General features: G+C 36.1%; 7 protein-coding genes across 16 annotated transcripts in view; 3 read left to right on the top strand and 4 right to left on the bottom strand.

Annotated features, from left to right (window-relative positions):
* Positions 1-32,698: 32,698 nt before the first annotated feature.
* On the bottom strand, positions 32,699-46,303 carry dusp10 (dual specificity phosphatase 10). Of its 2 annotated transcripts, XM_028440217.1 has the most exons (5): positions 46,131-46,303; positions 45,281-45,789; positions 43,193-44,022; positions 35,155-35,523; positions 32,699-33,707 (listed from the first exon to the last, which is right to left on the bottom strand). In XM_028440217.1, the coding sequence occupies exons 3-5, from the start codon at positions 43,974-43,976 to the stop codon at positions 33,442-33,444; spliced, it is 1,419 nt and encodes a 472-aa protein (XP_028296018.1). In that variant the 5' UTR covers positions 43,977-44,022; positions 45,281-45,789; positions 46,131-46,303; the 3' UTR covers positions 32,699-33,441. The 2 variants fall into 2 exon arrangements, with proteins under 2 accessions (XP_028296018.1, XP_028296019.1); XM_028440218.1 differs by lacking the exon at positions 45,281-45,789.
* A 16,110-nt stretch (positions 46,304-62,413) lies between these two features.
* taf1a (TATA box binding protein (TBP)-associated factor, RNA polymerase I, A) lies at positions 62,414-74,220 on the bottom strand. Of its 5 annotated transcripts, none has more exons than XM_028440324.1 (11): positions 73,968-74,177; positions 70,407-70,563; positions 69,589-69,752; positions 68,683-68,796; positions 68,428-68,620; positions 67,114-67,235; positions 65,865-66,023; positions 65,589-65,655; positions 64,049-64,172; positions 63,812-63,966; positions 62,417-62,891 (listed from the first exon to the last, which is right to left on the bottom strand). In XM_028440324.1, exons 2-11 carry the CDS (start codon positions 70,534-70,536, stop codon positions 62,860-62,862), a joined length of 1,260 nt encoding a protein of 419 aa, XP_028296125.1. In that variant the 5' UTR covers positions 70,537-70,563; positions 73,968-74,177; the 3' UTR covers positions 62,417-62,859. The 5 variants fall into 5 exon arrangements, with proteins under 5 accessions (XP_028296128.1, XP_028296127.1, XP_028296125.1 ...); XM_028440325.1 differs by lacking the exon at positions 73,968-74,177 and adding an exon at positions 73,563-73,696; XM_028440323.1 differs by lacking the exon at positions 73,968-74,177 and adding an exon at positions 71,676-71,860 and having other exon boundaries at positions 62,418-62,891.
* On the top strand, positions 73,571-98,027 carry mia3 (MIA SH3 domain ER export factor 3). The gene is given in 30 exon segments (XM_028440319.1): positions 73,571-73,847; positions 76,947-77,080; positions 77,727-77,813; positions 77,923-79,297; positions 79,300-79,408; positions 79,410-79,906; positions 81,323-81,649; positions 83,196-83,329; positions 88,192-88,323; positions 88,436-88,457; positions 88,931-89,019; positions 89,097-89,174; positions 89,291-89,401; positions 89,490-89,561; positions 89,646-89,750; positions 89,829-89,951; positions 90,042-90,126; positions 90,697-90,749; positions 90,832-90,922; positions 91,005-91,143; positions 91,275-91,437; positions 91,516-91,551; positions 91,637-91,704; positions 92,420-92,505; positions 92,730-92,843; positions 93,987-94,049; positions 94,131-94,177; positions 94,285-94,341; positions 96,032-96,422; positions 97,310-98,027. Coding segments are annotated over 30 exon segments (5,265 nt in total). The 5' UTR covers positions 73,571-73,600; the 3' UTR covers positions 97,540-98,027.
* Positions 98,028-98,140: 113 nt separating this feature from the next.
* On the bottom strand, positions 98,141-106,548 carry aida (axin interactor, dorsalization associated). Of its 3 annotated transcripts, XM_028440330.1 has the most exons (12): positions 106,259-106,548; positions 104,691-104,757; positions 104,531-104,584; positions 104,209-104,263; positions 104,040-104,103; positions 102,988-103,091; positions 102,816-102,824; positions 101,322-101,444; positions 101,110-101,232; positions 100,642-100,759; positions 99,818-99,917; positions 98,141-98,956 (listed from the first exon to the last, which is right to left on the bottom strand). In XM_028440330.1, exons 1-11 carry the CDS (start codon positions 106,363-106,365, stop codon positions 99,818-99,820), a joined length of 924 nt encoding a protein of 307 aa, XP_028296131.1. In that variant the 5' UTR covers positions 106,366-106,548; the 3' UTR covers positions 98,141-98,956. The 3 variants fall into 3 exon arrangements, with proteins under 3 accessions (XP_028296131.1, XP_028296130.1, XP_028296132.1); XM_028440329.1 differs by lacking the exon at positions 98,141-98,956 and having other exon boundaries at positions 99,438-99,917; XM_028440331.1 differs by lacking the exons at positions 98,141-98,956; positions 102,816-102,824 and having other exon boundaries at positions 99,438-99,917.
* LOC114458073 (E3 ubiquitin-protein ligase rnf8-like) lies at positions 106,321-123,563 on the top strand. Of its 3 annotated transcripts, XM_028440322.1 has the most exons (12): positions 107,480-107,689; positions 107,866-107,991; positions 109,654-110,045; positions 111,272-111,479; positions 112,366-112,428; positions 112,511-112,600; positions 114,101-114,208; positions 114,373-114,582; positions 116,033-116,132; positions 117,282-117,348; positions 117,881-118,019; positions 120,299-120,434. In XM_028440322.1, exons 1-9 carry the CDS (start codon positions 107,567-107,569, stop codon positions 116,045-116,047), a joined length of 1,335 nt encoding a protein of 444 aa, XP_028296123.1. In that variant the 5' UTR covers positions 107,480-107,566; the 3' UTR covers positions 116,048-116,132; positions 117,282-117,348; positions 117,881-118,019; positions 120,299-120,434. The 3 variants fall into 3 exon arrangements, with proteins under 3 accessions (XP_028296122.1, XP_028296123.1, XP_028296121.1); XM_028440321.1 differs by lacking the exons at positions 107,480-107,689; positions 117,282-117,348; positions 117,881-118,019; positions 120,299-120,434 and adding an exon at positions 106,321-106,598 and having other exon boundaries at positions 107,871-107,991; positions 116,033-116,263; XM_028440320.1 differs by lacking the exons at positions 107,480-107,689; positions 107,866-107,991; positions 109,654-110,045; ... (4 more) ...; positions 114,373-114,582; positions 116,033-116,132 and adding exons at positions 117,055-117,116; positions 121,617-122,072; positions 122,381-122,545; positions 123,349-123,563 and having other exon boundaries at positions 117,860-118,019; positions 120,299-120,906.
* A 1,932-nt stretch (positions 123,564-125,495) lies between these two features.
* On the bottom strand, positions 125,496-133,979 carry tmem151ba (transmembrane protein 151Ba). The gene is made up of 2 exons (XM_028440028.1): positions 133,688-133,979; positions 125,496-128,071 (listed from the first exon to the last, which is right to left on the bottom strand). Exons 1-2 carry the CDS (start codon positions 133,766-133,768, stop codon positions 126,629-126,631), a joined length of 1,524 nt encoding a protein of 507 aa, XP_028295829.1. The 5' UTR covers positions 133,769-133,979; the 3' UTR covers positions 125,496-126,628.
* Positions 133,980-137,816: 3,837 nt separating this feature from the next.
* The window catches only part of nfkbie (nuclear factor of kappa light polypeptide gene enhancer in B-cells inhibitor, epsilon), a 16,397-nt gene continuing 10,034 nt past the window's right edge, over positions 137,817-144,179 (top strand). The window contains exon 1 of the mRNA XM_028440030.1: positions 137,817-138,520. Within this exon, the coding sequence (XP_028295831.1) occupies positions 138,201-138,520 (320 nt within the window). The 5' untranslated portion in view covers positions 137,817-138,200. The remainder of the gene's footprint in view (positions 138,521-144,179) is intronic.

Genomic DNA, 144,179 nt, shown 5'->3' with positions numbered 1-144,179 from the left:
GGTATGACAGGTGGGGTGCGAGAAACAAGAGGAAATATTCAATTTCATGCAAATATTCTAAAAGTCATTAATAACTCTAAACACAAAGAAAGTGATGATGAGAAGCATAAAAATGTAACAGAAATTAAAAAAAAGCATTAAATGATTAGACAGCAGTAGATATGAACCAGAAATACATATATAAAGTGAAACTTTTAACTTTAAAGTGCAAATATGATATAATAACTTTCAATAGCTGACTTAAAAATGCATAAAAACGTCCTTTTCGGTTTTCTTAGCTTTTTGTCACAGGTTGTTTGGTTATTTCCTGTATTTTTGACTGCTTCATTTTAAATTTGTTTTTTGATTTTATTTATAAATAAATTCGACCTAAATTCCACTCATTGTTTTAAATTTCTTGATTAATCTTTGGGAAGAGGCCGTTGTTCCACAAATCAAAAACCATATGAAATTATGGAGAGGGTATTTCTGACAAAAGGGGTACACGGGACCAAAAAATGGGAACCAATGCATCAGACTCCTGTTAGAAAGAACTTTATCCAGTATTGTATTCATGATTTTCCTCCAAAAAAGCCTAATTATTAGCATTAAAACCATCCGCTAATGGTAATGATGATACATTGACACCAGCTACGGTCATAAATCTAATGTCTAACTCTGTTCAACCTTTCCTTGACCTACTTACTATTGAGTTGGGCTGGTGCCTGCTAATGTCTATAAGCTACCCAGGGTAATTACAAAGATCTGGGATTGAAAGAGAGCTGTCATTAGGATGTGCTTTCACATCACAGCTACCGGGGTTTGGCTAAGGGCCAAGCTGGCAAATGGGAGCCGCTCAGTGAGAAGAAGCTTGGGGGGCCGTTGGGGATAATTAGAAAGTTTTATCCCAGCTTGTTGATATAAATGTGGCTGGCTTAGCCCCCCCCCCCCATCCTATGCTTCTTGGTAATGATCATGTCTAACAGGTGGCAGGCAAACAGACGGGGGCTTGAAATGGATACCATGCTTCCTGGACAAGTCTCCCTTTTTGTTTTGTTTTGTTTTGTTTGGCTTTCCTGCCCAATCGGGGCTGAACTCTCCCCTCATTGTGGTCGCGTTGGAGATTGTGAAAATGGGAGGGTGTTGAATATTTGTCACCATCTCATCACATTTTAGTTAATCTCAACCCCCCCCCCACGGGAGCTTTGTAGGAAGAGCCAAGCCTCGCTATCACGTATGAGTTTAAGAAGAGAGAAACACAAAAGAAAAGCGATACTCAGCCTAAATAATGAATGTTAAAAATTGATTCAGTGATATATTGTGATATTTTCTCACGCGATTATTGCATAAATCCTTCAAAAAATTCAATTAATTTTTTGATCACGTTTTTTTTTTTTTTTTTTTTTTAACGGGGAAAAAAAAATTAATTGCGCTAACATACATATAGCACAAAAACGCCCGGTCACTAGGTGTCAGTGAACCACATCAGACCTTGTTAAACTTTTCTTTTTCTTTTTTTTTTAAAAAAATCTGACAGATTTTTTACATTTATTTAATATATTTTGTTGATGTGGGACCTCTTTTTGCAAAGTAAAAAAAAAAAATAAATTTCAATCAAGGAAACTATTATTATTGTTATTATTATTATTATTATTTAACTCATTAAAAAGATTGAACAATTTAAGAATCTGTTGTAAAAGCAAAAGTTTAACTTTTTTGAGAAAATGTAATTTGACAGTTTGATAAACATATACCTCTTGTTTTTGATACATCTACTTGAATTACAGTTAGTTACCATTTATTTGTTCTGGCAGGTTTAAACATTTTAATAAATTGTATTTTATACCATTTTGTACTTGTAAAAATGAAATGTGTAATTATTGATATATTTAGTAGTGGAATATATCGTGCTGCGACATGCAAATCGTGAATCGTATCGTCACATTCATTGCAATGCACACCTCTATTATTCATTTTTTTCTCCTCTATGCGTCTTTGCAGCACAATCATTACTGCTCATCGTTTCATCTAATTATAAAAACATGTTCTTTGAGTCTCGGAAACATCTTTGATAAATTTTCTACGTTGTTCCTTCCATTTTGACTCCATTGGTTCTCTGGGATTTGTTTTGAACTCGCAGGCCTCTGCATTGAGTCATCCACAACATTAGGAGTTCGTCAGTCTTCTACAACCGAGTCTCCTGCGTCCTGTGTAGGGAAGATGAGGGGGGGAAGTCCCTGCTGTGGAGGTATGCACATTAAGAGACATTGGAGACCACTCAACTGCACACTGCTTATTCACTGTCATATAATGGCTCATTTAGGGCAAAAAGAAAAGGAGGAAAAAAATAACGTCTTGAAATTTACTACCTTCCCAGAAATGTTTGGAGCAGATCCGAGCTGGTGGACAATCTACAACCATTGGATAATAATAATAATAATAATAATAATAATAATAATAATAATACATTTTATTTGTAGCGCGCTTTACATCCATGAATATTGTTAAAAACAACAAACTAAATGTAAAAACAATTAGGGGTGTGCATTGCCATGAATGTGACGATACAATTCACAATCTATATGTCACGATACGATATATACAGTATATATATTGATGCCAAACAATTTGATATCCATCGCGATATCAATAATTACACCTTTACAAGTACAAAATAGTTTGAAATATAATTGATTTAATTTCTTTAAAACCTGTGAGAACAAGTAAATGGTAACGAACTGTAATTCAAGTAAAAATGTCAAAAACAAGTGACACGTTTGTCAAACTGTCAAATTACATTTTTTCAAAAAATGTAACTTTTGCTTCTACAACATTTTCTGTTGTTAAAGTTGTTAAATTCTTTAAAAAAAAACTACTAAAGCAATCAACTTCCAAGGTAAAATGCATTGAGGAATGAGGTAGTTTAACAAGGTCTGGTGTAGTTCACTGACACCTAGTGACTGGGAGTTTATGTGCAATGCATATGTTTCCGCAATTAAATGTTTTTTAATTAAAAAAACATAATTAAAAAAATTAATTTAGACATTTTTTGGATCAATACGAAAATTGCGTGATGAAATATTGAGATATCGCCAAATCTAATTTTTTTCTTAAAAATAACAATAAAAACACTGAAAAACAGCAATGGAAATCAATAAGAACAATTAAATTAAAAGGTTTGGGTTTTTTTCAGAACAGAAATGTGGGACATTAGTGTGTATTTGAGAGCATGCAAGTGTGAGTTGTTGCTGGTATCATCCGTTAAACTCCACATACAGCTGGGTTTTTTTTGTAGGTTGTTATATTATGTGTTTGCACACACTTTATCTTCAAACTAAACCCAATCCATGCAGTAATCAAAGGGTATGATAAGGTGAAACAGCCTGTGAACAGGATGCCACTGTCGGAGAAATGGACCGACAACACACTGAGGTCATAATCAAGTGCTGTTTGTTTTCCTGCCAGAGCTGACAGAGGGTCAATGGCCCTTCAAACAAGTGTGAGTGACGCGTTCCTTAAAGGAGCACAATACAGTTTCTAATTTCTAGATCTATGCTTTGACATTTGCAATCTCACTTTGTTGTTTTTTTTTTGAGTCGAGTGTTCCCGTTGGTGAAAGAAGCTTTGCTCTTTCTCACAGAACTGCCTGGTTTGGTTCACCACCTTCATGTCACAGACATGCCACTGAAACATGGAGCCTCATTTCTAGCACGAGTCCAACGAGCGTTTGGTTGGCTTCGTTCTACAGCTTCTGCTCTGTGGCTTTAATGATCAACAAAGTGTTAAATTTAATGTTTATTTCTGTATAAAGCACCAAAAAAACACCCTGTACTTCACTCCTAAGAATGCATTTGAATAATGGTACGTTGGGCACGTGCAATAACAAGCACCATCAGCACTTGTATGAGTAAGACACACTGTATATGAAGTTGTTGGTTTAACTGTAGTAGCAATATATTTATTTATTTACAAGATTTATATTTGTATGACTGCATTTGATGAAAATGAGCCATTTAGGCTACAATCTCAAATCTACTTAAATGTTCATATTGTCTCTTTTATTTTTAAATACTTAAATAAATGGAAAAATAGATTTAAAAAAAAAAAAAATTTAATCTAAAAATAATACATATTTTAAATAATAAATAAAAATTGATTTAAAAAAATCTAAAAATAATAATAAATACATATTTTAAATAAAAAAAATATGTATAAAAAAGATTTTAAAAATACAAATCTGAAATTATGATAAAATGCCTATAATAAATATTCAAAATAATGAAAAAAATACATATATATATATAAAAAAAAATAATAGAATAACTTGTCTGAAAACCATTGTCCCAACTGATTTTAGATGAATTACCCGAAATCAAATGTTTAATTTAAATTTTATTGTTTTTATTTCAATGATGTGATGTATGGATTAAGTTTTCCACCCATTTTAAACAGACTAACTCTAACCATCACTTAACGTGCGTCTGGTTTTCTGTACTGACTGAAAAACGTGACCTAAAGGTGATCAACATCTTTCCCCCTCGAGCTAAAGGTCTAAATCTGTCTCTTTGTCTTTGACTTTGAATCCTGTCCAAAATCTCTGACGTCTTTGACCTCCAAAGAATATTGCCCCGTCATTGTCTGAGCCGACGAAGGTATTTATTTTTACACTCTCCTTATACACACACACACACACAGATGCACACACACATACACACACATTCTTCACTTAGGTGGAAATAGATAAACAAGTGTTTGAGAGCAGTAAGGCTGTGAAACCTGCTTTTTGAGGGGGGGAGTATCATGTTCTCAAAGAGGTTAGAGCAACTACTCATCATCATACAGACAGAAAACGAAAGGAACCCATAGAACTTTATTACACCTTTTTATGTTCCAAATTTGATTATTAAGTTTCTAAATGGCTGAAATGACTAAAGGCTCATTTCAGCAAATGGCCCACGCATTTCAGTATTAAAAAATTCTGACATTTTCACCAATTGTTCTATGACTATTCAATAGTCACATTGTAAATGTTTAGCTTGATTGGATGAACACTTTTTGAGATATGGACAATTTAGTCACTGGGGTATGTCTCCATTTCCGTGTATCCTTATTTTTCTTCCATTTTCAGATTCCAATATCTCAGGAATTGCATCACATAGAAAACTGAAATTTGTATATATTAACACAGCTCCACCTACTCTCTTAGAATATACAAAATGATCTGCTATACATTCTATCTGGTGGACATGTCAGCCCCTCAAATTCTGAAAAAAGTTTGTCGGGGTTTGGGTCTGGAACATGTTTGGGCCTTCAGTAAACAACTTAGCATATACCTCAGCTCCCTGTAATTTAATCAGCTTTGAGCTATGAACATAGACTGTTCCCATCACTAATGATTAGACACATATATGCATTGGTTCTTGGGTGGCACTCTCCCTGAATTCTGCAAAAAATACTGAAAATGGAAGAAAAATAAGGACGCACAAAAATTGACACAAACACCCCTCACTAAGTTGTCCATATCTCAAAAAGTGTTTATCCGATCAAACTAAAAATGTACAGTTTGCCTGTTGAATAATTACAGAATAATTGGTAAAAATTTCAGAATTTTTTGAGACCGAAGTGCATGGGCCATTTGTTGAAATTATATGGAATGAACCTAAACAGTGTCAAACGAAAGCAACCTGTGTACAATACGTCACCTGTTTTTGTTTTTTTTTTCACATATTAGATATAAAGTAAATCATGATGAGTAAGAGAATATGTCAAAGTAAATATGATGCAATTATTATACAGAAATATAATAAGTGAAACATATAAAATGTGTTATTGGTGTAATTGTAAATAAAGTTGGGCATGTATTTCACACGTCTGTTTTCTGTAATTTGAGATTTTTTAATGATGAACGAACAAGAATGAAATCAGCTGTGTCATTGAGTCGTGTTTACTTTTCTCCCTGCATCACTTTGAATATTTACTTTGTCTTACATCATCTTGACTATTTGTTTTTGCTTTGATCTTATTATTGAGGAACTATTATTATTTTCATTTACATTGTTTTGTGTCGAACACAAGAAATGAGCGATAAAGCGATCACAGCACAGTGTTGGAGAGTGTTTTTACATGCATTGTTAGTTACCTCGCTCTAGTTCATTGATGTTGACACGTTGAGGATGTTTTGTGTGTGTGTTTAGCGGTCTGGGGTCACTTCCTGTGTTGTCGTTTCTTAAAATCACACAATCAAATGATCTAATTATAACAATCCAACAGTGTAAAAGCTGTTTTTGCATTCCTGACAAACATTACATTTATCCAACATTGTGCATCGTTCCTTAACCCTAGGGGCACCTTTGAAACAAATGACACTCTTTGAGCTTTGGTACCAAAACAGTACCGTTTATAACACATAAAAAAAGTCACGTATCATTTTTTCACATCAGATCTTATTAACAACTTCAGACCTAATCATAGATTGATATATTTTTCATTATATTTCTGTATTTATTACATTTTTTACCTTTTTTTGTCCTTTGTCATAAAAACACTTTGTTTTCAATATGAAAAACACAATATGTATGTTTTTCAAAAATGAGGTGCAAAGTGGAATATGTGGTATTAAGTTTTTACAGCCTTGACTAGGAACATTGATTTTGAGCCATTATCACTTTTAGAGCTATGAGCATTTATTGGAAACAAGTTTGGATGAACTACAGCCAGGCCCGCGGACCACATTCCCCAGAATTCAGTCAAATGACTCAGTTCAAGTTAAAAAAAGGCCTCCGAATTACAGCCTGATTCAACGAGCATTAACGGAGAAAGAGTCATTTGAAAAACGGGGCCTCCGTGGCACATACGGAGTAATGGGCCTCATTCATATATTGGTGTGTAGCAATGATTTTCACACTTTTTTCATATTAGATCTTTTCAACAGCTTCAGATCTAATCATAAATATAAAGGCTTTTTTGCCCTTTTTGTCATGAAAACACATTTTTTTCAATGAGAAAAACACAAATTATGCATATTTTTTTCCCCAAAAAATTAGGTGCATTTTGTATTTTGAAGGTAGAGGCTTATATTTATTAGTGATTTATGGCAAAACCACTGTTGTATGTCAGGATACCAGTATATCCAAAATATGTGGTCATAATGGGAGTCAATGGGACAAAATCGGTCCCGAACACAAAGAGTGTCGGTACATTTTTTATCTCCTGCTCTATGCATCTTGCAGTAAAAGTGATCATGGAATTATGAACATGATATTAAAAGAAAACTCCTGGCCAAGGTTCATACAAAAAGTCTTTAAACTAAATGATGTATTGAGAATTTAAAACGACCCCCGTGTGTGTGTGTGATTAGGCTTTAATGATGATACAGTTGTCCAGGTCTCACCTATGAGACCAAAACTACATGTTAATGCACGTGTCTTGAGCCTAATAATATGACAGGACACATTATTAATTACGATCATTATTAGGATCATTGTTCTCCAAGGCCAAGATGGATACGTTGCTTCATCGACAGAGAGAATCCGTGAGCCTTTGGCCAAGAGGAGGTTAACAAAGACAGGAAGATTAAATAATGCATTCATCACATTCTGAGGGGCCGGGGGCCAAGTTCATGTCAAATCCATAACAAGCAAAGTATCCTCGGCTCAGCTCATTTCCCCCACACGCACGTCACACACTGTTGAAAATCTGCGTAGAGGATGTATTGATCTTGCTGGTGCTTCCTTTCTCACAAGCTCACAAACACAAGCCGCCGTATCACAGGCAGCAACACAAAACAAGCGCTCCCCCACCCCACCCAGCCTCCCAGCCCCATAAAACAAAATAATAAACTTGTCGCTTGCCAAAAATAATCCAAGTACCTTTGTGCGTGCAAATGCTTTTGTGTGCATGCAGCCATGGGCTAATGCACTGTTATTTGCTTCCTGTCACTTCAATGGATGAAAATAGTCTTTGTGTTTATACTGTATACGTGCATTTCAAGTGTTACAGGCAAAATTAGACAAAAAATATATATTTTAATCGACTGAGGATTATTTTTCGTATCATTTTTAACACCACAACATAATAAACACAATATGCACAACTATAACATCACATTTCCCACCCCTTCCATTGTTCTACCCTGACTCCCTCTTCCCTGTTCCTTTCCCCCCTCACCTAGGTGTAACACTGCCCTCTCCTTTAATATTCTTCCTTTAATAAAGTATTTCTGACCCTTCCTTAGAGAGGGCTGGTGATGGTCACAATCATTTACAAAACGATTAATGTTTTGTCTACCATTTTTACTTTCTCCTGCAGGCCGAAATGGATGCTCTAAAGGGCCAGATTTGGCCCCCGGGCCTTGAGTTTGACACAGGTCCTTTAACCTTTTAAATTATTTTACCTAGTCAGTAAAAGTCCAGGCATGAATAATCTACTCCATATTTTTTTTAAATGCTTTTCTGCACTCTCTCACTGCCCTGTGTGGAGGTCAGTAATCTGCATTAGAAACACTGACCTCTTGTGGTTGTAAATTATTACTGCATGCAGAAAACATCCTGAAAGATGGTGTGACTTTACTTTGGATTTATTTAGTTATTCATTTATTTTAGTTTCATCAATATATATTTATAAAGGTCAAAGGAGTCAATAATGTGTGGTAGACAACTTGTGCAAAAAAATCCTGCTTCTAAGATACAAATCAAATTAAATTTGAAAACTGACTCCTTTTTTCTAATTGTATTTAATATTAATATCAGATACTTTATACATAACTTGTAGATATAAACTTTTAAAAAAAATTCTTTGTTTATCTTGCTTGAAATATGATATCATACCTAACCCCCTCTTAAAATTAAGGCATATTTGAGTAATTACCTTTAATTCATCACAAATATCTATAAAAACATGATGTGTGAGAGTAATTTCCTATTAGAATATTGTGGCATTGCTTAGTGGTGTAATAGAATAGAAGAACTGGAAGGATAAATACAGTTAAATTGAGAAAGACTTCTCAATGAAATGTTAAATGTCATTTTCAAAGAAAAAAAGTCATTATTTTGCTTAATTTAATTAGTTATTATAACCCTGAGTTGAATCCACTGGAGAATCTCCGACAAATATTTTCAAATAGTCAAGACAGACTGAATTAGGACTTAAAGTATTTAAGTTTACAATTCCTAACTTATGTGTCTTTGAGATAAAACAAAGAAGTTGTAGCAACTTAAATGGCACTGCAATCTTTTACAGTGCACACATTTAAAGCACACACACCTTTAAAAAGCTTTCTCCTGAAACATGATGCAGAATCAGCCGAGAAGGGAAAAGGAAGATTTAAAGGGTGCGTAAAGCTTTGCACTGACATACTGAATTTTGCATGTTTTCTCTCTAAGCAACACTTCAAAACACCTGAGTGGAGGTCCACTTTTTCCTTCCAAACTTTCCTATAGAATTAAAAAACCCTGTGCTTTGGTGTGTCATGGGGATCCAGTTGGAAGTCTAAAACCACACACACACAGTTAAAACCCTTCTCATATACTGTACACACACTGTGTAGCTACATTATGCTACACACAGGCACTAAAATACGTATAAAAATGATGGTGGGTTACATTCAAAAGAAAATAAGATAGCAAAGCACATGTTTTTACTTTTTACTTCAATTCAAATGATTTTTAATTAGGGTAGTAGCTAGCTAAACCGCTTGCTATGATACTAGCTGTTAGCCACCAGAGGTGTAAAGAGTACTGATATATTGTACTCAAGCACAAGTACTGTTACTTGATTGAAATTGTACTCAAGTACAAATAAGTCATACAAAAAATACTCAAGTACCGTGGTAAAAGTAAAAAGTAGCTCAATTAAATAGTACTCAAAGTAAAACCCACGTTTATTTTTGGTAATAAATCTTGCCACGGTTCACTTGCATACAGTAAATATCTCATCTATAAACGAAATTAAAAAAAAGAAAGTGATGAAATCTTACACAATTGGAACTTAATTTATTTTCCACAAAGGCATCTGTATATAATCAAAGGTTTGTCAACAAGGTCTAATGAACTACAACTGGGCCCACGGAAAGTCAGTCAAATGACTCGGTTCCACAGAGTAATACAAATCAAATTGTGCGACGTAAAATCGTAATCTATGTTGAATTGCCTTTGAAACGATATATCACATGACTATATTCTGATAAATTTAGAAATTACCGGAAAAGGGGGTGGGTCTTGACCTACGCTCATAGAATATCCATGTCAAATTACAGCCCGATTCAAATACCATGAACGGAGTAGTCGTTTGAAAAATGGGACCGCATGTGCCCACTTGGTACATACGGAGCAACGGGCCCCATTCATATATTGGTATGTGTCAATGATTCGGTGCCACCAACTGCCGCAATATTTGACACACAAATAAAGGAGAAAACTACTTGAATGGAAATTGCCAAAAAAAAAAGGGGGGGTGGGCTCCAGGCCCCTCAAGACCCTAATCGAATTGTGCAAGGCATAATCGTAATCTACGTTGAATTACCTTTAAAAGATTATAGCTACCAAATTTCAGCCCGATCCGTTCACGAATAACAGTAGTAGTGATTTTAACTAGTGTAAACAACAACAAGAACAGCCTAAAAATGAAGAATTCTTTTTTTAAATAAAACAACACCAATTACTTCAAATCCAAATAAAATAGTTATCAGGCTACATTTACAAACTCTAAAACTGAGAAGAAGAAAAAAAACTTACATTCTATACTGTGCTTGGCACTGTGCATTACGTTAAATCTGATTGGTTGGTAAATGGTAAATGGACTTGATTTTATATAGCGCTTTATCACCACACTGAAGCAGTTTCAAAGCGCTTTACATATCAGCTCATTCACCCAATCACTCCCACATGGGACAGGACTGCCATGCAAGGCGCTAGTCAACCACTGGGAGCAACTTAGGGTTCAGTGTCTTGCCCAAGGACACTTCGACACATAGTCAGGTACTGGGATCGAACCCCCAACCTCTCGATCAGAGTACGACCCCTCTACCACCTGAGACACAGTCGCCCTTGGTTGGCTATGATGCGATGCATTTGATTGTTGTATGGTAATTTTTTGTAGTTTCACAATGTAAAAAATATGAATTTACTTAGTAACGGTTGGGTGTAGAAATATAACAAAATACTTTTCAAACATACCGTATTTTTCGGACTATAAGGCGCACTTAAAATCCTTTAATTTTCTCAAAAATCGACGCCTTATAATCAGGTGCGCCTTATGTATGAAATGAATGTCAAAATGTTTTAGTACAACTTTGGTAAACTATGAAGCTGCACCACTTGATGGATTTTTGGCGCTTCAGGGCTACCGTAGTCAGACGCCTCGTGGAGTGATATGTACCAGTACTGTGCTTCAGTGTATTGTTCTGTATTTTATGTTAAACCTGAACAATGTTGAGAGTTATTGTTAATGAGTTGAATAAAGTTTGACTTATCTGACTATTTTGTTTTGCTTAATGAGCCTCATAGTCCGAAAAATACGGTACTTAAGTATAAGTAAAATTACAGATTTTGAAATATACTCAAAAAAGTACAAGTACCCATAAAAGCAACTCAATGAGAGTAACGTACTTGTAATCACCTTTTATAGCCACTAATAGCTCTCTCAGTTGAAATGAAAAACATATTTTACTTATGAATCTATTTTCTAGCACTTGTTTAAAGAAGCGTTGACTTTCTATGAAAGGTTTGGATCTCACAAAATTTTATTGAGCTCTGATGAAAAAGCTTTGCCACAACAAATTCTACTATTAGCTCCTCCCCCTGGCCAGGAGCCTGCGTCAGTGGCGTAGGAGACTTTGTGAACAGGGAGAATCACATACTGCTGTGTGTGGTTACCTCATTCATTTAGCTGAGCAAATGTTACTAGTATGTCAGTGTGTGTGTGTGTGTGTGTGTGTGTGTGGGCCAGGGTTTGTGTTAATGTTATGGTTTGATCTGTTCCAGGGAAGGATGGCCTACATGTGGGGGGTGTGTATGGTCTGGGTATGAATGGGAGTGCAGATGGGGGCTCAGTAACAACAGGTTAACTACGGCTCCAGTTTCATGCGTCAGGGGAACAAACCATCAGGAAAGTCTGCTGAGCCGCTCAAACCACCAGTCCTCCACCAGTAGAACCCACATGACCAATCCCAGCCACTGATATGTGGCCCCCAACATGTACTATACACCAGTGGTTGCCAATCTTTTCTGTCCTGTGTACCCCCTTTCACATTTCTGTCAAATCATTTGTACCCCCTTTCCATAATTTCATATGCTTTTTCATTAGTGGAATAATGGACACTCTTGAACCCCTTAATGTGTCTGGATTATTGGTTCCCTAAGGCTTAATCTACAAATAAGTGGAGATTAGCTAAACTTCATCTTTGATGTGGTTACTTTTAATAGTAAGTAAATACAGTCCCTTTTTTAAATTGTAATTATGAATTATACATAGGTAATTATTGTCTCCTATTGTCAGAAGTGTGATAAAATAGCCTCTACAGCATAAAATACTATTTTAATAAATTACAAGAAAATGTATCTGTATAGTGCATTTCATACACGAGGCAATTCAATGCGTTTTACATGATCAAAAATTCCACAATTAAATTCCAATAGATTAAAAAATCTATTCAGGAGCCACTAAACACTGTTTTATTCCACTTATTTACACAATTTTATTCTTTAGAATACGTGTCATCATTCATTCATTCCATCATTATTCTCTACAGTTGTTTTTTTTACAGTATTCTTAGCAAAATGTTGTAGTCAGACAAAGGGGTACGTGAGCCATAAAGGTTTATCATCACTGTCACAGAACCATTACCCCACTATTTATTTATTTATAGAAGACACTTAAAAGGGGACATGATGTAAATATGAGCAATTCATGGAAGTTATTCATCAAACCTGCCCGAGACATTGCCTCGTGTATTTCTCTTTAGCTGGAGAAGACATTATTAAAGTTAGATAATGTTGTATAAAGTCCACAACTGGACTTTGTCACCTGGAGGCTGGATATTTATATTCCTTTCTATTAAAGCTCCTTTACAAGCCCAGGAAGAATCCCAGAGAGAGTGGAAAACACGCGAAGCTAATAGCAATACAAGTGAAACGTTCCGGAAGGTTAATACCACCAGAGGAACAAATAGTTTATGTCAGAGGCAGAAGATGTTCAGTCTGGTCCTCAGTAGCAGTTCATTTAGTGTTATAATGTGACAAGAGTTGAAACATAAAGAGCCTTACATGACATGACACATCAATAAGATACAATAAACGCATGGACTGTTTCACATTGGATAAATAAATTCATACTAACAGACAGATGGACCTCATACCTAACCAGATCCTTTAACGTATTATTTCAAAACAAATGCGAAGCGGATTAGGACCAATTTTGATGGAGAAAGTAATTTTGGGCAAATTAAAAATGAAGTTGAAATGTCGAGAATAAAATCCAAAAGACGAGATTAAAGTCGAATTTTTGAAAATGAAGATTTGCTAATAAAGTCAAATCTACGGAAGCTGACGAGGGCCAATTCACGATATGACAACAAACGCATTGTGGTCGTCAATAAATGCCTTCAACTATGCTCTGACATTGGATTTAATAACACATTTTTTCTTTTTTAGCGAAACACAGCGTTATTTATAATCTCTTTAAGGACTTATTGCCAAAAACTTAGTCTGTTCAGAAGGAAAAACTAGTCAAGTTTGGAACTTTATTAACTCATCTTCGACTTTTATCACAGTATTAGAAATACTTACTTTAATCTAGTCTTTTCGACTTTAATTTTGAGATTACGTTTCAACTTTAAACTTGACTATTATTCTTGATTCACCCAAATTTATTTTCTCTATCAAAATTGGCCCCCAATCCACCAAATGATGCATTAATTGTGCCTCTATTTCCTTTTAGTTTTTACTAACATGGTTGTTATTAAACTATACATAACAGTCACTTGATGAAATCATTCTACAGGCTGAACAGGATAGTTAAAGAAGGCTAATAATGAAAAGCCTTAATATAGAGCTGTGGGGCAGAGGCTGCACACATTTACTATTTCATCATCAAGAAAGAAGGATCCAAAAATATCAGGTTTCGCTGTGATATTTCCATTCTATAATAAGTTAAAATTGTCCAATTTGCAACACAGTAAAAAGAGGTTTAAGTTTAATGCAAGCCAATAATGTCTGCACTTGCACACTTTAAGTGATTATAAAATTATAAGTGCATGATGCTGTTTCCACATCGCTCATCCATAAAAGCGCGTCAAGTTTTTTTTTCCACCGACTGCACTCACGGGTGGGCGACGCAAGTTTAGAGTAAGAAACTTTCACTCGTTAAACCCTCCTCAAGTCGTTTCACGGGAGGTTGACTTTCCAAATTTGTTGAATGTTTGGGCTGCGATGCACAAATGAAGTTGAATTTATGTCGTCCTCTGTGGTAGCGAAAAGCCAGAAGTATCCACATTCTCATTAAACCGCCAGGAGAGCTTCCACGCTGCTGTTTTCCATCCCTCCCAATCTCCTCTCAGTGGTCCCATACATTTCTGTTCTATGGAAAGTGAGTGGAAGGAGAAGCTTCATATGGGTTTTTCTTCACATGACTGAACTGGTAGCACTGGTTCACAGAGAAATATGTAAGGTTTAAGCCAAGACAAGCATAATGATGATTTGACAGGAAAATTAAAGCTAAAATTCTTCACTTTAATACAAACTTGCACTCATTCTGCGTCATTGATATCGGCCAAAACCCAAAGGTGTCAAACGCACGTCCTCTGAGCTTGGGTGTTTCTCAGATTTTCTAAAACGTAAGTCTAGAATTTAACTTAACTAAATGAAAATCATCCCTCCAAACACAATATACAAATATTTTAAGTGTCATAAAACAGTGACTGTACAAAATATGTGAATTCCTTTGTTGTTCTTTTACAAACACTAGTATAAGTTTTTAGTGAAATGGTCTCAAACTTTTGAGACTTTAGGTTGGTTCTTCTTCTGTTGCGCAATTATGCTTCACCATGTAAACGATGAAGCGACACACTGTGCCCAGCAGTTTATCTGACCTGGCACAACTTGTCACTAATCCTGGCTACTCTGTATCTGTAATACAGTGAAACAAACATTTTCAAAAACTAATTCCAGAAAGAAAAAAAATGTATTTGAGGTTGCCAGAAGTTCTTGATATCAAAATGTGGTCACAATCCAAAAGGTTTGGAACCACTGGTGTAGGTGTCATTATTTAAATGCAGTGCTCCCATTGGCCACAAGAAGGCAATGTTTCCCTTTCTGTACTTTGATCATTGGCCTATTGAAGCCTTTTTTGCAGGAAGTTGATTACATTAATTCATCAGCATTTCCCACAAAAGAGAAAATCAAACCTTGGACAAAGGTACTATGGGGATTTGGGCACTGAATACTGTTTCATTCTATTTATTTACAAAGTTTGAGTCTTTAAAATGTATTTAACTCTCATTCATTCCATCATTATGCTCTATAGTTGTTTTTTATAGTATTTGAGCTAAAGTGGGTACTTTGATTCAGAAATGAGAGAAAGGGGGTACTTGAACCAGTCAAAATGTGTCGGGAGATAGAAATTTTCTGAAAAACCTTGTCCGAATTAATAAAACCTCAATTTAACATATACTTTTAACAATTTAACATAACAACAGTGTGGTTAAAGCTGTGAATGATGAAGGTGAATGAGAAGTCACAGCTAGAGTTAAAAGTTCAGCTCTCTTTTATAAGGCAGCAGAGGGAGGCAGATGGCCGCCTTGTCCTTCCAGCTCAGGCCTCCTGAGGAACAGTGTTTATCAGAGTCATAAAACTGTCCCATAACCCCATAACCCCTGTAATATTCATGATCCAAAGTTTGTGCCCAAGCTGACAGCTTTGATAAGTGTTAGACCCGCGTATGCAACAATAACAAGCACCATGTCTACTTGGGTTACCAAGGGCCGAGCTAGTCCAGACTACTAGCAACCCTGGGAGCTTTGTTAAAACACACTCCTCATTGGTTCACACCAGCCCACTTAAAACAGAGCCTGTCCTCTGTTTACTGATATCACATGCTCCACGCTTTCCATAATAGGCAATGGCTCTTTTCAACTTTACGACCTGTTTATAGAGCAAGTGAAAAATGATACTTTTATTGCTGGGTGCTGCATCCTGCTGTCCTGCAGTGCCTTGATCTGCAGAAGGACGTGCGTGCGTACTCTGGTGCAGTGTTTCTCAAATGGGGGTACGCAATGGCATTACAGGGGGTACTCCTGATTTATATTTCTTTGTTGTCATTACCGTATTTACTGTTGTTTTAACCTGTAAAATGTCCTTATGGGGTTTTATAATGTTTATCTTTAGTTAAAAATGATAATCACACTAAATATGACCAGCAACTCACAAAATGACAACAAAAAGAAAGGAAAATATACTGAATGATAAAAAAGAACACACAAAAGACAACAAAACACATGAAATAAAACACAAAATGAAGACAGAAATGATCTTGATTAGAACATGAACTGAAAATACACGCTGGGCAGAAGATGACCGGAAATGATAAAAACTATAGAAATAAATCTATTCATGATGCAATAAATACTGTTTCATTCCACTTATTTACAAAATAAGATTCAATTAAAATGTGTGTTATCACTCATGGATTCCATCATTATGCTCTATAGTTCTTTTTCCACACAATTCTGAGCAAAATGTTGTAGTCGGTCGGACACAAGGGGGTACTTGGATTCAGAAATAAGAGAAAGGTGTCGTGGTTTTATTATGCACTGTAAAGTTTCCTTGGGTGACCTGAAAGGCGCTGATTTTTCAAATAAAAATGTATTAAAGGGGGTACTTGGGCCTCTGGTGTGTAGTTTACAATGCATCAATGTGCCACTGTTTTCAGTCGTGCAAGAGAAACAGAAAAATAACAATATTAGCAGGGGTCAATAAATATCAATAAGATAATAATTAAACATGGCCATAACAATGAGTCATAAAAAAATTTCTAAATAATACTTCCTTTTTAAATTGAGTTTCTTCATTCGAGTCACTCACTGCTTCACTTACAAAGCAATCAGTAAAAAATATATATATATATATTTATTAAAATGATAATATGTAAATAACTACATTTAACAAATGTGTTAACACGTAGGGATTATGTTATTATATGACAGGCTAAACAGTGACCCCACAGGACTAGAATTGGACATCCCTAATACTTTACATATGGTGATAATAAATTACAAAAGGACTGGAAAAATCCTGATTCACACCCATAGATAAAAATGGAATTCCTCTATGACAGTAGCCTCTTTCAGCAGCAGATACAAATACTATCAAACTTAAGGTGAAAAGGGATAAACATCAAAGGAACAATTGATAAACATCAAAGGAACACGGTTTTAAAATTTAAATTAAATTCCATCTGCAATTGTTGAAAAAGTCTGATTGAAGATCTGAAATTATCACACTATTTCACAAGTAAAACAGACAACAATAATAGCAATAACAGGTATATTGTCCTTTCACTATCAGTTTATAAATGCAGTAAAACACATTATTATTATGGTTGAAACTGCATTTTCACAGTTTTGATATTGATTGGTCTCATTATTATTATATTTTTCATTTCTCCCCCTGTCCAGCAGGGAGCAGCAGTCTCCTCCCTCAGGCTTCCTCTAGAACTAGCTCAACATAACTGTGATGTTGTGTTATTATCACAGTCTGTGCTATTTATAAAAGCCCTGAGTCAGCTTTAATGATGTTTCCAGTCTGACAATAAAACAGGAACAGAGACAGCTCCTGGTCAAGCTTGAAGCTGGTGCTGAATGAAATGTTGTTTGTCCTTTTATTGGCAAAAAAGTTCAACTAAAATGTAATCTGTACAATATTTGTATTCTATTTTTTCCTTAAATCTTCCTGTTGGGCACCAACTCTGACTGAGTCTTTGAATTACAGTGAGGATGAGCACGAATGTTGATTTTAATTCAGTCCCATTTACTCTTTTCTACTAAATTATTACTAACACGTCATATTTCTAGCTGAAATTACTTCTCATCTCAACCCATGTAATATTCACATGTGGATTACATTACAAGGATGAGGAAAAACAGTGCTTGGTAACTTTAGTTAAATAATCTTTATACTTTGTGTTCATTTTTACATAAAGAGAAATGTTCCATCATATCAGGATAATAAACTATAACTAAGGATAATAAACTATAACAAAACAGGGTTTTTATAAAGAAAATCAGACTGAACTCATTTATGTTCCACTTAGGTGTTGATCAGTAATGGCACGACCAAGAACATATTGATCACATGTGTCAAACTCGTGACCCGGGGGACAAATCCGGCCTTTTGGGTCATCCATATCGGCCGGCGGTAGAAAGTAAAAATGACAAAGAAAACATGAATAATTGTGTAAATGAAACTCAATGTTTGCAGGTACTCAAAGTTTTCCCTGTGCTCATATTGCATGATTGCAGTCACTTTTAATGTTAAACTGTTGAAGAAGCTCAAAATTCTGACAAAATCCTCAAATTATGACATAACATTTCCCTTAATTTAATAGAAATTGGGCTCAAAATCTAGGAAATTTAAAGTGATGATCCTGTTGTGACTGATATCTGTCTCTTATTGCTTGGATGTTGTTGGTTTCCTACATATTTAGTATTTCATGTATACGTAGAAGTGTAAACTAGGTCACAATAATGTTGAAATTACTCATTTGCCCACATAGATACCGTGGTCGACGATATCAAACTCAGTACGGAGTAAGTAACCGTACTGAGATTGTCTTACAAACTCAGTACAGAGGTAAACACAGTCCGCGACGTCGTACTGAGTTTGTAACCATATCACAAACTGCTTTTAGTGCATTTTAGTCACTTTACACTCTTTTCGTGCCGCATTTGTGTCACTTTTGGCCACTTGTTACCACGTCTGCCTACAGTCCTCTTTAATGTAACAACATGGAAATCTACAACTATATTCTACTGTATTCTATTAGAAATGCTGATGGAAAAACTAATGAAGGCTGAGACATAAAATTCAGTGTGTGTGTGTGTGTGTGTGTGTGTCATTTTCAAGCTAGAAAAAGAAAGGATTCTCATTCTAATTCAAGGACAGAGGTTTGAATGACTTGTTACCATGGGAAACTTTTACATCACTCCAACAATGAAAAATGAAGCATTGAGCTACAGTAAAACCACAGCAGTGCATAGCAACATAACATGTCACTGCAGTGGCCGCACTGTGAAAACAAACATGGACGCCACACGGTGATGGTTCACTGATGAAGTTGGATGGTTTTTGGACTGGATGACGATGTTTGCTTGTGTGAGGACTGAACTTCACGAGTTTTTAAAAACTCTGCAGCTGTTGTTTTATGAAGGATAAAAACACGGAAACGGACACAAATGCTTGACCTATTAATTTATACACTTACCATCTGAAACTTCCAGGCCTGGAAAAATGTCAGGGATGTTGGTTTGAGGTGAAATATTCATTATGTCATCAAGTTTTTTACCATTGTGTTTTCTTCGCTTAGGCCAGTGGCCCCACTTTGATATCAATTTGTTTGTTATACTGTATTACTAATACACAGTAGCCAGTCTTTTGTTTTAGCCATTTTTGAAAATGCATTGCATTGTTATTAATTAGATTTATATTTGAAAAAGTGAAAGTATGGAATACAATTGTTTAGGGTTTGTGTTTTCATTTGAAAAAAATAAAAAAATAAATGTATTTTTACTCGGTATTTGTTTTTATAGACATTTCAGGCGACCCCATATAAACTCCAGGTGACCCAATGTGGGGTCTCAACCCCAACGTTGACAAACCTTGGTTTAGGTGATCTGGGACTTTTAGCCACCATGAGAGCCAATCTGCATCTTACATATTCTTCCTGTTAAACTACAACTAACTAATAAAGGTAAGACGATTTATCGTGCAACAAGATATCGCGATACTCAAACATCACCAGATCGTCAAGTAAAAACAAAGAATCCACACGATCTCTGTCAAATTCCTTTCATTGTTTACATTTCAAAACAAATGTTGGTTTAATTGTGATGAAAATATTTTTCTTTTATCACACAAAGAATCTTGGCATTTCCTGATCTGTATGTATGTATATATATATATATATATATATATATATATATATATATATATATATATATATATATATATATGTCAATTCTACCTCTTGGTCAACCTCCAAAGGATGCAAAGACCACTCAAATGAAATCACTTACCAGTATATTTTTCTTTTGGCTTTAAATGTTGGTTTGTCTTTCCAATCATGAAGTTATAAACCTTTAAAAACAGAAACAAAGTTAACAACGTAAACATTTGAATAGTATTTTTAAATGACAAAGAAAAATCTTATTACCTAAAATTTTCAGTAAAGTTTTAACATTTAATAGATTTTTTACTTTTTTTGACTTTGTGTTATACTTTTGTATTTTATACTTTATATTTTCCAAACTGAAAAAGAAATATTCAAATCAAACTCAAGGCCCAGGAGGGGGGGGGCAAATCTGGCTGTTGCCAGGTTAATGCATTTCTGCAATTCAACACAAATCAATAAAATCAATGCTACTATATTTCATTTCTAAATTGCCATTTATTAAACAAAACGTCCATGTTTAGCAAAGTAAAAAAAAATCATGACAATAAATAAATAAACATTTCACTGACCATTGGCGTCTTTGGACTGAATCCATTGATGAACTCGTTTCCTCTCAGGTGATCTAAGTCAGTGATCAATACTGATCAGGTGAGCAGCAGCCTGTTTTCTCCCACAGGTGCACTCTGGGAAGTGGAGTTCTGATCTATCTCAATATAGCCATGTTTTTTGTGTTTTAAAATAATGTTTGAAATTGTTTTTAAAGACAAAACAATTGGTGAGAACCGTGATGCAAAAAAAACTGATGTTTGGCCAAAATATATGGAGGTAGATTATAGTGTCTTTATTATTCAATCAAAAAAAAAAAAAAAATCACTTCAATCAAAAAAAAAAGTGTTAAAATACAAAAAAAATATTGAGAGCCAAATAATTGCATTTAAGCGTTTTTTTTTTTTTCCTTTGATTGAAAATGTTGTTGTTGCAATTATTTTTTATTTTTTTGTTAAAGTCATCTTTTTTGTATTTGGGCCATATTGTGGGTAGTACAATTGCATCTTTATTATTCAATCAAAACATAAAACATTTAAATTGAAGAAAAAACAAAACTTTGGAGCTCAACTTTTTTTCTTTGAATACAATGTTTTATTTTTTGATTGAATCATTATACGGCCCAAATACAAAAAAGATTGCATCAATTTAAAAAAAAAAAAAAAATTCAATCAAAAAACATTTTCAGTCAAATAAAATAAAGTAATCAAATGAAATTATTTGGGTCTCAATTTTATTCTATTTTATTTATTTGTTTGCATTTGAACACTTTTTTTTTTTTTATTGAAAATATTTATTTTTGATTGAAGTTATTTATTTACTTTTTAAGTTGTTTTTTTTGATTGATTGATAAAGACACAAATCTACCTCCATAAAAATAATGCTGAGTCTAACACCATGTGATTTATAATATCTGATTTGTACAGGGTTGTTTAATACATTATATTACAACAAAAAAACTATTCCAATGTAGCATTTTTAACAAAAATGTCACCAAGTTTGGTCAAACACGGGATTTTCACCAAGTGTGGATGTGGCTTCTTGTGTGAGCTTCTTGTGGGATCTAAATGACTGTTTTTACTTGTTGGCCCCCCCACAGTGCTTTATAATAGGTGGGTTGTAGTGCTGTGAGGAGGACTGTGGTGGGGGGTTTCCCAGGGTGAACATCATAGATGCAATGACAAGGAGGAAGGTAGTGGGAAGGCTTCATGGAGGTAAAGAGAAAGGCTTTGATAGCCTTTCCAGTAAACAGAAACAGTGATGATCAAACTTCCTCTGGATTAGTTCAGAGCTGAAATGTTAAACATGAAGCTGGCAGAGCTTCAACACAACAAAAGGAGACGAATGAGCCAAGTATGGACATGAAACGTGTGCAGGATCTAAAATAAACCCATCAGCTCATGTTTCAAAGAAATGTAATATTCAAGCTAATTTATCCACAATTCCATTGTAGTTCATGTAAAAGTAGCAAATAGGGCCCAGAATGAATCATTTTCATTCATGTCTGTATTTCTAACATCAATATGGAGGATGCATTAGTTTATATTTTTGTCAGATTTTGTCGACTCCATTGTTTTAAGTGACAATAACTCGATATTTTTGAATGTTTAGCTCACTTTCCTCACGTTTAGCTAATTTTTCTTTCATTTCATACAAATTCATTTAAAACAAAATGTTCTATATCATTGTTAAAAATGTTAAAAATAAATCTGTTATGGGGCGCCGATTGTAAAGTTTTACCTTTTGACCAGATTTACAGCAATATTTGTAAGATTGACTTTTCCCGTAAATATATAATCCAAATGTTAAATCTAAATGTTACATTTAAATATAAATATTACATTTAAATAAATGCTAAATGTTAAATGTAAAATCTAATTATACATGCTATGTCATTATAAATGCTAAATGTTAAATGTAAAATCTAATTATAAATGCTAAATGTTAAATGGTAAATGTAAAATCTAATTCTAAATGCTAAATGCTAAATGTTAAATATAAATCTAAATAACTAGACTATGACTTCTTTTTTTTAATACATGTGGACGAAAAATATATTAAAATACATTAATATTTCCTTCGACTAATAAAAATGGAACTATTATTTAGTCACATGGGACGAAAAACAATGACAACTTGTGATCACGTGGTCTCATGTATTGATCACATTTACATTAATACCATCTAATATCAGGCAGATCAATACTAATTGAATCTTTAAAAAAAAAAAATGCATAAATAATTTATAATTTAGTCGAGTATATCTGTAACCAATTTAGTCGACTAAAATCCTAATGTAATTTAGTCGACTACAACGAGACTATATCTGAAATAGTCCTGATGGCTAAATTTTGACTAAAACTATTTATTCAAAAGACGAAAACAAATAAAAATTTGCTGTCAAAATGAATACTGCATAAAGGTCAGTATTTACAAAATTGACTATCTATAAATATATAAACACAAATTTCTGATAGACAGAAGGGAAAAAAGCACTAAAGATGTAATGGCTGGATGGAGTTATTTTTAGTCATCTCATATCTGGTTTTATTCTTGTAAAGTTCATGCTCTATTAATACTCGGGGAAAAATGACACAACTCACACACACCACCATTCGTTCACCCTCAGGCTGATGGTGTGACCAACCAGAGACGCTGGTTGGAGTTATCAGTCTTTGTGCACTTCTTAAACCATGTACTTTATTGTTACATAAAAACTGCTACAAAAGGCCAAATAGGTAAACTAGTATATGGGTGATATCATTCATTGTTATTGTGTTTAAAAATTTTTATTTGATTATACTGGAAAAAGACAGTTGGCTGATTTCCAATATTTAAAGTATGAAGTGTAAATATCAGTGTTTATATAAAGGATACATCCATCAGGGCATAATGTTTCATATTTCTTGTGAACTCATATAATATTCCCTTTTGGGTTAATTATGTAATTTTCACAATACGGGCATCAGAACAAAGTTTGTATGAATTTTAATTTGTAAAAAATTTTATAATAATACAGAACTACAAAAAACTTAGGAAATTATGCGAAATAGGGTGAAAAAAATAAAATCTGAAAATATTTAATAGTCATTTTAAAGATGACCAGATGATATTTTCACACTTTAATTGTAGAATAAATCACAGATAAGTTTTTATTTAGTGAAAATTTTACGTGAATGCATATTTAGGAGAGGTTCTATACTCATGTGGTATCTTTTTATACATTCGTGTCATTAATCAATTTGGATTTTCAGGAATATTGTATATTTTTATGCAGGACCTGCTTATTCCAATTTACAAGACTGACCTTTAGATGTACAGTACATGTTTTCATCTACTCTAACATCTTGTCTTAAGTCTTTTATAAAATAAAAGATGACCCCACATTGTATGAATCATGAGACAAATTATAAGTGAACTATTACTACAAATACATGTTGTGTTATGTTCTGGTTATGTGTCAGTCTGATGGAGTGAAACCCCCGACAATAAACCGAGGTCCAAATTTAGCCAAAGCAGAAGGAGTCAGACACACGTGTGACCTACAGCAGGCCAGCACCAAGCTCAGCTTGTTGTTGTTGTTGTTGTTGTTGTATTTTTGGAATAAATTGAAACAAAGCGTAACAGTTAAATGTGTGGTGCCAAATGTAAAGAAACTCAGTCACTTTCATAGCCGACATATTTGGAACATTCAGCTCACTTTCCTTTCATTTCAGACAAATTCATTTAAAACAGCATGTTATATATATAGCTTTGTTAAAAATGTTTAAACATGATGTTTATCATTAAGTCTTGTTAATTGTAAATGCTAAATGTAAATGTTAAATGTAAATGCTAAATGTATATCTAAATGTTAAATGTATACTTAAATGCTAAATCTAAATCTAAATGCTAGATGTAAATGTTAAATCTATATCCATAAATGTAAATCTAAATGTTGAATCTAAATATAAAAGTTAAATGTAAATGTTAATCTAAATGCCAAATCTGAATGTAAATGTTAAATGTAAATGTTAAATGTAAATGTTAAATGTAAATGTTAAATGTTAAATGTAAATGTTAAATGTAAATGTTGAATTTAAACTTAAATGTTAAATTGGTCGCCAATTGCCCACTTTGCATAAACATTTAGCTTGGCGACTGTTTTAATATTTAGATTTAAATTTAACATTTATATTTATATTTAACATTTATATTTATATTTAACATTTATATTTATATTTAACATTTACATTTATTTTTCATGTGTCCACATTTTTAACAATGATATAGGCCATGCTGTTTTACTGGAATTTCTGTCTCAAATGAAAGAAAAATTAGCTAAATGTTGAAAAAAATGTCGGTTATGAAAAAGTGACAGTGTTTTTACATTCGCCGCCCCATAGTCAAACACGTTTGCAGACTCCTTTCCAAACCTGCTGACTCAGCAGCTGCAGACAGCGTTTTGTGTTTTTATCTCTTCTCTGTGCATGGACATGGCTTCATTGTTCCTTATCACTTTGATTCCACTAAATAATTCTTCTTTTAACTTGTCCTTCCTCGTCCTCAATCTGCTGCACAGACAGTGTTTCTTTGACATCCACGCTGATCTCATTTCTAGAAACCTCCAGTCATGTGTTTGCATTGTCTCATCAAAGCAAGCCGTGACTTCTTCTCTTCCTCTTTCTGTCCCTCTGATTCCATGCCTCACAAAGGTTGCCTTGTTTTCCCATGTCTTATCCTCCTTCTGTCGGAGGAATAATTCATACTCACCGGCTAAAAGCTGACTCCAGAGAATCTCAGGCCACAAGTAATTAACAGCACAAGTACATCACAGTGAGAGGGACACGACATCTGGACTAATCTACCTCACAGGTTACCAAAAATATACCCTGAGCTGACGTATGACGGTGGCACACCAATAAAAACACACATTAAATGTCTTTCTTAAAAAATATAAACCATAATTTAATCTTGATTGATCTTTCTGGCCTATTATTGTGACTCTAAATTGAAAAACTTCAATATTCTCCATTTTCTACTTGATCTCAAGTACAACAATGGCCAGAATGACAGCATAAAATCTATTGCAAGAAATTAGGGATGGGGGGCGATATGGACCAAAACTCATATCTCGATATTATTCCTCAAAATGGCAATACACAGTGTAAATCACAATGATTTTAATTCAAATAAAGCCATCAGTTTTCTTCATTTTCAGAGAAATTTATTTAAAACAACATGTTCTACGTCTTTGTTAAAAATGTGTAAACATGATGTTAATCACAACATGTTAGTTGTAAATGCTAAATCTAAATGTTAAATCTAAATCTAAATGTTAAATCTAAATCTAAATGTTAAATCTAAATATTAAATGTGAATCTAAATGTTAAATGTAAATGTTAATCTAAATGCTAAATCTCAATGTAAATGTTAAATTGGTCGCTCACTGCCCACTTTGCATAATTTCTAAACATTAAGCTTGGCGACTGATTTAATATTTCGATTTACATTTAACTTTTAGATTTAGATTTAACATTGAGATTCTGGCCTGTTATTGAGACTCTACATTGGAAAAACTTCAATATTCTCCTTTTTCTACTTGATCTCAAGTACAACATTTGGCCAGAATGACAGTATAAAATATATTGCACGTTAATTTTAATTCAAAGAAAGCCATCTAAATCTTACCAGAAAGACAATTCTGGATTAAATTTGCTGATACAAAATGCCACACAAGCACATTTATTAACAAACAGCTGCACAATGTGTGTGACTTTTGGATTTTTCTCCTATAATGGACAGCACGTGTGAGTAAGTTCTGTATTGTAACTTGTTTAGTGGTAGATCTGGGTTAGGAAACAATTATTAATCTATCTAACTGTACTTTTCATGCTGTTTTGAGAAGTAGATTAAGACTCCTAAAATTAGTATTTTAATACAAAATAAACCATGCATATATATATATATATATATATATATATATATATATATATATATATATATATATATATATATATATATATCATCCATTTCTGCTTTATGTCACCACCTACTCTCACCAGGGAAGTACACACACTCGACCACGTGTGCGTGTTGGTGCACCTGTTGTGTGTTTGCAGGCTTAACTAAGTGTGTGAGAGGATATGAAAGGTGGGTTCCTCCTCCTCTCAGGGCCTGATTTTTCCCTAATACGTCCATGCAGCTGCACAAAGATCAGCTCTATTCTGGAGCTGCTGGCCTGCCCCGTGCTGATAGGAGAAGGATTAATGAGTCAGGTCCACTCATCACTCGCAATTAGAAACAAACGCTAAAAGCTATTTCAGTAACTGTTCCTATGGAGAGATCTTGACCCTTAACACACACACACACACACACACACACCCCAGTTGGGATGATGAGGCCATGGATGCAAAGGTGAAGTAAATATAGTCTCATAGGGCACCGATTGTAAAGTTGCACATGCTAAAATAAACAGCAAACTTTTTGCAACAAACCATGTTTACTTTTGACAAGATTTACAGCAGATATTTACTTTTCCCGTGAAAATATGGTGTAAAATTTTAAATCTAAATCTAAATGTTTAATATTAAATCTAAATGTTACATTTAAATATAAATGCTGAATCTAAATATTAACACTAAATGTAAACCTAAATTTTAAAAGTAAATCTAAATGTTAAATGTAAAATCCAAATCTAAATGTTAAATTTAAATTGTTTTCTTTTGGTACTTCCGGTAAATTTGCATATTAGCTAAATATTTAGTTTTACCCGTTTTACTCGATTTTGATTTTACATTTAGCATTTAGATTAAATATTTATATTTAAATGTAACAAATTCAATATTTGGCATTTAGATTTAACATTTGTATTGAAATGTAACATTTAGATTTATCAAATTTCACAAATTTTGCTGTAAATCTGATCAAAAGTAACATTAAAAATTCACATCTGTTTTTTAAATGTTGCTGAAATATGGTGAGAAGAGGTTAAAAGTTACAATAATGGATCAAAATATGCCACATGAGGTGGGAAAAGTGGAAGTAAAAGTACTGAAAATATCTTGAAAGCTGAACAATTTTGCAGAAAAGGCATTGAAATTTGATGAAGTGGCAGAAATGTAACGAAAAAAAGCATTAAAGGAGCAAAAATGTGTCAAGAAAAAGTGGTGTAGTTGCAGAAAAAGTTAAATATATACATATTTCTAGTTTCTTGAAGGCATCTAGCGACCCCCTCCCAGTGTCTTGCGACCCCAAATGGGTTGAGAACCCCTGCTTTAAATCAGAGACATATTCACTCCAGCATTAAATCAACAAAACCATTAAAACAGAACTTTCTGGGACACAAAGGTGAATTCTCCCTGTTTTTATTTCAAAGCTCACAAGTAGGGATTACAAAATTACAGTGCTTCAATTGCAACAGTTGAAGGAAGAAGAGTAGGAGAAGATGACAGAACAGTTGAGGGGGGATATTTGACCCAAGTCATGCAAAAAGGTGTGGGAGAAGGCCTCCGATATAATAGCACCCTGTGTGGAAAAAAAATAAACCAATCTGCCCATAGGTCAGTGCAAAAATAGTCATGAATATATGAACAAAAATAGATATATATATTTTATACTGTATAGTCTATACTCGACTGTTGACTATAGACGCAGAAAGATGTCCACTGGAGCCTTGGAGTCCGACGTAGAGGCTCGTCGAGTGCGCGTCAAAAACGTGACTTCTATAGCTACTGTTCGTACACAGATTCGGCTTTCCAAAAGTAAGAGGTGAAGTCACATGGCTTTTTGGAGCCATCAGTTCAGGCTTTGACCTCTGCAGAGGGAGCAAAGTGAGAAAAGATAGAAAGCACCACGACAAAACTGCGAGCGTCCCCTCACAGCGCACAGCATGCTTCCATTTGAACCAGAGAATAAATGAAACAGTACCAGGGTTACGCTCACATCAGTCCAATGGATCATTACATTTCAAACGCCATGTGCTGCCATCGTTAAAGGAACCACCGTAAGGGATAAAAAGGTATATTTTTATTTTACAACATTGGCTCAGATTATAAGATCTGTCATTTTTTCCATAGGCGGAGTTTGATATTCTTGGGGGGGGGGGGGGGGGCAAAAGAAAATGATTTGCAACATAATTGATTGTGTTGACTACAAAAAATTTGCGTAGATGTGTTGTTTAATTTTGTAATTTCAAGATAAAATCAGGTCAGCGGCCGCTTTCTGCTTCATTTTTGCTGCAGTACCATACATGAACTGCTGGGCGCAGTGTCACTTCACCATTGCATAACAGAAGAACCAACCTAAAGCCTCAAAAGTTTGGGACCATTTCACTGAAAACTTATACTACACACCTGAGGTAGAACTAACATATGTGATATGAAACTAATAGTAATATGTTAGAATCAGTATATATTATTTATATGACTACATTATTATTTAATTCTATTTTTTTTTAATGAATTAGGAAAAATTGTAATGAAAACTTTTAAACACTATGGGGGGGTTGCCAGCCCGCAAACTCTTCGTATGCATTTTTAAAAAATGTATTTATCTTAAAATATCGTACAAAAAAGACCAAATTGCAACTGTGTGGGAGGCAATTCTATTGTTTAAATAAATCATACTCAGACTTTCATCACTCAACAACCTGTAACAGTTTCATTTTTGCATAGGATGAATTTTCACGAGGATTTTTTCGTGATCGCATTCGCTGTGAAAACGTGAATTTTCCCTCTTTTTAAGTGACAGAGACGAATGATCCATTTTAAAAATGTCTGCTTTGAAGATTAGACAGGATTGAAGATGAGATGATGAAGAATTCTGTTTCCAGACCTTTGGGGGATTAATGAAGTTAGCCCTGTGATTTATTTTCATTTTCATGCAGACAAGAAAACCTAAGATGAAGACGGTCAAATATGTTAACGTTTCATTCATTCAGACAACTTTTTTCCCCAGGATTATTAGTTTGATCTCCTGATATGTTTTGACTGTCAACTGCCAGTCTTCTTCAGAGGCGTCTGCTGATTGCTTTGATGTTTTCTTGACTTCCGCGTAATAATACCATCATTTTGTATACTTTTTTTTAATATAATTTAAAATTAAATTTCATTTATTCAGCCAAGTTATAATAATTCCACAAAGGAATTATTACGTGGAAGTTAAGAAAGCATCAAAGCGATCAGCAGACGCTTTGATGCGTCTAAACTTGCTGTAAAAAGTTGTCTGAATGAATGAAATCTTAACATGTTATTCAAAAAGAAGAAAACAGGAACTTGCTGGAATTACTACGCTGAACTCAAGGACATATCAAAGCGATCAGCAGACGCCTTTGATGAAGCCGAAACATGTCAGGAGATCAAAGTAAATTACCTGAAAAAAGTCTGAATAATGAAACATTAACATATTATTCAAAAAGAACTTGCTGAAGTTATGAAGACCATCAGTTTTTGTAGTTCCAAGTTGTTCGCATACGTACATGATAGAACAATCACTCACTTTACTCCATAGTGCATTACTTTATGCTAAATGTGACGTTAACATCGTCTCGTTGCTAATTTTTTTAAAGTTTTACATGCTCAGAATAAGATACCCATACACTCTTCAAATGTGGAGGCCTACAACCAAGGAATGGGTTGTCAACATCTTTGTAAGAGCGTATTTCCCTGAAATACAGAAAAGCTCGGAGCAAAGAAAGCTCCAACAGCACCAAAACCTGCAGAGTTGATGCACGCACACACACGCGTCAAACTCATTTTGGTTCAGGGGCCAAATATGGACCAATTTTGATCTCAAGTGGGCCACAGATTTTAGGTAGAAAAAAGATCAAATTTCAAGATTTATGGAAAAAGTTTTTTCCACAATTTGCTATTAAAAATGACTGCATTCTAGTGACATATGCGTGGGAAAACTGCTAGCCCCTCAAAATATTATGAAGTTTCAATAAAACCGTGAACTTGAGATATCTACAACTAAATTATTTGGTAATTTGCACAATAATTCATGTTTTCTCATTTCTACCGTCTCCTGCGGGCCGAACTGGATGCTCTAAAGGGACGGATTTGGGCCCGGGGCCTTGAGTTTTACACTTTCACAGATTTGTTGCAATGTGGGTCAGGGGTGAGTATATATAGATACAGAGGTGGGCGGTGGTTGTGGTGGTTAACCTTCTGGCTGTTTATGTCCTTTGACCTTTAGGCAGAGGTGGCTTTAATGTTTTCTGGCAAGTTGCATTTACACCCGATGTTGTTGATCAGTTCAAACAAGAGCTTTTGAAACATAATATTTCAACACAAACGGCTTCCTTTCACCATCCGAATAAATCTCTACTGGGAGGATTTTTGTGTTGCTAGTTTCTGACGAGACAATAAGAGGCAGTGCCTTTTTTTGTCTAGGAGCTAAAATTTGACCCAATTGTGTATTCATTCGTCTGCTTGTGATGGCTCTCCATGCGCAGGCCCAGTGGTGATGCATGATTTAAAGGTTTAAAAAAAAAAAAAAAGGAGTCACGAGAGCAACACATGACAGCAGCGGTTTGGTTTGCCTATGCGTGGCAGAGGAACTCTCTTTACTGTAAGTTCGTGTCGGCAACACTAGAGTTGTAAAGGAGTAACGTTGTAAAAGTCACAAATCTCTCACAAACGCTAATCATCACACTCATATGCGACCCCGACAAGAAAGGAGCGCATGTGATGTAAAAAATAAAAAAAAAAAGAAACAGGAAAAGTAGGGCACTGAAATAAACATAAGATGGAGTTACACAGAGACAGTAGCACCGTGCTAGTGAAGTGAAGCACAAACTAATGGAGGATGCCAGCGCTGGCAGTGAAACTCATCTGTTGTTACATTAAACATCACTAGTAGCCCTTTTTTTCTCGTTCCTTATCTTGCAGCTATGCATGGAGAGAAAAATGACCGCCTTAGCTGTTATGTGCTCAGAAAACATTATTATATACACTCGTGTGGATGCAGGACTGGCAAAATAAAGATTGAACGCACTATAACAATGGTTCCCAACATTTTTTGGATCATGACCCCATTTCGATTTTACAATTTCCTCACAACGTTAAAAAAAAAAAGATTAGTTTTTGATCACGTTTGTTGCAGTGTAAGGAATAGGAATTAAATTTTTTTTTTTTTTTTTAAATGTAATCAGCAATGCATTTTTTTTTATCAATTACTAAGCATTTCAGACAACCCTATTTAAATTCCAAGTGACCCCAAATGGGGTAACGACCCCAAGGTTGAACAGCATTGCACTATATAATGTTAAGGTTTAATTTATCTGCTGATCGCTTTGATGTTTGACCAACGCTTTGATGAAGGAAACATCAAAGCGATCAGCAAAAGCCTCTTAAGAAGAATGGCGGTTGACAGTTGAAACAAGTCAGGAGATCATAGGCGTCTGCTGATTGCTTTGATGTTTCCTTTGAAGTTTCCTTGGCTTTCGCATAGTAATTCTAGCAAGATTCTTTTTGACAAAAAGGCAGAAGTCAAGGAAACTTCAAAGGAAACATCAAAGCGATCAGCAGACACCTCTGAAGAAGGCTGGCAGTTGAGTCAAAACATGTCAGGAGATCAAAGTACATTTCCTGAAAAACAGTTGTCTAAATAAATGAAACCTTAACATTATTATCCAAGAAGAACTTGCTGTAATTACTGAACGCACTAAGAAGAAGAAAAAAAAGAATGCACGGCTCAGCTAATAAACACTCGACAGCTGCACTCAGAAAATAAACCTCTACTTTTTCTCCCGACACAAATCTGCACCATAGCAGTTTTATGCACCATGAACATAAACAGACACACAACTAAACAGTAATTACAATAATCACATGTTTACCCAGCAGAAAGCTGGAAATGTTTCAATATATACACATTTACTCAAGGTCTCAGCTGCATTCTACTCTAAAATTATTGCACAGTAAAGCCACTGTGGACTTGTCATGGTCACTCCCATAAACCCCCCCCCAGTATAAAAATAGAACAATGAGAGCACGCCAAACAACTTGTCATCTTTTTCTTCTTTCTTTTTTTGGACAGGCACGGCTGTGGCCGACCCTGCCTTTTAATTTGCAAGCATAGACTATGTGCCACAGTGTGAGTGTTAAGAGTTTGTCTCTTCGGTTACTTTCCTGAAGCAAAAAGGAAACTAAACAATGTTCTTCTCGCTTGTGTAAGAGTCTCGCCAGGGTTGGGGTCAATGATAATTGTGTAACTGATAATTACAATTATGGCATAATTAGATTATTATCATAGGTTATCGTAAAAGATGCTAACAGAAAGCTAACACAAGAGGAAGGTTAATTTATATTAGGTTATTTATTTCAGGCTCAGTAATTGTATTTCATTGTAACTGTACTTTAGTAATTGAGAACGTAATTGTAATTCACTTTCTGAGGATACATTTTACTTTATGGTAATTGTAATTGATAAAATGTAGGTCACGGTAATGGTAACTGAACATGGGTAAATGAAAAAGTAATTGTAACTGAAAAATGTAATTGACCCCAACCCTGCCTCCCCATCTCCTGCTCCTGCTACCTCGTCCTCTCCTCTGGGACCTCGGCCAGGTCCAAACAAGCAGAGATTTTTGGCGTTTCTCTCCACCACAGCGACTCAGCGCTCTGGCACTCTGTAGAGTCCAAGATGGGAGGAACCACAAGGAGACTCCAGAGAAACGCAGCATCTCTCTCTCTTCGAGCACCATGTTTTTGTTGCAAAAAAACAGCACGAGCTGTTGCTCATGCACGCAGCAGTTTTATTCTCTCGTGGTTGAGTTTAGACGACGGTTTCCACACCCGTGAGCTTTGGCGTGAGGATTCGTGGCGTTATTCCATTGTTGAGGTCCTCCTCGAACTCCAGCAACTGGCCCATGAAGTTGAGGTTCGGGGAGATAATGGGCCTCCTGGTTTTGACAAATTTATAGGCGTCCGTCATGGTCATCCAGGTGTGCTTCATTAGGTAGGCGATGACAATGGTGGCTGACCGGGACACGCCCGCCTGGCAGTGGATCAGGACGCCCATTCCTGCTTGGTGTGCTTCCTCTACAGGACACAAGAGAACGTTCACTTATTACATGGGAGACCATGTGACTAAATTCACTAGGGGTGTAATGATTCATCTACTACAGGGGTGTCAAACTCATTTTAGTTCAGGGTCAGTTTATCTTTGGTGGGCCGCAGATTTAAGGCGGGGAGATTAGTAATTTTAATTAATTATTATTGTGCTCTAGTTTGCACTTCAAAGTATAAATACATTTTTAAATATGCAAGGCATCGATAATATTAAAAACTAAGTGACAGATATCAATCCATGCAGGATCTTCACTTTCAAATTATTTTTTTTTATTTTGTGGCCAATTTTTATGTGATTTGGGGAGATTTTGTTAAATAATTTGAGAAAAATTGCAGGATTTTGGTAGAATTGAAAGTTCACCTAACAATTTGAGATTAAAAATGAATGCCATCATATGATATACTGTAAGCATGGGGAAAATGTTTGCCATTTAATTTGTGTGAGTTTTGTAGCCGATATATTTACAACTGAATTAGTTGGTAATTCACACAATGATTCATGCTTTCTGCTGTAGGCCGAATTGAATGCTTTAAAGGGCCAGATTTGACACATGTGATCTACTAAATCGATGTATCGATTTATATTCCTATGATCTAACTACATACAACTGTCCTTGGCAATTTGGCCTTCATATAACATCCAACAAGGGTTGGGGTCAATTATATTTTTTAGTTACAGTTACGTTTTCAATTACAATATTTTTATCCTGAAAGTCAACTATGCCCTAAAATACTAAAGTTCACATACAATTAAATACAATGATTGAGCCTGAAATAAATAAATTAACCATCCTCTTGTGTTAGCTTTCTTTTAGCATCTCTTATGATAAGAGGTCCTAAATCAGCTGCAAAATACACTAAAAACAAATATCTATCATCTAATTTCTTTCCTATCTATTGGTTACCTTATTAGGCTCCCTAATCAATGAAAATAATGGTTTTAATATTTTTGGTGTGGACATCTGAGCCTTTTTTGTGTCAGTATACCTCTCAATTTCATTTTTTTCTTTTTAAATATTAAATTGTGGGAAAGCATGATAATTTGAAAAAAATATATATATATTAATTGTTAACTACGTGTGTAGAACTGATTGTACATAGAATTATTTTGCATTAAATTATAATTGTAATTGCCATGAAAATTATATAAAAATTGTCAATTATAAAGTCAATTATAGTAACTCAATTACAATTTAATTGCAATCATGACAGACAGATTTTTTAAATGACAATTACACTATAATTAATTAATTAATTAATTATCAATTAATTAATTATCAATTACAATAATAATTGACCCCAACCCTGGCAACATTATTGTTTTTGTTTTGTACTAAATTTCAAGCACAGCCCCAATCTTTGAATGCAAAAAAACCCCCCCAAAAAAATCGAAAAAACCAAAGTGCACTTTTCCTACCGATGAATTCAAACGCCTCCTCAAAGTACTGGCGCAGATTCTGCTTGTTGCTGTCCGTGGCGGGCAGACGCCTGTAGACGAACAGGCCCGTGTCGTAGTGGAACAGCTGCAGGTGGGTGGTGACGTTGAGGATGTAGCCAATGTTCAGGCTCTGCAGCAGGTTGACGTCCTGGGCGTCGTGCTCGTTGCCCAGGTAGACGAAGGGCAGGATGGGGGTGAGTTCTGCGTTCTCGATGTCCGGGGTGGAGGGCAGGGTGTGAGGTAGCGCCCCCGTCAGGCCGGAGGCTGCCCCCGTGTCGGGGCCCTCGTGAAGGTGCAACGAGTGCTCGCACAGTTTCTCGTGGCTTTGCCTGAAGCTGCTAAGGCCTCCTGCACACACACACACGCACACACCCCAGAAGTTTCAGTTAAAGCAAAAAAAACAAGAAACAGAATATTTAAATGAACAATTTCAGCCCATTTTTGATGATTTTTACCCTCTTTCTGCAACTACACCAAACATGCCATATTTGAGCCTATTCTCATCCCTTTTTCTTGCAATATTTTTCCTCCTTTTAATGTATTTTTGCTACATTACTCCCATTTCTGCCACTTCTCCATCAAATTTCAATGTTTTTCTGCACATTCTATCCACTTTCAAGACATTTTAGGCACTTTTAAACCCTTTCCACCACTTTTCCCACCCAATGTCGGTTATGTTGACCTATTTTCGTCACTTTTAACATCTTTTCACCATATTTCATGCTTATATTTGCCAATTTAACCACATTCACTATTTGCCATGCCTATTATTTGCCAGTTTAAACTAATTGTTCTAATATTGAACCCTTTTTCTGTCCATTTTTGGTCACTACAATTCACAACTTTTATCAAATTTCTGTAGTTTCTGTAGTTTTTAAAAATCCCATTCCACCACCGTTTTCACCATTTTTATTATTAAAACAAGGATTTACATCTTTAAGATGACTAAGGAGCAAATATTAATAAACTTCCTGCATAACAGTGGATATTATTCAGAAAAAAAATAAATAAATGTGGTCATCACAGATTCATAGAACAATGGACCATCATTTTGCTGACTTTATGGATGGGACCCAAAAAGCTCTCTCCTTTATCTCCCCTTACAGATGGCCCTGTCTCAGTATATTTTGAATCTAAATGTATTGCCCAGGCCTATTTTCAAGTGTAAATTAAATCTCTCACTAACAGAGGCAGTGGGCAGAGCATGCAGCAAATACAGCCAGGGTCAAAGGTTCAATTCCTACAGGAGTTGTTTATGCTATAAATACACACACTCGTGCCTCTAACCACCACGTAGCACACGCTGCCTGCAGGTTTGTTTAGCATTAGCATACAAGTCTGATGACAGCCACAACAGTTGGCTTTTAAATACACCAGGAGGCTCAAGCTGAAACATGAACAACTGTATAAAATCACGTTGGATGGATCAACATCAAAAGAACCAAAGATGTATCCAATCGCAACAACGTCTCACTGTGACTCATGTACAAACACATTTGTTCACCTGTTGATCTGATCATAAATACACTCAATCAGGGGTGTGCATTGCCATGACTCTGATTATAATATTCACGATTTATATGTCACAATACAATATATCCTGATACTAAACAATTCACAGTATATTGCGATATCAGCAATTACAAATTTCACATTTACAAGTACTGTACAAAAACAGTATGAAATACAATTTGTTTCATTTTTTTAAACTTGCGAGAACAAATAAATGGTAACTAACTGTAATTCAAGTACCAACATCAAATACAAGTGATATGTTCAATGAAAAAGTTTAACTTTTGCTTAGATTCTGGTTCTGTTAAGTTCTGTTAATTAGTTGGTAATTTACAAAATGTTTCATGTTTCTTCTATCATTTTAACTTTCTCAAGGACGTGGTCATGATTTTGGTTGCCACGATTAAATTAACCTGGCCGTCTGCAATATTCACATTTAATATACGGGCTCTGCAATCTGTAATAATAATAATAAATTATTTAGTTAGCCTTTGGTACTTTTTTAATTCTTGGGTTAATTATTGTTTTTAATATTCTTATTTAAAGTTTCATTTTGCATTGTAAACTGTACACATATTGTTTAAAAGTAGTTTTTTTTCCCAAAACATGATAAATAATTGTGATTATAATTGTGACTACAATACTGATCAAAATATTTTTATCACACCTAAAATCCAACACAAATACCTGTCAGTACCACAACCATGTTGGAGAAAGTGCGGGGCAACAAATGTAGACCATTCTCATGTCTTTTGGCTTTGTTCATCTGTTTATTGTCAGAATTCTGAACTATGACATACCCAACTCATGTTTATTACTGTACTTTGGCAGAATGACAGGAAATGTGTTAAAAGAGGACAGATATTTGTTTAAAATTTTGTTAGCAGCTTGTAAAAAAGCAATTACGAGAAAATGGTACAAACCAGACCCACCAACACAAGATGACTGGCTCAAAATGGTGAAAGAGATTCACGTCGTGGAGCTTTTGACCCATAAGTTAAGAACCCAAGAAGAAAAATGTCTGGAAAAATGGGAGAAATGGACTGTACACACATCGACAGGATAAAGACTATCACACTGACACTAACATCAGATCAAAGTGTAGAGACACGGCAATGCAACATGTTCTTTCTCTGTTTTTGTTTGCTTTTGCTTTTTTTGTGTTTTTCACTTTTGTATGTAAAAAAGGAAATAAAAAATAAAGTATAAAAAAAAAAAAAAAATACTGATCAAAATAATGGTGATTATCATTTTGGCCATAATTGTCCAGCCCTAGTTTGACACACAAAGAAGTAACCACATACATCTATAAAAGTGTCCAGTATGTTTTATGACAAATAAAGTGCAATTAATTTCCAGCTAAAATGTGGTTCACTGACACCTAGCGACCGGGCTTTTACGTGCAATGCATACAATTTCCCTGATTTTGGAGGATCGGCGATCGCCCGATCCTTGCATATGAAACCGATCTTTTCCGCCGATCCTTTCTACCTCCGCAAAGCTTTTAAAGTGGGTCATAAAGTCAGCCATTGTCCCCTTCTGACTGACAGGCCCGCCCACCAGCTCATGTGCGTGCTGCGCATGCCTCTGCTACACAGGACAACAACAACAGCACGGTTAGCTTTGCATGTCGGCAGTTTTACACAAAAAAGAGAGCAAAAGATTGCAATTTGTCATTCCTGTAATGCGGAAATAAGCCATGGTGGAGCTACAAACAAAATGCTACCTCATTTACCTTTAAGCTAATGCTAAAGCTATCGCTAACGGTAAACAGAGCCAGGGGTCCGCTGAAAGTGCTTATCAGTGGAAAAAAAGCAAAGTTACTGTGAGGAAAATGATGAAGTTCACAGCTTTGGATATAAATAAAAACCTTCCACTACTGTATAAGTGACTGTAATAAGTGTGAGAACATCTAACCTGTGTCATGTTCATTCTGTCATTACACTTTGACTTATGAAAATGTTACACATGATTCACTTTATTATTCCTGTAGAAATTTTGACTTTTAGCTTTTGTCCTGTCAGCTGTTGCAAGTTATTTTTAGAATAATATTTTTACATTTATATATCCACAAAGCTGCTGCATTTGGACATTTTTTTTTATTTTTGAACTACAAGGAAACTTTATTGGTAGTTTAAGATGTTTCGTTAGTTTGTCCTGTAGATTATTATTAAATCACCTACGACAAACCCTGTGATTTTCTTTATTAAAGCTTAAACCTAAACAATGCTGCGCACTTTATTTTAGTCAGAGCTCCAAACAGGTCTGCAGTGTAACCTGTTGGACACGTTTATTTAGTTATTAAAATATGAAAAATGAAAGACTAAAAGGAACTGATATAATTTAGTATTTAGGACAGCAATGTTCCAAACTTTTCATTTATATTTGAGATAACTACCTCATGTGCAGTTAAAACAACTTGTTTGTATTGTTCAATGTTTTACAATAAAATAAGATTGGAACAATCAAGGTGTATGTTGTCAGCTATGAAAAAAATAATAATAATCGGTATCAGCCAATCAGGCTTTTTTAAAAAAAAAAAAAAAAGAAATAGGTGATCGGTCAGAAAAATGCCAACAGTGCACCCCTACGAATTTGATACAGTTTACTTAAAAATGCTTTCCATTAAAAAAAAAACATCATTTAAAAAATCGTTTTGGACATTCTTTGGATCTATACAACAATCGCACGGTGAAATATCACGATACATCGCCGAATACATTATTTCTTCCACCCTTACACTCAATGGTCAATGATCGGCACGTATCCAAAAAGCTGCTTAGAACCTGTTTGCCCTCATGACGCCTTAAACAAAATCTCCTTTCAGCTGTGAAGCCGTGGGGGAGGAGTCTAAGAATCACTTAATGTTTACAATCAAGTCATGCACAATGAGGTCACGTTAGCTCACTCACAACTTCCCTGTTTAGGGAGTGACAGGTGGAAATCACCTGCTAACGGCCAAGCACCGTTTGTGTTGTTAACCAGTTTAACTGAACTACACAGTACACAAACACCTGAGGAGGTGTTAAAGCTTTCAACTGATAATAGTTGTTCAAAAAGATAAGTAGGAACTCGGTATGGACGCTTAGAACGGGAATCATTTTTATAAAATGATAATAATGGAGCATATTTTTGGAAACAGCTTGACTCCTCATTATCTTATTCAAAATCGTAACAGCTAATAATGGGTAAAAAACTTTTTTTTTTTTTAAATCCAATATTCATCAAATCATAATCAGTTTTATTTGCCAAGTAGAGTTTTTAGACAACACAAGGAATTTGACTTGGTGGATGGTGTGAAAAAAAGACAAAAAAAAAAAAAAAAACAGAAAAAGTATAATAATAAATTTGAAGGATGAATATAAAGCTTAAATACATCTTATATTATTACAATTTAGATTAAATTACAACCAGTGCCCAAAGTGCAAGCCTTTAGTAGATTTAAAGACTTACTCTGTATTCTAAACAAACTCCAATGTAAATAGAAGTGCAGTATATTGATATCAAAATATTACAACAAACAGAGGGTGTTTTTCTGGCGTGTTTAACTACTTTTGATTTAATCTGCCATAAAATTCTCAAATAATCATATTTAAAAATGAAGCTGAAGTAATTTGCAGAATGAATAATAATCAAAGTAATTAAGATAATAAGGAAAATAAATGATTATGGTAATTAAGTTCACATTTCAATTAAACCCAATGACCCAATGACTGTGTTTACCAAAGCTGCGTGCAAAGCACAGCCCTTTATGTAGGAATGTTTTGTTCACATTTTTAGCATGTGCCATGAATTACATTTCTAATCGATGCAATTTTATATATGTATTTAGATATATTTAAATAAGATGAAAACAGAGAAAGACCTGTTGTAAATCCTCCTGGCCACCAGGTGGCAGTAGATTGTACAGCTAGGCTTTAATGCGGAACATGAGGTGTGTTCGAAATCACAGTCTCACATACTAAGTTTGAAGTCAAAAATAGAATGTTCACATTAGATAGTATGAAAAGATCGAGTATGCGAGAAATACCCATACACTTTTGTAACTCCTACTTACAAAAAAAATGTTCAAAAATACATTAAAAAACAAAAAAACACTGCAAAGATAAATTTGTTAGAATTGGAGTGAATCTTTGGCTACAAATTGAAATTAAAAATATGAAGAAATATGAACAAGTAAAAGCACATAAAAGTAAAATCTCTGAGGCATACAGGAACCAATCAACCCAAAAGGAACCTAAAGGCAGCTACGTTAGATCCTCGCACTGGGTCAATGCTACAACTCTAGAGCAGGATAGGAAAGAGAAAGAGGAACATCTTCCATTAAAAACACATCTAAGCACCAGAAGAGGAAGAGGAGGAGAAGAGGACATCAGACTCTGAGATGAAGGATAGTTTGATCTTTGAGTGAGAGTGAGTGGAGACATTCAACAACCCAGCCCCCAATGCAACAAACTGCTGCGACTTCAAACACATAAACCAAAGATAGAAAACATGGCAGCAAACGCTACCTCATCGGGCTGAGGCTGCCTTATTTACCAACAGCTGCTTCTCTCTCACTGCAGAAATAAACACCCATCGAGTGTCGTATGGAAACTAAGCTGCTAAACAAGGAGTTGTCTATCCTTCTATACCTGCTTATCCTGGTCAGGGTCATACAGTAAAGACTTATATATTGGGGTAAAGTGGGTAGATTGTAGCAATGATAGCTATTATAATTAATAAGATAAGTAATTTGATCCATTAGTGCACGTGTCCAACTCAAGGACCGGGAGCCAAATCCGGCCCTTCAGAGCAGTAGTTCTCAACCTTTATTTGTATTATTATTATGTGTGCCATAGTATATAGTCATCTTAAAGATGCAAATCATTGTTTTAATTTGAAGTAAAATGGGTTAAAAATGACCAAAATGGTGAAAAAGGTTAAAAAAAAAAAAAGTGGTAGAAAGGGTTTAAAGTGTCAATATTGGCTAAGTGGTAGAAAATTTGGGTATTGCAATTCAAATAGTAACAATGACAAATCGTGAATATGGTCAAATTGGTAAAACTAAGCAAGAAATATGGTGAAAAAAGGTTAGGTGAGAAAAGTGATGGAACAAGTGCCGAAAATGTCCTCAAAGTGGAAAAATGTGCAGAAAATGCATTGAAATTTGATAGAAAAGTGGCAGAAATGCGAGTAATGTAGCAAAAATACCTTAAAAGGATCAAAAAACATTGCAAGAAAAAGTGATGAAAATAGGCTAAAATATGGCAAGTTTGGTTGCAAAAAAAGGTTAAAAATAAGCAAAAATGCGATCAAGTTTTTCTAAAAAAAAACCCCAAGGTTGAAAACCCCTGTTTTAGAGCATCAAATTCAGGCCGCAGGATAAAGTTGAAATTACAGAAAACATGAATCGTTGTGTAAAATAAGTAATTCAGTTGCAGATACAGTATCTCAGTCCTTCCAAATACATAAAATCAATGAATATTTACAATATTTGCCAGGGCGTACAGTTTTCCCATGTTTTTAATAACATGACAGTCATTTTTAATTCATCCCAAATTGTTAAAAAAAAAAAAAATCTTTATCTTTTCCAAAATCCTGCAATTTGAATAAAATGATTTCACAACTTTGTTCACAAACTTATGGAAATTTAAGACTGAATATTGTCTGTAGCTTCCATGATTTTACATATATTTATAGGGCAAAAATAACATTGAAATTGCTCCTTTTCCCACTTGTAGTGGCCCACTTGAGATCCAACTGTTCTGTACTTGGCCCTTGAACTGATATATTTTTGACACCCCTGCTCCAGTGTATCACTAGCATTGAGATAAAACGACAAACACTGAAATGATAAAATCAGCAGATCAGAACAATAAAGTTTAATGTTCCTTTAAACACCATCACTCCACAAAAGCAGTTTCAGAACTGCTTATGTTGCCACAAAGCCCTTAAGCAACAAAAATGTGGTCCTTTAACCATCAGTAGCTGGGTTTTGCAAAATAAAAGCGATATTTCTAAATGTCAACAAACTATAATTGCGCATTGAGCGTTTCCGTTGAAGGAAGAGCCTTGTAGCCCGTGAAATCTCATCTTGCGAGACTTTGCTGCAGTAAAACGGACGCGCCAAACTACCTTATAACACTCTACATTCCTTTGTTGTTTCACGTCTAATGTGGCAGTAATGATTCTAAAGTATAAAGCTAAGAAATGTTCCGATCTCCTTCCCTGCCCACACGTACCGCGTCATGTTTTTTCGGTGAGAAGTGGTCATGTGACCAGGTACGTCATGTCCTGTAATTGCGGAAAAAGTGTTTCCATAGCGCTTTTGCGACACATTTCAATATCAAAACGTCTGAAATACCTCTTCATGAAAGCGTAAAAACTTGTTTTTCTCAAAATTCAGGCGTTCCCATTACCATTTTTTATTGCGCTATTTAAATTTTTGCACATGGGTACCCAGCTAGAGATGTCTTTTTAGCCTGTGCCCCTGAAGTTGTTTTAAAAATTACTGAATGCTTACCTTTGAGGATGATGGGGTCTTTGCCTTCCCTCCGCAGTGAGTCCAGGACTACATGGAGAGGATGTGCAGAAGTTAGCCGGTTTGGTTCTGTGGTACTCTCGTCGTAAACCACTATTTCTTTGGAGAAGATGCCCTTAAAGGAGTCCTTGCCTTCGCGGCAGGAGATGAGGTCCAGCACCGTGATCTTGCCCTGCTGGAGGCGCCGCCGGCTGATCTTGTCGGAGCAGTTGATGTGAACGGCGCCCCGGATGTGGCTCTTGTTGTACTCCATGAAAGGCCGGCAGTCAATGATGACTGGCACTGGTCCCACGGGGTGACCCATGGGGCAGCAGGTCATCCGCTTGGCCAGCTCATTGGGGTGGATCACCCTCACAGAACACAGGGCTTTGGGTGTGCCCGGGGTGAGACTGGGGGCACTGAATGCTTCATGGTGGCTGACCATAGGAGTTTGGGGCCCAGCATAGCTGAGGTTGGGGCTGCTGGCGCTCACCGGGCTGTCGCTCAGGCTCTGGCTGTCCTTCTCATAGGTGGTCACAGAGCAGCAGCTAGCACTGCTGCATCCACACGACAACGAGCGCGTGGAGCCCTTGGATGAGGGCATATACGTTACAAGATTGGCCGTCGCTCGAATCTTCACCACGGTGGTATTGATGACCGCTTTGGTGGTGCCGTTGGTAGTGATGGAGTCCAGGTAGCTGGTGTCCAGGCGCAGTTGGAGTTCCTGAGGTCGGTTCGGCCTTGGCAGCGCCACCACAATTCTGTCGTCGAGAGGAGATGGAGGCATGGGGAGGCCGAGGGCTGGACGCTTACAGAGAACTCAGCAGGCAGCTCTGTGGAGACATGGACAAGATAGATCTCTAATAAAGAGTACTGATATGTCCTACTCAAGTAGAAGTACTGTTACTTGATTGATATTGTACTCAAGTACAAGCAAGTCATAGATAATATACTCAAGTGCAACTAAAAAGTAGCACAATTAGGCCTGGGTGATAAAACAATAATGATATATGAGGTGTCATCAATATAAATAGAAACAATGCGCAGTAGAATGTTTGATCATTTTACTTAACTCTGTTAGAAAAAAATCAGGAAATAAAATAAACAAGATTCAGCAGCAGTGCATTATATTAAAGAGTAAAACCAACAATTTTATTATAAATAAGGAAACAAATTCCAAAATTGCCCACATAATATTTTCTTAATTTCAAAACCAGCTATTTGTTTCATGTCAGAGATGTTAGTTCAACCTCAGGTGTCCACTGATTTATTATTTACAAAATTCGTTGCACATTTTGTTTGATTAGGCATATATTTTTATGTCTATATTATGCACATTGAAGTTGAACATTTATTTTTTTTAATTGAGGTTTTTCCACTAAAACATTGTGACCAATGTTTTTAAGTGTTGCAGATTTAGTGTATGGGCTGTGGTATGTTATATATATGTAAATTATCATTCCTGATTTTGCCTACATCACCTTTTCTTTTCTCTTCTTCTTTGTATTATACTGTTTTTAATGTATTGCATGTTTTTATTGTAAAGTGTCCTTGGGTGGCCTGAAAGGTGATTTTTAAATAAAATGAATTATTATATATATATATATATATATATATATATATATATATATATATTAAAAAAAAAACATGTTTTTAAAAGCGCAAGGTGGTTTTACTTAAAATATGACAAATGTTATAAGATTATTTGAAAGTTGTTTGTTTGTAGCTAGTAAAATAGGTAGATGATTATTTTTGTTGAAATGTAATGAAAATGAAACCATTGCATAAATTAAAGTGTTGAAGTGTTGAAAGTGAAAGTTAAACATTTGCTACCTTTTTAGGTTTTTGCTAGCCTTACTTATATTTAGTACATACAAGGTGTTTTTTAAACAGGTGGCCCTTTGCACTATTCAGTACCTATGAAGTGTCTCACAGTTTCATAAAGGTTGGTGACCTCCTGGCCCTGATATATAGAATGACTGAATGACCATGCTAAGCTAGAAAAATAATGGGTCTAGTAACAAACTTAATAATGGTGAGGAAAAACCAAGGTGTGACAGACAGGTCTCTAATATTATAGAGTGAAATCACCATCAAAGAGTCTGTGAATCATCAGGAGAGCAATGGCCATGAATCACTCTACACATAATGTGCATGTGTGTGTGTGATGTTTAATCCCAACTGTGGTCTGCCTGCTTTTACTACTGGATACTAGGAGAGAGGGAGGCACACACACACACACACAGAAAAAAAAAAGATAAAATGCTGCATCAATGCTGCAGCTTTGCCACTCTCACCCAAAAGAAAAACCAGATTAGAAAGAACAGAAGAGAACAGGAATGGTTTCTTTTGATCAAGCACAGCAGCTTCCAGCAGTTTGAATATAAGCCATGTCATATTTGATTTGGCGTGTGTTATTATTATCATCATCATTATTATTATTATTATGTTGTAAAAGCTATGGCAGCCTCGACCATAATAAGCAGCAGAAATCATTCATGCCAAATTCATTCAAGGAAACCGGCATGTGAACGTGTCCTGAATGTGATGTGAATGTTGCTTTTAATGGAGGGGGGTCTCTTTAGATGGGCTTCATCATACTATAACAAAAAAAAAAAACATGTGATACACCACCACCATCATCATCATCATCATCATCATCATCATGCACTGCAAAAAATAAATAAATAAGGAACACAAAGATGGGTGATTTTAACAGCTGGGGTAGCAACTTTGTCGCAGTGGTGGCTAAAGCTTAACAGTCACGTGATTAGGATTTTAAATTTAAAAATGAAGACAAAAAAAAGGGGTTTTCAATGTTTACAGCTGCTCATTATTCGTGTTAAAGGACAAGAATCTCCGTGACTCTGCATTTTCTCAACAACTTGTGCCACTAAAAATCCCACTCCCACCAAACTTAATGCCCGGTTTTCCGCCTTACCGGAGAAGGTTCCAGAAAAGGGATTTATTATCTCTGCTCGCTGACAGCGTCGCCTCCATTCAGTCTGTCCCGGTGTGGTAGCTCGGCAACATGTTTTCGGTACTTTTAGCCCTTCTTCCCCTGAAATAATGCTGGAGGAAGTCAGGCAGCCTACAGAAGTCGCGCTGCAGGAGTGACGGGCGGCTCAGCCAATTAACTGCCGAGTGCTGATTACGTGTGGGCCAATCAGAAGGCAGAGTCCCGCCCTGTGGTGGGAGGAGTTTGGTGCCAGTACGCGCCCCCTTTTCAATTCGTGTGTGTGTGTGTGTGTGTGTGTGTGTGTGTGTGTGCGTGTGTGCGTGTGTGTGTGTGTGTGTGTTATCGCTTAAATGGCCTTAAGTCCCGCGAACGAGCTGAGATGATGTCACTGGCAGCCAATCAAAAGGCTCTCCAGGAGACTCGAGGAAAGAAGACATGGTGCGTTCACGTCCTGCGTGTAAATCTTTAATGTGCTGTAAAATGGAGCTCTGCTGGGACACAACAACCCAGTAAAACTTCATTTAATTAGCATGACTGTTCCCAATAGTTTCTCAATAAAAAACAACTCCCTGAGAATAGAACTGAACATAATAGAATAGAATAAACTTTTTATTGTAATTTTCATGTCATTGTACAGAAGTTGGCAGAGGTGTAAAGAGTACTGTAAAGAGTACTATCGTATTCATTGTACTCAAGCACAAGTACAAGTAAGTCATACATTAAATACTCAAGTACAAGGAAAAAGTAGCACAATCAAATATTATTCAAAGTAAAAGTTACTAATTCCGTTTATTTTTTGTAATAAATCTTGCCACGGTTCTTTTGCATACAGTAAACATCTCATATATAAACTTGCACAATTGGAACTTAATTTATTTTCCACAAAGGCATCTGTATAAAATAAAAGGTTTGTCAAAATGTACATTTCTTTATTATTATTATTATTATTATTATTATTAATAATAATAATAATAATAATAATAATAATAATAATAATAATAATAATAATAATAATAATAATAATAATAATAATAACACATTTAATTCAAAATAGACCATGAAATGGAAATTTTAAGTATAATTCACTCAGTAACCGTTGGGTGTAGAAATGTAACAAATTACTTACTGATTTAGAAATATACTCAAAAAAGTACAAGTACCCATAAAAGCAACTCAATTACAGTAGTATGAGTACTTGTAATCTATTACTTTCACCTATGGAAGTTGGTAACTGCTATTATTAGGCTACACATAAACGTATTATTGCATGAATATCATGTCGTTTAAATGTCCAATTGGTTGTAGAAGTCTTTCAATGTGTTTCCATTACAATCAGAATTATTTTAATAATCCCAGGGAGGGAATACTGTTGTTACAGTAGCTCCAAAAAAATAATTATTAACAAAAATGAAAATAACCATTAGACAATAATACATAACTGCTTAAAGCACATGTCAAATATAATGAAAAAGATGTATACTGTATGTATGGTTAGGTCTGAAGTTGTTGAAAAGATCTGATGTGAAAAAAGTGGGAAAAAATATTTATATATGACATTTTGAAGACACATAAAGAGTGTAGGTATTTTTCAATAAATGCTCATAGCTCTAAAAGTAATAATGCCTCAAAATAAATGTTCCTATTAATTATTGACCTACTCAAGGCTGTTATAACTTTATACAAAATATTCCACTTAGGAGCTTAGTTTTTTAAAGAAAAAATGCCAATTTTGTGTTTTTCTTTTTGAAAATGACAAAAAGGCAACAACAAAAAATAAAATATATAGAAATATAATTAAAAAAAAAATAATAATAATAATAATAATAAAAAAAAAAATATATATATATATATATATATATATATATATATATATATATATATATATATATGGTTAGGGCTGAAGTTGTTGAAAATATCTGACATGAAAAAATGGAGGAAAAATTATATACGACAATTTTAAGACACTTTTATAAAGGGTACTCAAAGAATGTTTAGTAAAAATGCGTCAAAATCAATGTTCCTATTATTTCATTGACCTGTCAAAGCTGTAATAACTTTATACCAAATATTCTACTTTGCACCTCATTTTTGGAAAATAAAAATGCATATTTTGTGTTTTTCTTATTGTAAAAAAAAAGGTGTTTTTATGACAGAAAGGGCATAAAAAATTATAATGAAAATTTTATATCTTTGGTTAGATAAGTTGTTGAAATGATCTGATGTGAAGAAAATTATAAACAACATTGTTACAACTGTTTAATAAAGGGTATCGTTTTGGTAACTAAGCTTAAAGAGTGTAGGTTTTGTTTCAAAGGTTCCCTGAGGGTTGAAACAGTCACTGGCATGACGTGCTTATATAGAAGAACATGTGACCTGTGTACATGATGGGGGGGGCCGACGACAGACATTATTGGTGGTAATAAGGTGTCTTTGGCAGGAGGGCCCCAAAGCAAGAGCCAAGTTGGCTGACTTGCACAAACCCCCGAAAGTGAAAAGCTCTTTCTGGCTTTGAATCCCAAATCTAATCTGAGCACTTTATTTACCTTCATTGAACCTTAAACAATGTAACACATGTATTATTGCTTCTATTCTTAGCGTCTGTGTGGGTATTTAAACATGAGCACAGCTGATCAAAGCTTGATTGTATTCCCAGGGGCCCCTGTTTCATTGTGTGGCAAAGGGTCAACATCAAAGGACGCTGTGACTTTGAGGTAAAGTTTAGTTTAGTTTATAGTTTTACTTTGTCAAGATTGAGAAATGTACGTGCATCTAATTTGGAGCACCTGATGAAGATTTTTAGTGAATGTGAGTGGGTTTTGTGGACCAGGTGGAGGCACGTATGTAACTATTATTTTAACAGATAAAAAAAAAGGATAGTAAATAATTGCAAAAGTGCGTTGAAAATTTATATTTTCATTCAATGTATCTGTATTTATTCAAAAAAGTTAACATAATAAAATAAAATATACAAAGTGCTGAACCAAAATTTAAAGAGACAACTGAATAACAACAAAGATAATCAAATTAAATTAAATTTTAAAAAATTGGTCACAAAATCAGGGAAATTTAAAAGAGAAGATCCTGTAGGGACTGATTTATGTCACTTATTGCTTCATTGCCTTACATACTTTAAATATCCTTTATATGTTGAAGTTCAAACTCGGACATATTAATGTTGAAATTGCTCGTTTTCCCGCCTAAAATCTGTGGCCCACTTGGAATGAAACTGCTCGGTATTTGGCCCCGGGGCCAAAATGAGTTTGACACCCATGGTCTAAATTGTAAAGGATCTATTGCAGGGAGGGGCAACTATATCACAGCAGCGTTAATAGTGGGGGGAAGAAGGATTTAGTATTTTTTTTTGTTTTTGTTGTTTAGTCAGTTTTTACTCATTATGTGTAGGTTTTTGCGTTGTTGTAATTTTGTGTATTTCTCTGTCATTTTGTTCATTTTTGTTGTTGTTTTGTGTGTTTTGAGGGTCACTTTCTGTACATTTGTTGTCGTTTTCTGTATTTTCTTGTAATTTTGTTTACAGTTTGTCTTTGGAGCTATTCTGTAATGTGTTGATGTTTTTGTAGTCATTTTGTTTAAGTGGTTTCTGTGTCTGTCTTTGTTGCCATTTTGTGTTTTACGAGTCATTTTGTGTATTTTTGGAATTTTTTGTGTGTTTTTGTGAACTTTGGGCATTTTGCTGTCAATTAGTGTGTTTTGGGAGATATTCTCTGTATTATGTTGGGCTGTATATTCCTTACAACTTCTTGAATTAAATTTTGAAGGATTTGCTTTGGGGACCGCAAAAACTTAGGCTGAAGGCCACATGTGGCCCCCAGGCCGCCAGTTGCCCATGGATGATCCATTATTTTAAGTTCCTTCTTGTTGTACACTGCTTTGTTTGTGGTAAACCCTCTTTCTTTTGCACAATGTGTCTCTTAGATATGTCCAAATAATATGTTAAAATTATAGCAGTTGTTGAAAATGATACAAAAAAATGTCAATGGGTTTTGTTGTTATTGTGCTTGTGTAGATTTTTTAAAGTACAGAAAGATTTAAAATTAGATCAGGTTGACTCCCTTCACCTATAGTAAATGTCAAATGGAGGATTTTATACCACAGTGTGGGTTTTCAGTATATGTAATGATATGATGGTATGCGCTGATGTAAAATGCCAGCAAGTGGTTAGCTAACCTTTGCTTAATTAGTAAACATGGAAAATGTGAGTCGGTGCACTGCTGCATTTCGTGACCCAGATGAAAGAATCAAACCACTTCCTGTCTCTGGCAAGGTGGAGAATAGCTGCATGCAGATTTTAACCTCACGTCACTTTGGAAAACAGTCATCATGCAAACATTCATTCATCAAAAACCCAAAAAACATTGGTAGACATTGGAAAAATCATGGTTTCTCATTCATTTTAGAAGCACCAGACCACGTTCTCCCATTATCAGCCATTTTATTGTCTCTCAACAGAGGTGTAAAGAGTACTGATATATTCTACTAAAGTAGAAGTACTGTTACTTGATTGGAATTGTACTCAAATACAAGTGCAAGGAAGTCCTACATAAAAAAAAACTCAGGTACAAGTAAAAAGTAGCTAAATTAAATATTACTCAAAGTAAAAGTTTCTAGTTACTTTCACCCACCACGTTTATTTTTGGCAATAAATCTTGCCACGATTCCCTTGCATACAGTAAACATCTCATGTATAAACTTCAAAAGGAAGAGATCAAATCTTGCGCAATTGGAACTTACATTATTTTCCACAAAGGCATCTGTATAAAATAAGAGGTTTGTCAAAATGTACAATTCTTTTAAAAATAAAATAACACCAATGAATTCAATTCAAAATATATTAAAAAAACAAATGCTAAATTTATGAACACTAAAACTAAGAAAAACAAGTTCGGAAGAACTACGGCCGGGACCGCAGAATGTCTCCACGCCAAATAGCACGTACCACGTTCCAGAGAATTCAGTCAGATGACTCGGTTCTACAGAGTAAAAAAATGGGGGCCCCTCGCGCCCCCGTGGTACATACAAAGTAATGGGCCCCATTCATATATTGGTATGTGGTAATGATTTGGTAGCACCAACTGTCGCAATATTTGATTCACAAATAAATGAGAAAACGACTCTAATGGAGATTGCCTAAAAACGGGGGTGCTAATCAAATTGTGCAGGGCATAAACGCAATCTACGTTGAATTACCTTTGAAATGATATATCACACAACTATGTTCCCATAAATTTGGAAATTACCGGAAATAAGGGGTGGGCCCCGGGCCTCATTTAAAAAAAAAAAAGGGCTCAGAGCATCTCATCATATTCATTCATAGAGAATCCATAGAAAACAGTATTCTGATCTAACAAGAACTAACGGAGGAGTAGCCATTTGAAAAATGGGGCCCCCGAATAGCACGTACCACGTGCCAGAGAATTCAGTCAAATGACTCGGTTCCACAGAGTAAAAAAATGGGGGCCCCTGGCGCCACTGTGGCACATACGGTGTAATGGGCCCCATTCATATATTGGTATGTGGTAATGATTTGGTACCACCAACCGTCATAATATTTGACTCGCAAATAAATGAGAAATTGACTTTCTTTTTATTCTTTTTTTGGGGCCCCTTGAGGCCACCGTGGGCCCCAAATTGAAAATTGGGCTTCGAGCATCAATGCGTACACATCCATAAATTACACCTGCCAAATTTCAGCCCGATCTGTTCACGAGTAACAGAGGAGTATCGATTTTAACTAGTGTACACAACAACATGAAAAAGAAGAAGAACAACAACAACAGTGAATGGCGTTTTGAGTCCAGTAGCCTGGCCTAAAAACCATCAGTCAATGTTGTTTTGGAGTGATTCATTACGTTTAATCTGATTGGTCAGCTATAATTTAATGTATTTGATTCATTTCATTTTTTGTAGTTTCACAACGTTTTAAATTCATTTTAAAACAAAAAAAACAAAAAACAATTGACTCAGTAACTGTTGGGTGTAGAAATGTAACAAATTACTTCTTTTCAAACGTACTTAAGTACAAGTAAAATGACTGATTCAGAAATATACTCAAAAAAGTACAAGTACCAATAAAAGCAACTCAATGACACTAATGTGAGTACCTGTAGTCCGTTACTTTCACTTCTGTCTTTCTGTGCACAATAATGATTTAATGAGTGAAGTTGATACAAATGGTTCCCACAAACAAACTGGGCAGATGGACGTGCTGCAGATTCAACAGCTTGAAAACCAACATGTCTATAGCATCAGCTCCTGCCAAACCCTGGACAGCCTGCTGACCTGTGCTGCTCTGCCTTCTGCATATTCAACACTAAACTATTGCACCGTTTAAAACACAGAAAAACCTCAATGGCACTGGCAATGTCTCGCCAGCTTTTGAAAAGTAAAGTTTGACACTTTCCAAAACAAGCACAGATTCTTGAATCACATAGTTTTCCCAAAAAAAAAAAAATTCTCTCTGTTCCTCAACAAAGCTGTGCATTAGTAATCACAGAAACAGTTTGACGAGCACGAGCCAAGTCAACATGGAACAAAATGTTATTCAGGCCTGTCAACACATTATGGTCGTCTTTCTTCTGAAAGCTTGTCATCTTAACAAACATATTATTTGAATCTACAGCACGCTTCCTTTTGATTACACAACAAAAGAAAAAGGCCTTGGCGGAAAAAGTTTCTACTTTAAATGACCTCATTTGTAATATTTAAAACTCCACTGTGAATGTATTTATTACCCTTTGTAACCTCATACCCCTACAGCAGGGGTGTCAAACTCATTTTAGTTCAGGGGCCAAATACGGACAAGTTTGATCTCAAGTGGGCCGCAGAGATTGGGAATCAAACAATTTCAACATTCGTGCTACTTACATTTCCATGAGTAAATGAAAGCACGGTATGTTTGTAGAGCCAAGGTTCCCAAAGTGGGGTACGGGTACCCCCAGTGGTACACAAATTGTCATAGGGGGTACGTGAATGAAAAATAAAAACACTGTGACAACATTGGAAACTACAAAATAAATAGAGCAGGTAATGCTAATACTAAGCTAATACTCATGCTAGGTTAAAGCTAATGCTAAGTGAATGCTAATGTTAGGCTAATGCTATTGCTAGGCTATTGCTATTGCTATTGCTAGGCTATTGCTAGGTTAATGATATTGCTTGGCTAATGTTAATGCTAGGTTAAAGTTAATGCTAGCTCAATGTTAATGCTAGGCTAATGCTAATGCTCTGTTTTTGCTATTGCTAGGTTAATGCTATTGCTAGGCTAATGCTAATGCTAGGTTAAAGTTAATGCTAGGTCAATGTTAATGTTAGGCTAATGCTATTGCTAGGCTAATGGTAATGCTATATTAATGCTAGCTAATGCTAAGCTAAGGCAGGACTATGCGGGCCAGCACCTACATCCTCACTTGTATTTTCTTCAGGCAATGTAGATATTCGAGTCATTATTATGTATTACTCCTGAACAGGATAAGTAAAAATTTTTAGATAATTATGTATATTTGTTTTCAAAATTGTAAATTTGTTGTGGCATTTGTAAAAGTGTTTTGCACTTCTCAGCCACCGTAATAATCAGTTTCATCAGATTAGAAGGAAGTTTCAATTAAAGGTTGAAAACTTCTGACTGTAAGCAAACTTTAAAATAGAGGAAAAAAAAGGAAATCATTCTCAAATTTGTTGCTCTCATTCTGACATATTACAGCAGAGGTGTAGTTTACATCTCACAATAACAGCTCCATCACTAAACCAATAACAACCCAGTCTGCTCAGGATTATTCATTCAAGCAGACATGTTTTATCACTAGGGGTGACTCATCCTCACGGTCACTTAGCAACTACCAAATATTGTTTAGTGAACGTTTAGCAAAATGTAAACATTTATTCTCACTTGTCTTGGCGAATACTCTTTGCTTTGAATGCATTTACGACAAAAGAGGAAGAGTCACCCATCTTAACTAAAACCAAAATGATGATGAACGGTGAGAGGAGAGTTTATTAATGCTCTGTGTTGAAAACTCATCACATGTGTATGTATTCATATGACTATGGGCGTTGAAAATATCCATCAGTTAATTCCAGCATGTGTTTATTTACTCTGAGGTTATATACTTCACTCCCGAGCCTCGAGTGGTACAATCTAAATGAACACCCCGTTATCATCCTCTGAAACCAACTAAAGGATAAGAGTGTATAAATAACAATGACTCTCTCTGCTAATCACATCTAAATAGCAACAGTTTCCAGGACAGTCGGTCACCTGCTGCTGCCTGGCCTTTTTAGCTCTGATGGTCGACCCGCGATAACGTTGGCACCTGTTTCTGCTTTGCAACATTGTTTCAGTTGATACTTTTTATTTGATTAACAAAAATATGTATATATTTTGTATAAATAAAGCTATGAAATAAAATAATAATGTGTTTAGCCTTAAAATTAAATCTCTGCCTTCCCTTAATGCACATGTGGCAAACTTAAGGCCCAGGGGCCAAATCTGGCCCTTTAGACCAGGGGTGTCAAACTCATTTTATTTCAGGGTCCAAATACAGAGCAGTTTGATCTCAAGACGGCGACAGACTATATGTGGGAAAACAAGTAATTTCAACATTATTGTGCCCTAGTTTACACTTCTACTAGTACATAAAACACTAAATATGTAAGAAACCGACAATATCCAAGCAATAAGTGACATATCAATCCCAACCAGTGGGCGCACACTGTAGCTGTTCCCACTCAATGTTCTTGTACTTCTGCAGGGTTTGATATCCATCACTAATTGCCTGAATATTGTCATTGCCTTACATAATTTATTTATCATTTATACATCAAGTGCAAACTTGGAGATATTGATCAAACTACTTTGTATTTGGAACCTGAACTAAAATATTAGTATAGATGACACATTCTTAACTGCTGCATCTTTTTTTCTATTGTTTTCTATTGACTGTTTCTCTCTTTTAATGTGATCTGAGTCTGGTTGTGTCACGCTGAGATCAAAGGCAGCATGCACAAAGACTTTAGTCTTATTTCTCATTAAGCCAAACACCATAATCCAAAACCCATGACTAAAGTATCAAAAGTTGACATGTGACATCAACAGGGCAATAATTCATGCTAATGCTTTTTTTTTCTGGCATTTTTTGAGGTTGTTTGTATTTTTCTTCTCATCTTTTCATCTTCAAAACATAATCAGGAAGTAGCAGCCTTGGGGTAAGTGTCACAGTGATGTGTATAGTGAAATCAGTTGTTTATTGTGAACTCAGATGCTCTTTAGTGCTCCTGACTGGCTTGTTCACAGCAGTGGTTCTCAAACTTTTCAGAACACAACCCCCAAAATCAAGGTGCCAGAGACCGGGGACCCCCTTGTTTTAAATTGGATTAAAAGTGACAAAAAATGGTGGAAAAGGTGGTGAAATGGGATTTAAAAACCACAGAAAATTGGTTAAAAGTTGAAAATTAGAGGCCAAAAACGAACAAAAAAAGTGATAAAAAGGGTACAAAGTGTCAATAAGTGGCAGAAAAAAGTAGGAACAGTTACCTGTAGTTTAAACTGGCAAATAATAGGCATGTAAAATTGTGAATGTGGTTAAATTGTCAAAAAAAAGTATGAAGTATGGTGAAAAGAGGTTAAAAGTGACAATAATGGGTCAACATTTGTGATAAGTGATGGAAAGTGCCAAAAATGTCTTGAAAGTGAAAAAATGTGCAGAAAAGGCATTGAAATTTGTTGAAGTGGCAGAAATGAGAGTAAAAATGTAGGAAAAAAGCATTAAAAGGAGCAAAAAATACTACAAGAAAAAGTGATGAAAACAGGTTAAGATATGGCAAGTTTGGTGTAGTTGCAGAAAAAGGGTAAAAACAAATCAGCAAGTATTTGAGAACTACTGGATCGCAGGATACCAATGTAGAAACATACAATGCAGGAAAGCTGATGAGGATGCAAAATAAGACACAAATTAGGAGGCAAATGAAAACAGAGTGATATGTGTCACTCAGTGATGTCATGCGTCTAAATGTCCAGGGATGACAGTGGCGCTGGTGATGGTCTGAGTCACAGGGTGACATCAACGCCACAAGCTGTCAGACGGGTTGTGAAATGGCTTAACCCCACGTTCCCTTTGTCCTTTGGTTAAGGCTGTTATTCAGGCTGCTAGTGGCCCTAATGTTTGTTAATCTGACTTAACACAGAGTTAAACACAGAACAAAAGAGGCACAAATAACTCATTTAAAGGCCAATGTTGTAGAGAAAACGACCAACAGCAAAAAATCAGTCTGCTGTTTGAACACAACTTACTGAACAGAACAACAACAGGAAAGGCAAAAAAAAAAAAAAACAGAAAAACACGGAAATAATATTAATATGAATCAATTTTACTTTGTGAGTGGACAGTATTTGTGTTTAAAAATACCAAAACAAACAATGAAATGTTATAATGTCCCTTAATGTCTGTGGTACGTCTGCAATGCTAATTTATTTAGCACATATAACCATCTGTTAGTTCTCTATATTATTCAGGTAGACTGTGTTTCAGTTTTCCTATTGGCACACCACACGAAGCTTCAGACAATAAGCTACTTTGACCCTTTGAATCACAGACATGAGTCAGAACGAAGCACTCGCCTACTTTTATATGAATCATTTCAGTGCACTCAGTGGACAGGTTGCTTTCAGGATATTTTGTTCAATCCAAATCTTTTGATCTCACTGTATTATAGAAAATCACACAAACCATGCACTATCTTTGCATATCCAGACTGAAAAATAGTGTAGATGACTTTATCGTGGTATTAAGCACATGGTGATGGGTATATTTATTAAAAGTAATGACAGGGAACATCAAAAACGTCATGTGCACCTAAGGTATTGGTTTGGTACAGCAGCACCTGTGAATGTCTGTTTTTTTGCGTGACAACACCATTTTTACATTTTTTTGTGACTTTCAAACTTGCGTATTGTGATTGGAACTTATTTTGTGCAATTACAACTTATTAGAACATTTTTTAGTATTAAGGTTAAGGGTTATGGTTAATGTGATGAATCCCATTGACATACATTGGTTTGCAAATGTTCCAAGCAGCTCAACAAATGGTTCCGGGCTGCAGCACAAAAAACTTGAGGAACTTGTAGTGCCACACACACAAAATGGCTTCAAGTCATTGTTGTGACAGTTTTACGATCCCTGTGAGACTTGGCTGGAATTGAAAAACCATTTGTTCTTGCTCTTGTACAAAGTCATTCCGCTAAGTCTTCGTGGTAGGACTAATGCAAAGGTCGCTGCAAACCTTCCTTTTGAAGCCCTCAATAGTGGCCCCTGGAACGTTCTAGACCAGCAGCGGTCAAACAACCGGTAGCAGGATGCCATGCTGGTGTATGGTAACTGTTAAATGGACTTGATTTATATAGCGCTTTATCTCCACCAAGATAGTCTGCAGCACTTTACAATATCAGCTCATTCTCCCATGCAAGGCACTAGTCAACCATTGGGAGCAACGTCAGTGTCTTGCCCAAGGACACTTCGACACCTAGAAACAGGTATAGTACTTGGATCAAACCCCCAACCTCTCGATCAAAAGACGACAGGTTGGGGTATAGCTTTAAATTTAGCTGACAGCCCGGACTTGTTAACAGCAGCCAGGTTCCCAAATGTCTGCTGGTTGCTTGAAATGGTATTAAAGCTGATATCCGAAAATTCTGAAAAATGTATGTTCATTTATCATTCTAGTCTCTTCTATTATTGTCCACCTTATTTTGTCTTTGTATTTTTTGTTGTTCCTTATTGTTTTTAACCTGTTTTTTCCTGTACGGTGACCTTGGGTACCTTGAAAGGCGCCTTTAAATAAAATGTATTATTATTATTATTATTAAGCTCCTCACTTGCTTCTCTGAGACAGATGGAATCTGGACACCTTCCAGGAAGAAAGTAAATTTGGCCATCACCTTCCCCTTTTTCACAGCCAGGGAACGAGACTCAGCTGCCTTGATGTCCAAACAAGACCAATCGATTTGTTACTCAAAGCCCCGGAGGATGATATGCAGCCTGGTACTCATGTTGTTGTAACTGTCAAAGGATCCATGAATGCTTCTTCGATGAAGCACTGCCGCACGCTCTACTTGGTACAGTCCATCTCCGATGACTTGATGAGCTGGTTCATCACCAGGGCGAAACAGATCAACTGAGATGATATGCCCACTAGTTGTGTCATCCTACAGTTGACGTGATAAGGAAGTTGTTGATCCAGAGATAACTCTCAAACTGAAGTAGTTGTAGTTAGTCCAGTATGAGGTTCAAGATCTTTCTCGCAACATTGTAACTGGTAGGCACCGACATTCGCGGAATAGACCTGTAGGCAGTGGACAGGTTGAGCCACAGAAAAGACAAGTAACCACAGTCCACTCTGGTACCTGGACTCCAACTCTGCACAGAGGCGCCATTTACCAGGACAACCCCCACTACCCGTGTGTGTCTTGACCACTTGCCAAACCCCTGAGACTTAATTACCAAACCCCTGGGGTTCGATCAAACCCAGGTTAAGAACAAATGTATCATGGCGTGTTTCCAATGGAGGTACCGGCTCTCCTCGGCCCGGCTATAGTCTTTTTGCACATTTCCACTGGTAAAAAGTACTTCCTTTGTGGTTTCTAGTGCTGTTTTTTAGTACCTCCTTCGTTGAGGTTCCAAAAAAAGCAACCCTGGTCTAAAAATGTGAGGTAGGCTCAGAGCAGACACTGATTGGGTCTGAGAATTATCACAGTGTAGAGTCATCAACTCAAGCACAGAGCGGAAGCATTTGGCCGCTATTGATTTTTGTTGGCGATCTTGTGAGGATGGCAGCAAAAAAGTGCAATCCGTGGAGTCTGGCAATTTCGCGTGTCAGGTTGGCGCTCAATGGAAACGCTCCGGAAAAACAGCTTCAGGTATCGAAAGCGAGGAGTGCGGAGCCGTGTAAAGCCGATACCGCTAATGGAAACGTGTCATGAGTCAATCATCCAGTTGGTTGTTCACTTTAGTACGTCAAAAGATTCCGAATGTTCAAAATCATGCTAAATCAAGACAGTTCACATATTTCCTTTGATAGCACAATATGAATATAAATGTAGACAAAAATGCACCTACAAAGATGTAGAGAAATGGTCACAGCTGGTTTCCCGTAAATCCCAAGAAAAAGGTGCCATTCTAGAAATCAACTCTTCTTTTTTTTCTATGGGGGTTTTCCCCCTTTTAAGCTTATCAACCTCTTCGGAGCTTCAAGGAGAATCACATCGTTTGAATAACACGTTATCACGTTTGAGCACATGAGAAGTTAAACCCTCTTTGCCCCAGATGAATGCTTCCAGAGCCGGGGAGCTCTGCCTTTCACACTCATTACTTTGCTGCTCTGTCTGAATGGGACAACATAAGCAGTCGACTGTGCACAACAAATCAAGGCTGAGTATTGAACAGTGAAAACATGAGATCTGTTTATCAGCTTATTCCAAAACCAAGGACTATGTTTTATTATTTATATTATAGATGGGACGATCCGTCTGTGTTCCAGTCAGATATATTTTCAGTTGCACAGCAAACAGAGCTACACACACACGCATAAAGCCATGCACAGTCTATTCATAAATCTGTCTTTATTTCCCTGATACATTATTTAAAGCTATTTTTGCAGCAGCACTTGGAGAACAAAGGTATTGGAGTTGTCGCATCTGACTAATTTGGCAAGAGAAGAGGATATTTTGGGACAATGTTTTTTTATTCTTTTTTTCTTAAGACTGAATGATTGGGGTCAATTATAACCCCAACTGCGTGATTGATAATTAACTGTTATTGAAAACATCTGTCGCTGTTGTAATCATAATTGAATTGTAATTTGGTTCAGATGATTGACTTAGTAATTGTAATTGGCATGGAAATTCTACAAAAACCATGCATAACTGGCGAACCATGTCACAGTTCTATGACTTACACATACTGTATTTATTTAGTTGATCATTAAAATATGTTTCATATCAAGTTTTCCCACTACATTTTAGTTCTCTTGAGTATCATTTTATCTTTTGTTTTATAAATAAATCAAAATCTAGGGATTTACAGACAGAAAAAAGGCTCGGACGCCCACACCGAAGAATAAAAATAGCAATATTTTTATGGATTAGGAAGCCTAACAATGTAACCAAGAGATGAAAAACTATTTGGATGATAGATAATATTTTTAGAGTATTTTACAGCTGATTGAAGACATGGGTCAAAACTGACCCGTTATCTTAAGAGATGCTCACAAAAAAAGTAACACAGGAGGAAGGTTACGTATTATGAGGTTGTGTATTAAAGACTAAGTAATTGAGATTAATTGAATTTTAACTTTAGTAATTGAGAATTACTAAAGTTTCAAGACTTTTTATTGCCATTTGAAATTGAATTTAAGACCAACTTCACAAATAACATAATTGGGGGGGGGGGGGAAATGCCACGCTAATTACATAGTAGGGTATTTTTTTCCAGTGTCTAGTGCAGACATACAACTAGCGGCCCCAAAGTTAAAAATACACAAAATAACAGTAAAATACACAAATAAAACAGACTAAAATAAGCAAAATCACTCTAAAAACACATAAGATGACTATAAAAATAATCAGAAATCTATAAAACAACACAAATACAAAAAATAAAAACCATTAAGAAAAATCTTCATCGGACAGGCAATTTTGGTAAAGTTTATATTTCCCCTTGTTGTTGAAAGTCCCGCTGCAACCGTGTCACTGTTTTGTAATTGGTTGTCTTGATGATATGGTAAATTATTTTATACATTTAAAAAAATATATATATATCATCACCATTTATTTTTAAATGTAAGACTAATTACAATCATAAAATTATACTTATTTTGTGTAAAAATTTAAGACTTTGGAAACATTGATTTAAGACATTTTAATGACAATTAAGGCCTTATTTTTAGATTGATATAATAATGCCTTTTAAGACTTTTTAAGGATCCACGGGAACCCTGTAATTGTAATTTTATTTGTAACAAGACAAAATGCCGGTCACCATAACCATAAATTAGTTGTAATTGAACATGGATAATTGAAAACGTAACTGTAATAGAAAAATGTAATTGACTCCAACCATGGCGACAGTGCTGACATGAGCAACAGGAAGCTGTGATTTAGGAAGCTGAAGAGTTGAAAGCCAACAAAACCTCTAACCTGTGAACATCTGTGCAGGTGATAAAAAAAATAAAATAAATCAAAGGCCCTTGCAAAAAAAAAAAAAAAAGGCAAAACCACTTATGTATTTTAAGTATTGCACAGGTCTTTCCTTGATCCTCTTCTTCCTCACTGCTGCCTAGGCTTTGAGTTTAAAGCATGTGTTATGTATTCCCAGATTCCCTCTGCAGCTGCTTCTGTGGTCGGCCCAGTGCTCTGGGCTTTGACTTTATGTAATGACTGCAAAACACACACACACACACACACAAAAGAGCCAAAACAGAATCCTAGCACGTGCACGTAAACACACATTTATAAATTTTTTATCTCTTATATTAGCATGCTACGGAAGCTTATTGCATTTACCGAAGAAAAAAACTTTTGATTTTTCTGAATTGATGAGAAAAAACAAGATTAAGATTAAAGATTAAAAATGGGCCCCGTTTTTCAGTTTTTATAGGAAATATTTTTCGTTTTTTCTGAATTTCCTATAAAATCTTGTATCATCAATTCATAAAAAACTAAAAATATTTCCTATAAAAACCGAAAAAGGACATTTTTTATTTACTTATTTTTATCTCATTAATTCGAAATGAAAAATTATTCCTAAAAAAAATTCTCATTCATTCAGAAAAACGAGGGCAATTATTTTATTTACTTATTTTTCAGTTTTTCTTAATTCCCTATAAAAACATATTGCATCAATAAAAAACAAAAACAAAAAAAATATTTCCTAGAAAAACAGGGCCAAAAATGTTATTTGCTTATTTTTATTTCATCAATTCAGAAAAACCTAAACTTTATTTTTCTTCAGTGAATGCAATAAGCTTCTGGAGTATGCTACTGGGTATACGACTTTGATGGTTCAGTGAAGAAGCTGGAAATATATAAAGGCACAGTCGGAAATAAACTCCAGTTCAGTATCAAAAATTATTATTTTTTAAAATTTATTATTTAGCAAAGGGGATGAGTAGCATTAACGTGGCCTTGTTGTAGCACAAGAAAATCAGATTCTCACATTACTCAATATTTATGTGTAGAAGAACACATGTTACTTAAGGATAAATGCTTTCTTTAAAAATAAAGAAAGAATCAGGTCCAGTGCTTACACTCAGCAGCCGCCATCTGCCAATCGGATGCCCCACTTCCTGCACGAGATGCAGCTCAGTGCTCTGTTACACGACAATGGAACTGACAGGACATGAAACCCTCAGGATGTGAGGCAGGCTGCGGATCCCATAACAAACCTTTTCTGTGAGAGAATCGAAGGTGAAGTCGGATTAAATGGACACAGTTATTTTTTTACAATGTTTACAAATGCTGTTAAATGAACGGGGATTGGAACATTGAGGCTTTGATTCACTCATTACTAGTAGTCCAGCACTTCAGCTAACTAGCCTTAGCTAAAAGAATACAAACAGCACCTCCTGGTGGACCATGTGAATTATTTTTTGTGGGTCTTGACAGGCTTTTATTGTCCTCCTTGGACGGTATGGAACCAGGCTTTACTTAAGAACCAGCAGTGTATTTCAGGGTTTGATCTTTAAAAGAAAAGAAAATGATAAAAATCAAACATGTATCAAACAAAAGCAGTTTTCATACATTTTCCATTTAAAAAACACCTAAAATGTCTTTAAGGCAGGGGTTCTCAACCTTGGGGTCGCGAGACACTGGGGAGGGGGGTCACCAGATGCCATTTTTTTAACAATTTGAGCTCATTTTTGCTTTTTTTTTTTTTTTAACTTTACCATATCTTAACCTATTTTCATCACTTTTTCTTACTCTATTTTTTGCTACATTACTCCTATTTCTGCCTCTTCTTCATCAAATTTCAATGCCTTTTCGTCACTTTTTTTCCACTTCCGAGACATTTTCAGCACTTATACAAACCCTTTCCACCACTATTCCCACACATATGTTGACTTATTATCACTTTTAACCTCTTTTCACCATATTTTATGCTTATTTTTGCCAATTTAACCACATCCATGATTTGTCATGCCCATTATTTGCCAGTTTAAACAAATTGTTCCTACTTTTTTCAGCTATATTGACACTTTGAACTCTTTTTACCACTTTTTTCTGTTTAGTTATTGCCCACTTTAATTTGCAACTTTTAAGCAATTCATGTGGTCTTTAAACCACCATCTTTCCCACTCATTTTTAGACGGGAATGGATGGATGAATTTTCTGAATTCCATCATGCAGCGTACTGCGACGCGGGGCAACAGCTGCATCCTCACTTGCATTTTATTCAGGAAAAGCAAATATTCTAATTATTGTTATATGTATAATTTTTTGTGTGTATGTTTTTATTAATTTAATAAATCTGTATTTGTCCTTGTCTATATGTGCAGTACATTTCTCATGTTTTGAATGAAAAATGTTCTGAATAAATAAAAAGTTTAAAAAAAAACAACCCCAAAATGTAATGTGTGATATCAGTGAGCTTATCATGTACCTGGATAAAGAACTTTGGCGAGAGATGATTTAATTTCAAACAGCTCAGGGTTGTCTTTAACGTCCTGAGTGGCGTGCATACTGGTGAAGTGGAACGCAGACCACCAGTCCTTCCTCTGATCCATCACAGCCACCACAGCTTCCTGACAGTTTTCTCTGCATTCAATAAAACATGTATTAGCACAGGAACAAAGTAATGAATGAAGTCATTTACAACAATATAATATAATATACGCACTGAGTCTGCATCTGCTGAATAATAGCTTTTAGATGTCGCCACACATCCAGGTTGCGCTTCCAGCATTTAAAGTCCAGCATGGCCAGAGCGACTTCTAAAGCTTTCTGCACAGCATTGGTTCTCTCTGGAAAAACAGATTTACTGACATTAATCACTGCAACACGACGCTCATTATATTAAGGCAGTGGTTTTCAACCTTTTTCATGTCGTGACCCCATTTTTATATCGACCCCAGAAACATTTTTTTCCCCTAGAATTCGTTTTTGATCATGTTTGTTATACAGCAGTGGTTCTAAACCCAAGTACCTTCCTTTAGTCCGACTACATTTTGCTCAGAATACTGTGAAAAAACCCACTTTAGAGCACAATGATGGAATGAATGAGTGATACAACACATTTTAAATAATCTCACTTTGTAAATAAGTGGATGAAACAGTATTTAATGCCTCTTAAATTTAATTATTCCTAGTTTTTTATCATTTCAGGTCCCTTTCTGACCTACCACTTGTATTTTCAGTTTTCAGTCATTATTTTAATTAAAAATAAACAACAAAACCCTATATTTTTTAATGCTTTTAGTCATTAATTTTCCCCTCTCTCTCTCGTACCCCCTGTAGTGCCATCGCGTAGCCCTAAAGGTACACATACCGCCATTTGAGAAACACTGTTATACAGGATTAGTGCACAAAATAAATAAAAACATCTAATAAATTAATGAGAAATATTTATTATTTCTCAAATTATTAATATTTGAGAAAGTATCAATTACTTGTGTTTGAGATTGTGTGTGGTAGAAAATAATATATTAATTATGATTATTATTTTCAAAAATATATAAATACATAATTCTAATCAGTATTTTTTTTTTATCCATTACTAGACATTTCAGATGACCCCATTTTAATTCCAGGCGACCCCACATGGGCTCACGACCCCAAGGTTGAAAAAAAAAACAAAACACTGCATTAGGACAAAATGTATTCATTTGGTTTCTTGATGTTTTCAAAATAAAAGGTGTGTTGTAGATTTTTTTTCCTGTCAAATCACTTGAAAATAACAATAGATAAAATAAACGTTACTATTTAAAAAAAAATTAAAACCTTTAATGCAGTGATTCTCAACTGTTGGATCGGGACCAAAAGTGGGTCGCGGACCGCTGGTCAAAATAAAACACTGAATATTTCTCATGTTGGACTTGACTTTTATTTTAAGAGATACTTCTCTTTTGACAGGCGTGCTGTGAAGTGCATGTTGCACAGGAAAATACTGTATATAGATTTATGTTTTTTTTTAAAAAAGGATTTTATATGTGTGTGTCAACAGCTTTTTTTGATAAACTAAATTTGTTTGGTTGAATTCTAAAAAAAAAAAAAAAAAAAAAAAAAAAAAAAAAAAGTGGGTCACGATTTAATGACCGTGGGAAAATGCGGGTCACAGGGTGAGACCAGGTGAGGACCGCTGCTTTAATGTGTATTTGGATGTTTTTTTTTTGTCATTTGGTAAAAATGTGTTTTAGAGTTTGTTTTTTCGTTTTTAGTACCTGATTGAAGTAGGAGTGAGATGTATTCCAACATCAACTCGTGGCTTGGGACTAAAACCTGGAGGATCTACAGCAGAAAAAAATGCAGATTGAAGCCAGTTGGGTTTGTGTTTTAAGCTGTAAATCTTACACATACTCTTCAGGTATCAGTGCAACTTTTTCCATTCAAGTATCAGAAAAAATAAGATGTAAACAAATAACTAAATTCTTACATTTAAACTACTTTTAAGAACACAAATTTCTCAGCAGGCTGCAGGGATTTCCACGCACACACACCTTTAACACTTTTATCAGCTTCTTCTCAGGGGCGTTGTGTCGCTTTAAGTACTGATACAGATAAACGTGCGCATTGGGGTTGGGAGGGAAACTGTGGTCATATGCGTAGTTGTTCAGGATCTTCAGAGCCTCCTCGTGGTCATCGTAAAACTCCAACATCTGCCAAAACAAAACAACACAACAACACACAGGAAAATCAAACAGTCTGATTGGAAATGTGAACTATACCATAATAAGTAGCACTTTGTAATATTTAGTTTTTTTGAAATACCAATGCTTGGCTGTCATAACCACATTTATCTGAATAATATCCACTGTTATCCAGGAAGTTTATTATGATTTGCGACCTAATATATAGTCATCTTAAAGATGTAAATTCTTGGTTTAGTCAGAAAAAAAATGGGTTAAAAGTGACCAAAAATGGTGGAAAAGATGGTGAAATAGGACTTTAAAAACCACAGAAACTAATTAAAAGTTGCAAATTATACAGAAAAAGTGGCAAAAAAAAAAAAAGTTCAAAGTGTCAATATTGGCTTAAAAGTGGCAGAAATGGTGCATGTAATGTAATTTAAAAAGTAGGAACAATTAGTTTACACTGGCAAATAATGGGCATGACAAATTGTGAATGTGGTTAAATTGGCAACAATAAGGGTCAGCATGGGCAACATCATGTGGAAAAAGTGGCTGAAATGTCTTGAAAATGGAAAATGTGCAGAAAAGGCATTGAAATTTGATAGGCAAGTGGCAGAAAGGGGAGTAATGTAGCAAAAATGCAAGAAATAGTGATGAAAATATGTTAAAATATGGCAAGTATGGTGTAGTTCCAGGAAAAGGGTAAAAATAAACAAAAATGGGCTCAAATTGTTCAAATAACTATCTTAGTTTCTTGAAGGCATCTGACGACCCCCTCCCAGCGTCTCCTGACTCCAAATGGGGTCCTGACCCCAAGGTTGAGAACCCCTGCTTTAGACGATGTGACAGATGATTGAGAAATGCAGCATATGAAATGAGATGTGAAAATATTTAGCTAACTAACTACAGAACAGCTAGAAATACAAGGAAATCCTATTCATGACTCATCGTTCTTATCAAATTAACTCATCCTAAATGAAGTGTTATCATTGAGTTTGTCACGTGTATAAATAAAACAGCAACAAAAAAAAAGCATTGCTTTAAAAAGCAGAATTTAAAATCAGTCCATTACTAGTGATACGAGTCGAATGCAGAGCATTGAGAAATGATTGTTTACCTCGATGTAACAGAGGATAAACGGATCCCAGACTCCCGGTTTCTTTAAAACCTCCCGAAGGTTCACAGCAGCCTGTTTGAAGTACCGGTGCATGCTTTGGTCGTCTTCAGAGTTGGGATGAGCTAAAAAGAAATAAAAAAAAGAATGTAATTGTCAATTACAATTACATTTTCAATTATCCACGTTCAATTACATTTCAATTACGATTATGGTAACTTGCATTTTTTTCCAACAACAAATAAATTACAATTAGGGGTGTCCCAATCCGATATCTGTCCGCTATCAGCCTGAAAAACAAATATCAGATTCAAATTTACGATTTTTTTTTTTTTTGCAATTTATTTTTTATTTATTTTATTAAATTGTAGAATACTGTAAATATTATCTTGAAGGTTAAAATGCATGTAACCAATTGGTTAATAATAAATGGGTCAATTTTTCTCATACTACTGTTGCTGACTATTGTTCTCTGTTTGAGTAACATCACTTGAGCAAGCCTTTTCTAACATTCCACGCTAAAAAATAAGTAATTTTTTGTTTTTTATCAAAAAATGTTTGAAAAAAGTAATAAAAGTATGTATGATTCATGCTGATATCGCATCGGATCAATATCGATATCGGTCGATACGCAAGGGTGCAATATCGGTATCATATCGGAAATGAAAAAGTTGTATCGGGACATCCCTAATTACAATTATTATTTTTCCCCTGAAAGTCAATTACAAATAAGTTCTCACTTACAATTGTATTCACTTTTATTCATATAGTGTTGTGATGATTGTATGTGTGTATGTTGTTTTAGCATCTTTACACTTTAGTGCCTTCATTATAATATCTTATGTAAATGTCCAACTAGGAACAATAGGTGGAATTAAGCAATAGCTATAAACACTGTACAAAATACCAGTTACATTCACACTATTGTTACTCTGTAAAATTGTATCATCCGTATTACAAAATGTATTACTGTATATCCTAACTCTAACACCTGAAACATATTTTAATATTTGTTAACTACATATGTGTAAGCCATAGACCTGTTTTGCGTTTAATCAAATTATAATTGACAATTTTTATAGAATTTCCATGTTTACATTTACCAAGTCAAGTTACAATTCAAATACGATTAAAGCGACAACAGTTTTTTTAAATTACAATTACGCCATAATTATAATGAATTATCAGTTACACAATTACAATTATAACTGACCCCAACCCTGACAAACATTGTTAAGTGACCAGAAGATGGCAGTGTGAGGTCTAAAGAGCTTCAAGCATGTGAAGGTGAAACGGTCCTTATGTTTACACGCTTACTTGACTGTAATGACTTTTTATCACACCATATGATGTAATCCAGCAGACTCCTGTAGGCATGGATCAGTGTGAAGTTATGATGCTGGGAGGCCGACTCCTTCCCATAACGCCAGCTTTCTCCCGCCGACAGCTCTCGCCTCGCGTTTTCAAGCTCACCGTGGAGCATCAGGTGGAAAGACTTTTCCAAACAAATCTAAAACCAGAACTCGGTTAACTGTCGGTTATTACAAATGACAGACTTAGGAACTCTCTCACCGTCAGGTAATGTCGAACTCCAGAGTGTTTCATTCGCTCGTAGATGATGTTGTAGTCGTCCATGGTGGAGTTAGGAAGATGGTGGAGGATTTCTGTGCTGATTCTCCAGACAAGCTGAAGCGAACATGACAATAATGCATTATTGCAGGGGTGTCAAACTCATTTTATGGAGCAGTTTAATCTCAAGTGAGCCAAAGATTTAATGTGAAAAAATGAGTAATTTCAAGATTGTGCCCTCGTTTGCACTTTTACGTATACCATAAAATACAAAATATGGAAGAAAACTACAATATTCAAGCAATAAATGACAGATATCAGTCCCAACAGGATCTCCACTTTAAATTTCCTAGATTTTGTGACCAATTTATATTTCATTAAGGCAAATATTATGTAATAATTTGAGGAAAACTGAAAAATTTGGTAAGAATTTAGAGTTTTTTTCAACAGTTTAACATTAACAATGACTGTAATCCTTTGGTAAAACTGTGAGCCCCTGCAAATATTGTTGAGTTTCATTTACACAATGATTCGCGTCATTTTTGCTTTCTCCTGCGGGCCGAATTGGATGCTCCAAATGGCGGATTTGCCCTGGGCCACAAATGTGCATTATTGTGAAGGTCTTTAATACATAGATATTAATTATCCAGTTCAGTAGGAGTATTTCGAGTTATCATTTCAAGTCTAATTGTGATGCCTTTGCCAGAAAATAAACTAAACTTCCATCTCACAACCTGTTTTTAAGTTAACTATTACTGACATACTGACTTTTAAATTATTACAGGTTGGTTTTTTAAAGGTATTCTCACATAAATAAAGAGGTAACACAAAGCGCTTCATTAATATTTAATAGTATTGCTTAGAATTGTGTATAATAAATAATTATTAGAACATTCAATGAAATCCTACCTCTATGGTCTGCGGTGCCTTGCTCCTGTTGGTCTCTTCTAACACTTGTGAGAAGGAAACCATGTATTTTGCTGCCTCTTGCCATCTATGGTGCAACATGGCCTTTCTGATGCGTTCTAAACATATTCTGGTGCTCTCGTGAAAATCAGATTTTTTGGAGCTCTCTAAATAAAAAAAAATGAAATCCAAAATCCATTGAGTACGTTGTTAAAAAGTAGAAAACATATGTTAAGGCCTGTATAGCAGGGTCGGGGTTAATTACATTTTTCAATTACAATTGCATCTTCAATCATAACTCAATTATGGTTACTGGAATTTTTTCTAATTACAATTAACATTTTTCCCCTGAAACTCGATTACAATTCTGTTCATAATTACTGATCCTGAAATGTAAAACGTTTTTAGAGGCTTTTTATCTAAAAAAAAAAAAATTCAATATTTTTCTTAGATAAGAACTGTTTTTTTTCCTTCACCTCTGAAATGTGTGTGTTTTTCACATTTTTCATGCCTTTTACTGGATTTTAACCCCAGTTTAAGTTTGTTCATCATATTTAAAATAGTTTTTAGGGTCTTATGCCTTGGCACAGACAGTTTTTATAGAATTTTCATGACAATTAAGAATACAAAGTCAATTATCTGAACTCGATTACAATTCAATTATGATTACAACAGCAACAGATTACGTGATTACAATTATAATTGACCCCAAACCTGCTGTATAGCATCTGTCATTCATTATATACATATACATATATACATATATATATATATATATATATATATATATATGAGTGGGATGGAATTGTTGCACGACTAACCTGCAGTTTTGAGATTAACCAGAGGGAGATGTGACTTCCTTCCTCCTTTAGATAAATTATCATCCGAGGAATCATCGTCACCTTCCCGTTCTTCCTTCAGCCCAAATTCATTTTCCAAGTCATCCATCATGAGCAGTTGTTGTTGTTAACCCTCCATCTGCAGAAGTAGAAACATTGGAATTCAATTTAGATTTTTTTTTTTTCAGTATTACCAGGGGGAAAATTCTGATTGAAGAACAATCATGATTTAGATCAAATATGTCAAACTCAAGACCCGCGGGCCAAGTTTGACAGATTTTGTTCAAAGTAGAAATTACTGCCAAAATACGACTTTCTGTAAATTACCATATAAGTTGTAGATAAAATACGATGGGAGTTGCAATACTACAAACAAACAAAAAAAACCCTGGAAAATTCTTGCAAATTTTTCCACAGATGTCTGGAAAATTCTCGCAAGTTATCGCACAGAATTCTGGAAAATTACATTGCAAATTTCGAGAAAGTTTGTTCCAAAATAAAGGTATTTTCACCAATTGCTTCACATTTTTCATTTTGTTTAAATTTGCTCTTCATTTTTCTGAAAAGAGATGCGAAAATATTTAGCGAACTAACTACAGAACAGCGAGAAATATAAGGAAATCCTAAATTTAAATCCTATTCATGACACCACTTTAGTACCAAATTAACTAATCCTAAATGAACTGCTATCATAGAGTTAATCACGTGTATTAAAAAAAAAAAAAAAGTAGCAAAAACTCCACTAATATCCTTCGTGCAAAATTCTCACAAATTATCCCACAAAACTCTCGAAAATGACATTGCAAATTTTGAGAATATTAGTTGCAAATTAACGGAGTTTTCACCAATTGCTTAACCCTCTGGATTTTGTTTTCATTTGTGCTGTTTTTCCTCCACAAAAACATGGATTTATCTGAAGTTTGTGGCCCTTGTACTAAAATAAGTTTGACATCTCTGATTTAGATCATCACGAAACATCACTATTTTATTGCAAGCAACATACTGTTCTCAAATTGACAACAATCAATATATTCTAAATCAGCTTTAAAATCTACACTTGCTCAAATCATCCCTCTGAAATTAAAACTACATTTAACAACAATAAAAAGGATCTCAAAAACCAATACTTGAAAGCATTCCACGGATAAGAATCTGCATTTGTTGTTATTTACCTTCAATGATAAATGATGTGAAAAGTTTAAAAGTTATGAACAGATATTTGTGAATCTTAAAGCTTCCATCAACACTCACCTCGCCGCTTTCAAATAAAGCCACGATCTCCGAGGTTAAAAGTGCAACGGTGCAAACTTTGGAGGCTTTAAAGACAATTTAGGAAACACAGAATAGTACGAATGCGTTTTAAAAGCTAATTTAACGCGTTTTAAAAGCTAATTTAACGTCGACATTGTATGAATTAAAGTAGTCTATTGAGCACATGCGTACTATCAGAAAAATAATACCGGAAGTGATAGTTCAAGATGAACGTCTATTGGTTGATATGGGCGGAAAAGGCGGAGCAAGGAGCCACGTTGTTGTTTTTTTTTCTCATGTGACTCGTCATAACAAATACGATAATTGTAGTAATTTCTTATTGCAATCAACATTAAATGTTCATCAGGTGTGACAGCAGTTCGCCTCAAAAGATTGGCTTATTGTAATGTTATAACGTTTAGGTTTTATATCCTCTTTTCCCAGGTATTCTCTAAAAAAATAAAATTAAAATAAAAAAGATACAATTTTAGTTGAATAGATTTGACTATTTCAGAAATAATTAACTTTTTTTAAAGAGGCGAAGATTTATTTAATAAACTTGCATTGGTAAACCAAACCAGCATATATAAATAATTTGATTTGCTTTTTAATCTGTCATATTTTTTTTTAAATTAATCATTAGATTTTGTTGATGTGGGACCGCTCTTTTTTTTATATATTATTAAAACAAGGAAATATTTTCTTTTTTTACTCATTAAAAAGATTAAAAGCAGTGCTGCTCTGGAATATTGATCCACCTTATTCCAAACACCGCTACTCCCTGATTATAATGATGGTGGTGATGATAATGACTAAAAATAATCTCATAGCTATCCTTCAGTATAAGCACAACTTTAATATACACACTGTAATCAGTTACCAGATGAGCCGGTTAAGTGATGACTGCTCCTTCGCACGTGCAGAACCAGTGGACTAAAAAAAACTCCCTAAATGTCATTATTTATTTCTTTATTTAAAAAAATATTCTCTGAGTGCACTGTTTGTGCCTTTCTGTATTTTTTTTTTTTTTCTGCAATGCTGTTGGAACTCACAATTTTCTGTAGGAAACTGAAAGTAATGAATAAAGTGTCGGTCCGGTCGGGTTGCAAAGGGCTGGAATGTTTCCAGAAAACTTCCATGGGAAATTATACTCGGGAATTTTGGGAATATTAAAAAAATATACAATTTTTCAAAGAATTTAAAAAGTTAACAGAATCGGAATCTGTTGCAGATACAAAAGTTAAACTTTTTTGAAAAACATAATTTAAGAGTTTGATAAACAAACCACTTGTTTTTTATATTGATACTTGAATTACAGTTAGTTACCATTTACTTGTTGCCAGGAGATTTAAAAAAAAAATGTAATAAATTGTATTTCATACCATTTTATGCATGTAAAAGTGACATTTGTAATTATTGATATCGCAATGTAAATCGTATTGTTTAGTATCGAGATATATCTGAAATGCTCAAAAAATTACTCCTGAACTGGATAATTAATATGTATTAAACATCATAAATTAACAGAACCAAGCATAAGTTTTTGAAAAATGTAATTTACCACTTGTTTTTGATGTTGCTACTTGTATTACAGTTACTTACCATTTACTTGTTCTCAAAAGTTTTAGAAAGAAAATAAATAAATTATATTTCATACCATTTTTACTTGTAAAGGTGACATTTGTAATGAATGACATCGCGATATATCGCAATGTATATTGTTTTGTTTAGTATCGGCACATATCGTATTGTGACATGCAAATTGTGAATCATATCGTGTCGCCAGATTCCAAGCAATGCACACCCCTAGTTAATACCTACTAATTATTAAAATTTCGTTGATGAATGCATTGCATTTTTTTTTCTCTTTGTGCTTTGGTCACTCACATCCTGGTTAAAGCTGATCCGGGTCCACACTCATAAACATGAATACGTATTCACATCCACGGGTGGGTCTAATCCTCAGCCGGATCTCCTGTGCTGACGTGTCGGGCTCAGCCGCCCAGTGCTCATGCTCCAGCTGCTCCAAGCCCGTCAACCACACTGCCAGCATGGCAGCAAAACGCTGCTACCGACGAGGATTTTTATTACTTTTATTCAACTTTATATCTACTGCAGCCTTGGAGAAGAGATTTTCCGACTTTAAAAGATGCGCAGACGAGGAGTGCAGCAGTAAGTTTGTGGATTACAGTGTTGGGGTATGTGGTGGTGGGGGGGGGGGTCTCTCTCCCTCCCCAGCCCCCACCCTGGCACTACCAACACAGCTAGCTATTGACTGCCTTATCTCCAGACCTGTTGGTCGATGTTCACCGGTGACCTTAGTGTCCTCTCTCCGCTGTGGTGATGCTGTCGGACGGGGTGATGCTCAGGGAAGTCAGCGTGCAGATAGCGTTCACTACCGCCCACAGATGGAGGGTTTTTTCGGGGGGAAGCGGCTAACCGTCGGCCTTCGTTTACCGACTGGGCAGTGGGAGCTAACGTTAGCCGCTATTTAGCTTAGAAGCATCTGTAAACTCTGCCAGTGTCACATCAGCTTTGTGTCTAAACCACGATAGTTAGCCTATATTGACCTGTATAATCTTCTCTACAACTCTCACCTCACTATTTTAATGTTTTACTACTTTTATTTGACAGTGTAGTAAAAACATTTCCCAATGATGCAAACATGCAGAAATCAGCCTGAATAACTCAGTTATCAGGACACACATCTAAAAATGATTTTCCTCATTCCCTCTATGTTTTTACAAGTCCATAGCACATTTTTCTGAGCTGCAGGCTAAAAGTGCAATAAGTTGACAATCAGGTTTTTCATCTTTTTCCCTCTCTAACCTCAATTAAAATATCATGATTACCTTCACAGATTTTTACGGAAGCCCTTAAGGGCCATGCTTTCATTTCTTTCGCTTCGTTTTCCCGTGATCACGACTCAATTTTTTTTCAAGATAACGAAACATCAGTGTCGGATGATAAATCATTACAGGAAACATAATTCAGTGTAACAATGTCAGGAGCAGCAGCATATTGATCACTGCATCAGGACTTCAGTAAAGTTAGAAAGATCTAAATAATATCTAATTTTAACCGTTATGAGATAGCCAATGAGCCACAAGCTGCAGCGAGCTGATTTTCAATACAATTATTGATCATTTAAGCAGAAAATATGTCATTGTTTCCGATGAGCAGCTGATGCTGAGACGTTGCTTAGGGACCGTCAACAAAGTGCAACCACCGACACAATAAGCATTGAATATTCAATAAGTCTGTGATCATGCATAGCAACGTGATCAAATTTACTGCGGACGTTGATGGTGTTAATTTCGTCATACTACAACTCTTATTTAGCTAAAAATACCCTTTTGTATATTTTTGATTATATGTATATTGTATTGATTATTTATTTATTTTTAAATTTTCAATAAGTTTTTCAAAAATACATTTACAAAATGAGAGGATAAACACTTTGATGCTTTTTTATTTAAATATTACAATATTTATTTTAATAAATTTGACAAAAAACACAGGAAAAACCTGAAAACGACAGATAATCTTCATTGGGTGTTCTTATATATATATATATACTACAGGAAAGAAATAATAATTAAAAAAAACCACTGGTGATTTTTAATTTTATTTTATAAGTTGATTTTTACTCAATTTTGCATTATTTCTTTCAATAGCTTCTACAAAAAAGCCAAGAGGAACCTGGAAACCACCAGTAATGTGTATTGGGTGTTCTTTTATATTCTGCAGGGCTGTGGGATAAACTCGTACTGGGCTTAACCTTAGACACGTTGATACCAAATACACGTGTTAGAAATAAGAAAGAAAAAATATAAATAAATTTAGTAATATTTGAATAAAAATCATCAGTGTTTTTCCTCTCATTTTGTAAATGTATTTTTGAAAAAGTTATTGAAAATTTAAAAAATCATTATGATCTACATATAAACAAAAGGGTATTTTAGCTAAATAAGAGTTGTAGTATGACCAAATGAAGACCAACAACGTCCGCAGTAAATTTGGTCTCGTTGTTATGCATGATCACAGACTTATTAAATAGTCAATATTTATTGTATCCGTGGTTGCACTTTGTTGACGGTCCCTGCGCAACATCTCAGCGTCAGCTGCTCATAGGAAACAATGGGATATAATAATGCTGAAATGACCAATAATTGTATTGAAAATCAGCTCGTTGCAGCTTATAGCTCATTGGCTATCTCATGACGGTTAGAACGAGACATTATTTGGGTCTTTCTAACTTAACTGAAGTCCTGATGAGGTGATCTATTTGCTGCTGCTCCTCTGACATTGTTACATGGAATGATGTTTCCTGCAATGATTTATCATACTACACTATTGTTTTGTTATCTCAAGATAATTTTCCCATTATTTCGAGAAAATTAAGTCGTGATCATGGCAAAACGGAGGAAAAAAATGTAAAAGCCTGGCCCTTTAGGGCTTCTGTAGATTTTTATTTGGTTAGATTTTTTTTCTTTTCGTTGTTACATACAGTGGGCACCGATTGTAAAATGGTACATGCTAAAATAAACGGCAACATTTAGAAACAAACCACGTTTAAAAAATGGATGTGAATTGGTTATTTATTTTGACCAGATTTACAGCAATATTTGTGAAATTTGCGATATTTACTTTTCTTGTAAAAATATGTCAATGTCAAATCTAAATGTGAATTATTAAATCAAAATCAAAAAGATTAATCTAAATGTTACCTTTAAATATCAAGGTTATATTTAAATATGAATGTTAAATAAAATCTACATTTAATCTAAATTCGACAGCATGTGCAGACAAAGTAAAACAAAAAACTTAATAATAATCTAAATGTGAAATCTAAATTGCGTTTGCATCAATGAGCTTTTTTTTTGGTACTTCCAGTGAATTTGCGTATTAGCTAAATATTTAGTGTCACCCATGACATTTAGAATAAAATTAAATTAAAGCTCATTGATGAAAACACAATTTAGGTTTGACATTTAGATTTAATAGTTAACATTTAATATATTTAAGAGAAAAATAAATATCCCAAATTTCACAAATATTGCTGTAAATCTGGTCAAAAAAGGTAACAAAAGAATTCACATACATTTTTTAAATGTGGTTTGTTGCTAAATGTTGCTGTTTATTTTAGCATTCGCAACTTCTTTATAATCGGCACCCCATAGTTACCAAATAGTTTAGGTGTCTGATAGTTTGTATGTTTAAAATAATAAAAACTAAACAATCTAACTCTTGGTATTTTGGCGTTTGCAGTGCTTCTCTGTCGGGGAAAGGCTGTGAAAGATTTCAAAGGGCCAGATTGTCGATTCCTGTCATTTCAAAAGTCTGAAGCCATCTATGTTTATTACAAACTGTCAGGGAGAAGAAGTGACATTGTGGGCTGGAGTGTAAGTATATATATATATATTTTTACAATAATCAAGTCAGTGCCACAGGCAGGACATTTGTTGTCTTTAGTTCTTACAGTATAATTTCTCTTTATTGCTTAATATTTTTAATTTTACTTTGTTTTATTTAATATGTTATTTTTATTATCATAATATGTTCTGTTCTCACATTTCTCTTTTGTAGTTCTCGCTTTATTTCCTCATTCATTGTCTTTCTGTTGTTTTTGCTATCTGTAAAGCACTTTCTAGCTATATAAATAAAGATTATTATTATTATGTGTACCCTATTTGGACAGAAAAACATGTTAGTTTGACTTCATATTAAACTTTTTCGATGCAAATACTTTTTAAACATTTTTAAATTTATTTTCTTTTTTCTTTTAAAACCTATTGAAGTTTTGTTTTTGAAGTAAATATGTATTTCCTTACGCAGTGATCCTGTACTGGGATTGCAGAAGCCTAGTCCAGGTTAAAAGGCATATTCAAATCTATTTTGTGAAGGGTTTTATGTCTCTAAATGAATTAGATCAAACTGTTTTATCACTAAAAAGGAGCAATCGGGTCAGAAAATGGATGTTTTATTACTTGGTTTTTGAGGTTTGACTTCTGTGTAGTAAAAATCCTGATTATATTTTCTTGCTTTTAGGTTGGAAGCCACTTTGGTTATTTTCCCAAAGACCTTCTTTCAGTAAATCATGTTTATACTGAAAAAGAAGTTGAAGTTCCAACAGAGGTATGGCTTACTAATTGATTTAAAGAAAGATTAATTCTGTATTAACTGACATAAATGCACATTATGCACTTTTTAATGTTCTCCATTTATGTTTTTTTTTATTTTTTAGGAAACAGATTTTGTCTGTTTTGACACTGGATTTGACAAGTTTGAAAACTACGATGTAGATTTTCTCCTTGGGTTGTCAGATAAGGAGAATGAGGAGGGAAAATCTGACCAAACCAAAGTAGCAGAGGGCACACAAACAGAAACACAACCTTTAGAAGAAGTGACCACTGATGAAATCCAGACCGAGCAGAATGATAATGTTCATAATCAAAGTGCCTCTTTACCTGAAGTTGACACATTGAATGAATCTCCTTCGACTAAAGTGCTTGAGCCCAGTACAGCTGCTATACCTGACGCTCTTGAAATACCTTTTGGACAAGAAGTTGTTGAAAAACCTACCGTTGAGTCTGCTCTTGAAGATATGTCACAAAAGACTGAGCCCAAAGAGGAGCCGACAGACTCTGAAATCACATTTGTGCCGACGGAAAATGAGCCCGTCTCCATTTCTGAAGGATTTGTAATCCCAGCGTTGGAAACCACCTTTGGATCGACATTCGATGCCGTTACTACAGATGACGAAATCACCAGAAAGGTGACTCCAGATGATGAGGAGGATGAAGGTGAGAAGGAAGATGATTATCCTCGTGATCGCAATGATGGTAAAACGAAAATACCACTGCTGTCGTTCTCTGATGGGGGAGAAGTCGAATCTCCAAAAACACCAGAGATGCCATCTGAAGTCAAGGACAATATTAAAACTGTTGGTGAAAACATGTGGTCGTCACTTGGAGATGCCGTGTTGTCAGTGGTCACAGGGGGCGAGAGGACGCCAGCTCAAGATTTGAGTTCAGAGGAAGAGGAAGATGATGAGGATGAGGAAAGGATAACTCCTCCACAAACAGCTCCCGATTTGGAGGAAGCAGAGAATGAGCCTGAGTTGGATGAAGTCTTCCAACACCCAAAGAACCCAACACCAACACACGAGGATCTTACGATTGATAGCACAGACGATACAGAAACTGTCCCTGACTCTGAGAAACTGGTCGATAAATATGAGGATGGGGACAACAGAGAGGACGATGGTGAAAAACAAGCAGATGAGCTAGATGTAAAAGCAGATTCTGGTAGGGAAGATTTTTTGGGTGGACCTGAGACTGAAGCACCAGATTTTGAAACATCAAGCAAACCCACTGAGCATGAAATAGAAGAGGACAAGGCAGTTGGAGATAATGATGCACACACAGAGAATAGCAGTGTTGAAATAAAGACTGGTTCAGACCCAGAAGAGACAGAAGAAGAGTTAAGCGTTACTAATACTGAAAATAATCTAGATATGTCCACAGAAAAGAGGGAGCCAAATGATTCCAATCTCAAACATGTTGAGAATGAAGTCAATCAAAGCTTGTCTCATCAGTTCCATCCAATGAAACAAGAGATTTAGAAAGTAGAGACAGTCACTCAGATTACCGGAACCAGAGGAACTGCTTATAGAAAAGCCGGTTGAGGATGCTGAGAAAAGAAGAGCTGCTGGAAGATGAACACGCTCTTTATATCCCAATCAAACGATGACGACGCTTCGCCTGAAATTGCTCAACCTTTTGTTCCGCCTCCAGAGCCAGAATACAGCGACAGCATCCTGAGACTCACTCTGCTGAGGGACCACTTCACAGAAGAGACCATGGAACGATTTCAAAAGCTCCTCGGCTTGGCCAATCTATTTAGAATCGAAGCAATGTTTGTTGATCTGGATTCAGAGTTTCATGCTACTCGACTGTCGCATGAGAGCACGACAGGAAAAGTTGAAGACGCTCTGGAGGCCATCTTGGAAGCCTCTGAGAGCACTATCTTGAATGAAGTCGAGAAGATGCTTGATAGCCGGGGCCTGGAACAGGACAATAATAACTTTGAGGACAAAAGTGCTTTAGATGAGGAAACTCAACTACTGGATGATATCCAGGAGCTGGCTTTCAGCTTACGACAAAAGTATTCAACAGCTAGTGACAGCATACCTTTGGCAAGAGAGGAATCCAGTGACTATGACCATGGTAGGTTAGATTTGTTAACTCAAACTTGTTCCCACAGCGTTAGGAGCATGAAACTTTCCAAAATGTGTCGGTATCCTGATACTTTCTTTATAACATAACTAGAATCTCACTTCACCAAGTTTAATGCTTGACGTCAAGCATTTAGGGAGTCACCTGCGGAGTTTTACATCACTGCACCTGCCACTTTGTATTGCAGTTGCTGATATAAAGTTTTGATTAAACTATCTGCAATGTGTTTTTGAGCAAATCTTAGGTACACACAATTTAAATATTTATGTGCAATTGCTAGCTTGTCAACCTTAGTTTATTGAAGTCATCTGCTTGCCTGTATGCCTGATTTTATACACTTAGAGCCATGAAAGTTAATGGTGTCCCAAACCGATATAGATATTGGTCCGGTGTCACGGTCTGAGTTTACCTCATACTGTGATCAATTATGAGCATGCGCACTACCGGAAAATGAATTTTTGCTAGTTCCTCAGTTAGTTTTGCTACTTTCGCTGTGCTGAGATTGAAAATTTCATTTCAAAGCTAATGTTATTTGACGAGTTCTGAATGGTTCCTTTTCTTGCGGAATAATGTACAACTGCTCAATATACGAAGCAGGAGAGGTTCCAACGCCACAAAGAAAGGATAGACAGGTTCATCTTCTTCATGGTGAAAGGTAAATTATTTTCCAAAAAAACATGATTATAATATACATTGCAATAAATAACAGTAACCTAATGTAACTTTACAATAATAAGCTGTTGTATTCATATAAATCTGATCGTGACAATATTTCTTTTATCATTGGTCAATTTATTTTTTTTATTTTTTATTTTTTAATCAATGGTCGACTGATGTGATGTTTTAAGCATTTTTTTTAAATCAGTACAGTAATCTGTGCATGGCTAATCCAGCATGGGTACATCTCAGTACGTAGCAGTCACGTCCTGAGATCGTAAGAGAATCTCAGTACGGAGGTAAACTCAGACCGTGACACCGGTATGCGCGAAGAACATTGGTCAGTTTCTCCCATCCCTATTAGTGCAGACTGTTGTTCTCTGAGTAATATCACTTGATCAAGCCTTTTCTACCATTCCACACTATAAAATATGTACTTAAAGTATGTATGATTTGTGATGCTATTGTACTGGAGCTATATCTGTATCAGTCAATACTTAAATGGCATTGCATAGGAAGTTAAAAGGTTGTATCAGGACACCCCTAAAGGAAATTATGGTAACATTTGACGTGAGTTATCAGAGGGTAGTCTATATAGGCAACACTTGTCGAGACTTATTAATTTTAAACTGCTTGTTACTTTGCACATATTGAATTTATGTACTCGCTTTTGGTGATATTTTTGGGCAAACCAGCTGTCCACATAACAGACTATTCTCACATCTTTAATTTTGCCTTTTTGCCTTGTAGATAAAGAGGAAATAATTGTTAAAGAAGACACACACGATAATAATGGAACTGAAACAGTTGAAACCCCCCCTGAGGTGGAGAGCACTGATGACCTCATCGTAATGGATCAACCGGCTCAAGCAGCTGAGGTGGAAGAAGGACAAACCGTTTCGGAAAAAGTCCCTGCTCAACCAGACAGTGTAGAGGGAGATGGCGGACACTTCAACAAAAACGAGCCCAATCAATTAGATCTGGATGCTCCAGAGGAATTACAAAGTCTTCCACAAGATACTCTGGAAAAGCCCTCAGACATGGGGCTTGGTGGCGACGCTGGGCACTTTCCCTCAGGTTGGTGAACGTTGATTACTTGTTCTGCTTTTAAATCTTATGCACTAATGCTCAAACCCATCAAGTTGGAAAAATACATTTTCAAAAAAAAAAAAACTAGAACAGGGCAATATATCAATATTCTAGATATATCAAGTTTTCTATTTTGGGGATATAAAAAAAATTCCAATATTGCCTATATTGATATATATTAGGGGTGTTGAAAATAATCAATTCGGTGATATTACGTTGCGCGATTCTTGTATCGATTGAAAATGCATCCATATGGATTTTTTTTTTGTTTTTTACCTTTATTTAACCAAGAAATTCTCATTGAGATTTCAAGAGAGTCCTGGAAGCAATTAGGTCTTGGGGACTTGCTTAAGGTCCCACAGTGATGGCCCACATTGGATTTGAACCTGCAACCTTCCGGTTACAACCCCACTTCTGTAACCACTAGTGATTGCTTTGATCCTTATGAGTTCTTCACTGGCATGGACACGTAAGCAATCATAGATGCTTTGATGCTTCCCTTATGGTACGTTCACACCTGTTTGGGCATCAAAATCGTGCCTCACGCTCGTAGTTGGACGCTTGTGCTCATTGAATACAGACACTTGTCGCCAACGTCGAAGATGCTCGAGGGAGGGGCTTCTCTGTTGCCGGTGGTGTTCTTACAATGGATGATATTGTGGCGATCAGTTACGTTCATAATTCACCCAGGGTGAATGGAGAATAAAGTTTGGAGTTCCTTGCTGAACACGCCCCCTCCAACTCCCGTTCTTCGGCTCCACATTATTGAGAGAGTGGCTAGGGTTTATTTGCACCTCGGCGCCATTTCTGGATTCACCAGAGCTGTGCTCGGTCGAGAGTCGCTACTTCCGTCTCTCCTGTGCCCAGTTTGACAATCTGCTGACCCGCATTGGCGCTAGCATCTCCTATCCAGACGCCAACTACAGGCGCTCTATTCCAGCAGAAGAGCGCCTGTCCATCTGTCTCCGGTTAGTGTTTTTTTTTTTCTTCTTCTCATTATTCTGAATACGTCACGGTTGGGGAACGCTCCTGATTGGTCGACGCGCTGCGATGTTCAACAATCTCAACTTTGGCCGTGTTGGAGGCGCCGGACGCACTTCAAAAGCGTCCACCGCGCGAAAAGTTTCAAAACGCGCCACACAGCGGGATTTCCGACATCCCTAGACGCGTCCACCATATATTGTGAATGTACACCTGCCGCTTTTGACGCGTTTGCTGTGAATGCGCCATTTTGAGAGAGCAATCCACAGGGTTCCTGCGGATCCTTAAAATTTTTTAAAAGGCATTAAATTCATGAATTTAAAAATAAGGCCTTAAATGTCATTAAAATGGCTTAAAGATCAAAAAGCAACGTCGCCATAAATGTTTGGCCTACTGATGATGTGTTGTTGCAATAGTAATCCTGAACCTTACCTATTATTTCAAAACTTGCTGAAATGATTTCCTTTTGTGTATGGTCGATGTCAATTTAGGTTTTCTCATTTGATTTTGGTCTGTGTCGCTGATTAATCTGTAACCTTTGTTGTTGGTCAAGGGTCCACACTGGATTCAATGGAGCTGGTGCCTGAAATAAATGATGACAATGCTGGAGGATTATCAACTGGAATGATTAACGCTGGCCTCCTCATTTCAATGATCAAAAATAAGACAACAGAGTGGACGATCATAGTAAGTTTTTGGTTGAGGTGAACACTTTATTGTGCATTATGACATGGTTCATCTATTTATTTTATTTTATTTTTTTACAAAAATGCTCCAAACAAGGTTTGGTAAAGATTATATAAATCAAACTGGAAAAAATATCTGCTGTCAAAGTAGAATAGAATATATCTTTATTGTCATTGCAACAGGTACGACGAGAATTCCCATAAATATAATAATTGTTAATGTTAAACATGGTTTAGTTGGCTATAATCATTGGGAAATTATGTAACTGAATTTAGACTAACTAAAATATATCTGATGGACGAAATTCTAATTTAGTGGTTGATCATGTTTGTAATACTGTATTAAAAAAAATACAGATTAGCCAGGATTAGTGACAAGTTGTTCCAGGTTAGATATTTTTTTTAACTGCATATTATTATTATTTTATTTGACAAAGTGAAAGTGGAGAATACCTTTCTTTAAAATTGTATATTTTAATTTGAAAAAGTATGTCATATAAAGAAAATAAAAATTCAAATCAGTAATTTATCATTTACTAGACATTCCAGGTGACCCCACTTAAATTTCAGGTGACCCCACATGAGGCCCCGACCCCAAGGTTTAAAACACTGTTCTAATTCCAAAGTCTCCAGAAAAATAAAACTAAACCTAATCAACATTTGCCTCCAAAATGAACTTCTTTGCAGCCTCAGCGGTTAAGCGATATGTTCACGTGTCGTTGGAATAATTGTACTTTTCAAACGTGTCGGCAAAACACTTAATGAATATGTCACATTCTACATGGATTGTAGTCCTTTGCTGTCAGCCGTAAAGAAATGTTGAAAGTATCGCCTTTTTAAAAAGCAAGGAGTGCCTTGTTGGTTTTGGTGCTGTGCAGTAATCTGTTGGGTTTGTGATGAACACTGAAATGTGGGTGATGTCCGTGAACGCATCATTCCGCCGCCTGTCTTGTTGACGGAGGCGAAGGCTGAAGTTCACCACCGGTGCTGTGCTGAGGTGGCCGCTCGGACAACCGGCATAGCAGGCCTTTTATGACGGCTTTTTATATACACCGCGTTTCTCTTTAGCTTATTTATCGCGCATTCATGCTGAACTAAACCTTCAAATATTTTTGTTTTGTGTTTAAAAGCCAGCTAAGATGATGTTTACTGTTTTTATAGATCGGTTTTAAATGTGTCTTTTAGCACACCATTAGCCACCTTTTACTGTCATTTCTCCTGTTTACACTGTTTAAAAGCTGTCACAGCCAGACACGTCAGGTGTGTCGCTTTTATTATCCATTGAACCGTTTAGCTCACGTTAGCACAGCTGCACCCGCACCAAGGATTGCTAACCTGTTAGCACGCTAGCTAACTCTGGTCAACGTTGCGTTTAGAGCGATTTTTATGAGTATGGAGAGTGAGCCATTATCCCTGCCTGTTGTGGACCCGGACGGGTTTCATGTGGTCCTGTTGAAGGCTGTACAACACGTAAGTGAAACCGCAGTCAGACTAGATTCACATGTCGGAGCTTTGCTGACGTGTTTTAAGGCTGGTGTGGGATTGACGTGGACCTCATGAACAACAGATTGATTGATTGATTGATCACCTTTAACCTATATAGCTTTGATTAGACGCATTTCATTAATATCAAGGTTATCCACAGGTTGGATTATACTGTGACCGTTCGAGTTGTGTACAACAAAGGCTTTGTTGAGTTAGATTAATCTGCCCAATACAATGTTAAAGCCATACTTGGAAAAACGACACTAAATGAACCCAGATTTAATCTCATGACCTTCTTCTCCACACCAACAATCCATCATTCATCTGCCATTCATCTTGTGTATTTCATATTACTGATTAAATAGTCCACATGTGTCTAACTCAAGGCCCGGGGGCCAAATCCGGCCCTTTAGACCATCCAGTTCGGCCCACAGGAGAAAGTTTAAAGAAAATAAATAAATAACAGAAAACATGAATCATTGTGTAAATGAAACCAAATATGTGCAAGGGCTCACAGTTTTCCCAGTGCTTATAGCACACGATTGCAGTTGTTTTTAATGTTAAATAGTTGAAAAACTCATTATTGCTGAACATTTCCCTTAATTAAATAGAAGTTGGTCACAAAATTTAAAGTGACGATCCTGTCGTGACTGATATCTGTCCCTTATTGCTTGGATATTGTCAGTTTATTATATATTTTGTATTTTATTTATATCTAGAAGTGCAAACCAGGGCACAATAATGTTGAAATTACTTGTTTTTCAGCATAAAATCTGTGGCCAGTTTAAGATCAAACTTCTCCGTATTTGGCTCCTGAACTAAAATAAGTTCGACACCCCTGAAATAGTCTATTTGCAATGATCGCCTCTACAAATGCATAAAAATGATGAATGGTTCGTGTCCCTGGCTCAGTTTGATCAAGTAGATTTTATCCATAATCTTGATACATGTCCTACTATTTTTATGCCCTAACAAAATTAATTTGTACTGACCAGGGGTGTCACATTCATTATAGTTAATGGGCCAAATATGGACCAGTTTGAGCTTTAAGTGGGCCACAGATTTTAGGTTGGAAAATAAGCGGTCAACATTAATGTGCCCACGTATAAATGAATAAATATGATTATATCAGTCCCTGCAGGATCTTCACCGAAATTTACCTGATTTAGGGAATTTGTTGACATTTTCTGGAATAATTTGAGGGAAATTTGCTAGATTTGGGAAAAATTGAGAGATCCGAAAAACTGAGCTCTGCAAATATTGTGGATTTTAATTGAATTTTTGTATTTGGAGGGGCTTAAATATCTGAAACTAAATGAGTTTGTAATTTACTAAATATAAGTTTTCATTTCTCGAGCGGGCCGAATTTGATGTTGTAAAGGTCCCTGATTTGGCCCTTGGGCCTTGAGTTGATATGTGGTAAAACCCTTCGAATAAAACATACACATGATGTCATAGGTAAGACAAAGAATGAGCATATGCCATTGCGATATTACATTTAAATGAAATAAAATGTTAAATTATTAGTACATATTTGCAATCAGATACTTTTGTTTGTATGTATGTTCTCACACAAAGTAAAAAAATAAATTCTTCACATACACCACACTGCATTTAGGCTATTTACACCACACTATCTTTGTATGTTTGTAAAAAGTGACACGGAACATTGAACAAGCAGATGGTGTACATATTTTTTTTCCCTCATACGTAGTAAAATAACCCTAAAGTTATCTTAGTATCACTTTTTTCACTCATGGTCCTTCTTTAGTGTAGTTAACCTCTTTTATGAAGTGGTGAACAAGGCTTAGGACTCCAACACTGAAGCCTGTATTCCACCAGTGAATTCTGGTGTTAGCAAATGTATGTAGCTTAAATACATACTTAAAATAGTTTTTAGACAAATCACAACTCTTTACTTTGCTTTTGATTCTTGTTGGACTGGCTTTATACATAATGAGTGATTCATGCAGATCCAGTTTGCTGGCACATTACATAGTCTGTTATTATTTACCTGGTGAAAAGGTAATCATCCACGTCATTGATGAGGGGATGGCACTTACTTGATGTTTAAGGCCTACAACAGACAGAGTTGTTGATCTGCTAACATTTCATGCTTGGTTGAAAAAGAATTAGATCACCCTAGCATGAAAATGTGTTTATCTTATTGAAATGACAGCATTACAGTCAGACTCAGACTGGGAATCAGATTTTCACTTCTGACTAGGGGTGGGAAAATCTGGATACGTGATACGAAGCCCACGACAACGATTGTCTCACGCTATGACGATTCTGCGATTATCGATATATTGGTCAGAAATCAATCTGCGATAATCTATGACATAAGAAAAAAAAAAGATTAAGTGAAAAAATACAGTTTTTATTTTATATCTCTGAAAGACAATAAATTGAAAAAGTGTCCAATGAACAGTGATACTATTTTAGTGCTACATTTCTGTAAATACCTGTCAACATACCAATGTAAAAGAATAAGTATCTCCAATAGTGCTTTCTGTTAACAAAAACGAGGGTCTTTCTTACCAGTGACACCATTATAGTGCAATATTCCAGTAAACAATATATTGGTTCCTTCAACAAACGGTAACAAAATTTCTGTGAAAACCTACCTGCACATTTGAGGGAAAAAGCTGAAAAGGTTTTGCAAAAAAAAAAGCGCGAGCATATCCATAATCGATCATGTGAAAAAATATTGTGATATATTGCCGTATCGAGATATCGTCACACTCCTACTTCTGACTGGCCTTTTAAATTAAAACTCAATTTACCACAGCTTCTTAATTAACACGTCTCATTAACAGGGTTCCCGCGGTTCCTTAAAAAGTCTTAAAAGGCATTAAATTCATGAATCTAGAAATAAGGCTTTAATTGTCATTAAAATGTCTTAAATCAATGTTTGAAAAGTCTTGAATTTTAACACATAAGTTTGATTTTATGATTGTAATTAGTTTCACATTGTTGAACAATTGCCTACCTCTGCTTTACAACATTAAGCATTGAGTAAAAATATTACATAGAATCCATCAAATTAATCAATAAAAAGTCTATTCACACATTCAATTTAATAAATGATTTATTTAAAAATTAGAATTCTAACTGCTTTGTAACTTCTCTTTAACCTCCTCTGATCTAGATTAATACCTTTTTATTTTATTTTTTCCTTTCTATATTGCTGTTAATGTCACGTTCTATCCACTTGTTTTTTTTACTGTTGCTGAGAAACATGAATGTACTGTGCATTCACTATGAGAATAAAATGATAAATCCTACATTCCATGCAGCATTAGTTGAAAACTCCCTGTAAATAAATCCATGATTGATTTTTCTTCCTCACTGTGAACATCTCTCCGTCTGTTGTAGATGATTTCGTTACTGCCAGATGAGTGGAAGCCAGGAGAGACTTTGTTTGGTTGTCCTTGGCAAGCTGTGGTCGTCACAGTTTTAGTGGGAGTCGTGACCTTAACCCTGTTCTTCTGGAACATGGTGCTGGCAGTAAGTGGCATGTTGCTTATTTCATCACTGCTCCAATTATATGTGAAACAGTGTCAAAAGTAAAGAATTTACGGAAACCTCTATCTAACGTTTGCTTATTGCATTTGTTTAGGTAAAGAAGAGAGAGTATCTTGGTAAGCTTCAACTTATTATTATTTTATTTTTATGTTTTCTACTGTAATGTGTGCACCTGTATTTATTCCTTATTTAATTGACAGTCTTTTACTTTTTCTTTCGTTTTTTCTTTCATGTTTCATTTTTCTTTCTTTCTTCCTTTCATGTTTATTTTTTTCTTTCCTGTTTATTTTTTTTTTCTTTATTTCTTTCTTTTGTGTTTCTTTCTTTCTTCCTTTCATGTTTATTTTTTTCTTTCTTTATTTCTTTCTTTTGTGTTTCTTTCTTTCTGTCTTTCATGTGTATTTCTTTCCTGTTTTGTTTCTTTTGTGTGTCTTTCTTTTTTTCTTTCTTTTGTGTTTATTCTTTTCATTTGTAATATTTCTCAAGCCCTTGTCACATGAGTAATTCCCCCCTGGGAAAAGTAAAGTATTTCTTATTCTTATTATTATAGTAAAAACTGTATTTTTTATTTTTTTGTGTGTGTGTAAAGTGGATGACAAACGTCTGGCAGAACAAATCCAGGCGCTCAAACGAGAGAAAACTGAAGCACTGGCAAAAATGTCTGAGCTCCGGAAACGGGTGAGAATCTGCACTGATTTCATTTTTTTTTATTTATTTAAATGTTAAACATGTTTATTATTCTGTTTGTTGTTTAGACTGAACAACTGAAAGATCATCAAAAACAATCTGACGATACAGTACACTGTACAATGAAAAAGATGCAGGATCTTGAGGTGGGCTCAAGAAACATAAATATAATAATATATAAGTGTTTTTTGTTTTTGTTTTTGTTTTTTTTTTTTGAAAATAAAAGAAGTTGGTGAATACCTTCATTTCTTGTATTTTGCAGAGTAAAGTGTCCGAGGCAGAAACATTGAAAGAGCAGATTTCTAAGGAAAAGAAAAAATATGTAAATCTACTCGAAGAGGAGCGAGCGAAAACTCAAAAAAATAAAACCAGTGTAAGTAAATGCTTTAAAATAAAAACTTTCAGATTTTTTATTTTCCCATTCAGTCTAATTATGCTCAAGATGATTTTGTGTGTTTTAGATTGAAAAATTAGAAAAATCCAACGAGAAGCTGCAGCTGAATAAGAAAAAGATTCAGGAGGCGTTGGCAAAGGTGAGACAAACACTTTATTCAAAGTGCAGGATCATTGATTTCTGTATTTATTAACTTAATGATAATAAAATATTTCAACAATAGACAAAAGTTCTCCTGGATGAGGCCAAAATCAGAGAAGATGCTCGTAATGTTCAGCACAAATGCCTCAATAAAGAATTCTCCGCATTAAAGGAAGAAAACAAAACGGTAGGGGAAACATTGCAGGAGTGAAACATGGACGTGTTCTGCATTTATTCCTTTTTCTAACCTCGCTGAACATTCCAGCTGAAATCCACCATCAAAGGCTGGGAGGAGAAACACACAGAGCTCAACGAGAAGATCAAAGAGTATCAAAAGTCCCAGAAAGAGCTGGAGGACTCTGTGGTGCTCAAAGATCACAACGTGGAGGTTGGTTTTCATTAACAGATTTATTATGTCTCTGGTTTTGGGCTTTTATTGAAATCGTGACTTGAGTCCATTTGTGACGTTTGCTGACAGGTTCTCTCTGAGCTCTTGACAGACTTGGAAGCTTGTGATGCACAAAAAGGGGAAACCATAGCTTTAGCAAACGGGGAAACACCAGGTGAGTCAAAATAATCACTCATTTATAATACAAGGAATTAACCAGAAGACCTGAGGAGAGAGTTGGGAATGGGTACCTTTCACATTTGAACCGATGCTCGATACCTGTGAATCAGTATCGGTACTCAACGGTACCAGTTTTTGGTACTTTTGTCTTGTAATTAATGATAAATAATAAAATTAAACCATCTGTTTGTGTGCCACAGCCATGTGTCTGTGTGGAGCGGGGGTTCAGCAGGGGCTCTGTCTGTATCACATTTTAAAAAGCAGAGCCATAATTTAACTACTGCTGTTGTGTTCAGGTACTGCATGGGAAATCGCCTACTCTAGCACTCCCTCAGTGTCACAAGGATGCGTTAATATACCGAAACATGAATTTTACGTGAATTGGTACCAGGTAGAATTGAAGAAATCGGGTCGGTAACTAACAAAGTAACTTATTTGGTACCCATCCCAAGGAGAGAGATTTAATTGTTTGTACCAGGAGCAAGCTGTGATGGACTCCTTTATCCCCTATGCTAATATTTAATATAAGCAGTTATTGAGTACAGCATGTTTGTTTCTTTTCCAGATAAGAGAACAGCCATAAAGAACCGAATCAAACAAATGATGGATGTTTCCAGGGTAACAGTATTATTTTAAAGGTCACTATGGGTTTGATCTGCACGTTTTCTAATGCTTATTATTGTCTCTAAATGTGTCCTAGGTCCAGACCACGCTCAGCGTAGTAGAAGAAGAGCGCGATCGTTTCATGACAAAACTGCTGAAGGAGGAGAAGTTTAGAAATGCACTGGAAGGTGTTTGTCAGGAGGAACCTGTGTATGTGTGTGAAAGGCTTTCTGTATCTCAGACACCTATTTTTTTTTTATATTCTAACAGAACAACACCAGGAGCTGGAACACGCCATCGCCACCATTAAAAGTGAGAAGAGCCACGTTGAAAACCAGTTCAAGATCCTCCAACAGAAAAACGAAATCATGGTTGAAATGTACCAGCAGAAGGAAAACGCTCTGCAGCAGTAAGTTCAGCTCATGTTTGTCTCTTTTTGTAGTGTTGGAATGGCTGAAATGGGATGAATACCAATGTGTAAACTGACATTGCACAGAGGAGGTGAGTTTTTTCTGAAGGATGGTTTCTGTGGCTCTGCAGGAGATTAACAAAGGAGGAGCTGGAGCGGCGCAGCAAAGAAAACCTGCTGTCGGAGGTCGGGGGAAAAGCTGTGGAGGCCGAAGAGCAGGTGAAAGTGCTGAGGCAGCGCATTAATGAGATGGAGGAGCAGATGAAGAAGACTGAGCAGGTCTACAAGGAACAGGTACGTGCTCACGTTAACAAATGCATTCCATTCAAATACACTTCAAAATAAAAGCTTCTGCTCTCTTTTTCTGTTTAGATCAAAGAACAAGAAAACAAAACTCACACAAATTGGGTAAGTTTTGTTCATAAAGATCAAACGGCCATTAAGGATTTATGTTGAAGTTAAAACATCTTTGTTCTTCTTTGATTGATTGCAGGTGAATGCTCGTAATGCTGAGCGTGCACTAAATCAAGAAAAGATGGATTCATCAAAGCTTCGTGAAAAGTGAGTGAGGCAGAAAAGAGTCACAAACTAATGGATCTTTGGTGTTTGTAGTGTTGATCAGTGAAGCTAAAACTTAATGTATAATGGTATAAGTTGGAAAGCAATCTGACTCTGACAAAAATGAGATGGAAATGCCTCACATTCATGTTTTAGGACAATATCACGGTATTTTTGATCGTAAATTGGCTGATTAAAAGTCTAGAAAATGTGAGAATTGCATTAAATATGCACAATTAAACCTGTACGATTTTAGAAAACTTCCCTCCAGGGAAAGACGAAACAGAAAAGTGTAAAGTGACGGGGTCACAACCTTTTTTAGGTTGTGACCCCGTATTGATACCACAAATGTCCAAGTGCCCCAGAGACATTTTTTAAAATTTAGAATTAGTTTTTGATCATGTTTATTAAAGTGTGTTACAAATACAGAGTAGCCAGGTGACAAGTGCACCACCTCAGATATTTTTATACTGCATTTTATTTTAACTAGATTGATATTTGAGGAAGTGAAAGTACAAGATATAGAATTTAATATTTTGTGTGTGATGTGTATTTAAAAAATAATTAAAAGAAAATTTTAATCAGTGATGTGTTTTTTTTACTACCAATTACTTGACATTTCAGGCGACCCTACATGGGGTCACATTAGATAAATATTCTAGTTGAAGCCTCACTGCTCTCCTTCCGGTAAGTAACCAGTTTCCCTCTCTTGTTACAGACTGGCCGTGCTCACCTCCCAGCTGAACGAGCGTCGTGCTCCTCTCTTCAGGCCAAACTCAGGGCAGCCTGCAGTCCTCCGTCAGGGTAAGCACTCCCAGCATTTCTTTACTTTTCCTTTCAGGGGAACAGTTTTTATCCCACAGGTCTTCCAGTGGGAATACCGACATTGATGTTTTTTTTTTTTTGTTTTTTTTTAACAAATCCCTTTGACCCTGAATGAATAGAGAATGATTGAGGACATGACACAGTTTGCGTTCTCTCTCATTTGTTCTCTTTGCTCTGTGTAAACTGATGCTTGGTCGTAACAGGCGACTCATACGGACCCTCTCCTGTCAGTGGGGGGGCACCCTCCCCTCCTATAATGATAGAAGGTCCTAGACGCCCTCCCTCTGCCCCGGTCGGGCGAAGAATTGACCCGTATGGTGAGTTCCAGTGAAATATTTGGCCTTCTTCCTCATTCCGCCGCTACAACCCGACTTCATGACCTTCAGACTTCTTCTTTCTTCATTCTTGTTTTTTCGTTCCAGCATTTTACTTTTTTCCTCCTTTCTTCCTGCATCCTCCTGGTACCTGTGCTTGCATGTCAGCTATTGGGAAGTTATATTCCTCTGCTGTCAATATGTATTTCACCCTGTATTTTTTGGTTGTTGTTTTGAGGCAGGAGTTCTCAACCTTGGGGTCAGGACCCCATTTGGGTTCGAGACACTGGGAGGGGTTTGCCAGATGCTGTCAAGAAACTAGCAATATTTATTTTAGCCAATTTCTGCTTATTTTTACCCTTTTTCTGCTACTTCACAAATCCTGCCATATTTTAACCTTTTTTCAACTCTTTTCTTGCCATGTTGCTCCTTTTAATGCATTTTTGCTACATTACTCCCATTTCTGCCACTTCTCCATCAATCTTTTCAGCACATTTCTTTTCCACTTTTAAGACATTTTTGGCACTTATAAACCCTTTCCACCACCTAATGTTGCACATGTTGACTTATTATTGTCACTTTTAACCTCTTTTCACCATATTTCATGCTTATTTTTGCCAAATTCAGTTGAAACTAATTGTTCCAACTTCTTAAATTACATTTCTGACACTTTTAAGCCTACATTGACTCTTTTTACCCCTTTCACCAGTTTTTCTGTCTGTTTTTTCAACTTTTAACCAATTTCTGGGGTTTTTATAACCCCATTTCAGTTTTATTACATATTACCCACGTTATTTCTGATTAAAACAAGGATTTTTGGGGGGTTTCTCAGGCTTAAAGGGTTGAGAACCACTGGTTTAAGGGATTATTTTGTCCTAAAATTTTGTTTCACAAACGTTTCATCCATGCATGGTTTAAGAGGAAAAAAGATGATTATATTTTCTTTGTCATGTTAAATAATGGATTTAAATCAGAAGTTTGGAGCCCACACTCGTTCTACCAGTTGAGAGCACAGCTGCGTTTGAGAAGCATCATCTTCAGGAGTTTGTTTAACCATCTCTAATAATCTGGATTTCAAACCCTTTACGGCGACTTTAAATAATCCCACAGGTGTTGATGAAATATTGTGATTTCATGTCCTTTCAGGTCCTCGACCTCCATCTGATCCACATGGTCGTTACGTTGAAAACAAACACATACCTGGGATGGGTAGGTGACTTTCTGGACGTGGGTTAGAATTGAAAGCGTGTGATTTTGACGTTCTTCTTCTTCTGCATGTTCTCCCTACAGACATGTCGGGTCCTCGCAGCTCTTCTCCAGCCAACCTGGACGGAACAGTAAGTTTTTCTCATTCCCTAATGTTTGCGACACGTCCCAGGTCATCATTAGACTCCAGAGCTCCTGAATACGTCTCTGCTGTGTATATGTTGTCGCTCTTAAACAGACACAAGATGTAGATCCACAGATAAAAGCCGAGGCCTCCACTGAGAGTTCAGAGGCAGTGAGTATAGATGCACGTTGTGCAGGTGTACTCATGCACTTCCCCCCTCCCCTACCCAAAAGGAAACTGAAGGTGGTTTTGTTTGTCTGGGGCTGATGGAACATGTTCTGGGCGACTCTTCACTGAATGCGTTTTCCACGATTTGCAAAGTGTGTGTTTAAGGCAATGGTTCCCCACCTTTTTTGGGTCGTGACCCCATTTTGATATCTTTTGATATTTTTTTATTCCAGAATTAGTTTTTGATTATGTTTCTAATACTGTGTTAAAGATACGGAGCAGCCAATATTAGTGGGAAATTGCGCCAGCTCGAACATTTTTATACTGCATTTTCTTAGTGAGGATGCTGGAGATATCCTCACTATCGGTTTTCTTCCGTCGGTCTTTAACTCTTTCACCATTTGTCCAATTTTGACAAATAAGTTCTCAAAACATTAAGAAAGTTGCCTAGATTTATGCTTGTACTTTTTGTAATTAGTAACTTTTAAACTTTATTCAAATTTGCTAATGTTAGGATAATGCTATTTTTATGCAAATGCTATGTTAGTGCTAATGCTTGATGAATGTTCTGTATTTACTAGGCTACTGCTAATACTAGGTTAATGTTAATGCTGTTGTTAGCATGAATATTACCTTAGCATTAACACTAACCAAGTATTATCAACCTATGTTAGTGCTAATGCTAGATTCATGTAATTACTAGGCTACTGCTAATGCTAGGTTAATGTTAATACTTGGTTAGTGTTAATGCTAAGGTAATATTCATGCTAGATTAGTGCAAATCCTAAAATGGTGCTATAGTTAGATTAATGCTAGGTTAATACTAAAGCTAGCTAATATTATGCTAATGCAGTGCAACGCGGGCCAGCACCTGCATCCTCACTTGCATTTTCTTCAGGAAATGCAAAAACTCTAGATTTAACTAGATTTATATTTGAGAAAGTGAGAGTTGAGACTAAAGGTTCTAAACTGGTCTAATCTAATCCTGGGACCCACATTTTGCCAGGGTCATTAAATTGCGACCCACTTTTTTTTTTTAGAATTCAACCAACCAAATTTAGTTTTTAAAAAATAGCTGTTGAAAACACACATATATATATATATCATCTTTTTTAGAACATACATCTATATATTTTCCTGTGCAACATGCATTTCACAGCATGCCTTTTAAAAGAAAAGTCCAACATGAGATATTAAGTATTTATTTATTTTTGAACAGCTGTCTGCAACCCACCCACCAGTTGAGAATCGCTGCTTTAGAATACAGTTGTTTAAAATTGCGTTTTAATTATAAAATAATTTAATAATGATTCAACTTTATTTATATAATGCTAATTACAAGAAAGTCATCTTGTAGCGCTCAAATAATTTATATAAAAATTAACATGTATAGTTAATAGATAAGAATATATATAGATAAGAATAAGCAGCTTAATAGATAAGAACAAGACCCCACATGGGGTCACGACCCCAAGGTTGAAAAATACTGGTTTAAGGTGTAGCAGGTTTGAGTGGTTTGTTTTTTCCATAAAATGATGTGTGTGTGTGTGTGTGTGCACGACTCATCTGATTCACCTGAATGCACGTCTTATTTTGAAGGAAAGCGTGTTTGGTTGGTCGATGGTTTGACTGCATTGGATCTGAATATTTTAGGTAGATTATTAAACTAATGACACGTCTCCGTCTTCTTCAGGGTCCGGGATCGTTTCTGGCGTCACCAATCAGGGACTCTCCAGGCCCCATGGGACAGGGACCCCCACCCGGCCCCCACGATCCAATGCTTCGTCCCGGGCCCCATGTCCGTCTGCCTCCACCAGGATCCTACAGACCGCCACCTCGCCCGGGTCCTTACCACCTCCCACCCGGCGCCCCTCCTCCTCCAATGCATGGTCCACCCCTGCCAGCCAATGGGTATCCAGGCATGCCACTTCCTGCACCAGTGGGTGGAGACATGGGGCCACGACCTTCTAATGGACACGCGTTCCACCCGAGGCTTGGTCCTGGACACGGCATGGATCCTCGGGGTCCGCCGCCTCCTCACTTCCGTCCCCCTCATCACTTCGGTCCGATGCCTCCACCACACGGTATCAAATAAAGCTGCTTATTTGGTTTTTGAAAAGAGTTGTACAGTACTGAGCTGATAAAAACAAATATTGTAAATATGACCTGTCGATGAGGTCATATTTATATTGTTTGCAGGATTACGTCAAAAGTACTTTTAAAATTTAGACAGAATTTTAACCAAAGATGGTCCTAATGCCAAACATGGGCAACTGGCGGCCCAGGGGCCACATGTGGCTCTCAGTCTAATCTTTGGCGGCCTCCAAAGCAAATTCCCAAAAATTATTATTCAAGAATTTGGAAGGAATATGAAGCCCAACATAATACACAAAATAACTCCCAAAACACACAAATCAGCAGCAAAATGCAAAGTACACAAAATTCCAAAAGTACACAAAATAAAACCTAAAACGACAACAAAGACAGACACAACAACCACTTAAACAAATGACTACAAAAAAAAACAATACTAAAAATAGCTCCAAAGATATAGAAACTGTTGACAAAATTATCCAAAATGACAAGAAAATACAAAAACACACAATTTGACAACAAAAATTCAGAATATGACAGAAGAATACTCAAAATTATTGATTTAAAAAACTTTATGCCAGTCATGTGATACGCATGGTAAAACTGTAAAACCCACAAGTAATTTTTTTATTTCTGGTAATTTACACAATAATAAATTAATTGTATGCTTTAAGGGCCAGTTTTGACCCCCAGGACTCGAGTTTGACAAATGTTCTCTAAAAGAACTCCTTTTCCTTCCTAAATCATCTTTTAGATGCCAAAACCTAAAGCAGGAGTCTAATCAAAGGTTTTTATTTTGTGTGAAACCTTAAAGGAAGCTTATTAAACATTTGTATAAAACGTCTCCTTTTCTCTGCCTGTGTGTCGTCCTGTTTAGATCTCCGTGGGTTTGTGGGTCCGCGTCCACCCGTCCCTCCTCCCGACGTGCGCTTCCAAGGACAACGTGACTACCTGCCTCCAGGTGCCCCCCCATCCCACCCCGCACACCCCAGGGACAATTACAGTCACGCTAATGCGCTCCAGAACTCGGCGGGTGGCGCTCACGTGGCGCCCGAACTGCAGGTGGCGTCTCAGGACTCAGCAAGACCAGCAAAGGTCACGCCTTAATCAGTACCAGCAGCTCCAGCTGAGGACTTTAAACTTTACTGAATCCCAGTCCAAATATAGGTCATGATTTTCTTACATTTCTGCTCCGAAAAATAAAGTAACGTTTGGAAAATGATGGTCCACAAATGAAAAGATCTGTAATTGTCTGAAATCAAAAGCCACCAATTTAAAAAAAAAAAAAAGTTTTTCGTGCAATAACCCAGGAATTTCATTTATGACAATTGTTTTTTTGTTTTTTAAGCAACACATTATTTTCAAAGGGTGAATGTTTTTATCGTCATTTCCTGTGGAAATTATTTTAAAAGAAGAAACGAGGGAGGTTTCGATTTTAACATTTCAGGTAAACCATGATTTTATTTTATTTCCCCCCCTCCTAAAGGGTTGCTTTAATACCAACTGAAAAGCAAAATGTGTAAATTGATGGCCAGATGTATAACTTATTTTACTATGTCAGTAGAGCTTTTAATAATAAAGAATGTTAAACAGTTGGTGGTTATGGAGGTTTACTTCCTACATGATGTGGTGCTCTGGTAAACATGAAATAGTTCAAAATGAATCCACCATTAATAACCACACAATCCTCATAGGTAGTTTATTAGAAATGTAAAGTAAATGTTTAATACAATAACACATGCACCAAAAAAAAAAACATTGAATGATTCTTGGTCCAGCCACACACACCCACAGATATTTTCAAATTGCAGTATATTCATCAGTTAGCATATTTTACAATTCATTTACAGTCATCTTTGTGACGTTATAAAAATAAAATCTTGAAGTCACAATATTACAATGAGGATTTTTTTTTTCTTTCTTTCGAACGAAGGCATCAGGATGGAAACCCAAAAATGTTTTGTTTTTATTAAGATAGAAGTAGAACGTTTGCTTTCTATTGACATGAAACGGCATTAATAAGACATTTAATCTGTAAAGTAACACTGAAATACATGTTTTTTTTTTTACTTAGAATATCAACAAAGTCGCTACAGTCCACTGAGTCGAGGTTGAAAAATCATTAGTAACACAAATGCGAATAATTTTTTTTTAATGTACATTTTGGCAGATGTGAAAAGGTAAGTGGTATTTTGGTTTTGATCCCTTTCTTCAGATATTTAAAAATGCAATAAACAGTAGAAAATCACAATTTAGGATGAAAATCTTGTGTTTTTCAGGTGTTATTAGTTTGTCTTCATATCAGTCCTTCATATGTATGTATTTAATTACACAAGCATAACAGTGGTATTGTTTATCAATGCATTAAAAACTAAAGTTTTTGTTAATTTCAACAGTTTATCTCCAGTATGTCAGATTTGTCACCATCGAGTGGTAGAGCTGCAGGCCAACCAATCAGCAGTTGTTTGTCAGGGGCGGAGCCAATGGAAAGCTTAACGATTGGACAGCTTTTTTAAATTCATCACTGAAGAAAGTTAAAGGTTCCCTGGTGAGTTTTAAACTAAAGATTTACCACAGATATACATTTTACATTTCATTTCAGGCTGTATTACAGTGGCTAGGATGAATAATTAAACCATTATCTTTCTCCTATAATTAAATTGTTATTTTAAAAGCTTGTTAATTCACAATATGAAGGGAAAAAAATGTTCACACTGTTAGATGTCAAATCCAACTATTTTATTATTTAAAATGGTTAATTAAGTGATTTTAGTTGCCATTAGAAAAAGCAAGCATGACTTAAATGACATTTGTGTGGCTCTAGTTTCCACAATCAGGCTTAAAAACACATTTCTATTAATGCTAATCTTTGTAAATGCTGCAAGATTGAATGTGTCTCTCATAATTAAGGCCATAGTTCAGTTTAGTCGTGCTTAATTTCCTGCAGTTTATTTTGGAAGTCCAAACTGTTATCAGCACTTCTGGCACTTTTTGTGTGAGAGAAGTAGAAAAGTTTCCTTCTCATCTTTTCTGTTTTTCGTGGATTTCCTTTTTTTTTTTTTTTTTTTTTTAAGTTCCCTTTTGTGTCCCTGTTTTCCCAAATTCGCTGAGTTGAGGAAGACTGAAAGTGAGGTTTGACCATGCTACTGCTGGATTATGAAAAAAAAAAAATCTCAACACCAGCATTTTTAACTGTTGTGAAAAACTATTTATCCACAAAAACAAGTGCCTCCTTTTTCACAGATTAAACCAAAATGTTCAAGTGTTGTAGAAAACGAACAAGAATATGAAATCCTTTTTTTCCCCCAAAGCACAATATATAAAAGTGAGCTGATGTCATTTCCTGTGCAGACTTGACTTAATATTGCTAAGAAAAATCTCTGACTTAACTGTCCTTGTGTAGCGTCTGATGGAGGTGGAGAAAAAGTGGTTTCTTTGTGAGCAGATGCAGCTTCTTCCTCTTAAAGTCTGTGGGCTTTTTGTACCTGAGAGACAAAGAAGAATATTTTCATTTACTCAGACAACTGTTCCTGAGGAAATCCACAGCTGCCAGTCTTGGTCAGAAGCGTCTGCTGATCGCTTTGATGTTACCTTTGAAGTTTCCTTGACTTCCGCGTAATAATTCAAGCAATATATTTTTTATCTTCTTTTTTGAGTAATATGTTAAAGCCGGGGTGTCAAAGTCATTTTAGTTCAAATACGGAGCAGTTTGATCTCAAGTGGGCCACAGATTTTATGCAGGAAAACGAGTAATTTCAAAAATATTTTGCCCTAGTTTGCACTGCTATCAATAAATGATAGATATCAGTCCCAACAAGATCTTCACTTTACATTTCCTAGATTTTGTGACAAATTTCTATTTAAGGGAAATATTATGTAATAATTTGTAAGAATGTTGAAGTTTTTTTTTATAGTTTAACATTAAAAATGACTGCAATCAAGCAGTATAAGCACCAGGAGTGTTGAATTTAATTTGATGTTTCCTTTTAAGTTTCCTTGGACGTTTCCTTAACTTCCGTGTAGTAATTCTAGCAAGATTCTTTTTGACAAAAAGGCAGAATCTTCAAAGTAGATTTCCTAAGCAACAATTGTCTGAATAAAAGAAACCTTAACATATTACTCAAAAAGAATCTTGCTGGATTAAAGACTTCACTGGAAGGACCTCACGGAATGTTTGCCTGTAAGGTGTGGCTTGCTCGGCGGACTCACAGCTCGATGACGATGGGTCCTGGTTTGACCTCGTCCATCTCCATGAAAGCGAAACACTTTGTGCTGGTGAACCTCTTTTTAGGTTTGTAGTGCTTGAATTCGAAGAAGATAGCTGCACCTGAGGGGAGAAGAGAGGGAGAAGTCCTATTTCGGTGAATTCTGTAATTGCAGCAAGTTCTATTTTGTTTATCTTTTTTTAATATGTTTCCTTTGATAGGTAAGAATTCTTACGAAAGACTTCAAAGCAATCACTAGATGCCTCTGAGGAAGACTGACGGTTGTCAATCGAAACATGTCAGGAGATCAAATTTCATGAAAAAAGTTGTCTGAATAAATGAAACCATAACGTGCTAAATTCTGATCTAAAAAAAACATGGAGGATAATCCAGGCCTCAGCCTTTCTGTGCATGTTCTCAACATGTTTTCCTGGTGAAAACCACAAGTAATCAGTGAACGTTTCAGCTTTACCTTTTGGTAACTTCTCTACGTGTCTCTGGATCTCTACGTCCACGCCGAAGTGAATGTATGTGTCCTCCTTTCTGCTGGCCACGGGCGTGTCCTGCGCGGGGTTAACATCCACGCCGTTCATGTCTGCAGACGGGAAACACAAAGACACAGACCCGTCTACACACACCTGAACGCTACGTGATGTGGCAACACGTGATTGATCGCTCCCGTACCTTTGACGCTGACGGTCATGTAAGGATCAATGCACTGTCCAGCGTCCTTCAAGCCAATCTTTTCAATCTTCAATGTCAGTAGAGTCATCCCAGGCTCTGAGGGTAACCGTGGCAACAACGTACCTGCAAGTGGGCCAAAAGTACCGACGTAAGTAGGTAGTAGGGATGTTCGATATGCCAGCAAGTGCATATTTATTTATGTCAATATCTTAATAAAATGTAAAAACAGTTTCACACTATAGAACTCTTTCACGTGACGCCGCTACATCATGCCTTTCTTGTTCTCCCTCATTCTGGTCATCAGACAGCACTTCTGATTCTGTGACTGTTCATAGACTTGGTGCTGCTATGGACTCTGCTTTATCTGTAGATTCATCTATCTCAACTTCTTTGCTGGTAGATGGTCTGCTGTCGCTGCCTAGAATAAATTAAGTTTTAGTAAAACGCCTATTTTTTAAGGTTGATTATAGCCTATTAAGGTAAATACAAGATTACTGCAGTCTTGTAACATAGAAATAACTTGTTGGTACAAAATAATATAATTAGCTAAAATAGCTTAATTTAGTACAGCCAAACCACTTGGTGTAGTTAAAATAAAATGAGGACAGCTTTTAAGATATTTAAGTAAAATTAGAGGAACAGTTCAATTTTTAAATCTGAGCTTTAAAATGCTCTAAACAGTGAACATGACTCTTGATTCATCTTCCTCTGTAATTGGTAAATAAAAAGAGATCAACAATATGAATAACACTGTTTGGTTAATATTTCAACGAGGCACAGGGCTACTTTTTCTGCAGGCAATTAGGAATTGCCTGTTTGTCATATAGCAAATAGATTACAATACACAATAGCCTACTAAATATTCATCTTAAGTAAGTATACTGATAGATTAATATGCTGTAGGATACCAATGACAAACTCTACCGCTGGTCATCATCACGTAATATCTATTATTTATTTTGGGTAGCGTCTCGCTTGTTAAGCAGGTGAGCAGTCGGCTAATTTATGCCCAGCTGTGTGGCATTGAGACAGGCTACTTCACAACAGAGACAAATAAATGCAAGTTATAGCTTGGCAACTGAGGCTTAGGAGGCAAACAACACACTCCATTCATTTATGTTACCTGGCTGGTGGGCAGGGGAGGAGGTGTGTTTCTGGCTGTAGCTGTGCACTGTCAGCTGCTACAACAACGCGCCTCTGTTTGTGTCCGCTTTGCACCATTAGTATCACACGCTTTTAATCGACGAGCACTTACAGATGATCATATCAGTATGGGCAAAAAAAAGAACTTTCAAAAGGGCACTTGCTTGGTCCAGAGGGCAAAGGGCAGGTGCTTTAGCACCACCTAGTGTCTACCTGTGCACGCCACTGATTTACAACATTAAACAATGCATCGACGCAAATGTTTGTAGTTAAAGAATCTCAAACTCTGCCCATGCTTTAAAGGGTTGCGTTACCAATAATTCAGAGCTGGGCTGCGGTGGGAAGGCGTACCTTGTGAAACTGCAAGTGAAGCAATCAGGAAGGAGCGATGAAGCCATGCACAGAGAGAACACACACACACACACAATCAAGCAGCCCTTCGATTAACACGACAACACAATACTGTGCAACACCAAATCAGGCGGAGGAGACACTGGGTGCGTTCGATGACGTGTGGGAATACCAGGAGCTCTCTGCAGGAAAGCATCCGTAGCACCAGCTCCTGCTGCAGCATCTTCATCCTCCTCCATCTCCAGGTTCTCCTCCTCACCAGGAGCCAGGATTTTTCTTACAGAGGGGAACAAAACAACAGCATTCTAAATGATGACACACATTATTGACACTGCCCTTTATTTTGGTTCTTTATTCTGATCTTCAAGAAAATCAAATATATTATGGCTGTAACTCAACCTGATTTTACTCATAACCCCCACACATCTATATCTCTGTGTTAGTTTTGGTTGATTGTACACATCAAGGGTTCTTAATGTTGGGGTCAGGACCCCATTTGGGATCGCCAGATGCCTCCAAGAAACTAGGAATATTATTTTTAACTATTTGAGGCCATTTTTGCTTATTTTTAACCTTTCTCTGCAACTACACCAAACTTGCCATATTTTAACCTAGTTTTCTTGCCATATTTTTGCTCCTTTTAATGCATTTTCTGACACTTCTCCATCAAATTTCAATGCCTTTTCTGCACATTTATTTTCCCCATTCAAGACATTTTCAGCACTGATAAACCACTTTTTTCCACCTAAAGTTGCATATGTTGACCCGTTATTGTCACTTTTAGCTTCTTTTCACCATATTTCATGCTTATTTTTGCCAATTTAACCACATTCAGGATTTGTCATGCCAATTTAAACTAATTGTTCTTACTAATGGTTTCGATTTTGACACTTTTAACCCTTTTCACCACTTTTTCTGTCTGTTTTTGGCCACTCAAACTTGCAAATTTTAACCTATTTCTGTGGTTTTTTTTTTTTTTTTTTTAAAAAAAAAAAAAAAAAAATCCCATTTCACCATTTTTGGTCATACCCATTTTATTTCTGATTAAAACAAGGATTTACAACTTTAAGAGGACTATATAATAGTGCACAAATAATAAACTTCCTGGATAACAGTGGATATTATTCAGCTTTTTTTTAAAATTGGAATACTTCAATAAAATACTAGTTAGACACACACACACACACAACTTTTACTGGGATTTACACATGTGAGGGTTTTTACCTTAAGGGCACCGGCTGGACATCGAAGGGAAACTCTTTGTTAAAGGTGAGAATGTTTTTAATGACTGTTGGAAGAAAAAAAAAAAAAAAAAAAGTCAAGGAAGTAATATTCAACTATCCCAGTGACTTACTTTTAATTTTATTTGGTTTTTGTCTCTTCAAACACTTACTGGTTTCCAGTTTCTTTAGGTCCTCTAGATTAAACTCTTCTTTAGACTGAGCATTCTGAGGAGCAGCAGAAAAAACACCAACTTTGTTCATACACCAGGGATCATTGTTCAGGAATATAAAACTTATATATAAAAAACGTTTTTTTTTCAGTACAGCATTTTCTCTTCTTTGCTTGAAATCGACCAACCTTGCTGAACATTAATTTAGAAATATAACATGATTCCGTGTTTTCGTAGCTACCTTCCATACAAGTGTTAAGTGATGGATTAATTAATTCAACCCTAATGTAACAAAAAGATCACAATGACTAATACCACAGACCTGCAGACTGGTGCTTCTCATCTCCAGGCATGTTGCAATTTTCCCTAAAGTTTTCTAGAAACAGATGAAACAAGTGGCGAGGGTCAGTGAATCATTGAGCTTGTCCGTACGCGCACACACACACACACACACACACACACACACACACGGTAATGATTACCTTCTGCTCCTCTGTGAAATCTGACGAGTTTGACGCCTGGACTTCTTTTTGGAGTTGTCTCGCCAAACTACATGAAGAAGCAACAACAAGAAGAAAGTCATTAATGATTAAAGCATCTTTGTGGATGTAGGAGGATCTTTGGCGCCTCTAGTGGTCATAAATATATCTACGGTTTGGCATGTGTTCGAACGCCTACAGAATAAGATAATTGGGATGTTTTTTAATCACTTCTGTTAACATACGGCTATAAAATCAAGCATCTAAGCTTTTAGAAACATTTGTGAATTACCTTTTTTTTTCCTTTTTTTTTTAAATAAAGAAAGGTCCATCTATAAGTGGGAATAAAGGGGAGATCTTTTTGAGGTCCGTCCATAAAGTCAGTAAAATTATGGTCCATTATTCTATGAATCTGTGATAACATTTATTTATTTATCTGAATAATATCCACTGTTATCCAGGAAGTTTATTATTATTTGTGCCATAATATACAGTCATCTTAAAGATGTAAATCCTTGTTTTAATCAGAAGTAAAATGGGTTAAAAAGTGACCAAAAATGGTGGAAAAGCTGGTGAAATGGGATTTTAAAAAACACAGATGTTGGTTAAAAATAGCAAATTAGAGAAAAAACGAACAGGAAAAAGTGGTAAAAATGGTTCAAAGTGTCAATATTGCGGTTGAATTGGCCAAATTAAGCATGAAATATGATGAAAAGAGGTTAAAAGTGACAATAATGGGTCAACATATGTGACATCAGGTTGGAAAAGTAATGGAAAGGGTTTAAAAGTGCTGAAAATGTGCAGAGAAAGCACTGAAATTTGATTAAGTGTCAGAAATGGGAGTAAAGTAGCAAAAACGCATTAAAAGGAGCAAAAATATGCCAAGAAGAAAAAGTGATGAAAATGGGTTTGAATATGGCAAGTTTGATGTATAGACATTAGGTGGGAAAAGTGGTGAAAATTGTTTATAAGTGCTGAAAATGTCTTGAAAGTGGGAAGAAAAAAAAAGATGTGCAGAAAAGGCATTTAAAATTTGATTTAGTGACAGGAATGAGAGTAATGTAATGAAAATGCATTGAAAGGAGCAAAAAAAATAAAATATATATGGCAAGAAAAAAAAATCATGAAAGTTTGGTGTAGTTGCATAAAAAAATGGTAATTTTTTTTTTTTTTTTTTAAATGTCCTGATTGTTCAAAACATATTCTTATTTTCTTGAAGGCATCTGGCGACCCCATCCCAGTGTCTCATGACCCCAAATGGGGTCCTGACCCCAAGGTTGATTATTATAGGAAAACACTGCAGAAGTAGATGGGAAAATGACATGATGAAAAGCCTCCAGCATTCCTTAGTCAGTGGATGAAACCCACCCATAACAATGAGAGGGTGTGGTTCACTATTTCCCAACACTCAGAGGAATATTGGCCCATTTCTGCAGCTCTGCATTGGTTCACCATGAGCTCACAGAGCTGCAGTAAAAGATGCAACATGTACACAAACACAGGGTTTGGTTTCCACCCAGCTGAGGAAGCGAACACACACTGATACACACATGTCGGTGATGATGACTTACATTTGGTACTCATCTATAGCCTCCACTAACTGTCCCCACGAGTCAAAGTCCGTGCCCTTTTTAAAGCTGGCGTGCCATTTCTGGACAGTCTTGTTGACGTCCGTCATGTTGGTGAGGCTGAGGCTCTCAGAGCAGCATAGCCGAGTTGGAGGCTCATCTACGGGGCTTCAGCTCAGTTGTGTGTTCCCCTCACCCCCGGAGCAGCTATGCACACACCGCCCGGTAACTCCCGGAACGAACGGACCAAGCCCTTTCTGCAGCTCACAGACCGTCTGCGGCACGGAGGAAGTCCCGCCCACACCGCGGGGAGCGAGCGGCTTTGGGAATCGGAGCGTCCCGGGTGAGTGGAGTCAGGCAAACTGCGGCTGAGCCAAGTCTCAAATCTAGATGTTTGTGTTAGTTGCTAAATGAATTCATTTTGAAGTGTTAAATAATATCTACCCGTGTAATGATTGTTATGTCAAAGTTTAAAATGGATGTAAGTAAGTTTTATTTTTGTGATATGGTCAGTACATGTTTTGGTAATTGGAATTTTCTCAAACGTGCTCTTATTTTGACTTTGAAAATGGAAACTTCCGGTCACACAATGTGGGGAAAAAAACAGGCGTTTTTTGTTGTTTTTGTTTCTGTCTTAGTATATATTCTGTTTAGTGGGTTTTTTGTTTTGTTTTGTTTTTTTTTTTTTTTTTTTTTTTTTTTTTACCACTCAATTTTAATTATGTCAACATGTCTCATTCATAAATGTAAATATTAAAAAAGAAAATGAGTACGCTGAAAACTACTGAACCTGATATTAAGATTTCCCTAATTATTGGAAATGTGTGTCTTTTTTTGTGTGACTTCTGATATGTTTTGAAGTATAGTTATTCTTTTTTGTTTCATTTCTGTTCCTGGGTATCAATGTTGTGTATTGTGTTTTGTATTAAATAAAATAAAATAAAATTAAATAAAATTAAATAAAATTAAATAAAATTAAATAAAATTAAATAAAATTAAATAAAATAAAATTAAATTAAATTAAATTGAATTGAATTAAATCACTGTTTCAAAATGTCCGGGGTCTCAATTTCATTCAGGTGGTACATTAAGGTCCAAACTAAATTGGTAAATGAGTAAGAACCCTCAAACATTGACTCGAAAACAAAAAAATATTTTACTCAAAATCTTAAGATTTTACTTTGAAAACAAGTGGCGTGTGAGTAGTTTCCGGTTCCTGTATGGGGCGGTGCTTCCGCGCTCTGAGTGACAACATTGTAGAAAGTCGTCATGTCCTCCTAAAGTTAAATATCCTGACAGAATGAGGTTATAATGGAAGAAACGACGACAGGTTCTGGTGCAGCCGGTGTGGACTCGTGCTCACTCTCTGAGTTTTACTGTTTAATGAGAGTTGGACAGAATTCAGACTGGCTCTGCTTGGCTGAAAACGCTTCGGTACAGTAATGTTAACGTTAGCCACCGGGGCTACATCTGAATTAAAGTTAATGCTACTCCACGTCCGTGGTATACAGATACTGTTTTTATTTAATGTTTGTAGATGTTCCCCTGTGATTATTTATGTGAGTGAACTGCAAAGTCGGTGAATGAGTGAAATGTTTGCTTCTTTCTAGACTAGCCTCGGACGTGGAGTGGATGTTAGCTACCAGCTGCTGTCTCCCAGTTGTCCTCTTATGATCTCCAGACTACACTGTGTCTTCCATCTCAGAGAGGGACAGTGCACAGTGGAGGACAAAAAGGTGAACAAAGTGACTCAATACAACATAATGTTTTATTAATTAGCTGACATATAAATACAATTTCTTTTTGCTTGGTTTTGTAAATATGTATTCCCCCCCATCAGCCAAAAAATCAGCACTGGAATGGATACAGGTGTGCTATAAGTATATTGAGCTGCTGACAATTTTTAGCTTCAGTATAGATTCGTTTTAGTTTTTTTTTTTTTTTTGTAGATTAAAGTCTTAAGAACCCTGTGCCAATTGATACGAAAACGTAAGTCTATGCATACGCAGCGCCTCTCATTGGCCAGTTAAGGTGACTTAAAGTTCCGTTAGTTTTATTTTAGCTCATATTTATTTTTAGCTACCCCGCTAACCCTTTTATTTTAGCCCTAACCCACGAAATACCCTAAAATGTTTATTTTTTTTTTTTGTATATGTATTTTAAAGGTGGAATTTGCCGTGTTAAATATGTTAAAAATGAAAAAATATATATGTCAAAAGTGGGATTCAAACCCACGTAAGTGGAAGGAAGGATCTTTTGGTGCGACGCCTCAGAACACTCGGCCATCCTGGCATGGTGAAAACACAGCCGCATCACGCTTATGTAGAAAAAGTCTGGAAAACGTACCCATAGGAGGCTATCGATACGTTTCCATATCAATAGACACTTCATATTTATTTTTTGCTCTCCCGCTAATCCTTCCATTTTAACCCTAACCCAGGAAATACCCTAAAATGTTTATTTTTTTTCATATATGTATTTTTAAAGGTGGAATTTCCCGTGTCAAATATGTTGAAATGAAAAAATATATACGACAAAAGCGGAATGCGAACCCACAGCAGTGGGTACGACGCCTTAGACCACTCGTCTGGAAAACGTACTCATAGTCCAGGGGGCTGTTGATACGTTTCAGTATCAATAGACACTTCCTAATCGATTTATTGTCACTTAGAAAATGTAGTCTATGAAAACTGTGATGGAAATTTTTAGTGAACAAACAAATACTGCAGGCATTTCTATTTTAATTTTTATTGCCCATTTAAAAAAATATATTTTTTGTTGCCTTTATGGAGCTGGACTATGAATAATTGTATAAATCAATCAAACTTTATTTATATAGCACCTTTCTCACAAATTGAATTGTAGATTTAAGTGCTTCTCAGAAATTTGCTAACGTGATTGACAAAAGTTAAAAATGATTAAAAGGTTTCAAGACTAATGTACACAGAGGGAATTTAATAAAATAATTAAAAAGATGACAAAATAAAAAGTCAGAGATAAAAAATTTTTTTTAAAACAAGCACAGAAAGGAACAATTTTTACAATATAAAACGTTAAAATTTGCATAAAAACATGAAAAGTGAACAACCATAAAACATATAAAAATCACAAAACACTATTTAAAAGCCAGACTGAATGAATAGGTTTTTAGCTTGCATTAAAAAAATGTGATTCTCTTGGCTCCTCCCAGATCCCCTGGCTGGCTGTTCCACCGTCGTGAAGGATTCTCCAAACTTTCTAGTTTTGATCTTTGAAGCAGTTAGTTGTATTCTGAAAGACAGTTTGTTTATTGGTGAATTTTAATGTTATATCCCATATTATTTCAGCTCTAATGTCAGATGTTTTTCAAGTGTTAACAGTAAAACGCAGTTGTTTAACTAAGTGTTCATCTCTTTCAGACGCTGAACGGTGTGTGGGTGAACGGCTCTCGTATTCCTGCCCACCGACCCTACAAGCTCAAGCTTGGAGACTCCGTCCAACTCGGAGTTCCTGTAAACGGAAACAAAGTAGAATTCGATTATGTCTTCGAGAGACGGCCGCTCACAGATTTTAAGTTTTGTCTTCCTAAAAGACATACCGAGAAAACTTTATCACATGGAAATTCCAAGAGGAAGTTGACGACGGAGGAACTTGAAGCATCGACCTCAAAGCCTAAACTCTACCGCTGCTCCACTGGAGACAAGTCGTTGGCACAGCCCTGCCCTCTGTCTGTGAAGGATGTGCGTCGGCTGGACAAAATAGCGGCACTAAAGGAAGACGAAGCCACCTGTGACCAGGACAACCTGCAGACGTAAGCCCAGGAAACAGCATTAAAGATGACAGCTCTAATACAAACAAACACATAGGGTACAAACTGTTATACAATCCTTCCAAATGCCTGTAAATATCTAACAAAACTATAAACGACTCTAAACACACACAGATACTACTTCACTTTGCTAAATGCAGTACTTGTTCCTCAACGTTTTCATACTCTGTTCATTTTACCTCCACCAAGGAAGTAATAATTCTGTATTTTCACTGGCATTTATTCATTTGTTGGTCTCTTAGCTGGATTTTGTCAAGATTTCTTAATTGATTTTGACACAAAATAGACCTTACGGCCATGAAAATTTCCTTTAAAATTTGGAGAGGCTCTGGATCAAATAACACATTCTACATTAGTTAGAAGAGAAATTCCTATCTCTCATCATTTGTAAAATTTCAAAAATTCATATCTCTGTTATTTACAGAGCCCCTAAAGGGACATCCAAAAATATTAATTCTTAAAGGAAGAAGTGTTTTTCTGTAATTCTGTATCTGTTTGTTGTTGTCTTGCTTGTTGCGAGGCATTCTGTGCATTTCTGTTGTCCGTTTTGTGTATTTATCCTGTTAAATGTCTGTTTTTTCCAGTCGTATTGTGTATTTCTGTTATCGTTTTGGTTGTTTGTTTGTACTGTGGGTTTGCAGAGTCTTTTTTTTTTTTGTTTTTCTTTTCTTTTTGTATACTCTTGTTATAATTTTCGGTAATTTCTAATGTTTTTGGAGTCATTTTGTGTATTTTTGTTGCCATTTTGTGTTTTCTGTTGTCGTTTTGTTCATTTTTTTTTTTAGTAGTTTTGTGTTTTTGTGGTATTTTCTGTCTTTTTTTCTTGTCTTTTACTGTATTTTTTTGCAATGTAGTAATTTGTTGTATTTTTTAATGTATTGTTGGTGTGGGGAAAAAAAAAACTAGGTTATGCAAAAAAAAAAAAAACTGAAATAAAGAGAGAAAGAAATTTGTCCCGCCCCCCCAGGTTCAGGATCAGACGTCAGAGTTCATCACAATGGAGTCATTCTCAGTACAGGATATTCATCCGTTTATTTGATTAATTTGACTATATTAATTTCAGACAAGCCTTTAATGAGTGAATGATCACATTACCAATATCTGGAAAAGAGGATAATTGGTGCTTGGCAGAAGTTTGTTGCTCTCAAAGTGCTCATGTTTTTTTGTATTTCATTGTTTAATGTGTTTGTCGTTTGCGTTATCTTCAGCTACAGTCAGAACCTGTTGGTCTTGAGGGCGCAGGTGGATGACACCCAGAGGCAGGTCGCTGCACTGGAAGGAGAGCCGCCCCGAGGCAACCCGCTCAAAGAGGAGCAGGTCAGAGAGCTGCAGGATCAGCTCAAGATGCTCCGGGAAAAAATGCAACGGATGGGCGCGTTGGAAAGATCCTTCAGCGAAACTCAAAGACAGCTAGAGGTGAGAGGGGGTTTGGGGTTTTCTAAGCCATATGTGTCAAACTCAAGGCCCGGAGGCCAAATTTGGCCCTGCAGGAGAAATGTCACAGAAACATGAATCATTGTGTAAATTACCAAATTTTTCAGTTGTAAATTGAAGTATTTGTAAAATTTAACTTAAAAAAAATCCAAAATCTCCCCAAATTAAAATAAAAATTGCACAAAAATAAATAAAAATGAAAGGACTTAGATGCTTGCTTAGATATTGTTGATTTGTACCATACTTTGTCTAACTTATAACTGGAAGTGCAAACTTAATGGTGAAATTTTAGTTTTCCCGCCTAAAACCTGTTTAAAGAAATTACCAAATAATTCAGTTGTAAATTGTTGATGGAAGAACTCTAAAATTTTTCCAATCTCCTGCAATTTTGTCTCAAATTATTAAAAAAAAATCTCCACAAATCAAATAAAAATTGATCAGAAAATAAATAAATCAAAGGACATTTAAGTATCTGTCAGTTATTGCATAGATATTGTTGATGTCTTCCATACTTTGTCTAACTTATAACTGGAAGTGCAAGCTTGAGCATATTATTATTGAAATTGTTCGTCTTGTGATCAAACTTGTCCATATTTGGCCCTTGAACTACAATGAGTTTCACACCCCTGGTTTAAGCATTTAAAACCTGTTTCCAATTTTTTCCACAAATAGGACTAACAATGTCAGATTTTAGATTTTTTTAAAGCTATTCTCAACACAAAAATCCTGTTGCATTACACCCTGTCCCGTGTACAGTAGATGTTGTGTAGTTTGTGGACTGTGTAGCATTTGTATTTAAATGTACAACATTGGGAATAATGTTGAGAATTCTTAACTGATGATGGATAAAGTGTAACTTTTTTTTCAGGAGCAAAAAACCCAGCAACAAGAAGAGCTTCTGAAAAAACAGCTGGAAGATGCTTTACAAGAGGTAAATGTGGGAAACAATCACACAGGCTTCCAAACTAACTTACGGTACATACGTTAGTTGACAGATGTTTCTGAGTCCTCAGCAACAGAAAGTGATGGATGAACTTTGTCATTCTCGACGAGGCTTCGAGGAGATCCTCTCTGCCAAAAAAAAAGAACTCGAAGTTACGAAGGTGAACTAAAAAAAACACATTACTATATTTTCTCCATTCCTGTAGTGTTTTTTGGGGCTCAAGTACTCCCCTTTCTCTTATTTGTGAATCCATTACCCACTTTGTTTGACTACAACATTTTGCTCAGATTACATAGAGAATAATGACGGAATAAATGAGTGATAACACAGATTATAAAGAATCCCTTTGTAATTAAGTGGAAAGAAACCTATTTAGTGCCTCCTGAATAGATTTATTTTTATAAATTTTATCATTTATGGTCATCTCCCTCCTGGTGTGGGACCAACCTTTGTATTTTCAGTTGATGTTCTAATGAAGATCATGTCTATCATCATTTTTATCAACTAAAAAATAAACATTATAAAACCCCATATTGTTAATACTTTGTTAATTTTCCACTTTCTCTCTCTCTCTCTCAAGTACCCCCTATAGAGCCATTGTGTACCCCTAGGGCAGACATAATAACAATATTAATGCATCAATTTCATATAGCGCTTTTTTGGACACTCAAAGTCGCTTTACAGAATTAAGGGATTATTTTTTCACTCCACACTTCGTGGTGGTAAGCTACTACTGTAGCCACAGCTGCCCTGGGGCAGACTGACGGAGGCAGAGGCTGCCAAGGTGCGCCATCGATCCCTCTGTCCACCACCAACACTCACAATACATTCATACTAGGCAATGTGGGTGAAGTGCCTTGCCCAAGGACACAATGACAGATACCACTGAGGTTGCTGCCACCCCACTGTGGCACCTGGAATTCTCAGTGGTCTCCCATCCACCTACTAACCAGGCCCAGACCTGCTTAGCTTCCGAGATCTGGCAATGACAGGCTGGTATGGACATTGGCAACTGGCGGCCCGGGGACCACATGCGGCCCTCTGTCTAATTATATGCGGCCCCGAAGAAATACAAAGAATTACAACATTACAGGAAAATACAGTAAAAGACAAGAACAACTCAGAAAATACTCCATAAACTGACAAAATTACTACAAAAAATAACAATAAAGAAAACAGTAATACACAAAATTACTCCATATAACACAAAACTTCAACAAAAATACACAAAAAAATACAAAATTACAGAAGATGACACCAAAACAACAAGAAAAGTACAAGAAAATGACTCTGCAAGCCCACAACACTAACAAACAAGCAAAAGGACAACATAAATACACAAGATGACTCCACAAAAACATACATTTTACAGGAAAAATACACAAAAGGACAAAAGAAATGAACAAAACAGACACAGAATGACATAAAAACACACAAAATTACTATATTGTTCTTTCATGTGTTAATGCTCAGATTGATCATTATTCTAAATGTTGACATGAATGTTGATAACGTGGCCTTTCTATCAAACAAACACATTTTTGTGGCCCTAGGTGTGATAGAAGTTGCCCACCCCTGCCCTAGGGGTACACGTACCTCCATTTGAGCAACACTGTCTTAAACAGTCTTATTGTGTGTGCGTGTGTGTGTGTGTGTATAGGAGGAGAAAGAAAAGGCTCGGGCTCAGAAGGAGGAAGTCGTGACACATGTGACTGAAGTCCTTGAGAATGAGCTGCAGTGCATCATCTGCTCTGAGCTCTTGATTGAGGTCGAGTTGCGCTTGATTTTCCAGAATATGATCAATTTTTCCACAGAGTACACATGGAATGCAACATTTGAAATCATACAGCTCTGGAGAAAAGCTTGAGATTGTCTGCACTTAGCGCTGAAATGTAAATATGATCGTGGTGTATTTCTGACTCCTTCCTGCAGGCGGTCACTCTCGGCTGCTCTCACAGCTTCTGTAAATACTGCATCCAGCAGTGGCGTAAAAAGAAAGACGAGTGTCCCATCTGTCGACAGGCCATCCAGTCCCAGACCCGCTGTCTGGCTCTGGACAACTGCATCGACGGCATGGTGGACAACCTGAGCCTGGACATGAAGACCAGGAGAGAGACGCTGATCTCAGAGAGGCGGGGCCAGGTACATCAGAGAGGGAGAGTTACTGCATCCAATCATAACCTTTTACAGGCCCAAACTAGGGCTGGGCGATATAGTCCAATATTTTTATTTATTTATTTTTTCCAAAATTGTGATGTTCTAGGGCTGGGTAATATATCGAGTTTTCAATTTTGGCGATATAACAAAATTACAATATCGCCTATATCAGGATTGGGGTCCATTATATTTTTCTGTTACAGTTACGTTTTCAATGACAATTTAATTACAATTATTTTTTGTCCTCAGAAAGTGAATTCCAATTACGTTTTTTCAATTACTAAAGTTCAATTACAATTAATCACAGTTCCTGAGCCTGAAATAAATAACCTAATAAAAGTTAACCTTTCTCTTGTGTTAGCTTTCTGTTAGCATATCTTATGATAACGGTTCCTAAATCAGCTGTAAAATACACTAAAAACAAATATCTATCATCTAATTTCTTTCATATCTATTGGTTGCCTTTTTAGGCTTCCTAATCAATAAAAATATAGGTTTTTATTTTTTTGGTGTGTGCATCTGATCCTTTTTTGTGTCAGTATACCCCTTGATTTTTTTTTTTTTTTTTAAATGGTAAAATGTGGGAAAGCTTGATATGAAACATATTTTAATAATCAATGTGTAGAACTGTAACATGGTTCTTCAGTTTAGCATTAATTATTTATTGGCAATTACAATTAGAAAGTTCATTTTCTGAACTTAATTACAATTTAATTTAACCCAGAATTGTTTTTCTGGTAAAACTTTATTTTAATTAAAATTATGGAGATTTATATCAGCGTATATCACCATTTTGCAAAAATAAATATTGAGGTGTATTTTTGTCTATATCGCCCAGCCCTAGGATATACGATATGAATCTCAATTTCAAAACCATACATAATGCTCACCAGAAGGTTTTACCAAGAAATAGAAAAGTAATGGTATGATTTTAAATTTAAAGAGTTTTGTTTTATTTCTTCCAGTGATATAGTGGGAAAATATAAGTGTGTATTTCTTTCTTCTCCTTTTAATTCAATTATTTTACTGTACGTTTATTGTTTTGTTTTTATTCTTTGTTGAAAAATTAAATCAACACGAAAATTAAATGAAAAGTATATATTGCTCATTGCAATTCACATTTTTCTGCTCAGTGCAGTTTCATACAGTTCAAATTTAAGGCTTGCTTTAGTTTTCTGAGGATATTCTGGTTTAATTTTTGCAAAATGTTGATGTTTATGACATAAGTGGTGTCTGTTTAGATTTTCTTCCTTTTTAGAGAATAAAAATCAACTTTTCCTTTATAGGAGTTAGAGCCAACATTAATATTAATATCATATTTTGTATATTATAAATGATATAATATTAACATTAATGATATGTTAATATATGTTGGTATAACTAATTAGTACGAGCTGTGGTAAAGCAGTGACGTGGCCCCTTTTTTGTTTTTCAGGCACTTTACAGGTGAAATAAGTTGATCAGCTGCTACAAAATGGACGATGGTGACAACGTGGTAGAAACAACAACAAAAACCACCTCCGATCTACAGAAATGTAGGAGTTTAAAAGATCGTTCCTGTTGGAGTCGTGATATTGACTTTATGAACATTTCCTGGTGGAGAATTACAGGATAGACTTTGTTTGTATTTGTCTGAATTAAATAATAAAGTTTCTGTTTTGAGTTATTTATTTGTGTTTCTCAGGTGCAAATGTAAGAATTAATAAATACCTCTATTGCACTAGGGACGGGCGATATAGACCAAAAAAAATGTATTCCTATAATTTCTGTTATTTATCACAGTAACGGTAAAAATAACAATAAAATAAAACTCTTTTGAACTTAGAGTAAACATTTTCTTTACAAACACAAATTGAATAAATCAACAATTAACATTAAAATGGCTTCTATAGCTGCTGACTCAAAGAAATGTCCTGATATTTTATTGATCATATTTGCATGAGGGTCACGCTATTAGTGTTAATGTATGCAATGCAGTGAAATTTTCTAAAAAAATATTTTATATCTGATGAGTTGCATAAAGTCATGACATTCTCATAATTGAGTTAATATTTCAAAAATTACTCAATTATGATTTTATGAAATTCTTTCTCGTAACACTCCTAATTATTAATTATTTTTTTCTCGTAAATATGTCATTTTTTCCTCAATTATGACTATCATAATTACATTCTTATAATTATGACTATTTCTAATTTTTATGAGTTTCAATCTCAAAAATGGCTTTCTTAATCATAAATATGACTTTCTATCTCATATTTATGCCATTCTTTCTTGTAAATATGACATGACTTTCTTAATCATAAATGACATTCTCATAATTATGAGTTTCTGTCTCAAAAAAGAATATAATTATGACTTGTCTCATAAATATGACTTTCTTTCTCATAAGTATGAATTTCTTTCTCGTAATTATGACTTCACTAACTCGTAATTATGACATGACAGTGATAGAAACGGGATTCCATGTTAATGACGTTATGTCCAGAAGAGGTCGGCAGTGAGTTGATTATGTCACTGTGAGTTTTTCCGTATTTCTTGAGGTCTTCATCATAAATTATAAATATATCAAACACTATACTACGCCTTATAAGAGATAATATTTTTTATTATAATAAATAAATAAGTTTTTTTGTTTGGCTCTGTGTAACACCCGTGTTTGTACAACGTCATTTTGTTGACAGGTTGTCATGGTAACTCAGGCTACGATAAAAGCTGAATGACTGCATGAAGAACTCAGAAACGACTAAAGTAGGTGAAACTATCCTCAAAAACGGTCCGTAATATTGTATATAAGTATTTATTGCTTGTTTTATAATATTGTAAGTTCAGTAAAACTTTGAATTTTAGCTCATTTTTACTTTTTTCTGTATCTACACCAAACTTGCCATATTTTAACCTATTTCCATCACTTTTTCTTGTCATATTTTTGCTCCTTTTAATGCATTTTTTCTACATTATTCTCATTTCTGCTACTTCTCTTTTCTGACACATTTGTTTCCACTTTTAAGACATTTTTTGACACTTATAAATCCTTTTATTAAATTACTTTTCCTACCTAATTTTGCAAATGGTCACAAACTCAATAAAATGTAAAAATGTGATATTTCTTGTTACTTTCATTACTTTACATATATTTATAGGGCAAAATAATGTTGAAATTGTTCATTTGGCCCTTGAACTGAAATATGTTCAACGCCCCTGGTTTAGCGGAACATCTTAGAAACTAAGCAATGTGTTTACTCTAATTTATGCACTGTAGCTTTGTTGTTTGCAAATCCAGGTCAATATTAGCGTTGGAAAATACATTCACACAGCGAGGATGACGAGACGGACCATAGCTGAGGACCCAAACTGGTCACTGGCCCTCGTGCCCTGCCTGACACACTTCTGTCTGAAAAGTGTGGTGAAAAACTTTGACGGTAAGTTGATGCTTGTGGTAGTTTCCTGTGCTCGTAAGCAATAACAATGAGTTTGATTTAAAAAAAATAATAGAAATACATTGTAAAATTGGAAATAAAGTGTTCATTATGGTTAGTAGACAAACATAGAGGGCTTAACAAGTTCATTTGACCACCACCCAAAGTTGGTGACCTAATTAACAGCATTGGTGATTACCAAAATCATTCTTAAGCTGATACCCGGAGTTTCTGAGAAACGTCTCGATGTCCCGCCCTAAACAGCCTCACTTCCTCCCACTGCCTCTGCCAATCTACCAGAAGCCACACCTCTATTTCTCTGCATTGCGGAACATAACAGGTTGCATCGGGTCGCATTGATATAGGTCTATGGGTCAGCTAAGAGCCAAAATCATATTTACCTGTTTGCTGTTGTGACGCACGGCCTTGTTTCCGTGCACAGTTCCACATTCACTTTGATTGACAGTCTTAAAAACAGGAAGTCAAAGCCTATTGGCTGGGCGCACTCGGCGATCGTTTCCATTTGTATAGGGGTCTATAGGACGAAGGAGGGACTTATATACATTATTGTACAGTATATGAATGACCACCGGTAGTAGACCATTCTCAGAAACTCCGGATATCAGATTTAATACATCAATTTATACTGAACAAAAATATAAACGCAACATTTTTGTTCTTATTTTTCATTCATGAGCTGAACTCAAAGATCTAAAACATTTTCTATATACACAAAAGACCTATTTCTCACAAATATTGTTCATAAATCTGTGTTAGTGAGCACTTCTCCTTTGCAGAGATAATCCATCCCACCTCACAGGTGTGGCATATCAAGATGCTGATTAGACAGCACGATTATTGCACAGGTGGGCCTTAGGGTGGCCACACCCCCGATGATGACGAGCATGCAGATGAGCTTCCCTGAGACGGTTTCTGACAGTTTGTGCAGAAATTCTTTGGTCATGCAAACCGAGTGTTGCAGCAGCTGTCCGGGTAGCTGGTCTCAGACGATGATGGAGGTCCTGGGCTGGTGTGGTTAGACGTGGTCTATGGTTGTGAGGCCGGTTGGATGTACTGCCAAATTCTCTGAAACGCCGTTGGAGATGGCAACAGCTCTGATGGACAACCCTGCAGTCAGCATGTCGATTGCACGCTCCCTCAGAACGTGTGACATTGTGCTGTGTGATTAAGCTGAACATTTGTAGAGTGGCCTTTTATTGTGGCCAGCCTGAGGCCCACCTGTGCAATAATCGTGCTGTCTAATCAGCATTTTGATATGCCACACCTGTGAGGTGGGATGGATTATCTCTGCAAAGGAGAAGTGCTCATTAACACAGATTTGTGAACAATATTTGTGAGAAATAGGTCTTTTGTGTATATAGAAAATGTTTTAGATCTTTGAGTTCAGCTCATGAAAAATGGGAGCAAAAATAAGTGTTGCGTTTATATTTTAGTTCAGTATAGTATGTAAAAACTCTGTAACTGAAATCATATTTTTAATAATAAATATAATTATTATTGTTGAATTTTTTAATTTACTGATTTACAAAAAAAACCTGAAAAAGTTGTTTGTACTATTGTTGCTAAACTATGGAGCGTCGATTGCAAAGTTGCGCATGCTAAAATAAACGGCAACATTTAGCAACAAACCACATTTAAAAAAACATGTAAATATTTGTTACTTTGGACCAGATTTACAGTATTTACATTTGTGCTATTTGTTTTCATGTAAAAAATATTATGTCAATGTTCAATCTAAATGTCACGGGTGAAACTAAATATTTAGCTAATATGCAAATTCACTGGAAGTACAGCATAAAAGCGAATTTGCATACTAGCGAGATATTTGGTGTCACCGGTGACATTTAGATTTAAGATTCAGATTTAGATTTAAGATTAAACGTTTAGATTTTGATTTAACATTGACATATTTTTATGAGAAAAAAATTTCACACGTATTGCTGTTAATCTGGTCAAAAGTAACGTAAAAAAATCATACAATATACGTTTTTTTTTTTTTTTTTTTAAACATGATTTGTTGCTAAATGCTACAAAAAGTTTATTTTAGCATGTACAACTTAATAATGGGCACCCCATATTAAACTAGACGTTTATTAATGTGTACGTGTCCTTATAAATAAAACATAGAGCCTCTACATTAACACGTTCCCTTTCTATTGAGCAACTTTATTTTGGTGACGACTGCTTTATTTTGTATTAAAATCACAATTCAAAAAAGGACTTAACTTGCTCTTTTTTTTTTTTTTTTTTTCTTCTTCAAGTTTTATCTGGAAATTTTTCATTTGATCAACTTGAACCCGACCAACGAGCCTTCGTTGAGAAGGAGCTTTCCCCCTCGTGGCCCCTGCATCTCACGGCCCACACAGTCCCTGATGGCGTCTACTGGATGAGGTGCTGCCAACTGAGATGGAGTCTATGTGACGTTTCTCTCTATGGGGAGAGCTGGAAGCGAATGTTCTTTGAGAGGCACTTGAAGGAGGTCATTGAACTTTTTGTTCCGGGTTCCACTGATCCAACTACACTATCAGAACTGATTCTTCTATGTAGTGATTATGTGAAGAAGCTGGAAATCTCACAGCTGCTGCCACCCATCAAGGAGCCCGAGGATGAGGATGAGGATGAGGATGAGGATCAGGATGAGGTGGAGGAAGATGGGTCAGACCTAGAACTGGAGAATGAGGAGGAAAAACCTTGTTTCCACCACTTGGACTTCAGCATTCTGCTGGACAAGCTGGAAAACTTGGAAGAGCTACATTTAAAGTACGCAGTGAAAAACTGTGGGATGAACTTTGAGTGGGCCATGTTTCAGATGACCGATCAAGACTGCAAAAATCTGGCCAAGGCTCTGGAATCCTGTAAGACGCTAAAGGTGAGCATTTTCATTGAGTGACCAAACATCAAACTCAAGGCCCGGGGGCTGAATCTGGCCCTTTAGAGTATACATTTTGGCCCGCAGCAGAAAGAAAAGATGTCAGAGAAACCATGAATCATTATGTAAATGAACATCTAATTCAGTTGTAAATATCTCTAAAACAAAACACAAATTCAATGAAACTCTACAATATGATATACAGTATCATAACACATAATGCCAGTCATTTTTACTCTGAATGTGTTAAAAGTACACTCAATTTTTCCCAAATCCTTACAATTTACATTAAAATGTCTCTCAAAATCAAATAAATTGAAAGTGAAGATCTTGCAGAGACTGATATACAGTATGTCACTTATTACTTTGATATTATCAGTAACGTTCATATTTTATGATTTATTTATACATGGAAATTTCATCTGGTATATTTTGCTCAAGCTTTGTGTGTCTTAGTTCAGTAATTTTTTTTCATTCATTTTGTGATTTTGTTTTCTATGTTTTTGTCACTTTTTGCTTTAATATTATCAGTGCTATACATATTTTATCATTTATTTATACATGGAACTGCAAACTAGCGCACAATAATAATAATGAAGCTCCTAAATTGCATACTACAATATTTTTGTTTTAGCTCAATTGTTACATTGTTCTTACTTTGCTTTTAATCAGAAAGTGTCTCATGTTAAGATTGTTCTCATTTTCTTCAGGTTTTCAAGCTACGTGACAGCCATGTGAACGATAGGCAGTGTCGACAGCTAGTGAAGGCCCTCCTGGATCATCCGTCTCTGAGGGAGCTGGACTTAGCTTACAATGTGATTGGGGACAGCGGAGCCAGAGCAATCTGCAAACTCCTCCTCAGCACCAACAGCAAACTGGAGACACTTAATCTGTGTTTCAACAAAATCACCTGCCAGGGAGCAAAACCAATCGCTCATGCTTTGTCCAAAAATTCCACTCTCCTGTCCATTAACATGCGTCTCAACCATCTAGGGGACGAGGGGGGGCAGGCTTTTGGCAAGGCTTTGCTGAAAAATAAGACTCTACTTGAACTGAACCTGGGGTCCACAGGGCTGACCTCGCCGACTGCTTTGACACTGTCAGAAGCACTGGAGCAAAATACAACTCTGAGGAAGATCAACCTCTCCTGTAACAAGCTTGGTGAGGTAAGTACGGAGTCAAAAGATTGTTAGGTTGAGGTTTTGTTTATTTGGACAAGGTTTTTCTGGAGATGTTTTTCTGATCGCCTTTGATTGTTCCTTTGAAGTTACTTTGAAGTTTCAGTTTCAAGTGAAACTTCAAAGGAATCGTCAAAGGCTATCAGCAGAACTCCTTCGTCAAAACATGTCAGGAGATAAAAAAAATTCTGAAAACAAAATGAATCTCGCTAAAATCATGAGTCAAAAGTTTGATAAAATAAAATTTTAATGCTCTCCTCTCCGTTAACATGCTTCTCAATCATCTGGGGTATGAGGGGGGGCAGGCTTTTGGCAAGACTTTGCTGAACAATAAGACTCTACTTGAACTGGACCTGGGGGCCACAGGGCTGACCACGTCTACTGCTTCTCCACTGTCAGACGCACTGGAGCACAATACAACACTAAGGAAGATCAACCTCTCCTGTAACAAGCTTGGTCAAGTAAGTAAGGAGTCAAAAGTTTGATTAAAGAGTTCATAGGCGGAGTTTGAGATTCTTGCCGGGGGGCAAAAGAAAAATTTTAATTAAATATATAGATTGTCTCGAGATTCGCACCAACCGCAATGTGTGTAACGTATATAATAATTCAAAAAATATTACTAACATAGTTGATCCTGTTGACAACAAAAATGTGCGTATACGAGTCATTTGATGTTGTAAATTCAGCTTCATTTTTGCTGCAGTGCCATACATGAACTGCTGGACGCAGTGTTGCTTCACCCTGTGCATTGTGAAGAAGAATTGCACAACAAAAGATGAACCAACCTAAAGTCCCAAACGTTTGGGTCCATTTCACTAAAAACTTACACTACACACCTGAGGTAGAACTAACATCTGTGACATGAAACTAACAGTAATATGTTAGAATCAAAGCAGCAGAAAACTATTTTATTAAAAAAAAAATTAAAATGAAAAAATGGCCTTGAAATGAAGACGATGGTCACATGACTCGAGCGCCAAAAAAATAACTTGTATGTTTTAAAGAACAAAAAATGAACAACAATTCATATACACAGTCATTGTGTTTTATGGCACTTAAAATATTTGTATATTAATTACATTATATTAAGAATTGTATTTTTTTTCGAATGACTTTGGGAAAACTGTAATGAGAACTTTTGCTCCCCTTGCCTTAACAATTTCTAACTAAAGATAGACCTTACGCCATGGAAGATACCATTAAATCCAGATAATTTTGTCAGCTGTGCTAATAGTAAAGTGTAAGTTTGTGTTTCTTTGTGCAGGTTGGAGGCAAAGCGCTGGAATGTGCAATGGCTAAAAACAGCAGTATCATAGAATGTGATCTCCAAATGACAGAAGTTGATCAGAAGTTTCTAAGTTGCATCAACCGCAAGGTTATCCACAATCAGATTTGAGAAGCTGAGGAACTCCGGGAAAGAAATGTGTCTTGAAAGTACATTTTGTTGAGTCCTACAAAATAAAATGAATTTGAAAAGAATGTTGGGATTACTGCAGTTTGGTGACATTTGCTTCAAAATGGAATAAATTCCTTACTAAACCAGAGAAATAATTTACTTAGTTTTTCTTTTGTTATATCTTATTAAAACATTAAATATAAAACCAATAATAACTTCACTTACCTTCCTTGATGAAAAATAAAAAGAACGGGACTTAAAGGGAAACAAATAAATTTAAATCGAAATAAAAACAGCACAACAGTCAGTGTGGTTGCTTGGCCATGCATTATTTAATCAGTCAAACACCTTTTTGCAGTCAACAAACACACCTTTTATCGTCAAAAATGCATTTATAAAAAACATTCCCTGCTCAAATTGTCCTAAATGTGAGATTGTGTATCACACATTTATTCAACCAAGCACAACAAACATTTTGGTCTTATTTCGGTTTCATTCAAAGTACAAAGCCTTTACAAAACTATTAAAAGTATATCATTGCTAACTAAACGATCGATTATTGCTTTATACAACAAAACACTTTTACATTCAGTCATCTAGTAAACATCTAATCTAGGTGTTGAATATGTGCCGAATGTAAAAACGTGGTCACATTTACCTCATTAACTAAATGTAAATGTAAATGTTAAATGTAAATGTTAAATCAGTGTAAAGCTAAATGTTTAGAAACATGCTCTTTTAACTTGGTCACATTTATCTCACTTTCCTCACATTTAGCTCATTAACTAAATGTTAAATGTAAATCTAAATGTTAAATCTAAATGTTAAATCAGTCAAGTGTAATGCTAAATTAAATTGTCTCAAATGAATGAAAAAATAGCTATAGGTGGGGAAATTGAGATAAATGTTTCAAATATATTGGCTATGAAACGGTAACTGAGTTTTTACATTTAGCACCTCATAGTATGGACACTAACCAAGACCTGCAGCTCAAGGAAAAAATATGTTTCTATTTAAACTGTCTTGCTTTCTGCTTGATCTAAGTTTTATATGCTGAGATGTCATTTATTTTAATAATAATTACTGATTAATGCCAGTAAATGTTGGTCCTAGACACTTTACTTGGATTTCTAAGGGTTTCCTATTGTAAATGTCACAGAAAATATTGATTTTTCAAACAAATTGTGTGTAAGTAAATGTCATTTCACAACAGTGAGGTGCAGCGCTCTGTAGTGACTGAACTTTACCCGTGTGAGAATCATTCACGAGACACATTATGAAAAGTGTCGGTTTACTTTTGAGTCGTTGTGTCCTTTAGCCCCCTCGTACTAAATTATTCACACTCTGAGCTATATTTGGCAAGTCGGGAAGTGTAATGTCATTGCAACCAAGCAAATTGCAGCTGTGTAATGTTTTTTTTTTTTTTTTTTCTTTTTAGAGGCTTTTTTTTTCCCACACAAATGCTAGTTATTATTAAATAGTGGACATTTGATGGCATTTTTGGTGTGATTATTCCATTTACATACGATATAAAACTTCACACTATATACATTCAGATAACTAGAAGTTGAATTAAAAAAAGATTTAGTATTGCTTTGTCATTGAAGCTTTTACTTACATCACATGTGTAAAACTCACGTCTATCCGGCCCTTTAGAGCATTCAATTGGGCCCACAGGAGAAAGTACAAATGACATAAATCATTGTATAAATGAAACTCAACAATATTTGCAGGTGCTTACAGTTTTCCCAGTGCTAATATCACATGATTAGAGTCATTTTTAATGTTAAAACAGTTGAAAAACTCAAAATTCTTACAAAATCCATAAATGTTCCTCAAATTATGACATATTTTCCTTCATTAAATAGAAAATTGTCACAAAATCTTGGGAATTTAAAGTGAAGACCCTGTTGGGACTGATATCTATCACTTATTGCTCGGATATTGTCGGTTTCTTACATTTTTTTGTATTTTATGTATATGTAGAAGTGAAAACTAGGGCACAATAATATTGAAATTACTCGTTTTCACGAATAAAATACAGTATGTGGCCTTCTTGAGATCAAACTGCTCCTTATCAGCATTTTTGCTTCTGTTGCTGAGTCAACATCTCCTTAGGTTTCATTAACCAGAAATGTTACTCATGTTGTGAAACAGAGTGACTAATGTATAATCTATAAATACGGCATGTTCAGCGGTGTGTGTATCAACCCTCAGCCGTTCCTCTCACATTGTGTATCATTAGGAATTGTCTAATCATGGAAATGTATATTTAGAAAATTGACATTAATTGTGGCGACACATTTTGGCAACACTTTACTTTACAAGTTTTATACGCTGTCATTAACATTATAAAGGTGTCATGAAGGCTGTCATTAAGTGTTGTTTGCTAAATTATGACACATTTGGAGCTATGTTGGCATTTTTTGGGTTAGGTGGAGGGATCTAGTGGGGTTAGGTAGGGCTAGGGTTAGAGGTTAGGGCATATGTGTCAAACTCAAGGCCTGAGGACTAAATCCGGCCATTCAGATAATCCAATTCGGCCCAAAGGAGAAAGTAAAAAACACAGAAAACATGAATCATTGTGTAAATTACCACATAATGCAGTTGTAGATATGTCAGCCTCTCCAAATACACAAATTCAATGAAACTCCACAATATTTCCAGGACTCACAGTTTTTCCACGCCTTTATCACATGATGGCAGTTAAATTTAATCTCACGTTTTTTGAACGAACTCAAATTTTTCCAAAATCCTGCAACTGTCCTCAAATTATTTCACCAAATTACACAAAAATTGGTCACAGGGAATGATAGTTGTCATTTATTGTCAGGATATTGTTGCTACCATGCATTCTTTACATATGATTTATACGTGAAAATGCAAGATATGGCACATTCCTGTTGAAATTTTCCATTTTTCCATCTATAATCTGTGGCCCACTTGAGATCACACTAGTTTGTATTTCGCCCCTAAAATGAGTTTGACACCCCTGGGTTTGGGGTTGGGTAACGAACAACACTTAATTACAGCCTTCATGACACCTTATTCATGCTAATGACAGGTGTCATGTCATAATAATGATGAATAATTTAAACACCATTCATAAAGGGAAACTCGAGAATCTATCAAAGTCTGCAGCTTTATGTCATAGTGACGTTTCCACACATGAGCCGTTCCTGTGCAGGGATCGGTGGTCATGGTTGAGGCATCCTTCGTTGCGGTGCACGATGAGTACTGGGAAATAGAGAGCATCCTGATAGGCCGGAGGGTTCTCCTCGTTGCTCTGTTGGCCTGACAGACAGCGAGTGCTCTCGGTGGGGCAACGTTGCTCGTTCAAGCTCCCGCTGCTCCTCCACAGGCAGCTCCGCCTGGAGCCGTACAGTCGGCTCAACGAGAAGCGGCTAGCGCTGAAGGGAACGCGGGGACTTGTGTTGCAAATACTGAGAGCGCTGCGTGAAAAGATGGAGGAGCTGCTGATGGTACGGTGGCAGCTCTCACAGTTCTGCCTGTAGCTGCTGTAGCCCCCACATACGGGGTAGCTGTTGCAGCTCCCAGAGAGCTGGGCCAGGTCCATGAGGACGGCCTCTGAGTAACTGGGCACCAGCTGCTGGTTGGAGCGAATGTGCCACTCTAGCTCAGTGCTGTCGATGGTGTTGACCCGCGGGATGTGTCTGCAGGATGGTCGGTCCTCTGATGATGGCGTCGCTGGGATGAAGTCAAAGCCAAAGAGCTTCTCCACGTGATAGTGAACACACGCAGTGCGGTTCTCCGCCAGCACTCGAAGTGGCCAGGAGAAGGTCAACGCAGCCGCTAACCAAAAAGTGGAGTTGGTGGCATACCAAGGTAGGCGGCTAGGGTTAGAAAAGGCAATCGTATACTCCCGGAAGTCTACATTCTTCAGATGCATACCCTCCCGTGCCTCCATGTAGTCATCCAGGCCCTCATTTTCAGTAAAGAACCTGGCTCGCTGGGTTAGGTAAGAGTTCTCCGACTCTATATTAGCGAAGCTAAAGCACTTAGTGAACCTCAGCCTGGTGATGGGAAAACCTTCCAGGCCCAGCAGATTCTTTGAGATATCCTTCACCCCACAGTTCCCATAGTCATACTCCATCTCTGCTACATGAGTGTTCACTCTCTCGTGGTAAACCTGCATGGTGGTGTATGCGTCTCCGTTACGATACCGCGTCACTTGCCGCGTCCTCCTGACGTAGTGGTAGCTGATGGCCTTCCACCAAATGCACGGTGTGGCCTGCTGCATTCGCTGGATGCGCTCCGTCACGTTCTCCACATCCACCTTGTGCTGCAGCTCGTTTTTGATGTAGCAGTGCCAGCACTCCACCAGGTAGACCACGTAGAGCATCACCAGGAAGGCCAGGGGGATGTAGAGGTAGCCGTTAGAGCAGGGGCTGTCATGGTACATCATAGACTTTCCCTTGTAGGCGCTGTCAAAGGAAAGGCGCGTGACCTTGGTCACTTGACACCACACCATTACTCCGACGCAGCCGTACATCAGCAGAGACAGCAGCAGGCACTTCCAGTGGCTTTCCTTACACAACGACTTGGTCAGAGACTGTTTGTGGGGACGCTGCTGCAGAGAAGAAGAAGAGGCAAATAGTCAGGAAACGTAACTATATTAGATAGATAGATAGATAGATAGATTGATAGATTGATAGATAGATTGATAGATAGATAGATAGATAGATAGATAGATAGATAGATAGATAGATAGATACAGAGGTGTCAAATTCATTTTATTTCAAGGACCAAATACGGACCAATTTGATCACAAATGGGCCACTGTTTTTAGGGGGGAAAATTCACAATTTCAACATTAATGTGCCCAAATTTTCACTTCCAGTTATAAATTAGACAAAGTATGGAAGACCTCAACAATATCTAAGCAATAACTGACAGATACCTTTGGTTTATTTCATTTTTTTGACCAGTTTTGTATTTCATTTGGGAAGATTTTGTGGAATAATTTGTGAAAAATGGCAGGGTTTGGGAAAAATGTAGAGTTCTTTCAACAACATTTCTGGATTATTTGGTCTTTTACACAATGATTCATGTTTTCTCTTTCTCCAGCGGGCTGAATTGGAAGCTCTGAAGGGCTGGATTTGGCCCCCCTGCCTTGAGTTTGACACATATAGATCGATGGATACTTTATTAATCCCGATGGAAATTAAAAGTATTCAGCAGCTACAAAGATGCCAAAAGGCAGGTTAATATTAGGCTAGCTGAACTACCATAATTTAAAGCTGCTACCCACGCTAATCATTTTTTTCATTTAGATAACTACAATTTCATTTAGCAGACGCTTTAAAATGGTAAATGGACTTGATTTTATATAGCGCTTTATCACCACACTGAAGCAGTCTCAAAGCGCTTTACATATCAGCTCATTCACCCAATCACTCTCACATTCACACACCAGTGGGACAGGACTGCCATGCAAGGCGCTAGTCGACCACTGGGAGCAACTTAGGGTTCAGTGTCTTGCCCAAGGACACTTCGACACATAGTCAGGTACTGGGATCGAACCCCCAACCTCTAGATCAGAAGACGACCCTCTACCTCCTGAGCCACTTTCGCCCGTGGCTTTAATCCAAAGCCATGTACAAAAGGGGCTCACGCCACAGTGATGGCTCAGGTTGGATTTGAACCATCGAACACATATTTTTATGAGCAAATGATCAACAATTAAAAGCAAACGACCATTTGCTCGTAAATAGATGTGCAAAGTTGAAATTTCCACTTGAAGGTCTGTTTTCATCTCGAACATTTGTTGACATTTTTGTGCATTGCATCGTGGGATGTGGAGTCTTGTGGACGAATGCATACAAGTGTTTTTACTGTGATTTCTTGTGATTTTCACCAGATAAAAAGAAGAGTATTCCTAGTATTTGATATTAGAATGCAGTACAAACACTTCTCCACATCCCACAATGCAATGCGCAAACATGTCAACAAACGGAGTGTTTACAGGGGAGATGAAAACAAACATTCAACCGTCAATTTCAACCTTTTACATCTTTTCTTTTAGCAAATGATCTTCGATTTATTGATCAATAAACTATAGATTATGGATTTACCGGATGAATAATGCTTGTGGGTAGCAACTTTCAGTGTTTCTGTTCATATTCCTTCTTGTCAGTATTAAGTTAAAATACCAGCAACTCTGCATAAAATATTAAATGGAAATGTTCTGCATTCTAAGTGCTTTCACATAGTTTATGCATGAGTGAGCTGTGATTAGAGCATTACGTGCATCTTGCTCTGTAAGTGTAATGTCTAAGATTCCATCTATAAGGAGTAATTATTTGATTTTTCTATTTCTAAGTTATTCTCTCTGTGTGTGTTTTTGTCTGGTGTCATTTGGATGTTTCTTATGTCATTTCGTATGTTGTTTCTTTTGTGTATTTTGTAGTGGTCCTGTGTATTCTTCTCTCGTTTAGTGTTTATTTGTTGTTGATTTGTGTGTTACTGATAATGGTAAGTATTTTTCAATCTTAAAATGTGTGTTTTTGGTGTCATTTTGTGTATTTATGTTGTTGTTGTTCATCTGTTCTTTTTATTATTCAGTATATTTTTCCCTTATTTTGTGTGTTTTTATGGTCGTTCTGTGAGTTGCTGGTAATATTTAGTATAATTATCAATTTTAACTAAAAGTCCACATTTTGAATGCTTTCATTTGTTAATTTACCTCTCTCTCTCTCTTTCTCAAGTACCCCCTGTAGTGTCATTGCGTACCAGTAGTGGTACACGTACCCCTATTTGAGTCTGGTCTGCTACATCACACAATAGAGCCCACAGGTCGACTCCACCCACAGCATCACTTGATGTATTGAAGTCAGCATGTCAGCTCTCAAACATAAATAATACATGTGCTCTTTCTCCATAATTATCTTCCCCACCTTAGTCACAGGAATCCCCCTCCCCCGAAGCCTTTTGTAAGCCCAAGGTTAAATGCATTGCTAGATAAACTCAAATTTCCCAGTGAGAGGACTTGCTGCAAGGGGAATATTTTAACATATGCTCAATAACTGGAGTTGATGCAGTGCGACATACATTGGGATTCACTTTATATGTTCTGTAAACTGTAACGTAATGCATTAAATACTATATCAAACATGGGCAACTGAGTGCCCAGGGGCCGCATGTCGGTCTAATTTCATGCTGCCCCCAAATTAAACATACGAAATGACAGAAAAATACACAAACAAAAGCAAGAATACATTAAAAAGTACAAAGAATGACAACATTGCAGGAAAATACAGTAAACTACGAGAAAAACACAGAAAATTATTCAAAAACACACAAATCTACTACAGAAATGAACTAAATGACAACAGTAATACACAAAATTACTCAAAATGACACAAAAATGACACAGATATACTCAAAATATATACCGAAAATGACAACAAAAGTACCCAAAAAGACAAGAAAAACTCAAAAAATGACTCCGCAAACCCGCGGCACTAACAAACAAGCAAAATAACCACAGAAATACACAAAAAATACTCCAAAAAACACAAAATGTGAACACAAATACACAATATGACTAAGAAAATCCATTAATTTTATAGGAAAAATACACAAAATGACAAGAGAAATGCACAAAATGCCTCATACAAAGCAAGACAACAAACATACACAGAATGACAGAAAAACACCCAAAATGACTATAAAAACTCTTAGTTCTTTCCTGTATAAACGCACAGATTGATCATTATTCTAAACACTGACATGAATGTTGATAATGTGGCCCTTCGATCAAACAAACACATTTTTGAGGCCCCCACTGCGATAGAAGGTGCCCACCTCTGCTGTATATAAACTCTGATATATGGAACCCAAGTGCAGATCAGTGTTTCACTGAAATGAAAAAACACAAATGCACAAAATAACACCAAAAAAAAAGGTGAAACATGCTTATCTAAAACATTTGTATTGAATTGGCATCAGGAAAAGGGGCTTGAAGGTGTCCAATGAAATTACACTCAGTGAAAGAATATGATTTTTTAAAGTCTGCGATTTGATAAAACCAATAACATTTAAAAATATATATTTATATTCAATGTTTTTGTTTTCATTTTTTTAAAGGAAATAAAAGAAAGAAAGAGAGATCCAGAGAGGAGGCAGCTTTAGATGATTGTATCCTTTCATTTCTGGCCAATTTTATAAATACGAGGTGAAATATACTAATAAGGATGAATGATGGATGGATGAAAAGGCCCAACCTCATCTTCCTGACAGTCTTGTATTTTACTAAGTGCCTCTCACACTCAGAAACATCCTCTTGACATAATAAGAACACTTTGTTAGGTTATCTGAAAAGCCTCTTGTGTAATAGATAAGAACCTCACTAAACACGTGCTGTAAAGTGGAGAAGAGAAAAGGCGATACAGTAATCTAATTGTACATGAATATTCATCAATTATTTTAGCAATTATCAATCCCATTTCTGCTTTCATTCTGGACACAATTACCAACCTCTGTCCTGAGTAGGAAAACCATTTTAATGGGTTTTATTCATACACAGCGTTTAATATAATTTATATAAATAATAATAATATAAATTAATTCTGTTAGTTTCACGTCATGATGTTAGTTTTACTTCAGGTGTGTAGTGTAAGTTTTCAGTGAAATGGTCCCAAACTTTTGATACTTTAGGTTGGTTTTTCTTCTGTTGCTCAATTCTTCTTCATGTGATTTTGTCATTATCGACATTATCAGTTATGTTACTTATCATTTTTGCATTATTGTATATGTTACAAACATTGTGGTTGATGCAAATCTATATATTCAATTATATTTCTAATTTTCCCCTGTTAAAGTGGGGGGTGCTGGTTTGTGATCTTTGTTGATTTCTTTATTTTTCGTAGTTTTTTCTTTATAAAAATTTCACAGTTTACTTTGTGTCTAAAAGAAGAAACACAATAAATAAATCACAATGCTTTCTATTAGAGCTGGGCAATATATCAAGATTCAAGATAAATCGACTTTTGTATTTTGGCGATACAGAAAATTGCAATATCGCCTCTATCAAAATACACTTTTATTTTTTAGCTTCATTTGTATTAAAATACTCTTTTCGAAGTGTATTTCTCAGAACAGAATGGAAAGCACAGTTACGTGGATTTCTGAGTGCGTTCTAACCCAGACCTTCCCCTAAACAAGCCACACTACAGAACTCACTCACACGTGCTGTCCCTTATTGGAGAAAAAGACTTCCACATTGTGCAGCTGTTTGGTAATAAATGTGCCTATGTGTGGCATTTTGCATCAGCAAATTTAACCCAGAATTGTATTTCTGGTAAGACTTGATTTGAATTAAAATTATTGAGATTTATATCGTATATCGCCATTTTGAATAAAAAAATGAGATATTAATTTTAGTCCTAGCCCTAGGATATACGATATAAATCTCAATTTCAACATTTTGAAAACCATACATAAGGATCACCGGAAGGTTTTTAACCAAGAAATATAAAAGTGATGGTATGGTCTAAAATTTGAAGACTCTTGTTTTATTTCTTCCAGTGATAATAGTGGGAAAATATGATAAGTTTGTATTTCTTTCTTCTCCTTTTAATTCAATTATTTGCCTGCACATTTATTGTTTTGTTTTTATTCTTTGTTGAGAAATTAAATCAACACAAAAATTAAACAAAAAGTATAATATTGCTCATTCGCGTTCACATTTTTCTGCTACTTTGTGCACGTTACATCTTCATACCCAGTTCAAACTTAAGGTTTGCTTTAGTTTGCTGAGGATATTCTGGTTTAATTTTGCAAAATGTTGATGTTAAAATTATACAGATTTATATTGTATATCATCATTTTGAAAAATAAAATAAAAATATCGAGATATGAATTTTGGTCCATATCGCCCAGCCCTACTTTTTATGGTCTGAATGGGGGAGGGGTCGCATGTAAATCCCAATCAAAAAAAAAAAAGGAAAGACTGGATATAAACAATGCATTGTTCAGTTTCACCTTGGACTCAGTGAATGGAGCAGAAACACTGATGTGTGGAAAATATGTTTGTGCACTATATGTTCTATGCATCATTAAGGGATTAAATAAATATTATTTAGTCCACATATATGTAAAAAAGCTTATTTTACTCAATCCCGGTCATTGTAACTAATTAGGGGTTTATTTGTGTGTGTGTTTGTGTGTGTGTGTGGGTCCTTACCTCCTCCCGGGGGCTCCCTGGTTCATCCTCAGGGATTGTAGTAGTGCTGCTTTCAGTGGCAGCAGCAGAAGCTGGAGACATGGTGACAACAACACAAACACCGATGCATGAAATCTCTGATGAAACATAGACACGGAGATCCGCGCATCATCTGCAAGCTACGGTCCACGGACGCTCCGTGTGAGGCGCGCTCAGGCGGCCACAGATCACCATTGTATCCGCTCCAGGTGATGCTCTGAGCGGGGAAGGAAGGGAAGGAAGGTGGAGGTCGACTCACTGGAAGAGGTGAAGAATGAACACAGACGACAGGTGGCGGCACGTGTGTGCAGACACACCGACACCACCATGTAAACAACCACGGGCGCGCGCGCGCACGCCCGCACCTCTTTCTCCTGTGCTTTGTCTACAACTCCTTCTCCCTCCTGATCCAGTACAACAATACTGTTATGTAGGGGTGGGACGATGTCATTTCAAAAGACGATACAATATACGATAGGGTTCACAAAAACAACCCAAGAAGATTTTAAAGGGAAAAAGACAAAAAAAAAAAAAAAAACAAATAAATCAACATGCTTTTATTTGATCGCATACTTACATACTCTGAGTATCATTTTTTCAACTCAAGAGAATATAAAATAAACAATAAGATATATCAAGAAATAATATTAAGGCATTTATAGGAAATGAATAAAAAACCAACATAACTGAGTGAAATTTTATTAAGATCAGTCTATAACGAACCAAAATATACATTTTTGAAAATTCCCAGATGATTCGAGATTTTTAGATTTTAAAAAAAAATTGATCCCAAATCAATATATTGATTTCAGATCCCCTCCAGTATTTAAGGCACATGGTCTATCTTCTGTTAACAATTTGTCAAAATTCGCTTAGTACTTTTGTCATAATCCTGCTAATAAAAATAAATAAACAAATAAACGCCAGTGAAAACATTACCTCCATGGCAGAGGTAATAAAAATTTACCGATATTTGTTTATTACTGACTAACATGCTCCAAGTCTTGAGTATTGCTAAATATCACTAATTGGTGTTCCTCAGGGTTCTGTTGTTGGTCAATAATTGTTTTTGTTTCTTCATCTGTAACATTTGGGAAGTCTTGTAACATTTAATAATATGCCGTATCAGTATTATACAAATTATGTTCAGTTGTAATCCGTAGTAACTGAATTTATAGCTGAGTAAATATTATAAACATTATAAGTTTGTAAATAACTACAGGCGCGTGCACACTTGCACGCCCGCACCTCTTTTTCCTGTGCTTTGTTTACGACTCCTTCTTCTAACCCAATCCAACAATACTAATAAATAGAAGTGAGACGATACACTAATTTCTAGAGACAATACAATATATGATAATGGGCTCACGATAACAATGTGAGACTTTTTATTTTTTAAAGGGAAAAAGACAAAAAAAAGGAGTTTGAACAAAATAAACATGCTTTATTTGTCTCTGGACATACTTACATACTCTGGGTATAACTCAATTGAATATAAAATAAACAATAACATAAATAAGATGTATTTTTTCAATTTAAAAATAAGCCTAACTAAACCCCTGAAAACAAATGTATTTGGGTATGAAGTAGTGTTTTTGATTGATTATTGTCCAACTCTTGACGTTTTAGTCAAAGTGTATCAATTTGGCATATTTTGGTGTAAAATGTTACATGCTACGCCCGTAAATCTTCCTGGTTCAGAGGCCCCGCCCACAGAGGTCAAACAAATGCCGGCAAGAAAAGAAAGGAAATCCTCACATCTGTGGTGACGTAAAACAAAGACGTGCGTTCGGGCATTGAGTATGTATCATCAACAATATACCTTGTCACGTTTTAATATCGCGTTTTCTGTCGCACCATATATATCGTCCCACCCCTACTAACAAAATACAACGTATCATTGCACTAAAATGGTTAGTAATGCCTAATACGACTAATTGAATACCCCTTCCCCTTATTCATAAAGCTGCAACTATAGGATTACTAGCACTTTCTGTGCGATGAAAGAAGTAAAATCTGCAAATCAAGAATTCTGCTAAATTTTAGTTTATATTATGACAATTTAAAAAGATTTTTGTGCTATAAGAGCAAAGTGAGTTATCTATGGTTAAAGGTGCAGGGGAAGTTATTGTTCTATGTCATTGTGTAATGTGCATGATGGGGGCAAATAAAAAAAAAAAGCTGATTACGCTTAAGTACTTTTATGTGCTGCAAACTTCATATCATAGTCCATATGTAAATCCTTTGAACCACTATCTTATTTATACATTTTTAGGATATGGTTTCCTGTATCATTCTTTTTACAATCCAGTAGGAATTTCCTTTTTGTTGGTGATTATTAAAATCATGTTTGAAAAAAAAAGTGCTATGTTGTATATTCTCGGTCAACAATTTTTAATTTTTTTTCACCACTTTTCTTTGCAATCCAGGCACACAAGCCTTTGTTTATTACAGTTGAAAAACGGCTGCCGATTCAAGCTGATGCTATAGAGCAAGTAAACATTAGAGTGGACGATGAAAACAGATGGCAGCTCTTGGCAGCAGTGAAGGCCTCTCCCTCAGCGCCTCTGATAGTCTGTAGTACAGATAATATTTATGACGATCACTCTGAGCAGCAGCTGGGGAAGTGGGCAAAGCCAAACCATGCAACAAAGAAGAAAGAGACACAAAAAAAAAAAAAACAAACAAAAACAAAACAGATTTGACACGATAGTACCGCTACTAACACCATTATTTTTTTAAAAAAGAAAGAAGCAAAAACATGGGACACGTTGGTTTATGGACATGGATATAATTGGAAGACAGGTAAAGTTACAGTTTGAATATAGTGTAGCTATAGAGTTTGGGGGCCACAGCCTGGAATGCCAGATCTCCTCTGGTTTCAAATTTAGTTTTTGGGATCTTTAGGAGACCCTGGCTTGAAGACCGAAGACTGCACCCTGAAGTGTAGGGGCACAACAAGTCTGAGATATATTGAGGGGCCTGGCCATGTAACGCTCGGAACTAGGATTTTATACTCTATGCAAAACTTGACTGGAAGCCAGTGCAGAGTAGAAAGAATGGGGGTGATGTGGGATGTTCTGGAAGCACCGGTCAAAAGTCTGGCAGCAGCATTTTCTACAATCTGGAGTCTGTTTAGGGTCGACATATTAAAACAAGTGAAAACAGAATTACAATAGTCAATGTGGGATGATATAAATGTGTGGATGACCAGTTCCAGATCTGATTTTGATAACAAATGTCTCACTTTAGAGATATTTCTCAGGTGGTAAAAACTGTTTTTAGTGAGTTGACGACAGTGTCCCTCCAAAGACATTGCTTGATCAAACACAACCCCATGGTTTCTGAGACTGGTTTTCACAGATGAGCCCAGAGCACCAAGGGTTTTTAATCAGAGGGAGTGAGGATCAGAGTTTCTGTTGCCCCATACCTATACCTATACATGTATAAACAATTTCTGCAAATTTTCATTTCATTTCATTTTATTTATTCTTTTTTCATGGTAATGCAACATAAAATTGGTACAACAATCCAGCAAACACAACAATAATACATGCCATGAAAAGAAGAACAGGAGTAGGATGAAGAAGAAATCTTATAAACTCCTACCCCATTCTTAACAAAAACGTTACAAATTAGATGGCCTCACCGATGCCAAAAAATAACAATAGCCCAGAACAGATGTAATCAACTTTCGATTTTAACAATTTCCTCTTTTTTTTAATTATTTTTTATATTTTATTTCTCAATTATTATAAATGATTTTGCTAAAACAACAGTTGTTGTAAATTTAACAATCTTCACATTCATCTTTATACAAGTTAAGTATGTGCTGTTTATACTTATATTTGAATTGAAGAATATTTGAACAACAAATTTTAACACTGAAAATGGACACAATTTTGGTATCTATTCGAGGTATCCAACATTCATAGAAATTTATTTTGAAACTATCTACAGTATCTATCTATTTATCTATCTAAATACTAACTAGGGAATGATGAGTTCCGAGTTGCATGGAACGCAGCACTATCATAAAATGTTACCGCCCATATTCGCTCGGCTACGTCATCACGCTCCTGACGTTATTGTTTCTTGTGATTTTAAAGTTTTGCGTGAGCGCACGCGCACGTCGGGGATTCCCCGTTACCCTTCTTGTCATACAAGCAGCTCGGCCGTTCACGTGTCTTCTTACTTCCCTATCGCCTTTCGTTGCTCTCGGCTGTCCGCCCGGGACTTCATGCAGTCACCGGATAGCTCTGCTAGTTTCCGTGTTAAAACTGCCTCCTAGGGTCCAGTGCCGGGGCAGCAATAGTCGAGTCGTCCCGGGGTTCGCTGCAGTCTGCCTGGGTGACGGAGGTACTCGGTGAGTGGTATGAGAGGCAGAGAGCCTGTCCTCGACTCTCGGCGGTGACTAGTACCTGGAGTTCCTCCGCGGTGCGGAAGGTTCCAACAGCGACGGAGGGGGAACTCAACACAGACACAGACCTCCACTATGGCTAGTAGCACTAAGGACGAGCTGCTGGAGGACAGCCGAACAGACTCGGGTATTGACTCGTATCGCTCCATCTTGAAGTCGGAGGAGCCTCAGCGGCCCAGCGGAGACTTCAGCAGCAGCGGGTCGAGGGACAAGCTGTCCGCCGGAGAGGAGCGCCTGGACTCGGCTTACAACTCCTCTTCTATTACTGTGGACAGTTTGACAGAGATAGTGAAGGATTTAAACCTCGCACCGCTGCAGCAACAACAGGAGCCTTGCCCCGAAGCCTCTGAGCAAGACGACACACTGCTCACAACTATCACAGAGGATGGAGACACGTAGGTTTATTTATCTGTTGATTTTAGAGCTGGGCGATATGGACCAAAATTCATATCTCGATATTTTTTCTCAAAATTCCGATATACGATATAAATCTCGAAAGTCTGACCAGAAAGACAATTCTGGATCGAATTTGCTGATGCAAAATGTTTTAAAAAAAGATTATATGGTGTTTTCCATCCATCCATTTTCTGACCCTCTTGTAACTTTTGTGTGATTTCAACAGCTTAATTTGGTTGGTTGAATTCTAAAACAACCAGTTGAGAACCCCTGCTCTAAGGCACAGCATGTGTGAGTGAGTTCTGTAGTGTGGCTTGTTTAAATGGTTTAGAACGCACTCAGAAATCCATCCAATTGTGCTTTTTATGCTGTTCTGAGAAGTAGTGAAAGCAGCAACTCCTAGAACACATTCTTTAAAACTAAAAAGCTATAAAATATATAGATATATTGATATAGGCAATATTGTAAATAGAAAATTTGATATATATATATCTTGATATATCGCCCAGCTCTAGTTTATTTGATAGGGACAATGTACATTCATGAACATTACATTAAATGTACCAGAGTTAGCTTAATGGCTATTTTTCATCTGCTGTCCCTGGACAGCTGTTAAAAGTCACTCTGAAAACAAAATACAATTAGAAATAGAACAGCATAAAAACATTCATTAAACTTCATAATTCACCTTACTAAAAATGTATACTTCGGTTTCAATAAATAGTTCATTACACATTTTAAATATGAAATAAAATGCAAGTGCAAAATGTTTCTGTCCATCACCTCCATTATCTTAAACATATCGAATTATATATTCATTAATACCAAAAATAAAGTAATGCCTGCTGTAACACTCACATTTGCCCTACGTCACAGGTGTCAAACTCAAGGCCCGGGGGCCAAATCTGACCCTTGAACCATTCGATTCGGCCTGCTGGAGGAAGTGAAAATGACTGAATTATTTAGTTGCAAATAGTTGTTAAAAGAACTCTTAAGTTTTTCCAAAATCCTGCAATTTTTCTCAAATTATTCCATAATCGGGGGCCAAATCCAGCCCTTTGAAACAACCAAATCGACCCGCAGGGAAAAGTAAAGATGGCTGAGCTAACAGTGTAAATTAAGACATTTTTTAGTTATGGATATCTCACTGGGGTTGCAAAGGGGCGTCCAGTCTTTTGCAGATTGTCGCTTCAACACTTTCAGGAATCAGTGTTAATATTGTTGACTAAAGTTTTTGTCTAGTTTTTCTCATCTGTATTACTAAACTAGACTATCCCTAACAAAATACACATGAATGAAAACTAAATCAAAATATGTTGTTATTTTTGTCGACTAATAAAAACTGAATTATAATGTTCACATGGGACGAAATCTAGTCACAACTAAGTTTCTTTGGTAGGAATCCAATCAAAACCACTTGTTTCATGGAAGGTAGAGCAATGTTTAATACTGTCCCATGTCAGATTGAAAATGGTAATTGACTTTTCAAAATAAAATGCATAACTATGCGTTACATATTAATTTTGATTAGAACTACATAGTCAAAAGACTATGGCTAAAACAAAATCAAAATGTACACAGCTGGGAATACCTTCCTTCAGTTTTAGGAGTTTGATTATGGGAATATTTTTCCAACTGTACATGTGTCAGACACTGCTCTAGGATGAAAGGGTCTGGTTTTCACTGGTTTCTTTCCTTTTCCCACAAAGAGATGTAGTTAAAGTTTTTAGTGTTGATCTTTAAGGCATTGAAAATGAAGGATTGAAAATGCAATACGTGCACCAGACAAGGTTTTTCATGTTTTGCAGCATTATAATAAAAAATGGTTTAGCATCATCCAAGCTTGTGCTAAGCATGTTTATGCATTAGTAGTGGGTTTAGCTTCTTCTTAAACTTCAAGAAACTTAAGGAATATCCAGCAGTCTGATAGTGAAGCGTTCTGATAGGGAAGTACCATATGTTACTAATTGTTGTTCATGCATATTGGAGCCTAAGAATGATATATCGCGATATTTCGTCTTGCCGTACGTTATCGATACACTGGCGCCAAAGATTGATATTTTATGTTTTGTAATTCCTGTGAAATGGATTCAGTGCAGTCAGTCATTTCTGAATTTCTTCAGTGACACAGATATCGTAATGTATCGTGGATGAAATGTTTTGCAATATATTGATTATCGCAGAATCGATCATTATTGTGGGAAAAAATAATGATAATGTTAATATTGCGATGGTAGCGTGAGGTACCTGACGATACCAGCCTATTAAGTATGGTCATTAATAGTTTATTCCTGTATTTATACTAAATGAGTTGGAACATTAGAACAGCTCAAACTCTATTCCTGAAAATAGAAAAAATGTCAACATTATGGAAAAGGTGTGCCACCCCAGGCCCTAAATGTGCAGCAATAGACTCCATTTTTGGTACAGATTAGCGCTGGGCAATATATTGTGATTCAAGATATATCTAATTTTTGATTTTGGCGATATATAAAATGACCATATCAACTATATCGATATACCTATATATTTTTTACTTGTTTTGATTTATACAATCACACAGTACAAATCACATCATACAAGTATTTAATATTATTCACAGAGCACAGTCAGTGTCCTTTTTTATCATTTTTTTCCCATATTTCTGATATATATTTAAAGCTTTTTTTTATATTAAAATACTCGTTTTCAGGAGTCACTGCTTTTTTTAAGCGGATATCCACCCTCCTCCATTAAAAAAAAAAAGTTATGTCCACACATCGTTTTGAGAAACAAATCCATCCACACAAAACCACATAAAAGTGGTTGGCAGCTTTATGTATGTGCACCGTTACAGCTTTGCACACCTGCCTAACAATGTTTGAGACCCGGTCCATGTAGGAGGCCTGTCTGGTGTGAGCCCGGTCTGTCCATACAGTAGGCCAGCGGAGAGGGTAGATGGCGCAGACGACACGCATGTGCCGGGGGTTGCCCTCTGGACTGCTGGGGGGTGTGGCTGGTGCCCCACTGTGCGTGGGGAGTGGGGGCTGCCGCTGTGCTCTGTGGCGCTGGTATGGTTTGGGTGGGTGCCGTGGGGTGGGTTTCCGGCCTTGTTGCTCGGGACGTCTCTGGGGCCCACAGTGCCCGCCCCGCCGCAGCAGAGAAACCCCTGCCCGCACCAGAGCCAGCACAGGCCCAAACGATACAACATCGTCCACAGGAAGGTAGCGGTGGCCCCGGTCCCCCCGACAAAAGAGGACGCCATCAACCGCCCAAGCAGAGCCACCCCGCCAGCCACATACCAACAAGCAGGTTTACCCAAGCACCCCAAACCGGGCACAGCTACCCCACACCAATGCCGCCAGCATAGTCCCAGTGACATTTGGAAACTTAAAACTCCGGTTATTGGTGTCAACACTCAAACACAAAACCGGAGTTTTCCCAAATCTTCACTTTGGTCGGAGTTTTTCAAAAGCCCCGTTTTTAATGACATCCTGCATTTTTGTGTGGACGATAGGCCGAACCGTTGAAAAATATATTTGTTTTAGCAGATCCCTGGTGGCTACGTGTGGACAGGGTCTCAGGACAGCATGAAAAGCTTAGTTTACTGAGTGCGCCCTAACCCAGACGTTCCCCTAAACGAGCCACACTACAGTACTCACTCACACGTGCTGTCCCTATGATAAAAAAAAAGCAAAAGTGTCACATATTGTGCAGCTTTTTGTTAATAAGTGTGCCTGTGTGGCATTTTGCATCAGCAAATTTAACTCAGATATATTGAGTTAAAGATATTGAGATCATATATTGCCATTTTTAAAAAAAATATTAAGATCCATATCGCCCAGCCCTAGTACAGATGCTTACAATGTCAATATGAACAAGGCAAAAAGTGATCTGGCAAAATTTGGTTAAAAATGTATTTTGTGAACGACCCTATTAATACGCATTGATTAAAAGACCCAGTATTCCCATGATGATGCTGTTAAAGGGGGATTTCTTAGCCGTGTGACACTGCAGATGTTGTGTTAAATGAACTTTGTCATGCATGTGGATGGTTTCCTATGAGACGCCTCTCAGTCAGAAAACAGAAGCGAAACAGATAGGCCTGGACTTCCCCTGAAGCACAGACAAAGCACACAGTGTGAGGTAGCAGGGCAGTTCACTCCTGATCCAAGAAACTTGTTGATCAGGATATGACAGTGTGTGTGCATGTGTGTGTGTATGAGCAACAAACATTTGAATTGACCAGTTTCCTTCCTTTATTTAAAAAACAAATCTTTCTAACAAACTAGACCTCAGTGAAACCTAAGCCGTATGAGAAATGTGGCTTTTCACCTTTAATGTTCACACAAAGTTACATCAGCCCACATCAGATTTAGTGTCAATTACATTTTTCAGTTACAATTATGTTTTTTATTATACACGTTAAATTACAATGAATCAAAATTACTGAGCCTGAAATAAATAAGCTTTCTCTAATTTTTCTGTTAGCTCTCTGTTAGCATCTGTTATGATAACGGGTCCTAAATCAGCTGTAAAATACACTAAAAACAAATGCCTATCATTTTAATTTCCTTCCTATCTACTGATTACCATGTTAGGCTTCCTAATCAATGAAAATATAGGTTTTAATATTTTTAATATGGCCGTCTGAGCCTTTTTTGTCAGTATACTGCTCGATTTAATTTTTTCAAATGGTGTAAAATGTAGGAAAGCTTGAAAGGAAACATTTTAATAATTATTAACTACGTATATGTAGAACTGTACATAGAACTGTAACATGGTTCCCAAGTTTTGCATTAAATTTTAATGGACAATTTTTAGAGAATTTTCATGGCAATTACGAGTACAAAGTCAATTATCTGAATTCAATTACAATTTAATTATGATTACAACAGCAACAGATTTTTTAAATTACAATTACAATTATGATTATGCCATAATTGTAATTAATTATCAATTACGTGATTACAATTATAATAAATAAATAATGTGTGCCACCTAGAGCTGGGCGATACATCGAATATACTCGATATATCGCAGCTTGTAGTCTGTGCGGTGTTGAAAATGACCATACCGTTAAACTCGCGGACTTTTTTTTTTTTTTTTTTTTTTTTTTTTTTTTTTTTTTTTAAATATCTTAGTGGCATTATGCACAAAAGGTGCACTTAAATTTAGTGTTGTTTTGAAATGTCATCTTAATGACAACATGCACAAAAGGGCACTATTTGTTTTTAAAATATTGTAGTGGCATTATGTACAAAAAGTGCACTTTAATTTTGTGTTTTGAAATGCCATGTGAGTTGCATCCTGCACTAATGTCTTGTTTTGAAATGTCTCTGTGACAATTTTGCACAGAACGTGCACTTTCTGTTGACAATTTTATGTTTGAGCCACTCACTGTTTAATAAATACAGTTATGTCAACTTTGACTTAGTTGTGATATCCCCTTTTTTGAATGAAAGTTCAAAATTGGCATATATTAATGCAGTATGATCAAGAATGTTTTAATGTAGACATATAGAATCATCATACTGGTGTGATTTTGTGCATCAAAGGGTTAATTCAAGGGTAATGCAAAATATCGAGATATATATCGTGTATCGTGACATGGCCTAAAAATATCGCAGTATTTATAAAAGGCCATATCGCCCAGCCCTAGTGCCACCCTTTACTGAC

The sequence above is a fragment of the Gouania willdenowi genome, chromosome 24 (assembly GCF_900634775.1).
Source record: "Gouania willdenowi chromosome 24, fGouWil2.1, whole genome shotgun sequence".
Lineage (NCBI taxonomy): Eukaryota > Metazoa > Chordata > Actinopteri > Blenniiformes > Gobiesocidae > Gouania > Gouania willdenowi.
The sequence above is the reverse complement of the archived record's forward strand: the minus strand, read 5'-3'. Positions and strand labels throughout refer to the sequence as shown.

Coding starts and splice junctions, on each gene's coding strand:
- dusp10 (XM_028440217.1), bottom strand. CDS start 43,976: ATGCCTCCATCTCCTCTCGACGACAGAATTGTGGTGGCGCTGCCAAGG. Junction 35,524..43,192: donor AGACCCCATCATCCTCAAAG/GTAAGCATTCAG, acceptor GTGTGTGTGCAG/GAGGCCTTAGCAGCTTCAGG. Junction 33,708..35,154: donor GGAGGCGTTTGAATTCATCG/GTAGGAAAAGTG, acceptor TGTGTCCTGTAG/AGGAAGCACACCAAGCAGGA.
- LOC114458073 (XM_028440320.1), top strand. CDS start 117,325: ATGAAGAACTCAGAAACGACTAAA. Junction 122,073..122,380: donor CCTGTAACAAGCTTGGTGAG/GTAAGTACGGAG, acceptor CTGGGGTATGAG/GGGGGGCAGGCTTTTGGCAA. Junction 122,546..123,348: donor CCTGTAACAAGCTTGGTCAA/GTAAGTAAGGAG, acceptor TTCTTTGTGCAG/GTTGGAGGCAAAGCGCTGGA.
- taf1a (XM_028440324.1), bottom strand. CDS start 70,536: ATGATGGATGACTTGGAAAATGAATTTGGGCTGAAGGAAGAACGGGAA. Junction 66,024..67,113: donor TTATCCTCTGTTACATCGAG/GTAAACAATCAT, acceptor TTGTTTTGGCAG/ATGTTGGAGTTTTACGATGA. Junction 64,173..65,588: donor CTCACTCCTACTTCAATCAG/GTACTAAAAACG, acceptor CTGTTTTTCCAG/AGAGAACCAATGCTGTGCAG.
- aida (XM_028440330.1), bottom strand. CDS start 106,365: ATGACGGACGTCAACAAGACTGTCCAGAAATGGCACGCCAGCTTTAAA. Junction 104,758..106,258: donor GCTATAGATGAGTACCAAAT/GTAAGTCATCAT, acceptor TTCTTCATGTAG/TTTGGCGAGACAACTCCAAA. Junction 101,233..101,321: donor CATGACCGTCAGCGTCAAAG/GTACGGGAGCGA, acceptor TCCCGTCTGCAG/ACATGAACGGCGTGGATGTT.
- tmem151ba (XM_028440028.1), bottom strand. CDS start 133,768: ATGTCTCCAGCTTCTGCTGCTGCCACTGAAAGCAGCACTACTACAATC. Junction 128,072..133,687: donor CAGGGAGCCCCCGGGAGGAG/GTAAGGACCCAC, acceptor TCTTCTCTGCAG/CAGCGTCCCCACAAACAGTC.